We start from the raw sequence: 144,179 nt of genomic DNA, 5'->3' as shown, positions 1-144,179 counted from the left end.
TATTCCTGAGTTGAATTCATTCACCGACATCTGTCTCAGAACAATAAGCATTTTGTAATCACCTTGTCTGTGTTTTCTAAACTCACACATGTTTTATTTTTCCTAGAGGGAGATCAGAAATGTGAAGATGATTAATTAGCCATCCCGTCTACCTGTTTTGTGACAGTCATTCTTGGATGCAACATTTTGTTTGTGAAGAGCTTAAATGCGAACACTAACAACAATAATTTATTTTTTTTAATTTTTTTAATTTTTTTTATTGCATTTTAGGTTTTGGGGTACATGTGATGAACATGCAAGATTGTTGCATAGGTACACACATGGCAGTGTGGTTTGCTGCCTTCCGTCCCCTCACCTGTATCTGTCATTTCTCCCCATGCTATCTCTTCCCACCTCCCCACCCCCCACCCCTCCCCCATTTCCCCCCCAACGGACCCCAGTGTGTAGTGCTCCCCTCCCTGTGTCCATGTGTTCTCATTGTTCAACACCCGCCTATGAGTGAGAATATATGGTGTTTGATTTTCTGCTCTTGTGTCAGTTTGCTGAGAATGATGGTTTCTAGGTTCATCCATGTCCCTACAAAGGACGTGAACTCATCGTTTTTGATGGCTGCGTAATATTCCATGGTGTATATGTACCACATTTTCCCTATCCAGTCTATCATCGTTGGGCATTTGGGTTGGTTCCAGGTCTTTGCTATTGTAAACAGTGCTGCAATGAACATTCGTGTGCACGTGTCCTTGTAGTAGAATGATTTATAATCCTTTGGATATATACCCAGTAATGGGATTGCTGGGTCAAATGGGATTTCTATTTTTAGGTCCTTGAGGAATCGCCACACTGTCTTCCACAATGGTTGAATTAATTTACATTCCCACCAACAGTGTAAAAGTGTTCCTATTTCTCCACATCCTCTCCAGCATCTGTTGTTTCCAGATTTTTTAATGATTGCCATTCTAACTGGTGTGAGATGGTATCTCAATGTGGTTTTGATTTGCATTTCTCTGATGACCAGTGATGATGAGCATTTTTTCATATGTTTGTTGGCCTCCTGTATGTCTTCTTTTGTAAAGTATCTGTTCATATCCTTCGCCCATTTTTGAATGGGCTTGTTTGTTTTATTCCATGTTCATGGTTAGGAAGAATCAACATCGTGAAAATGGCCATACTGCCCAAAGTAATTTGCAGATTCAACGCTATTCCCATCAAGCTACCAATGACCTTCTTCACGGAACTGAAAAAAAACACCTTAAACTTTATATGGAACCAAAAGAGAGCCCGCATAGCCAAGTCAATTCTAAGCAAAAAGAACAAAGCAGGAGGCATCACACTACCAGACTTCAAACTATACTACAAGGCGACAGTAATCAAAACAGCATGGTACTGGTACCAAAACAGAGATATAGACCAATGGAACAGAACAGAGGCCTCAGAGGAAATACAACATACCCACAACCATCTGATCTTTGACAAACCTGACAAAAACAAGCAATGGGGAAAGGACTCCCTGTTTAATAAATGGTGTTGGGAAAACTGGCTAGCCATGTGCAGAAAGCAGAAACAGGACCCCTTCCTGACACCTTACACCAAAATTAACTCCAGATGGATTAAAGACTTAAACATCAGACCTAATACCATAAAAACCTTAGAAGAAAATCTAGGCAAAACCATTCAGGACATAGGTGTAGGCAAGGACTTCATGACCAAAACGCCAAAAGCAATGGCAACAAAAGCCAAAATAGACAAATGGGACCTAATCAAACTCCAAAGCTTCTGCACGGCAAAAGAAACAGTCAGTAGAGTGAATCGGCAACCAACAGAATGGGAAAAAGTTTTGGCAGCCTACCCATCTGACAAGGGGCTGATATCCAGAATTTACAAAGAACTAAAGCAGATCTACAAGAAAAAAATAACAACAACAATTTATAAAGCACTCCACTCAAAAACAGAATCTGGAATGGAGTACCTAACAATAAACAAAAAAAGAGCATGTGTATACAGATAGCTGCGAGTGACACACATACACACATACACACACACACATAAACACACATACACACATACCCACACACACATATACACACACACACACACACATACCCACACACACATGCAAACACACACATACACACACACATACACACACACACATACACACACACACACACATTCACACACACACACACACACACACACACCCACACACACCCTGAAGTGGGAAATCTCCCTTAAAAAGTCAGGCAATGGTGAAGGGAAAGATGTGTGAGAAGGGAAGTGAAGTGAATAAAGAGACAAAACAGATTTTAAATCCCCCAAAATGGTATTCATATAGTAAAACGAAATTTTCTTGCCTGTGTTGCTTACAAAAAATATGGACAAAATGAAATTTAAGTTAAAAGTGTTCTATGTCAGGCTTATACTATCGAATATTTCCAGTGTACCTAACTGGGTTTAAAGAAGCCAATTTCATGAATTTTGCCTCAGGAAAATTACAACACCCCACTCAGAAATAGATGGAGTGGGGAAGGTTGCTGGGTTAGAAATCAGAAGCCTTAGATTCTAGTTTCAGATTGAATGCTGCCTAATTATGTGACTTCAGATGTTATTTAACCAAACTGTGTTTGCTTTTCTTCATCAAGCAGGAAGAAAATATTTTGAAATTCAAATAACGTAAAAGTATTTTAAAATATATAATACATAGCAAAAATTAAAATTACAAATGTAAATATATAATTATACAGAATATGTAGAATGTATAATTGCTTAAGTTAGAATTTTCATCATATCTTTGTGTGTGTTTGTAAACATAACATAAGTGTATGTAGGTCTTGAAATATTTGCAATAGTTATAATTTATTGAAGGTACAAACAGACTGTATTTTAAATATGGGGCAATCATAAGAGAGGATAAGTGTATTCTATTCCTATTTATTTTATCATTAACTCTATGATATACATTCTGAACATTTATTTCTTTTACTTTCATAAAAATGGAGATAGAATAGAAAAACCAAGCAAAATAATTTATTTTTTGATTTCTCATTCAAAAGGTCAAGGAAATTCAAGCTTAAGAGCAGTATTCGTGAAGCAATAAGATTATTAGTAAGTAAAAGTAATGAGTAGTTGAAACAAAAAAAAGGACACTTACCACAAATAATTAGATCACATAGGATGAAAACTCTTTTCTAGTCACACACAGGCAAAAACTCTGCCTTTTCAATTAAGTAAAGTTTTCCATCAAGAGAAATAAAAACCCATTTTAACAAATAGCAAAAAAAGTTAAAAACCTGATTTCACAAATTCTTATCTAACAAATCAGCTTCCGGGTAAGGTGACAGATTATATCTGCTTATTTATGTGTGTTGGAGTATATACATGCACATATATAAGGTAGAATCACGGTGACAATCTATGAGCAAAAAGAAAATGAAAATTTTTCTCTTCTCTGTATTCTTCTATAGTCAAAATGACATATGTAGGAGAAGCAAAGCAAACAGATTCAGATTATTTGTGTGGGAGTTTATGACTGAATTCTAATTTTAAGGTGAATGATAATGATTGCTAAATATCTCTTAACAGTAACATTTTCTATAACAGTGTGTCTTTACACATTAAATGTCAAAGTCATTATTTGTTATCAATGAGATAAATTGCTTGCCACGGGTAGCTAGGCCTGTGGCAACACACTGTTTATTCATGTTGATCAAATTTACCCTCTGTAACAGCTCATATTATCAAATAATGCTTTTGACTCTGGGAAGGAAAGGGAAGTTAAGGGAGGGAAGAGGGAGTGGGGGGAAGAAAAGGGAAGGGAGAGGGAAAAGAAGGGAAGAAGGAGGGAAAAGACGTGAAGGGAAGGCAGAGAAGAGAAGAAAGGGAAGGGAAGAAGGAGGGAAGGGAGGAAGGAAGGAAAGAAGGAAGGAAAAAGAATTATAGGAGGGGGGAAGGAGAGTTACAAACAGTATATTACAATTTTAAAAGAATTTCTAGTAATTTGTGGCTAACTATAGTAAGTAGACAAATATTTTAATGTCAGCTCAGAGATTCATGACCTCATTAAGACCCTTAATGATCTTAAATTATGTTTTTTGATACAATCAATTTACTGCAGTAAAATCTAAGTCATCAAGCTACTTTTGTGCTTGGATTCTATCAAACAGAGACAAATATAAGAAAAAAGTGATTCCCAAGAGATTAATATTTTTAAAAAATTACTAAATATTTTCTTTGGGCCACTAAATATTCATTTCAGTGATTTCTACCTTATTATTTATTCTTCATGAGAATGTAGATTCCCTGAAGCATTTTAGGATTCTGTGTTAGCAAAGAAAGTCTCAGGTTGTTTTGCTTCTTAAGATTAAAAAATGTACAAAAATACATTTACAACAATTTGGAGACTTTTTTGCAAAGTCAAGGCCAAGAAAAAAAAATCAAGTTAAAGAGAACAGCTCAATTCTGCAACATGCCAGTCAATCAAATTTTTATTAAGTTTAAGAGTGATAACATCCTCTGGGAAAGGACTCTGCCTGTACCCTTTGACATATATAAGGTGGTTTCACATTTTAAATAATTCACTATTATTTTAGCATTACAATATTTTTTATTGTTTCAATAGCATACAAAGATAGAATTTCTGTACTGAATCAAACAACTTCTTAGCATAATTTCACTCTATGTGGACAGCTATTGCATTAATCTCCTGAGCTATAATGTGAATATGTAATATTCTACTTTAATAATAATGATTAATTTATTGGTTAAGGAATATTATTTTTCAAAATCCAGAATAATGTTATTTAAGTTTATTCTCAATACTTGAATGGTGGGAAGTTATCCAGGCAGTGTGTTGTATACTTTAGAGACAAAGAATTCACTCCTCTTTCACTACAAAATCCCATCCTGTTGCTGATTGCTGGTGTGTTTGGGTTGTTGTGTCTTGTTTTCCCTTCCACTTCTGACTTGCTGCTCTTTAAGTTTGGGTTGCCAGAAGAGACAGGTGGTGCATGAAGGTTACTTAAAACACTGCCAATTTTAGCGCTGCAGCAAGCATGGGTAAAATCAAGTGGAAACTGATGTCAGGACGGTAGAGAAGTTGAAAGTTACAAATGGGCATGATCTTTTTTCATCCTTTGGATGGATTTTTAACGTTTTCTCTTGTTATAGCAGGATAATCAATGGAGACTTCTGAAATTTCGAATAACAAATTGTATTATTGATATATTCTCTACCAGACACTGCAACACAATATATCATTTAGTTTTTGTAACATTTCTACATGGTAGCTAATATTATATACATTTTACAAATGAGATATCTGAGGCTTACAGTAAAGTGACCTACCCAGGATTGCATGTAGCTAAAAAATTGAGAAGCTCAAATATAAATAGAACTGCAGTTACATCAGCAGTTGACAGCTAGAGGCAATTCTGCCCTCCAGGGGGCATTTGCTAATGTTCAGAGGAGACATTTTTGGTTTTCACAACTGGGAAAGAACAGTGCTGGTGTCTGGTTTGCAGAGGCCTGGGATACTACTCAGTATCCTGGAACACACAAGACAAATCCACAGGCAAATAGTTTGTAAGCTCTAAATTTCCATGGTACTGACTTTGACAAACCCCAAAATAGAAGTATTTGAACACTGTTTAATTTTTTTCTTATCACATTATTTTTTCCTCTGAGGCAAATGACTTAGATTTTACTGTAGTAAGTTGATTGTATCAGAAAACATACTTTAGGATCACTAAGGGTCTTAATGAGGTCATGAATCTCTGAGCTGACATTAAAATATGTGTCTACTTACTATAGTTAGCTATAAATTACCAGAAATTATTTTTAAAATGTACAATATACTGTTTTTAACTCTCCTTCCCTCCCTCCCTCCCTCCCTTCCTTCCTTCCTTTCTTCCTTTCCTCCTTCCTTCCTTCTCTCTTTTTCCCCCAGAGTCAAAAAGCATTCTTTTATTATATAAGCTGTTCCCGGGGGCAAATTTGATCAACATGAATAAACAGTGTGTTACCACAGCCTAGGTACCTCTAGCAAGCAATTTATCTCATCTATAACAAATAATGAGTTCTACACTAAATATGTTATAGACAATATTATACTTACTACATATCTAGCCATCATTATCAATCACCTTAGAATTAGAACTCAGTTATAAACTCCCATACAAATAATCTGAATCTATTTTCTTTTGCTTTGCTTCTGCACCTGTCACTTTTGACTACAGAAGAATTATAGAGGACAGAAATATTTCATTTCCTTTTTGCTCATAGATTGTCACCATGATTCTACCTTACATATGTGCATGTATATACTCCAACACACACAAATAAGCAGACATAATCTGCCACCTTACCCAGATGCTGATTTGTTAGATAAGAATTCGTGAAATCAGGTTTTTAACCTTTTTTTGCTATTTGTCAAAATGGGTTTTTATTGCTCTTGATAGAAAACTTTGCTTAATTGAAAAGACACAGTTTTTGCCTGTGTGTGACTAGAAAAGAGTTTTCATCCTATGTGATCTAATTATTTGTGATAAATGTTCTCTTTTATTTCAACTATTCATTACTTTTACTTACTAATAACCTTATTACTTTAAATGGACTTCTGTGCAAAGTATGCCTTATTTCTAAAATAGTTCTAAAGTTTACCCTTTCTGGATCAAATATTTACTAAGCATCTTCTCTATGCCAATCACATTCTTATTAACCATTTCTTTGATACTTACGGACCTCAATAAATTAGATATAATTATCCCTATTTTTAGATATGAGGAACTTAGACTTTAAAAGTTAAATAAAATAATTAGTAATCTGTGGGGTTAAGATTCAAACATATGGTTAACTAGTTTATATCTATATTTGACTACCTCACGTAATGAAGGAAAAGTAAATGATATCCCAGAAGAAATAGAAGACTCATGTGTCATAATAATTTTTTATTTATACTTCTCCCTCTTCCTGCAACAACTTTTTAGAGTCATCTACATCTTCTATTTCTTGCCTGTATTTAATCTATAGTCTGCTCCATTCTAACTTCTACCGACAGAACTTGATCATGTAAAGTAGGTCTTCTATATGTATATCTCCAATGGATACTATTGCTTCCACATCTTACCCTCTCAACAGCTGTCAAAAATAGTTAACTGTTTTCCCTTTCAGTAAACATTTTCTTCCATTGTGGTGCGTGATGGCATAGTAGTCTTGCCTCCCTGTAATTGCCTCTTTCTCATTTTTATGTCTGATTTCAACTCCTTTAGCCAAGCTTTAATTGTCAGAGCTCTTTGGGGCAAAGTTCTAGGAGCTCTTTGCTTCTCACTCTTCACTGACTTCCTAAAGATAATGTTACCCACTCCCTTGGCCACAGTTACTTGACTTAACAAATTTCTTTCTCTAGCCTGCCAGATATCTCCATTCAAATGTTTCACACATATTTTAAACTTTCTTTGCCCAAGGTATAACGAACTCATTATGTTCCCCCCAAACCTTCTCTTGTTTCTGTTTTTCCAGTCTACTCCAAGTCACCATCTCATCTCTACCCTGGCAATAATGCCCTAACTGATCTCTTTGTTTTTATGACGTTACATAACTATGGCTTAGAAAGCAACATTTTTCTAACAGTAACAGGCTTTCTAAATTGAAAACAAAACTGATTTTTTCTTTCATCTACAAGTAAAATTGTAGGGCACAAAGAGTTAGATGCCATGCTTTTGAGTCTACCTCTTTTTTATGATGTTTAGAAGAAAAACAGCCTAATCTTTTTATCATTTTATTTATTCAACAAATATTTATTGATTGAACACCATATGCAAGACCTTGTGCTAGGTATTGAGAATTCAGTGGTGAACATAGCACACATACTCTCTACTTTCATGAAGTTTGAATTCTGAAGAGGGAAACATTTAACAAACAAATAAAATACTATATAGAATACTATACAGTCGAGATTGGGCGCGATCAGGGTGGTATGGCCTTAACGCCAAAAGCAATGGCAACAAAAGCCAAAATAGACAAATGGGACCTAATCAAACTCCACAGCTTCTGCACGGCAAAAGAAACAGTCAGTAGAGTGAATCGGCAACCAACAGAATGGGAAAAAATTTTTGCAGCCTACCCATCTGACAAGGGCCTGATATCCAGAATTTACAAAGAACTAAAGCAGATCTACAAGAAAAAAACAAACAAGCCCATTCAAAAATGGGCGAAGGATATGAACAGATACTTTACAAAAGAAGACATACAGGAGGCCAACAAACATATGAAAAAATGCTCATCATCACTGGTCATCAGAGAAATGCAAATCAAAACCACATTGAGATACCATCTCACACCAGTTAGAATGGCGATCATTAAAAAATCGGGAAACAACAGATGCTGGAGAGGATGTGGAGAAATAGGAACACTTTTACACTGTTGGTGGGAATGTAAATTAATTCAACCATTGTGGAAGACAGTGTGGCGATTCCTCAAGGACCTAAAAATAGAAATCCCATTTGACCCAGCAATCCCATTACTGGGTATATATCCAAAGGATTATAAATCATTCTACTACAAGGACACGTGCACATGAATGTTCATTGCAGCACTGTTTACAATAGCAAAGACCTGGAACCAACCCAAATGCCCAACGATGATAGACTGGATAGGGAAAATGTGGTACATATACACCATGGAATATTACGCAGCCATCAAAAACGACGAGTTCACGTCCTTTGCAGGGACATGGATGAACCTGGGAACCATCATTCTCAGCAAACTGACACAAGAGCAGAAAATCAAACACCGTATATTCTCACTCATAGGCGGGTGTTGAACAATGAGAACACATGGACACAGGGAGGGGAGCACTACACACTGGGGTCCGTTGGGGGGAAATGGGGGAGGGGTGGAGGGGTGGGGGGTGGGGAGGTGGGAAGAGATAGCATGGGGAGAAATGACAGATACAGGTGAGGGGACGGAAGGCAGCAAACCACACTGCCACGTGTGTACCTATGCAACAATCTTGCATGTTCATCACATGTACCCCAAAACCTAAAATGCAATAAAAAAAAATACTATACAGTGCTTGCTATAAGGAAACAATAGGATGCTGTGATGTGTTGCATGAGAGATGACACCTGTTTTTTTATAATGGTTAGAAAATATATTTATGAGGAAATGAATTTTCCATAAGAGCAAGTCAGGCAAATATGGAAAGAGTACTGCACAAAGAGGGTATATTACATGCAATAATTCTCAGGTGGGAAAAAATGACCTATCTGCAGAACTAAAGATGAGCAATATGGTGAGTTCAGTCATTAGGGTGGATTGAGTTATTAGTTACAGTCCTTCCCCTTATACCCACATCCTTTGCCATGTAATAACGCATTTTCTGACACTACAAGAAGAACGTATCTCCATGCTTTTTTACTTTAGACTCAATGTGTCTTTCTTTGATCAATGAAATATGAATGGAAATGGCAGTTTTCTGTGCCAATTCTGAGTGATCTTTGCAAACATTGCAAATTTTGTTTGGCTTGTCCCATTGCATGTCTACCATCTCCATGATATGAACATGCTGGGCCCAGCCCACTAGTGCAAGAAGGATAAGAGACATATGAAACAGAGCCACCTGGCTGACTGGCAGATCAGCCAACTTTTTTCAGTTTTAAGCAAAACTATCCAGCAAGGTCTACCTAGTTCCACCTACTCCATGCTATGGATGTATGAGCAAACCTGACCAAGATCAGCAGAGCCACTTCAGCCAACCCAGGGACATGTAAGAAACGAGGCTTATTATTGCATGCTACTGAGGTTTTATAGTTGTTTATTATGCAGCAATAGCTATCCAATATAGTCGACAAGGTAGGAAGACAAAATTAGGCTTCACAATTTTCTAATTGCAATATATCCTGATGAACCAGAAACGAAGATCATGTTACAACCACCAGGGAGGTAAAAAAGAAAAAAAAAAAATAACAATTACATGTAATATCATGGAAGCCAAGATAGAAAAGTGAGTCAGAAAAAAAGGAGTGTTCAACCATAGCTAGCTAAGTCTAATGAGTGAAATAAAAATGGATAAATGTCCACTGGATTTGGAAAACACTTGTGGCTTTGACAAGGTAATTATCTTGAATGGTAGAGAAAAAACTTGGATGGATTGAGATCAAGAGTAAATGGGAAGAGAAGTAGAGTTTTTATCTATAAACAATTTCCTCAGGAGATATATTTGCTCTCAGTTTTAAATAGGACAAATCTTTCTCTCAAACACAAAATATGGGAATTAGCTTCCAGCCATGTTACTTGAATTGAAATTTAAAAGTACTTTTAGATTTCTTCGGGAGTCTAAGTGGTTTCTTAAGAGAGTGTCATTCACTGCCAAACAAAGAATACTAACATGTATGCATGTTGTGATTTACTGTTGTGATAACAAATAACAATATACATATATATTAATATTGCTGATTCAATTTGTATAACAATGAAGAAAGCTAGATATACTTCTACTGTATATGTTAAACAAAGTATTTTATCATTTTTACAATATTATGAATAAAAGTGAAAATTTATCTCAGGAACAAAACAGCAAAAGAAAAGCAAGATTTTTCACAGATTCATGAAACTATGTATGGAAGAAACAGTAAACAGCGAAGAACCCTGTAGACAGATGCTGAGATTAGTTTAAAGTCAATAGATGTGAGAGGTAATTTGAACATAAAGTGACCAAGAATCTTTGATCAAAACAATAACTGTACAGAGTTCTCTATCAAAGTAAACAGCCACAAATTTAAGAAGAATTTGCATTCTGTATCTAATGGGCTATTAGAATACAGCACATTCAAATGGAAAAATTAACAGAACAAAATCTTATTTTTACTAGATAATATTTTCCCATTTAAATTCCAAGAACAAGATTGAATATCATTACAAATATTTTTGATGTGGAAAACCATATACATTAAGATTCCAAAGCACACATAGGCAATATGACATTTTTTGCTTTGAATCACCAAACTTTTATATTTCTGCCAAAACAAGGAATCTTTTTAGGATGGCACATCTCCAGTTTGATAGTTACTTTGTCAGCCTGCATGCTAAAAAGGTAGATTTTTACACCTTTGGAAATCAGATATAAGCCCAAAGCTGATACCTAACAGATGAACGATGTTCTCATAATTGAAAGAAGAAAATGATCAAACTCCTGCATGCAGCTACCTAAAATATCACATACCCAACAACCAATATACATCAGCACAAAAGCAAGGATGTGATGGTGAGAGACTCAAGAAAAAGTGATAGAAGACAAATATTACAGGGTTAGATTGCAAATAGCTTGGGCAGAATAATCATTTGACATCCCTTCTGATTCATATTCTCTTAGTATTTCTTCAACACTTATTTAGGGAGATGAGAATGAGTATCTGTTAGAAATAGTTTACTTGTTTTTTTTTTGTTCGTTTTCCACCCGAAGGGATGATCTAAAGAAGTGAGAATGAAACTAGTCTAATAATAATTATCTTTATAAGGAGAACAAAGATAACAGACAATACTTTCTTCTGTTCTTAGTACCAATGGGTTTGCATGGTTTGAATCTCTCTTCAAGAGAATTTGCTGCATAGAGCATAGCTGACTGAGCTTTCAGTGCACTTTTAACCCTCCGTTAGAGCCACACCACAGTCATGCTTCCCTTAGGCTGCTGATAGCAATGACTGACAATGGTGGAACTACCAGAGCCAGCCATTTTTGACTGACATGGAACTCCTCCAGGAATACCTTTTCTGAAGACTTCTCATTATTTCAGCCTAGATTTTCAATTCCAATTCATTCTAAGCTCTCCTGATGCACTCCTCTTTTCTTTCCTTACTCCTCTTATAGGTGTCAAGCCTGTGCTCAGAAAATAGGACAAGAAATAATTTGAATTCACATGAAATGGACAAAAATATTCATTTTATAGTTTTGCCCCAGGGTTATATACACTCTCTGGTTATCTTTCATAATATAGTTTGAAGAGATCTGTACCTTTTGGACATTCTGTGGAACATGGGATTTCGTTGATAATCATTGCCATGATCATTTCACTTAGGACATCATAGTGATCAAGGCAGAATGAGCATGAAGAGGTTAGAATATGGGAGGACTTGGTAAGACACATGTATTAAATGACCAGAGATTAAGCCTTGTGAAATTTGAGAAATTCAGAGACCTTCCATTTAATTAAAAATGTTAGAAGATCCATGGTCAAGGGCATGTCAGTTATTCCTTCCAAAGTAAGAAACAAATTGCAGCATCATATATCCTCTATTACAGAGAAGGAAGCACAGAAGCTGCTAGACCTTGTCAAGTTCTGGAGTCAACACATTTCAATCCTAGTAATACTGTTGCAGCCTCCATACTGGGTGATACGAAAGGCTGCCAGTGTTGACTGGGGTCTTGAGTAGGAAAGGGCAGCACTTAGAAGCCCCAAATTGTCTCTTGAGCCATAATATCTGGAAGATCCTACAGTACTGGAAATGTAAGTGATGGGAAATGATTCAGTGTGGAATTTATGACAAGCCCAAGTTACTAGCAATGCAGACTTCTGAGATTCTGAGGCAAAGCCATGCCATTCACATTGGATAATGTTGCATTTTTTCAATAAACAGCTCCTGGCATGTTGCTGGGACCTTATAAGAGAGGAAATACTCTGTACAGAATGACCGTGCGTCTAGACCTTCCCTTAAATAACATGGCCTTTGTTGGAACTTTCAAACCACAAAGGTGAACAGGCCCATCAGCAGTCCATCAGAAGATGGAAGTGGTACATCAGAATTGAGCTTGAGGAGGATCAGAGCAAGTCAGCTGCATGAGCAGATGGCCCAACCACCATATCACCTACCAAGGTGCACAAGAATCCATCCTCTAGTCCACTCATGTGGTCCTACGGAGCAGGGGAAAGCATCTCAAATGGCAAGCCGAGAGACCATGAAGGAGCTCAAGCATGGTTTACTAATGAGTAAACAGGGTATATGATGCCAGCTTAAAATTAACAGTAGCTGCAATACCACCACTTTCAGGAATGAAAAGCAGTGGGAATGTAGGTAGTCAGCTTGGGCTGCCATAACAAAGTATCATAGACTGGGTGGCTGAAACCACAGGAAATGTATGCATGTGTGTATGTACGTATGTATGCATGTATTTTCTTTTAGTTCTTTAGGCTGGAAGTCTGAAATCCCTGTAATAACATGGTTGGGTTCTGATAGGGCCCTGTTCCTAAGTGGCAGATGGCCATCTTCTCATGGCACATTCACTTAGCCTTTCCTTGGTTTATGTGCTTGGAGAGAGAGGGGAAGAGAGAGAGAAAGAGCTCTTTCTCTTCCTCTTCTTACAAGACCAACAATCCAATTGAATTAGGACCTTGCCCTTATGACTTCATTTAACTTAAGTTACCTCCTAAAAGCCCTATTTCCAAATACAGTCACATTGAAGTTTAGAGCTTCAACAGACAAATTTGCAGAGGGAGAGAGCAAAATTCAGTCCACAGCAGGTAATGAGGAAAAGTACATGTGAAACCCATGTATCTTAATTATAACTGAAATAAACATGTGCAGCAACATTGGCTTGGGAAGCTAGGGATGTCTAACTTTAAAAACAATTGATTCTAAAGTAAACAAAATATGAAAATATTATATTAGTGCCTGATGAAATATGGCTGTTTTTAGACAGAGTGTTGTTCTGTCACCCAGGCTAGAGTACCATGGAGCTCACTGCAGCCTTGAATTCCTGGGTATCAAGTGATTTTCTCATCTCAGCCTCTCAAGTAGCAGGGACTACAGGCATGCACCACCACTCCAGACTAATTTATTATTATTGTTACTACTATTATAATTATTATTGCAGAGATAGGCTCTCACTATGTTGCACAGGTTGGTCTTGATCTCCTGGCCTAAGGTGACCCTCTTGTGTTGGTCTCCAAAAGTTCAAAGATTACAGGCATGAGCCACTATTTCTAGCCTGAAATATGATTTTTTAGGGTCGCACATACTGGGAATATACTTATACTCCTTTACCTACCAAGCTACAGGTTTGTTATACTACTATCTTAAGTTAGGCTTCCAATAAATGTCTTATGTGTTTATTTATTTATTGAATTAAATTATACTTAGTAGAGATTAAATGGTGGGCCTTCATCTCATCTGCTGCTGAGAAATTAGAACTCCAGTACCTTAGGGGTTCCTTCTTTTTTTCTTTTTGGGGTTAGGTAAAATGCCATACTTTTTTAGAAAATGGGTGTAGTAAATTAAAAATATATATATATATATATATATATATATATATATATATATATATATATCAGTCTACAAATCACCTTTAATATGTTGTACTTGTAGTTCTTTCCTCATAGCCTTAAGCGGATAACCCCAGATGTCCCTCAGGCATCACACAGTGAACATACACAATTGAAGATTATGATCTATTTCTAGAGGCACAGGTTCCTGCAAATGGGGATGCTGGGAATACAGCATGATGAATCAAGCTGAATCACAAAGCCAAAAACAAAACCCGTCCAATTATGGTTCTCCTCACAGGTCTCCAACACTTATCTGAAACACAAGGGCATTTCCTGCTCACTGGAGTTTGGGCAGTATTGATTTTTTTCTTCTAAAATGTTTATTGATTTAGATATTTTGCACAGTATAAAGCATTAATGTACGGTTGAGTATGTCTTGTCTCTAAAATTCTCAAATTCTTAAAAGCCACAACTATTAAAAATATAGATGCAGCAAATATGATATACCTGTCATAGCACAGGATGATGGGGAAACTCAAAGATATTTTGAGTAAAATAAATTACAAAAGTTCAATTTCCTTCAGAGAAATTAAATAGCTATTATAGTTTATGCAAAGCATGCAAGGTTTAAATCTACTCAAATTGTACCTTGAGAGGGAAGAAATCTGTCATTGATAAAAAGCTATCTGGTCGCTCATACCTGTAATCTCACCACTTTGGGAGACGAGGCAGGTGGATCACGAGGTCAGGAGTTCAAGTCTAGCCTAGTTAAGACGGTGAAACCTCATCTCTACTAAAATAACAAAAATTAGCCAGGTGTGATGGCAGGCACCTGTAGTCCCAGCTGCTCCGGAGGCTGAGGACAATTTCTAAATTCATAACATTAGCCCTTGTGAATATTAAGCAAATCATCAGAAATTCTGAACTTATTCTGAGAGAAAAACAGCATTATGTAGCAGATGCAAGTGGTCCACAAAATATCTTATATAAGATATTTTGCAAAAATATCCTGTTTCTTTATTCTCCATTAATCTAGTTAAAGTCAATGCAGGTTGATGAAGAGCCCTCATTTAGTTGTCCTGCTGAGAAACTTCAATTATTTTTTATGTCTCCTCTACTCCAGAAAGTAATGTACAATACCAAGGGTCTCATACAGTACATTTTGGGGCAGCCTCTCTGGTTTTCTACTCTTTGCAATTATCCTGGGAATGCCCATTTGTTCTGGCCAGTAGCATATCTTGAAGTCCTTACAATACACTGTTCCAGTAGAAAGCATGGAGGTGAACGTTAAGTGCTTTGCGCCTTAAATGGAATGGCAAGTAATAAAAGAAATTTGATTTTCTGCTCTTGTGTCAGTTTGCTGAGAATGATGGTTTCCAGGTTCATCAAACACTGCATGTTCTCACTCATAGGCGGGTGTTGAACAATGAGAACATATGGACACAAGGAGGGGAACACTACACACTGGGGTCTGTTGAGGGGAAATAGGGAAGGGACAGCGGGTGGTGGGGAGCATGGGGAGAGATGCCAGATATAGGTGATGGGGAGGAAGGCAGCAAATCACACTGCCACGTGTGTACCTATGCAACAGTCTTGCATGTTCTTCACATTTACCCCAAAACCTAAAATGCAATGCAATAAAATATAATAATAATAATAATAATAATAATAAAAGAAATTTCACCTATTGTTGCCCCAATGTGTGGTGGCAAAAAAGACAGATGTGAAGAATGTAGAATGATGAGGCACACATATGTCTTGCTTTCTGTCTGTAAAGGTGGGAAATGAAAGATGTCAAAAACAGACTAGGAGAAATACCCTTGAATGAGTGCAGGGCTAGAAGTCCTGACACTAATGAGTGGCCTGTTTTCCTGGGAAGGCCACAAACTAGGCATAGTCCAACAGTCACATCTATTATGAGGTGGCAGTATTGCACAGCACTCCCACATGGAAATGCCTAGAAAAATCTTTTGAGGTGCTTCTGAGTTCAAAGCCCTGTGTGAAGCATGAGGTATCCAGATATTCCTGTGTGCCTTGGTCAAAGAGCCACAGAGAAACTGAGAAAGTTGGTGAATCTGCAGAGGCCCTTCATTCTCCACTTTCTTCCAATACAACATCATATAATCCCTAGTTTTCACTTCATCTAAAATCTACCTGGGAAAGTGGTAGGGAGAAAAAAAAGAAATATCTTCAAGATTTGTTTTGACCTGAAACAAAATAGACTAAAATATTGAATTGAATTGAGTTCACCAGACTGAACTACATTTACATAGAAATTTTTTCTGGATTGGATGGATGTATATGTAATGTGGTGATGGGATGCTCTTAAGAAAGGTTAAAGAAATTGGAGGAAATGAGTAAGGTAATTTTCTGGGCACATCTGATTATAAAGTATAAATTTGTGATCTTGTCAACAGTAACATGAAACTCTAGGATTAAGCAATGATGTTGAGTGACCAATGTAAGACCAATTTATTAATATGTAATTTGTTTGTTTGTGATGCCTTCTGCTTTCTTGACAATTCAGCACTAAATACAGTACTGGCTTTACCTCCTTCTTTTAATGTAATTTATGCTAATCTGGAGCTTTTCCAGTAATTTATACAAATGTCACCTATTTCCAGGAGTACTCACATTTACTAGTGAACATCTTAGATGCAGAAGACCTGTAAACAAGAGAAATGAATGTTTAATTTACTGGAAGAAACTATGAGCACTTGGTTAGCAACAGCAAAAATTACTGACACTAACAAAGCATTCACTATCTTCCATGAACTGAACTAAAAGCTTCACATGATTGTTGCTGATAGGTTTGTGAGTTTATAACAGCAAGGTCAGAATAAGATATTTGCAGTAGAAGATCATCCTGCTATATTCAATTCATACCACTTGGTGGTGATGAACTGCAGCACAGTCTTCTGTGTTTTAAGTAGCCTTATTTGTGCCAAGTTTGCATACGAGACCAGTTTGTGGCTATGTGGTATGCTCTCCAGCCACTTGGTTACCTAATGGATGAAGAAAAATGAGTGTGCCGAAAGCCTTTGTCAAGTATAAATTCAAATATTTCTTCCAAGTCATTCACCTTCATTAAAGAGAAAAGTTGTTAAACAGTTAAGGAGATAATTTTATTCAGGCTATAGCAATAGAGAAATTGTTCATTAATAAAGAACATTTATGGACAGATATGTAAATAAGAAAATTGTTACAAAGTCTCATGGGAGTACTGAAGAACAGAGATGACTCAAATCTGAGTCACTGAGGAAAGGTGCAGGTTAAGGAGAGTGTGTTTTTTTTTTTTTTTTTTTTTTTTTTTTTTTTTTTGGAATATGAGAGAGCAAGAATGTCCTTTGTGGTTAGGTTAGCCATTTCTTGAAACAAAAAAGTGAGGAGATTTCAGAGAAGAAAATGGTAGGAGGATTTCTTGACCATCTTAATGTCTTCTAGAAGTGCATGGCTCACATAAAGATTAACATTGTCACTTCCTGCATAGTAATGAAACAAAGCTATGGGGAAAAATAATACGATACTGCAGTATACATTTATAGCAATTTCCCTAATGTTCTTCAAATCTTGATTAACTTGCTCCAACAACAGGAACTTCTGTTAGTAATAGGGTTTTTGCTTTTCTAGCAGAATATAAAGAAATTCAAATGTCATTTATGATACAGAAAATTCCTATTGTCATAGAGCATTTATTGACTTTAAAAATAAACTGAAAGTATAGTAAAATAGTACAGTATAATATAAATAACAACAAGGATCTGAAAGAGAACGGAGACTCAAATTCGAGGAAAGATAAAATTAAAAGAAAGAAATAAAGGTGGAGAATGGGGCAAACCCATTGCCAAAAATGGGTTTCCCTTTATTTAGTTCCATACTCTATTGCATTAAGTAATCCTTACTGAATCATGAGCAACTTCATTTCTAAATGTGCAAAAAAAAAAAAAAAGAGAGAGAGAGAAAAGAACATATATCAGTATAATTTCTGAAGAGTAAAGAGAAAGATGCATTTCATTTTAATACTCTTTTGAAACTTTAAAAAAATTGCAAACCACCTGCCTTATTGTATAGACATTTTGTCAAGTGACATCGTTGTCACTTTTCAAATTTGTAGTGCAGGATTTCTTACAAATGATATTCTGGCTCTCTTCCTAATTACACAAATGCAAACACCTGCCCTTATACTGAGGCTAATTAGCAATTAGCAAAACAATTAAATTAGTTTGGCTTCCCTACTGTGTTCATAAAATTCTTCAAAGACAGCACAAATGTTTAATTACTGACAGTAAGCCAATACTATGTATCTTCCTAGAGGTGATGATCCACCAGAATGACTCTATTGCTAAAGACAACATAATAGAGTGAGGAGACAGCACGTCTCATTGAATCTTTCCTGTCTTGTCTCCTTTCCAACCTTTTCTAAATGAAGTATTAAACTCAAGTTTGACATTCATTTATTCCACCTTTTTTTTTCCTTCTCCTTAAAATTGTCCATACCTGTTCAGCCTGTAACAGTAACTTAACTTTTTTTTCTTTATTAGCATAACACATAATGCTTTAAATGAACTATGCAAACTTGGGCAAATTAAAACTTTTCAAGATTCAATTTGCCTGTTTCTAAGTTGGAGAAATATTAATTACTGCATATGGCTATTGTGAGAATGAGTAAAATAACATATAAAAGGTGACTAAGAGTGATGATATCATGTACCAATGTCATTTTTTCTTGACTTGTCCTTTCTTTCTTCTGATCCTTTCTTTTTGATAAGAAACGTTAAGTTTTAAGAGCCAGTCTTAAAATAATCTTAAAATAGTGTGTATATTCTACATTGTCAAGAATTCTAATGGTTAAGGTTATATTTCATTGTTTCTGCACTGAGGAATTATCATCAATCAGTGCCATGGTTATCACCACTCTCTGCCATAACCGCCAATGTCAGTGTCAAAGTCATCACTACCACTATTCTTTGAGAATCTACTACTGGGGACTTGAAGATTCCCAAGATTATTTAAGATGCTTTCTCTGTATCATATATTGTATTTTTATTCCATGCTTGTTCATCTCTCATTCTACTTGTTGCTCCTTATCATTTTCTGAAAATTCCACTTTCATAGCAGTAAATGGCAGGGAGAGCAATGGAGGTCATAAGTTGCTACAGTTTCTACCCACCTATGCCAACTCACAAATTCTAAGAACGAACTTCAGTCTTTTACACTATGGTCCTTTTTGTACACCAAGTATAACACGGCTTTATTAAGACAGTGTGTTTATACTGATTGCTGCCATAACAGTGAAAGAAATTATGACTGTTACAATGTCCAAGTGCTGATGTATTATTATTTACCACTCTGGTCCTTTTGCATCCAGTGATTTTCCCCTAGGTTTTCTCAGTATAATAGCACTAGCATTTTTCCCCAGTGGGCTTGCTTTCATTCTGTATATTTCAATGCAAATGTCATTCCTTAGAAACACCTGCCCTAAATCCTTTATAGTCTCCCCCAATTTTCCTTCCTCTCACCTCCTTTGTTGTTTACTACATAACACCTATCATAATCTGTATTTGTCTTGCTTATTTGTTGCCTGTTTGTTCATTCATTTAGTTGATTACGTTTTTTCTCCTAAAGTGAGGTTTACGCTCTATGGGGACAGAAACTTGTTTCTTGGTGTTCCCCCAAAAATTACAGCCTGGGGAAACAAGGACTAGAAAGTAAGTAGTTTATGTGAGACATGATACCAGGCACAAATGAGAGAGTGGGGTAAGTGACATAGGGAAGAGGGCAAAGCCAAAAGTTCCTGATTGCCAACTGGGGCTCAATTGCCCTGATGAAATTCTGAGAAACAGAAACAGAAGGCAGAAAGTACTGTTGGTTCTGATATAATAGGACATATGTGTTCCTAAAAACTATTACCGCTATACAAAATCATGCGATAGAAACCACAAGGCTTATGAGAGAAATGAAGTTGGGGTACAACACTAAGAAATGGTATCAGTCACACATAAAAAAAAAAGATATAATTCTTAAAAATGATAGCATAGTTTCACATGTGATGCATGGTTAAGAAATGCCTAACATCTATAATAAATAGAGTGCTTTATTTTGAAGAAGGTTTGACATTACATATGGAAGAGCATGTGGGAAGGCTGTAGTTGGTGAGTTACTGAAAAGTGTTGGAGGAAGAGTTAGGCAAAAGTTGATAGACACCTGTTAACACCAGATTTGGCTGAGTGTGGCTCCTAACACATGAAGTTCCCTGAGGTCACTGGTAGATATTGAACTGAGCAGAAGTGTATTTTGATGTTTTTATGTGGCTTATTCCAGATATATGCTGTTTTCCATATTTCTCTAAATCAGAGATTATCAAACTTTTCCTTAAATGATCAGATAGTAAATATTTTCACTATTGCGGGACATATGGACTCTGTCACAGAAAAGAGCCCCCCAAAATGGATGTGTCTGTGCTCCAATAAAATCTTATTTACAAAGAAATGAGCCAAAGTGTCCCAACCCCTTATTTAATGTTCCTCATGGAAGAAATCATGCATTATCAAACACAAAATTTGGGTCATATTTAAATTTTTTCTTTCTATCTCTATTATGTTAAATCTAATGCATATTTTCAAAACAAGCATTATAGTAGAACTGACTGTACCTCAGAATTTTCCCAGTGAGGGGATTTGTCCTGAGAATGCTGAATTTCCAACACTGCTGGACTGCCCATCGTGTGAGATGAACAGCTTCATGAGTCCTGAAGAAGGCCTAAAGTTTAGACTTGGAAGCAAAAAGTACTTGAGTGGAAAACTGTCAGCCTGCATCGAAATTGCCCTCCACTGTCACTGGCCCAGGATATAAGGGATGTGACATCACAAGCATCTGCTCTACTTGTTTGTCTTATTATCTGCTGTATCTTCAGTTCCAGGAATGCATCAGGCACTTGAAACAAATGACTAATCTGGGAAAAGAGGCCCACTCACCAAGGCAACCAGGAATGAAACTAGCCTGGTCCATTCTTAGTAGAGACCTTTATCTCATTTGATCGTGGTTGTAGTACTAACCCCAGAATGCTTCATTTTCATGGTTACAACACTGCAGAATCTTCGTAGTTTTTCCCACTATCTCTTGGTCTTCCTATATGTTACTAAGACTTCTTTTACTCAGACAATCAATTTGGTATATTTTATTTGTAACAACGTATGTTTTCAAGTGCAATAATTCCATGATCATGCATTTCCAGCTCTCTAACAAAATCTATTATATACGAATTTTACTTTATTTAGTAAACCTCCCTGCCAAAGGATTTACCATCTGATCAACAATAGTGAGCAATGGCTCTGACCACTAGGTGATAATAGGTTTTTCAGAGTGAGAGCAACTGATATTCCAAAAGAAATATGGTTATTACTAGAATGTTGCTTAAAAAGTGTTGTTATGGATAGGATTGTACACCTCCAAAATTTATAAGTTGAAATTTTAATTTCCAATATGCCTTTTCTGGAGATAAGGACTTTATGGAGGAAAGTTAAATTAAATCATAAGAATGGAACCTTTATTAGTCAGGGCTCTCTAGAGAGACAGATCTAATAGGACGTGTGTGTGTGTGTGTGTGTGTGTGTGTGTGTGTGTATACACAGATGATAGATATCGATATATTCATTAGGTACTTGAAACACGTATATATACACACACACATATATATGTATATATGTGCATATATATCTAGATATATGCATGTATATATATATATCTAGTTATATATGTGTGTATATATATCTAGTTATATATATATATATATATATATATATATACATGCACATATATCCTATTAGATCTGTTCTTGTAGATATATGTATATATACGTCTCTCTCTTTCTATATATATATGTGTGTGTGTGTGTGTGTAGTGTGTGAGGTCTCAGATGGAAATGAAGAATTTGTTATTGGAAACTGGAGGAAAAGTAGTCTGTCTTATCAGGTGATAAGGAACTTGGCTGAATAATGTTCTAGTGCACCTGTGAGTGATAACACTGGATATTTATCAGAGGAGATTTCTAAGCAAAGTGTTGAAGTTGTGGCCTAGTTTCTCTTGCTGCTAATAGTAAAATGCAAGAGGAAAGATACATATTGAAAGAATCATTAGGTAAAAAGAAACCAGAACTTGAAGATTTGAGCATTCGCAGCCTACCAAAATTACAAAACATAACACAAATCATTTCCTGGAGAGAATGTCAAGGGAAGCCCTGGAAATCAAACCATAAAAAGATTACATGCGGATTTAATCAACCATATCAGCTGGAGACAGAAATAGAAATGAGATTATACCAACAGAAACATGCCAGACTGAAAGGGACAGAGAAAATGTGATGGAATGAAAGAAAGGCTTCAGAATTCTGAGATTCTACAGAATAAAACAATATTGCTATCCAATATTATCCTCTAGAAGAAGAGAAGAATGACCAGGAAGGCAATTCAGAGACATCAGGCCTGCCACTCCCACTTGAGGCACAAGGACAAGATTATTTCCTCCTTCATTTCACTGGACTAAGATGCTGCCACCCAGTGCATCTGGGGCAGGGCCACACCATGGAGCTGAAAGGCAGGCCAGGTTAGGGAGAGAACTGTCACCTAGGGCCATACAAGGGATATTGCTGCCCAGTGGGTCCTGGGGGCAGAATGTCCAATCAAAGAGGATTGTTCTCAAGCTGTAATATCTAATAAAATTTATCTTGCCAAATTTTGAACTTCCTTTGGATCGATTACCCTTTTCTTTTTTCCAGTTTCTCCCTTTTGGAACAGGAATGTCTAAACTATGTCTGCCCCAACATTATATTTTGGAAGCATATATCTTGTCTGGTTTCAGAGGTTCAGAACTGGAAAGGAAATGCCTTCATGCCTTCAGTCTCGTCCATTCTTGATTTAAATAATATTTAGATGAGACTTTGGACTTGAAATTGACACTGGAATGCATAAAGACTTTGGGGGCTCTTGGGACACAGTGAATGTAATTTGTATCTGAGAAAAACATAAATTTTAGGGGGCCAGAAGGTAGAGTATTATGGGCTGAATTATGTCCCTCAAAGCACATATTTTGAAGTCTTAACCCATCAGTGTGACTGTATTTGGAGACAGGAACTTTAAGGAGGTAAATAGTGTTATATAAGGTCATAAGGTCATAATCAGATTAGACTGGTGTCATTAGAAGAGGAAGGAAAAAGGCACCACCTCTTTCTCTCTCTCTCTCTCTCTCTCTCTCTCTCTCTCTCTCTCTCTCTCTCTCTGTGTGTGTGTGTGTGTGTGTGTGTGTGTGTCTGTAAGAAGGCAGCCATCTGCAAGCCAGTAAGGACACAGCCAGAAACTAGCTCATCTGCAGGCAGTCTGTTTCACCAGAAACCAACCCTGCTGATACCTCAATCTTTGAATTTAACCACCTGATCAGTGAGAAAATAAATTTTTGTTGTCTAAGCCACCCAGTCAGTGGAATATTGTATAGCAGCCTAAGTAGATTAATGTGGGACTATTTCACATCCAGGAGAAAAAAAAAAAGCTAATGAAGGATTTCTAAAATAACAAAACATTCTTCATATTAGGAACTGTCAAAAGCAAGTATAAATCTAAGCAAAATAATTCAATAAACATTTATTAAGCCCTGAATCTAGCAGACGTTGCTGGCTGTTTAATCAATAGTCATTGCCTTTCCCCACCCCACCCCCCATCACTTTTGCTTTATTTCTAGCATAATAGGACTTCTAGAGAGCAAGAGACAGAATTAGGAAAAAATCACATAAACATGTCAAAATGTTTGTTTGAGTTGATTTTATCATGTGGGTTTTAGCAAGGGACTACACAACAGAGAGAAATTTAACTTAAAGCAGTTTGATCTGAGAGGCAAAAGGACAGAAAATGCAGTGTTGAAAAAGGAGTTTTGCAATAGGCCTTCTAAGCAGACAAAACCTCTTTATATCATGCTTCCCAAGGTTTATAAAGCAATTTCTCTATCCCCAAAACGTAGCTAGTGCCTTCAGAGAATTAGGCTATAGATGATTCTGCAGAAAACATAGTTGTTGAGAGTGAGACTTAAGCCAGTTTTAAGGTTCTCTTGTTAGGCATTCTCTACCAGACAATGAACAAATTTGATTAAGAATAAAATCTGATTAATGGCTATTATTTAGTGGATTCAAGGCAGAGTGCATTAAGCAAAAGGTTAGATGTGGGGAGAACATCAAAATCAATGTAGTCAAGATCTTGGTGATAGTTATGAGTTCAGTAAGCAAGCATTCAGAAGACTGCTAGATTTTTGAGAGGACTCTATTGATATAAAGAAACTTAGCAACTTGGCAATAACCTACGAATGCTCAATCCTAAGGCCACCAAGTTAACTCCAACAGGGGATGGACTACTCAAGCAGTGGAAACACAGGAAGGGCCCAGCTTCCTTGCAGTCATGAAGCACAATAGAGCTCTTTCTTGAAAGCAAAGCTAGTATCTTCTGTATCAGATAGGAAAGAAGTTATTCCACCATCAGACAGGCAAGAACTCAGTTATTTCTACCTAGTACTGAATACATGCTATGGAGAAGAGACTGCTGCATTTCCTATTTTGCTGTTTTTCAAACAGGTATCTTTCTTATGGGTATTGTATTTCTGTTAATCCATTTCATATTACATGTTCTGGAGGTGGATAACACCAGACGAAAAGGTGCCTCCTTTAACTGAGAACAATGTGCTTGTCATAATTGTGTCTTTTTGTGTGAGGATTTGGCCTCTTATACTTTCCTTGTGTTTTTGTCTATCAGGAAAAAAAATAGAAAACATTTTATTATATACTAGCATCAAATCTGTTAATTACAAAATAGGAATTGCTTTTTATTGGTAGGCAGATCATTTTTCTAAACTTATGGTTTAAATAGACAGCATAAAAATCATTTTAAAGTAAACAAATTCATGACATTTAGTACCTTTGCAATGTTGTGCAATCACAAAACATTATAACCCCAAAAGGAAACCCCATACCTGTTATACAACCATGCCCCACTGCCCCCTCCCTCATGCTCTGGAAACTACTATCTACTTTCTGTCTCTATGGATTTGACTATTCAGAATATATCAGAATTTCCTTTTGTTGGGTTATTTCCCCCTAAGATGCATGCAGAAAAAGAAACAAAAAGTTTAATAAAATAGTACAAATAAAGACAATTTTAGAACCAAGCCTTAGTGACTAATGCAAAATAAACAGATTCATTGTATATTTTACATCAAAACTATCCAATATATGAAACTAAACAGATTTTGTATGGCATTATTCTTTTCTCATCCAATATCATTATTAAAGTATTTTTAGGAAATTTCCCTTATTCAAGTCCTTATCTGGTCTCATTTTTCTTTGTGTAAAGAGAGAGAATTCTCAATAGAAATTGAGAAAATATCCTTTAGCTATGGCCAGAGACATCCGCTGACCTTTGTTTAATTCTGTCTAATGACCAGCCAATACTGAAAGTTCCCATTGAAAGAAAAAACTATCAGGTCTTTTAAAAGATTCTGTAGTTAAAAAAGGAGTGATTTATTTAAAGACATAAAAGTGTATTTTCATTAAAACATTTAAGAAAAGAAAAAGAAAACACATTAGAAACATAATATTTTTGTTCTCAATAAGATTCAAAAGAGACTGCCTGTTTGAGTCACAAACAAGTAGTCATAAATACGAGGTTATTTGACTTTATGGGAAATTTTAAGTGAATTTAAAACATACTTGTCCTATTTTTAAAAATTGAGACTGAATGCTGCAGAAAATAAAATTGCTAAGGAAATCAATCTAAAGGAATTTCTCCAAATTCAAAGGGATAAAAAGAAAAAAAATAAAAATAAATGAACAAAGTGAGAACCTTAACATGGATTTGGAATAATGTGACCTACCAAAATAGAAATTTCCAAGAGAATCTAGAAGAAATAATAGCATAAAACCCTTTTATCTAAGGTAAATTTAGTCTAAAAATTGCGAGTTGAAACTTTTCGAAGTAAAGATAATAAAAAGAGAATCATATGTATCTTGGTGAATTTTGGAGATTAAAGATGGGCAGCCTTGTGAGCACCTCTGCCTGGAAACTTTCAGTCCACCTGCTTTGCTACTGACAATATTCCTGACCTTTCCCATGACTTAGCTCTCAATTTCTATAATATCACCTTGGAGAGCCTTAACTGGCAACATTAAACTAAAGTTGCTTCTGATATTTTCTATCACAGCACAATGTTTGTTATAATTAGAACATTTTTGTAAGTCTCGTTTATATATTTACTTGTTTGTTTTTTTGTACTGACTTCTTTACTATATCTTCTCCCACTAAACTCTGTATCCTCAGGATTATATCTACTTTATTTTAGCCTATTGCCTAATACTATGCTCAATTAACTATTTGTAAAACCAAATATTTATCAGATGAAACAAGAAGGAAACATGATTTATGTTTGTGGATTAAATTAACAAAAAAAGGGAAAACAGTATTAAGCAACAAACAACACTCAGTTCTTCCATAAGAATGAGGAAGAAGTTATTAACATTACTTATTTTTATAACTTTATGATAATCATAGTAATAATTTCTATCAATTGAACATTGCTTATGGTGTGCCAAGGAGTGCACACATACACTAATTTAATTCTCACAGCCAACCATTAGGTAATGTTATAATTTCTGCTTTGCAGGTAAGCAAATTGAGAAACAGAGAGGTTAGGAAACTTGCCCAAAGTCACACATTTGGGAGGTATAAAAACAAGGATTTTTTCTTTCTCTATATATTTCATAGTATAATGTTGGTTTATAAATATCATGGAAAAGGTTTAAAGGAAGAATTATATGATTAAAAAGTACATGACTGACTGAAATAAGTTCAGAAGTTAATAAGCAAACAAGAATAAGTCATGCAGAAAAGGAGGATAAAAACACAAAATGGGAGAGACACATGCCAAAATTTAATATTATAGCCTTAGACAATGGATTTTGTTCTTCAATTCATTCAATGACTTAGTGATTACCTACTATATTCTAGGCAATATTCTAGATCCTGAGCATAGATATGTTAATAAAACACCAAAAAACTATGAGAACTAATAAATTCAGTAAAGTTAAAGGATACAGAATCAACATTCAAAAGTCAGTTGCAGTTTTATACACTAACAATGAACTTTTAAAAAAATTGATAATCTCATTTACAATAGCATCAAAAAACAAAACAGAAATAAATCTAAGGAAGTGAAATATGTGTACACTGAGAACTATAAACCACTGATGAAAGAAATTAAAGACACAGAGAAATGGACAGATTCTCACATTCATAGATTGGAACAATTAATAAACAATCTACAGATTCAATTCAGCTCCTATCAAAATTTCAATGACTGTCTTTCAGGAAAAAAATTCTAAAATTCATATGAAACCACAAAATCACTGAATAGCTAAAGCAACCTCGAACAGAAAGAATAAAGCTGGAGGTATCACACTTCCTGGTTTCAAAAAATACTACAATCCTATACTAATCAAAGTAGCATGGTGCTGCCCTAAAAGCAGACACAGAGACCAATGAACCATAATAGAGATCAGAAATAAATCCACACATATGTGGTTGACTACTTATCAACAAAGGTGCCAAAAATACACAACAGGAAAAGAATAGCCTCTTCAATAAATAATGTTTGGAAAACTGGATATCCATATGCAAAAAAATAAAATTAAAATTAAATTGGACCCTTCTTTTAAGTTAGACATAAAAATAAGCTAAAAATGTGTTAAAGACTTAATCTTAAGACAAGAAACTGTGAAACTGTCAGAAGAAGAATATAGAAGATAAGCTCTTTGACATTAGTCTTGGCTATGAGTTTTGGGGTTTTATACTAAAAGCACAGGCAAGAAAAGTAAAAATAAACAAGTGAGACTTCATCAGACTAAAAGATTTCTGCAAAGAAAAGTAAGTAACAATGAAAAAGTTATCCTTAACCCCTTATCAGATATATAATTTAAATATTCATTCCCAGCCTATCGAATAGGAGATATATATATATATATATATATATATATATATATATATATATATGTGTGTGTGTGTGTGTGTGTGTGTGTGTGTGTGTGTGTGTGTGTGTATCTGGTATATAATAAACAAATAGTGGAGTGATTGTGGATCAAGATGTCTCTAATATGAGAAGTTATTTTCTTGCGTCATAGAAGTACTCTTTTTACCCATGAGTGATTGTGCTAACTAAAATAGACATACAAGTGGCCAATGTGTAAAAATAAATAAATAAATAAATAAAAATAAAATAGTTGGTTTAGAAAGTTAAAACAATACTTACCAAATTATATAAACTTTTCCCAAATTCTTCTTTAGAAGTCATTTCATGGCCCTAGGTTTCTTTTTTCACGTCTAAAAGTAGAGAAATCAAATCATGCAAATAAAAATATATAAATTAAAAAAAAAAAAAAACATAGTCAACAAGACTATTCACCAGAGAAATCCAAACCAAAAACACCGGGAAATATCACCTCACATGTTAGGATGGTTATCATTAGAAAGTCAAAAGATAAAAGTGTTACCAAGGATGTGGAGAAATTAGAACCTTTGAATGTTTTCGGTGGGAATGCAAATCGGTACATCCTTTATGAATAACAGTATGGACATTCTCCAAATATTAAAAATAGAATCACCATATGATTGAGGAATCACCATATGATTGAGGAATCTTAGGTATATACTTCTGGGTATATACCTAAAGGGAATAAAATCACTATTTCAAAATAATATCTGCACTTTCATGTTCATTGCAACATTATTTACAGTAGACAAGACACAAAAACAATCTAAATGTTCATTGACAGAATAATGGATAAAGAAAATGTGGTGTGTAGACACAATGGAATATTACTCAACATTAAATAAGAAAGAAATCCTGCCATTTGGAAAAATATGGAAGAAACTTGAAGATAGTATGCTAGATAAAGTAACCCTGACATACAGAGACAAATACTACATGATCTCACTTATATGTGGAATTTAAAAATAAAGGTTGTACTCATAGTAACAGGGAGTAGGATGATTGTAACCAAGGGTTGGAGGATAGCAGAAAGGGAGAGGCATTGCCCAAAGGGTACAAAATAAGTACTGGAGACCTAATGTTCCCCATGATAACTATAGTTAATAATCATGTATACAGGCATACCTTATTATATTGTACTTCATTTTATTGTACATCACAGATATTGTGGTTTTTGTAAATTGAAGTAATGTCAATCAAGTCTGTTGGCACTGTTTATCCAATAGCATGTGCTCACTTTGTGTCTCCATACCACATTTTGGTGATTCTCAAAATACTTTACATTGTTTTATAATATTATTTGATCTGTTATGATGATCTGTGATCAGTGATCTTTGATGTTATTATGGTTGTCGTTCTGAGACACCACAAGCTGCACCCATATGAGGCAAACTTAGTTGATAATGTTGTGTGTGCTCTGATTGCTTCACCCACTATCTGTTCCCACTATATGTTCCCCTATTTTTCTCCCTCTCCTCAAGCCTCTTAATTCCTTGAGACACAGCAATATCGAAATTAGGCCAAATAGTAACCCTACAACGCCCTCTAAGTGTTCAAGTAAAAGAAAGATGTCTCTCATTTTAAATCAAAAGCTAGAAATGATTTAGCTTGGTGAAAGGCCTGTCAAAAGCTGAGATAGGCCAAAAGTGAGGCCTTTTGCACTAAACAGTTAGGCAAGTTGTGAATGCAAAGGAGAAATTCCTAAAGGGAATTAAAGTGCTACCCCAGAGAACACAAGAATAATATGAAATCAAAACAGGATATTACTGGTACAGAGGAAATTTGGTCTGCATAGATCAAACCTAGTCTGTGGTACTTTGTTATGACAACTCTAAAAAACTTAAAGAACAATTAGATAGATAGATAGATAGATAGATAGATAGATAGATTTATAGATAGATGGAATGTACATATGAGGGGCTTCAAAAAGTTTATGGAAAATGCATATCATGCAAATTCTATGCATACATTTCAAATAGTTATCCATGAAAAAATAAATTCATGGAAACTTATTATAACATGTCTGAACAGGATCTAGTTTGAAGCACTAAAAACGATACATCTACTTGAAAATATCCCCTATCAGAGCAACATAAATTTTGCTAAAATTGACACAAAAACAAACATCAAATTTGTGGTGAAGCTTGGGTTGAAGAATGGCGACATCACTGATGCATTATAAAAAATTTATGGTGACAATGCCACAAAGAAATCCTCAATTGACAAAAGGATAGCTCATTTTAAAATGGACAAGATGATGGTGAAGATGAAACACACAGCACAGACTAGGTGGTTTAAACAAATGTTTTCAACATTTTGACTATATATGTTGTCCTTTATTTTTGGTTATCAGCATTTTTAATAATTGTATCTAGATGTGGTCTTATGTGTGCTATTGTGCCTTGTATTTGCTGAGCTGTTTGAAGTTTTTGTTCTTTGCCATACTTAAAAAATTTTCAGCCCTATAACCTCAAATACTTTTTCTACCCCATTTTCTTTCTCTGACACCTTCAGAAATCCAATTACACACGACAGACCACTTGTTTGGTGTTACAGATCACTGAAGCTCTTTTGTTTCTTGTTGTTTTTAATCTCTGTCTTTAAGATTGGATAATTTGTAAACTCTCCCCACTCACATAGGTCATTCTTTATCTGCAAAAGTGTGATCAATTTTAGTAAATTTATTTCATACATTGTGCTTTTAAGTTCTTAGATTTCTGTTTGCTTCTTTTAATTTCTAATTTTTCTGATGAGATTCTCCACATAACCACTCATTTTGATAATATTCTCATTTCCATACATAAATATGTTTTTAAATAGCTGCTATAAAGTCCTTATCTGGAAATTTCAACATACGAGTTATCCATATTTATTGACTTTTTTTCTCTTAAATGTTAATCACTTTCTCCCCCACTTTATCCCATATCTAGTAACTTTTATTGTATACTGGACAAGGTAAATGGAACTTTGTGGAAACTCTGGATTCTGTTAAATTTCTCTGAAGAATGTTGATTTTTGTTTTTCAGACATTTAGCACATTGGTTGTTAACCATGGACTATGGGAGCTTGATTTTATATTTTTTTGGAGAGATTTGTTTTGGTTTTATTCTTTGTTCAAGACAAATGCTTTAGTCCTGCTATGTCATTCATACTCTGAAAGAGTGGTCTTCTGGTGTTTCACTGAGAACACAAAGTCAGTCTTTTATCTTCCTTTGGTGTGAAAAAATTAAGATACATGCCTAGCACATTCAGGCTTCTACTTGATGTTCTATACTATTACCATTACAGTCTTCTCTATGCACGCACAGTTTAGGAATGGGTAAATAATTTGAGAAAGGGTAAATAATTTGAGAATGATCATCCACAGATTTGGAGCCTATTCCTTCTGTGTCCTCTTACTTTTCAGGATTTTCACCCTGAATTTCCATCAACTGTAATAGTCTCAAACTCTATCCTCTGAGACCTTACAGCACTGAGACACTCAACAGTTTTCTGCTAGAGTTCTAGTCACCCTGTACTATACGGATTGAAGTGCACTGTAGTAGAAATGTGGAACTCACTTTTAAAACTTAATGCCTCTTAATTTTATCCCTATATTTATTTAATCCTGCATGTTTTAATACAATTATTTTTAAATTTTTTATTCAGAATTTATTTTTCTTGCCCAAGAGAGGATAGGTTATGCCAGTAAAAGGCACTCTACCATAACCAAATCAAAACCTTCTCAATTTGTATTTGCGAGCAAGAAAAAATTACTAACTAAAGAATAAGATGACAAAGGAAAATACAAGCGATAGTGATATGCTGATTTCTTAGATGGTATATGTAAAGGGCCTTTCAGTAGGTTCTTGAGTTTCAGCAATCTGGTTTTGTTTTTATTTGAACAAATGTTAGGAATATCAGGTAGTTCAAACCAAGTATAAAATAAATTGACAGAAACAGAAAAACGTCAAAGAAACAAAATTTATTTTGTAGTAACATGTTAAAATCTTATTTTTAGACTAAGTCTCACATAAAGTTTGCTAATTCTACTGCTACATGGAATCATTTCAGTTACTGTATCTAAGACTTCAAAGGAAGAATAAATAATACAAAACTTTTAAATGTTTTATCATATTCTGTGAAAAAATAAGATTTTCCTTCTTATGGCTGGTAGAATTATTCTATTTATAATAAAATGTCAGGCAGTAATCACTGTATGCAGCTGTGCTAGTAAACCACATATGGATATATTTAGAGGATGTTCATGAGAAAATATTGATGTCCACATATGCCATTTTCTGTTCTTTAAAATACTCCTGAAACTGAAAAATTCTTGCAAACAGCTTTAACTGTCAGAAAGTAGAGTAATCAGCAGTTCACCTTCACTGAGGAGGCTTAGTTCCATAAAGTAAAATTTATACTCTTATAATTATAGGGCAGTTTTCTTTTGCATTCACACATAATTCCAAAAATGAAAATTAAGTCTTCCTTACAAATAGCCCTATGAAAATTTGTTCTAGCAAAATGTGTTAAATAGAAATATAATTATGTTCAAAGAATAAAATAATGAGCATCTCAGCCTAAACATTGAATTTTTCTGCTATGCCCATATTGTGCCTACCTTTTCTATTTCCTAAGGTTAGGCGTTTGTTCATAAACTCTCCCTTTCTTATTGTGCTTGCAAATGAAAAGGCTGCCTCCAAAATAAGTAAAAGGTAATTTTATGAGAAAATAATGTTACACAATTAAATGCTTATTTTAAAGATAAACATTATGTGCACAATTATGGTCTTTTAAGCTATTATACCTTATTGAGGAAATCTGTACACATATTTATTTTTTCAACCTAACTTTGTTTACCAAGTAGACCAGAAATATGCAATATAAGTTTGAAAAGCATATCAGCTATAAGAAAAAAGTCATTATAATTGATGGAGTATACATAAAATTTTGTATTTTTTTCTCTATCTTAAATATGTTTGTTCCTGATAGTTTTAAATTTTTTGGATATTTTTCTAAAATATTTAGATGGCATTTAAAAGTCATCCTTCCAGATTCTATTCACTGGTCTAGACATAATACAGTGAAAATACTAATGCTAACTCAAAATGGTACTGGTTACGAGCTTTTCAGGATTGCTCAGTTTGATCAGCTATTTTGAACATTATCTTTCTATATGGGACTCTGGGAGTCAGAGCACTTTGGGAGGCCAAGGAAGACAGGTGGCTTGAACCCAAAAGTTCAAGACCACCCTGAGAAACATGGCAAAATGCTGCCTGTACAAAAAAATACCAAAGTTAAGTGGGCACGGTGGTGCACGTCCATAGCACCAGCTACTCTGGAGACTTGAGATGGGAGAATCACTTGAACCTGGAAGGTTGAGGTTGCAGTGAGCAGAGATTATACCACTGCACTCCAGTCTGGGCAACAGAGTGAGACTCTGTCTCAAAAAACAAACAAAAACAAAAACAATAAATATTATTTTACAGTGTATATACATGTGTGCATTTTTTCTTATCTCTTCATCACATGTCCCTGTTATCTCCCACCCCTCTTTCTCATCTCTCTTCTCTCTCCACCCACCCTCCATTCTCTCAGCTTATTATTTAAATTTCACAGGTAATTATTTTGCTAGGGGCCTTCTTTATAATTTACCACACTTTCTGGCTAGATTTAGTTACTTGCCTTCTGTTGCCCTCTAGGCACAGGTCTTCTTTTCAAATTCTGTTTACTATCAAATATTTCCCCCTTGTTTGTCAATCAGGCAGAATATATTAGACTTCCTGATTTACTTTTGCACCTACTGATATGAGGAACAGAGAGAAGGCATGCGTCAGTTAAAGTGTATATCATCCAGCTATGGGCTCTTTTTGAGGAATTGTTATGTCAGCTCCTCATCTTTCTTAGTATTTATTTTTCTTAGTACTGCTTCTGCTGAAATATATTTACAGCTTTCCATAATTTGTATCTTCTTGAACTCTTATTACAATATGTTGCATATAGCATTGTAGTTGTTTTATTTCTTATATCTTGTTAGGCATGTGAGTGACTAATCATCTAATTGTCTTGTACTTTGGGATAATTTAACACATGAATCATATGTTATCTAAGACACCTGAAAATAATTTTGCTATTTAAATAATAGAAATTGCATTAATAAAATTACAAAATGACAAAGTTCAATTCATCATGCTTTAGTTACATTATTTATTTCTGTTGCTTGTCTGTCCCATAGCAGTTGTTAATTTTGAGTAGCATTTATATAGTGATTAAATATTTTTCATGCAAATACAACAGAAAAATATAAAATTTTAAAGCTGTAGCTTCCTTGGAATTAGAGGGGTAAAGTTTATGCAATTAAGTTATTGGGAACAGACAGGTGCATATCATTTGTTATAATCTACTTGCCAAGTGCTGCTTGCCAGAGCCAGAGCCAGAGCCACATCCATTATCTTGTTCAAATCCTGGAAATTTGTTGAAACATTCAAGAGGCTCTGTGGTAGAGGCAATGTCAACAATGGATAACTTTTTTAAAATTACACTACTAGATGTTTGGCATGGTGGTGAACACTCTAAATTGCAATTAGATTTCAGCTCTTGATTATAAGCCAAATCAACTCTGTTGGCATTGCTTCCTGGCTGTGGTATGTTGAATAGTATGTCAAGGACCTTTTCTGTCTCAGGAGAGAGTGATGAATTAGTGCTCAAGGAAATAGGAGTGACAGCATTTTTTCTCTACATTTTTCAACACTGGTTTAGACCAAAGCACTATTGATTTACATAATTTGTTCACTTTATTATTATTATTATACTTTAAGTTCTGGGATACATAGGCAGAATGTGCAGGTTTGGTATGTAAGTATACATGTGACATGGTGGTTTGCTGCACCCATCAAACAACATCTAGGTTTTAAGCCCCATATGCATTAGGTATTTGTCCTAATGTTATCCCTTCCCCTGCCTATCCACCCCCCAAAAGTCTCCAGTGTGTGATGTTCCCCTCCCTGTGTCCATGTGTTCTCACTGTTCAACTCCCACTTACGAGTGAGAACTTGTGGTGTTTGATCTTCTGTTCCTATATTAGTTTGCTGAGAATGATGGTTTCCAGCTTCATCTGTGTCCCTGCAAAGGATATGAACTCATGTTTTTATTGATGTAGGCATTCCGTGTTATACATGTGCCACATTTTCTTTATCCAGTTTATCATTGATGGGCATTTGCATTGGTTCCAAGTCTTTGTATTGTAAATAGTGCTGCAATAAACATGTGTACATGTGTCTTTATAATAGGATGATTTATAATCCTTTGAGTATATATCCAGTAATGGGATTGCTGGGTCAACTGGTATTTCTGGTTCTAGATCCTTGAGGAATCACCACACTGTCTTCCGTCAAGGTTGAACTAATTTACACTTCCCTAACAGTGTAAACACATTCCTATTTCTCAGCATCCTCACCAGCATCTGTTGTTTCCAGACTTTTTGATGATATCCATTATAACTGCCATGAGATGTCATCTTATTGTGGTTTTGATTTGCACTTCTCTAATGACCAGTGATGATTAGCTTTTTTTCATTTTGTTGGCCTTATAAATGTCTTCTTTTGAGAAGTGTCTGTTCATATCCTTCGTCCACCTTTTAATGGGGTTGTTTGTTTATTTTTCAAAAATTTGTTTTAGTTTCTTGTAGATTCTGGATATTAGACCTTTGTCAGCTAGATAGATTGCAAAAATGTTCTCCCATTCTGCAGGTTGCCTGATCACTCCAATGATATTTATTTTGCTGTGCAGAAGCATCTTAGTTTAATTAGATCCCATGTGTCAATTTTGGCTTTTGTTGCCATTGCTTTTGGTGCTTTAGTCATGAAGTCCTTGTCCATGCCTATGTTTTGAATAGTATTGCCCAGGTTTTCTTCTAGATTTTTATGGTGTTAGACAATTAGTTACTGCCTCAATTTGAGAACTTGTTATTGGTCTATTCAGGGATTCAACTTCTTTCTGGTTTAGTATTGGAAGGGTATATATGTCCAGGAATTTATCAATTTCTTCTAGATTTTCTAGTTTATTTGCATAGAAGTGTTTATAGTATTCTCTGATGGTAGCTGGTATTTCTGTGGGATTAATGGAGATATTTCCTTTATCATTTTTTATTATGTCTATTTGATTCTTCTCTCTTTTCTTCTTTATTAGTCTGGCTAGTGATCCATCTATTTTATTAATCCAGCTCCTGGATTCATTGATTTTTTTAAGGGTTTTTTGTGTCTCTGTTTCCTTCAGTTCGGCTCTGATCTTGGTTATTTCTTCTCTTCTGCTGACTTCTGAATTTGTTTGCTATTGATTCTCTAGCTCTTTTAATTGTGATGTTAGGGTATCTATTTTAGATCTTTCCTGCTTTCTGGTGTGGGCATTTAGTACTATAAATTTCTCTCTTTGTCGCTTTTAATCTTTGTTGGTTTAAAGTCTGTTTAATAGAGACTAGGATTTTTTTTTCTTTCCGTTTGTTTGGTAAATCTTCCTTCATCCCTTTATTTTGAGCCTATGTGTGTCTTTGCATTAGAGATGGGTCTCCTGAATACAGCACACTGATGAGTCTAGAATTGCAACCTCTGCTTTTTTTTTAATCTCCATTTGCTTGGTAAATCTTCCTCCATCCCTTTATTTTGAGCCTACGTATGTCTTTGCATGTGGGATGTGTCACCTGAATCAAGCACACCAATGCTTCTTGACTCATTATTCAATTTGGTTGTAATAATATTTTTTCTACTTTATTAATATAGATTTTATATAATTTAAATTGTTGTTTTAGTATATTTTTTCTACTCTTTAAGATAAAATCCACCCTTTTAAAGTGTAAAATTCAGGAGTTTTCAGTGTATTCACAAATTCGTGTAACCATCACCATTGCCTAACTCCACAACATTGCATCCCCCCAAACAAGACTCTATACTATTAGCAGTCACTCTCTATTTTTCCCATCTGCCAGCACCTAGCAACCACTAATCTTTCTATCTCTATATTTGCCTATTTATTCATATAAAAGGAACCAGGCAATAAGCAGGCTTTTGTGTCTGGCTTCTTTCACTTAGTGAAGTGTTCTCAAGGTGCATCCACGAGGTAACACATATAGGCAGTTCCCTTTTATGGCTGGATAATATCCCGTTGTATGGATATACTAAATTTGCCTATCAGCTGATGGACATTTAAGCTGTTTCTATTTTTGGTTATTAGGACTAATACTATTATTAAGAACATTCTCATACAATGTTATTATTCTTATACAAATTTTTGTGTGAATGTACATTTTCAATTCTTTTTTATATACCTAAAAGTGGAATATAAAAACACATGGAAGTGCTGTGCCATATAATAAATTTCTGAGGCACTGACATACTCTTCCAAATCAGCTATATCATTTCATATTCATCAGCAATGGATAAGGCTTCCGATTCCTCCACATCCCTGTGAACACTTTCCATTGTACCAATTTTTGATTAAAATATATTTTATATGTTGCTTTTATGCTTATTAAATTATGGAATTAAAAATCTTTGTAAACAGATCTTTATAATAATTTAAATTTTAATATTATTTTACACAATGTTTTAAAGCATTGCTTTACTATTTAACATTTAGATTTCTGCTAATTTGGAGCATTCAAGGTAATACCACGAGAAGTATGTTTATACAAAATGGTGTCATTTTTAACTATCACAGAGATATATTCTTAAGAATTAGACTGATCAGAAGGGTGTAAACATTGTACATATTCTTTATAAGTGTTCCAAACAGTTCTGAGATTTTAAAAAACATATTCTTTTCAGAATTAAGAATGAATGTCTTCCAAATTTCTCAGCTCTGAGTAGTTTTACTGAAATGATAAAAGGTATATTTTTATTACTATTGAAGTTGAACAGTTTCCTCAGTATCTACTAATCATTCACATTTTATTTTCTGTGAACTTTGTGGTTATCAATATTGCCTTTATTCTATTATTATTTATAACTGTATTTGTTGTCATTGATCTCTATGACCTCTATAAATACTATGTGCATATGAACTTTGACTATTGATTGCAAATTTTCATTTGAGTCTTTCTTTTATCTATAATGAGCATTAAAGAGAAATATATGTGAATTTTATTTAAAGAGCTAATTTATTGGTCATTGGTGATTTCTTCCTTTGCTTAGAGGTTTAGAAGTTCCACTATGAGAGGTCAGTTAAATATTTGGCAAAATTTTATTTTACATTGCTATTTATTTATTTCACATTTGTTTTACTTAATTCAGTTTTTATTTTGCTCTATTGTGTATGTTCAGATCTGTTTGGAATTCTTAACTTTTTCTTCACAGGTGAGGCTGTGAGCCATGTATAATATGATGTGGCTTATTCCATTCCTCTTAGGACTTCTTAACACCAGTAACATCTTGCTAGCTTCAAGTCAAGTTTCCATTTCTTGATTTTCTCCCTCTCCCTCTCTCTCTCTCTCTCTCTCTCTCTCTCTCTCTCTCTCTCTCTCTCTCTCTTTCTCGTGTGTGTGTGGTTTGGAGCACATATATTGCTTTTGCTTTATGCTTTCTGATTCTTAACTGATATCACACTCATTATTATAGCTTTTAAATGTGCTTTAACTCAGCTGGATGAGTTCTCCATCACATTCCTTTAGAGAAATGTTTCTCAGCTATTCATAACAGTCTATTTTTCTCCAATGTTTTAGTTTAATCTTTGCTTTGCACATAAAAAGTTAAAACAGTTTACAAGGCATATAAGAGAAAAAAATTTTACCAACTTCTTTTGTGTCCTCTCTGCTAAACACATCCTCTTCCCCTCTTATTACCACAATTTCTTAGTACAGAAAATTCAAAATTATTGGCTATGACAATATTCAGGGGTATATTATGACTGTGTGAATACTTCATAATTGAACTTTCATATTTCTTTTTTGTATTTTCACGTATTAAAACTTGTTTTTAACATAGTTTACTTGGTTAAAAATCCTCTCAATATTTTCAAATACATCAGGTTTTCTTTCAATTTCATGCTCTCGGGGATACATCTCTGAAGTCTCTTGCCCTGCTCCAATATGCACTGGCTTCTTTGTATTTTGGGGCTATTTTCTTGTGACCTGCCTTCCCTATCATTCCCATACTGCCTTTCGTCACTTTCCTGTGTGTGATTTTCTGTTTCTTGATACCAATTGCTTTCTCTTTCTAAATGCTTGAAAAAGACAAAACATCTCTGACAATTAGAACAAGTGTATGAAAAGTAAATTTTGTGCATCTTGCATGTTCAAAAACATGCTTATTATTTTCCCATACTTGATTAATATGTTTGAATTTATTGAAAATTCTGGAATGGAATTTTTAACAAAAATTTTGAAGATGTTTATCCATTATCTTCCATATTTTTCTATTGAGAAGTCTGGTGTCATTCTAATTCCTGATATTTCATATACAACTTCACCATCTCATTCAGAAGATTTTCAGGATCTTTTATTTCTTGAATATTTAATATCAAACCTTTGTGTGTGTTATTTTGTTCATTGTGCCAGGCACTCTGTGTACATTTCACTCTTAATTCTTCTGTCTTTGAGTTCTGGAAGGTGTCATTTTTTTATATTTCTTTCTTTTTAATTATTACTGTTTTTTATTTATATTGTTTATTTTACAAAATTTTAGTTTACATTCGGGGTACATGTGCAGGTTTGTTAACACTGGTAAACTGTGAATCACAGGGTTTGAATGTACAAATGTGTACAAATGCTTTTTTCACCTAGGTAATAAGCATAGTAGCAAATAGGCAGTTATTTGATCCTCTCCCTCCTCCCATCATCCACCTTGAACTGGGTTCCTGTGTCTGTTGTTCCTTTCTTTGAATTAATTTATACTTAATATTTAACTCCCACTTGTAAGTGCAAACATGTGGTATTTGATTTTCTGTTCTTTTATTAGTTTGCTTAGTGTAATGGCTTCCAGTTCAATCTATGTCACTGCAAAAGACAAAATCTCCTTCATTTTTATGCTGCATAGTGTTCCATGGTGTATATACACCACATTTTCTTTATCCAGTCTACCACTGATGGACATTTAAGTGGACTCCATAACTCTGCTGTTGTGAATAGTGCTGGAGTGAACATATGTGTACATATGTCTTTGTGGTAGAATGATTTCTATTTATTTGAGTATATACCCAAATGAAATTGTTTTTATACCCAAATGGAATTTATTTGGGCATATACCAAAATGGAATTGCTGGGTTGAATGGTACTTCTGTGTCACACTAGTTTCCACAATGGTTGAACTAATTTACATTCACACCAGTAGTGTATAACCATTCTCTTTTCTCTACAACTTTGCCAACATGTTATTTTTTTGACTTTTTAATAGCCATTCTGACTGGTGTGAGATGGGATCTCATTGTGGTTTTGATTTTAGATAAATGCAAATCAAAACCACATCTCACACCAGTCAAAATGGATATTACTAAAAAGTCAAAAAATAACAGAGGCTGGCAAGGCTGTAGAGAAAAAGGAATGCTAATACACTCTTGGGGGAAGTGTAAATTAGTTTAACCATTGTGGAAGACAATGTGGTGATTCCTCAAGGACCTAAAGACAGAAATACCATTCGACCCAGCAATCCCATTCTGGGTATATACCCAAAGGAATGTAAATCATTGTGTTATAAAGGCACATGCATGTGTATTCATTGCAGTGCTATTCACAATAGTGAAGACATAGAATCAGACCAAATACCATTAATGATAGAGTGGATAAAGAAAATGTGGTACATATATACTATGTACTACTATGCAACTATTAAAAATAACGAGATTATGTCCTTTGCAGGGACATGGAAGGAGCTGGAGGCCATTATCATTAGCAAACTAACACAGGAACAGAAAACCAAATATTTCATGTTCTCATTTATAAGTAGGAGCCAAAAGAGAACATATGAACATATGAACATATGAACACATAGAGGGGAACAACACACACTGGGGCCTACTGGAGGGCAGAGGGTAGGAGGAGGAAGAAGATCAGGAAAAATAATGAATGGATACTTGGCCGAATACCTGGGTGTTGAAATAATCTGTACAAAAAATCCCCATGACACACATTTACCTATGTAACAAACCTGCACTTGTACCTCTGAACTTAAAAGTTATATGTAATATATTTATTTTTAAATATATTTCCTACAATTTACCTTTAGAATTTGTTACTACTGAATGTTTCTTTTATATTCTAGTACGTCATTGTTAGGATGACAAAAGTTAATTTTTTTATGTTAATGTGTCCAGGAAGAAGTTACACTCTCTTATTAATCTAAATTGCTTAGGTTTCTAAATAGATGATCATAACACTTGTTAATAGTTCATTTGTGAAATGTTCTTTTATGTAATATTGAATTTAATATAGGCAACCGAGTTATAAAAAAACAACTTGTCACACTTGTTTGTACATCAACAAATTACAAAGCATTGGAATTAGTTGCTACTGTAAAGTTTAATTATACTATATATAAAAATGTCAAGCCTTAAGCACTAATTTTGAATTGATATCTTATTTCTAAAAATGCTACTGTTTTATTATCTGCTTACGTTCTCTCTTTGTATAATATATGCACACACAGATATATACATACAATACAAATATATATAAATATGTATATGTAATATATAATATATATTTGATATGTTACATACATAATTACAAAAATTTTTCCTTTTACTCCATTAAAAAACTTTTATAATTAGGTAACATGTATAACTATACTTTGCAATCTCCTCCTTACATTTCTTGTTACATCTCTTGCTTATTTTATTTGTATCATCTATATTTCACCTTGATTAGACTTTTCAGATTATTATATTTTTTAATACGAAGTTTTAATTTATATATTAATTTTACTCTTTTTAAATTGTTTCCACATTTTGTAATTTCACATTTTATCTTCCTGTAATTTTTCTACTCTTTTCCCTAACAGTTTTCATCTCCTTTGATTAATCTATCAAATTCACTACTTACTTCATTTATTTTAATTATCCATTTCACAATCGTGTAATTAAAGGCTAAGAATTGACAGGTACTGTTTAGGCCAATTTTCACATTTTTCTAAAAAAGTAAGCTTTTCTTCTGAATTATCTGAAATTGTAATGTTGGTTTATGGCATGGGCTGAACATGTTCCCCTCAAATATATACACTGATAACCTAATCTTCATGATCTTAGAATATAAACTTATTGAGGAATAGAGTCATTGCAGATGTAATTAGTTTAGGTGAGGTCATGCTGGAATAGGGTAGACCTCTAATACATTATGATGGATATTCTCATAAAAAGAATGTCATGTGAAGAGACAGGCATGCAGAGAGGAAGAAAGCCATATGAGCATGAAGGCATAGATCAAGGCGGTGTGTCTACAATTTAAGTGAACCACCATAATCTAGGAGAGACACATGGATCTGATTCTCCCTAATGGTTCTCAGGAAGAAACAACACTGCAGACACTTTGATCTCAGACCCTTAGACTCCAGAACTGAGAAACAATTTATTTCTGCCGTTTAGGCTGCCTAGTTTGTAGTATTTTACTACTGCAGTTCTAGGGAAAAAAATCCAGTTTTCTATCTGACCAAACAATATAAAACCATTTTTCAATTGTAAAAATCAGATTGCAGAATATTTTGAAGTTTTCTTTTTGGATTAAAACTAAATATCATTATTATTAAAAATATTGCAAAGTCACTTAAATTATATTCTTTCAGAATATAAAATGTTAATTGAACAAGGATTTATCAAGTTTATAATGACTAAAGAACTTCTAGAAGCGCTGGGGCAATTTCAGTGAACGAGGAAGCGCAAGTCTGTGATTTACGAAACATAAGTAATAGAGGTACAGGTAATGAACAAATAAATAAATTTTCAGATTGCTTTGCATCCTGTTAAGTAAATATATAGAGTTGTATATTGCAATATACAAACAGTGAGTCATGAAGAAGAGGTCAGAGACGGTCTCTAAAGAGATAACGTCCAAACCAAGAACCAAAGATTGGGAAGGAGGTAGCCAGTTGGAATTGTAAGGGCACATCTTGGGCAAAAAATAACAGTAAGTGCAATCAGCAAGGTAAGAATAAGTATGACCTGTCCAGCAATGGAAAGGAGACCAGGTTACCAGAGCAAGGTAGAGAGTGGTTGAAACTGGCCAGAGACAAGTCATGGAGCCAGTGAGTGGAGTTTGCTATGTTTTGACATCTAGGGTTCATTTCTGTTTTTCTTGGTAAGAGAACCCAGGTGTCTTCTGAGGGAACCAATTTCTCCTCCAATCCCATGCTAGTGCAGAATCTCAATGTGGATCATTTGCCCTTTCACAGAGAAATACCTAACTCAGGCCTAACTACACAGCTCATCACATACTCTGCTATACACTTGTGACCAAAACAGAGGAGAGTCCTGAGGGCAAAACATGCTGTCTTCTGTAGCGTAAGAATCATATGTTTTTCATCATGTGGATACTCATCATAATGCAGACGGCAGAGCCAAGTATTGGTGAGAATAGATTCCGTAGGCATCCTCTCTAAGTGCTTAGGTCAGCTTATTCTGAAGCCAGATCTATCTTGATGGAGCAGTTATTTTGAGTTAGGTTTTCTGTCTCTTAGAATCATAATGGAATGAGATCATATCTACTAATTACTCTTTCTTAAATATATTGCTCCAACTGTTCCCATTTCTCCACCTATGCAGTCTTTGATCAATACAATTTTAATATCTCTCATTGCAATTGTATTTCTGTCAATGTCACATTGTATTTCAGCCTTTTAATGTGCATCTCTTTATTACAGCTTACACTGGTATTGATGTAAAATGGCCTTCTTTGACTCATTTGATTGTTCTGATCCTGTAGTTTTCTCTTCTACTAAGAGAGTTCCAGCTTTGCCGTTGCTTTCTTTTTTTAAAAAAATTAAAAAGCATAGTTCTTGTGTGATGACTATCATTAGTTGTTATTTACTTATTTATTTATTTATTTTTATTTTTAGCAACCTGAATTATTACCTTAAAGTAGCAGGGCCCTGGTCCTTCAGTAACTTTCTGGAGAGATCTACTAATCAATCTCATTGTTCTGTTTACATTGACCTCCTTGCTATTCTATGAACACATCTGACATTTACACTTTAGAACTATTGCCTGATGTTATTTGTTCCTGTAATTCTCTTTAACCAAATATCCCCATAGTGATTTCACTTTCCTTGGGTCCCGACCACAGAATCACCTCAGCAAAGCCTTCCCTAATCTCCCTTTAAAAATGTCACAGATATCCTCATCTGGAGGACACAAATATTACCCCTTTTTAATTTTTCTTTTTTGTTATATGCTGTTATCTAATACATTAAGTATTTTACTTAATCTTATTGATTATCTGGCTCTGATAGTAAAATGCATAATATATGTGAAGAGGAATTTTTTTCTGTTATTTCCAGCTCTATTGAGGTATGATTGACAAATAAAAATGGTATATATTTAGGAAATGCAACTTGATATTTTGATAGATGGTAAAATAGTCACCACCATCAAACTAATTAACATATCATCCCCTACATATTTACCTTTCGTATTGTTGTGAGAAAGCTTACATTTCAACTACAGATCCTAAAGGTTGGGTTTCAGACCGCTGCAATAAAGCAAGTGTCACAGTAAAGCAAGTCATGCACATTTTTTGCTTAGTACATATAAAAGTTATGCTTATACTTTCAGTTTTATACTACATATGAAAGTTATGCTTAATGTTTAATAAAAACTAATTTTACACTAGCTGTTTAAGAAGATAGAAAAGAAAATTTTTCAACTTATTTTATAAGGTCAGGTAATCCAATCTTGGGAGATTGTGTGCTTCCAGAGATTTATCTATTTCTTCTACATTTTCTAATTTGTATGCATAGAATTTTTCACAGTAGTCTCTGAGAATCTTTTGTATTTCTGTGGGATCAGTTGTAATTCAACTTTGTCATTTATATTGTGCTTATTTGGATCTTCTCTTTCTTTGTTAATCTAGGTAGGGATTTATTAGTCTTACTTTGTTGAAGAAAAAACTCCTGATTTTATTGATATTTTCTATGGATTTTTGCATCTCATTTTTATTAAGTACTTCTCTAATTTTAGTTTTTTTATTTTCTTCTGCTAGCTTTGGAGTTGGTTCCCCCCGCCCCCGCTCAGTTCCTTCAGGTACAAAGTTAGATTGTTAATTTGAGATGTTTTTAACTTCTTGATGAAGGCATCAGGGCTATAAACTTTCCTGTTAATACTGCTTTGGCTGCACCACAGCGATTTTGGTAAGTTGTGTCCCTATTTTCATTAATTTTAAAGAATTTTTTTATTAATTCCTTAATTTCAATGTTCACTCTTTAATAGTTATTCATAAGTAAGTTATTTAATTTCCATGTATCTGTGTGCCACTTTAACGTAATAAAATATATGAAATACTGGGGAATAAATTTAAAAACTGTATATACATAAGACCAAGCACTGAAGTCTACAAGGAATTACTGAAGAACTTGCAGAAGACCAAAATGACTAGATAGATATAGATATATTAGATATGTACATATATATACACATATGTATATATACACATACATATACATACACACGCAGACACCCACATGCACCATCTTGTTAAAATCTACTATTGCTAAGCTGTTAGTACCTCAAACTGATACGTAAGTTTTGGTGTAGATGTTGAAAAACTAATTTTAAATATTTTGTATGAATGCAGAGGACCAAATTAGCCAAAAGATGTGGGAAAAGTAGAACAGTGTTGGAAGACACACTACATGGATTTCAGAATTACTATAAGGCTATAGTAATGAAGACAGTGTGATATTGGCTTAAGGCTAGACACAAAGGTCAATGGACAAGAGTAGAGAATCCAGAAACAAACTCATACATATATGGTCAATTGATTTTCAGAAAAAGTAACTTAATAAGAAAAATTATTGTTGTGATTGAGTGGATAATCCTCCCCCACTCCACCAAAGATGTGCATGTCCTGATCCTCTAAACCTGTGAAGATGTTACCTTATGTGGCAAAGGAACTTTGTTGATGTTATTAAAGATCTTGATTTTCAGTGTAGGCCTAATGTATAATTATCTAGGTAGACAATATAATTATATAGGTCTTTAGAAGAGGGAAGCAGGAAGTTAAAAATAAGAAGGCAATATGATGATGGAATCAAAGTCAGTGAAGGATTAGTGACAATGTTATTCTGCTGACATTGAAGATAGAGGAATAGGCTAAAAGCCAAGAAATGCAGAAGTTCTCTAGAAGCTGGAATAGGCAAGGGAAGGATTCTCTCCTAGGAACTTCAGAAGAAACCAGCCTTCCTGACACCTTGCCTTTAGCTCAGTGGCTTGAATTTTGGCATTTTGAACTCCAGAACTATAATACATTTCCATTATTTTAAGTCACTAAAGTTTCCTTCTCATCATTTGTCCAGCAGCAACAAGAAACTAATGCAATTGTCTATTCAACAAATTGTGCTAGAACAATTGAATAACTGTATGCAAAAAAATCACATCTTACGCTACCTCATTATAAATTAAAAAATAAATAAATAAAAAACTTAAATACAAGAGTTAATTAATAATACTTCTAGAAAAAAAATAGAAGAAAATTAGATTAGACAATATTTCCTACATGGAATACAAAAGTATGAACCATAAAATATAATAAATTGGGCTTAATAAAAATTAAAATATTTTGCTCTTCAAAATATGCTGTTAAGAAAATGAAAAAGCAATCTATAGATGTGAAACAGATATTTGCCATCATGTATCTCAAAAATGATTTATACTATATAAAAACGACAAAAACTAACTCAAAATATATAAATAGGCAAGCTATTTTAATAATTACTTTACCAAACAAGTTTTAAAAAGAGCAAATAATAACATGCAAAAATGTTCAACATCATGTCACTAGGGAAATACAAATTAAAAACATAGAATAGTACATCATATTTATTAGAATGCCTAAAGCAAAACAATCAAATGAACAAATAACCCCAAAAACCTCTACACACACACACACACACACACACACACACACACACACGAACAACTGAAGCTCAGACATTGCTAGTGGCAATGCAGAATAGCACAGGCTACTTTGGAAAATGTATTAGTGTTTCCTTGTAAAGGTAAATATATATATTTATCATAGAACTTAGCAATACAATTCCTAGCTAATTGTGTTAGTAAATAAATGAAAATAACTACCCATATAATGCTTGTACTTTAGCATTCATAGCAACTTTATTCTTAATAGTCCCAAATTGGAAAAAAACTAAAACAGTCAGGAATTGGCTCATGGATAATCAGATCATATTGTATCCATGTAATGAAACACTCAGCAATGAAAAGGAGCAAACTACTAAATTTCAAAGTGAATGAATGTTAAAAGCATTATTCCAAGTATAAAAAATAGACATAAATACCACATAATCTGTGACTGCATTTATACAAAAGCATAAAATACACCAAACTATAGTGAAAGAAAGCAGAAGACTGTTTAATAGGGACAGATGGTTGGGGGAGGGTGGGAAGAGATGAAGACCACAAAGGGGTATGTAGGAAGTGTCATGTATAATGGATCATAGTTTGGGTGGTGATTACATGATTATATGGATATACATATGTGTGTGTGTGTATATATATATATATATAATATATATGTTAGAAGTTATTTAATTATGCACATAAAATTGTTAAATATGATTTAATGTAAACTACACCCCAAAAAGTTGATTTTAAAAAGAATTATGAATACACTCAAAACATAGATAAATCACTTGAGTGTTACATGGAACAAATGGAATCAGACACAAGAGTAAACACTCTTTGATTTCATTTATATGATGTTAAACAAGACAAATTATCTGCAGTCATCAAGAAAGAAAAAAAAAACCCAGACAGGTGTTGTCTATGGACATGATGGTTGACTGGAGTCTTACACCAGAATGTTTTCTGGATAATGGAAATTGTCAGTATGTTTACCAGTGCGGTTGTTACTATGATGTATACATTTATCACAACTCATCAATATGTACACTTTGGAATTTTAAAGTTTTTTTTTAATTTATTATATGTAAATTTTACCTCAATAAGAAAAAAGTATGAATTTTCATATTTCTACCCAAACTAAGAGCACACAATTTGTCACTGTTTTATAGTTTTATACCATGCCATTTACTTCAGGAGTTATTAAAACACTAAGTGGTTCTGTGATTCGCACTTTCCAAATATCACAAAGTCACCTAACGAACATGCTAGACCAAAAATCTATGACTTCCAAATTCCATATTTAATCCCTTAAGGTAAAATTAAGTTGTAAGTGTGTCTGTGGTTATCTCTTTCTAAAATTTCCTGACCCTAGCGTAACTTCCTTGAGAACTAGGCATATTTCATTCAAAAACAACATAAATTTGCAGAGATGCTCTTTCTGTGATAGCCTTTCTATTAGGGGACTGAAATCTCAGACCATTTGTCATAAGAGAGGGCTATGATATCTACTGGGCAAACTGCATACAAACCAGGTCTATCCCTTAAAAACATTCAGCTATTTATAAAAACTGTTTCTATTTAATGTAGCATCTGGTATAACTTGCTGCATTCTGTTTATATTCTATACTTGTTAATTCTTTAATTATTTGATAGTTTAAATGAAAGAGCATCCCTTTATAAATGTAGCATTGGCAAATATATTAATTCATAATTTTAGTTGTTGAAGTAACACAAAAAAGTGGTTTGAGCAGAAAAGAGAATCTATTGACTCACCTGACTAAAAAGTATATAGTTTTGAGACTGAGAACAGCTGTTTAGATATTATTATCAAGACTAGATCTCCCTTTACAATACTGGTTGTACCAGCATTGCTGGTTTTACTGTCAACACTAGCTATATGACCAGTAGCTAATAAATTGCCTTTATAGTTTAGGCCAGATTGAGGTGATTTTCTGTGACTTGCAAATAAAAATATCCTAAGATTTAGGATTCATATTAATAGTGATAATTACGTAGTAATCTTTTTTAAGGAAAAAAAAGAAAAGAAACCAAAACACAATCAAAGATAAAACTCTCAATGATATATCAGGAAACCTGTGTTTTCAAAACAACTAACAGATTTTTCTGGGATTTGGGGGTTTTTGTTTGTTTGTTTGTTTTTAAGCTATAATCTTGCACTAAAATCCTGTCCTGTACTTTTTTGAGGCTCAAATGGGTATATAAACTTCATAATAACTAAAGATTCATCAAAATTTAATTTAATATGGTGTTGAGGCTAATGAAAGGGTAATGCAACTGTACTAAGAAGACTCTAGACCATTTGGATACGTCTGGTCACTAGTCCTACCTCGTTTACATGCAGTAAGGGTAAATTTAGACCAAGTCTCCATGGACAAGACAAAGAAGAAAATCAGGTCACTTCTCCAGATAATTCAGATAGCAAATTTATCTGCTCAAGGAATGACCTAATTCCCCTCCATTCACTGGTCAGTTGCCTCCAATGGTTGCTTTGTTTGATGAGCAGGAATACCGTTTATCACCATGTCCTGTCCACAGAGAAAGTAGAAAAGCACAAACCTTTCTCTTCTCTTCACCCTTACTCTCTCTATGTTTCTAGACTCATCATGTTCTATTTATAATCCCATGCTGTCTTCTTACATGAATAGAAGCTGAAAAAAATATGAAAACCGACAAAGATTCAAAAATAAAAACAAAATCTGGCATTGAATCTGATACATTTTTAAAATTGTGCCTACATACAGTGTATATAGAAGTGTGGCCTAGGACCACTGACACAAAACTCACCAAAGGTGATTACTAAAATTTCCTAGTTCAGCCTCCACACCCAGAGATTCCTTTTCAGTACAACTGAGACAGAGGCCATAAAGGTGAAATTTCAATAAGCATCATATGAGTTTTAGACACATGAAAGTTTAAGAAACATAGACACAATTGAGGTTTTATGCTTTTCACCTTTATCTAGTAATTATTTGGTCTGTATAGCAGGTTTTAAGCTGATATCATAAATACCATACACTCTTTTTTTTGGTCAAAAATGGGTCTTGAGAAAGTTCAAGTAGTTACCCATCACAAATGAACGTTGAAGTAGGAAATAGGGGCTCTCCTGTCATGATCATGGGGAAAAACACTTTAAGCTCTACGTTACACTGATATTTTTTATAGGATACTTAGCATAACACATTATTATGCAAGGGATGTTGAGCAATTGAGCATATTTAGTGATAATATACTTTTTGCTATTTGAAAACAACAAACACTATCACATTAGTTCTGTTTTTAAAATAGCAGATCCCAGTTACTTAGCCTGTGAGGTTACGCATCCAAAATTTGGGGGGAATTTTTAGCACAGGCATATTGTACATGCATGGCACCAGGTTATTTTGGCACAATTACATCATATTAAAGATCCGCTGAGACATCCTGTAAATCTAGATAAAATAGCTCCCAATATCTGCAACTGTCAGTGACAGAGCTCCAAATGCTCACAGTCTGCAAAGCAGCAGTGACTTATGTAACAGTCTACCTACAACCAGGTTTTTGTCAAAGCACTACAGATACTGAAGAATGCACCCAAACACTGTCAACTAGCTGTGTAGAGGCATGAGAGAAACATAAAATGCAACTGGAACATAATCACCTAAGTAAAAAACATACAGCTGCCATGTATATCCACTCTAAGAGAAAGGATGGAGCACAAGAAGGAAGGAGAAAGGAAACAAAAAAGAATTCCAGGTATAAAATAATATTCATCTTATTATACTCCAGTATATAGGCAAGCATATGAAAGTAATTTTATTGTATCTGTAGGAACAAACTTTTATTTGGTCTAAGAAATACTTTAGCTCTAAAATATGTATTTTGTCAATATCAAGGTTTTAGTACTTGGTCAAATCCTTTACGTCTTATTAAAAAGAAATTCAAGCGCTCTATAACAAATCTGGTCTCTAGATGAGTGAGAATTAATCTCTATAATAGGGAGCAATGGTTTCACACTATTTCTGCAGAGATCCCAGGACTAGAGCATAGTTAAGCCGCTATTTGCTGATGGTATTAACACACTCTCTATTTCAAATCATTTTTCCTTTGAGTGTGGGACCAGCTCTGAGGTGACCTGTGGGAAGGGAAGGACAGAACAGTTTTTACTTTGGAATAGTTAGTTTAGATGTGGTTGATTCAGCAAGCACATTCAATTTGAGCACCTGCTTCAGATCAGCACCTCTACGAAGAAGATAATAGGGTGAAACATTGTCCCTGATATTAAACAATTACAGTCTAGTGATGGAATTCTCCTTGCTGTGCTCCACCTTCGGATGACTTGATTCCAATCCTTTGTGTGCTGAGATTTAGAGGACTCTTCCTTTTTGATAATCTGTCTCCCAAGCCTCTTTTTTTTTTTTTTTTTTATCTTAAAAACTGCCCTCCTTTTACTTTCCTTTATATACAAAAAATTTTAAGGATGTCATCTCTCAGTGTCTGTAATGTTTAACCTTCTCTTATAGATTGATTTTTGCTTCCACCATGTCTTTACAATTGCTGTTGCCAATGTCCTCACTTCGTAAATGTTATTTTTTAGTGTTTATTTGGATAAAACTCTGTGGTATATATTATATCACTATTTGTCCCATGTATTCGAGGTTTATTGAGTGTCTATTAAGGTCTCAACATGGCTTCCAGTGCTGGTGATCAACAATGAACAAGTAAGACAAGCACCTTCCTCTCATAAAGCTGGGATTTTAGGTGAACACTGAGGTTGATTATCTATAAAACTCCCTAGCTTCAGTGAGACCATTTTTTTGTTGTTCTTCTTCTACCTCTCTGAGAAGTTCTGCTTTATAATACCTTTACATTCTATTAGTATTCTTTTTAAGTTTTTGCCCTCAAATTATTTTTATTCTTTCTCCTCTTTCCCTCCTAACGTAACTTTATTCACTCTACTACCATCTATCAATTCTGACTGAATTTCTATATCCTGCCTTGAAATTTCCTTGTGCTTCAGACATTCATATGCCTGCTGGATAGCTGACTCTAACTGCATTTCTTGAAGAAGCTCTAAAGTAACATGCCCATAGCTTAACTCCTCATATTTCTGTCTCTAATTAATAACTTTTCCTGTATTTCTTATCTTACCTGGTGAAGGCATCAACCATCCCAGTCTATGCTAAAAATCTGAGATCACCCTCAACTATTTTCTTTCCCTTGGTTATCTCCATCGCATACATATAAGCAATCATAAGAAGTAAAAGGTGTAATTATAAATATTTCTTACATATATCTTTAATTCTACTCCTTTATTATCATCCCTTTCACAGCCAAGGTGAAGACTGGACATTTCCCACCTGAACCATGGCATCCCCTTCTTAATGGAGCCCATTGCCTCAATTCATCTCTCATACAACATCCATGTTAATTTATCTGCTTAAAATTCTTGAACGGTACCTATCAACAAAAATTTAAGGAAACAATTTTTGACACACAGTAGCTATATACCAAATGTTTGTGAAACTGAACTGTTCCATGACTTATAAATTATTTTGCCCTGTGTGATGGTTAATACTGAGTGTTAACTTGATTGGATTGAAGGACACAAAGTATTGATCCTGGGTATGTCTGTGAGGATGTTGCCAGAGGAGATTAACATTTGAGTTGGTGGACTGGGGAAGGCAGACATACCCTTACTGTGGTGGGCACCTTCTAATCACCTGCCAGCAAATATAAAGCAGGCAGGAAAACATGAAAAGTAGAGACTGGCCTAGCCTCCCAGCCTACATCTTTCTTCCATGCTGAATGCTTCCTGTCCTTGAACATTGGACTCCAAGCTCTTCAGTTTTGAGACTCGAACTGGCTCTTCTCCCTCCTCAAGCTTGGAGGCAGCCTATTGTGGGACCTTGTGATCATGTAAGTTAATATATAATATGTATATTATATATATTATTATATTATGTCATGTAAGTTAATACATATACATATATAAGGGGGTTATTATATGGGGGTTTATTAAGTATATACATATATTATTAAGGATATATATATACACACATATATACACATATATATTATTAAGGATATATATATATACACACATATATACACATATATATTATTAAGGGTATATATACACACATATATACACATATATATGTGTATACATATATACACATATATACATACATATATACACATACATATGCATTTATGTGTGTATATATATATATATAGATATATATATACACATACATATGTATATACATCTCTCCTATAAGTTCTATTCCTCTAGGGAACCCTGACTAATACACCCTGTAATCTAAATATGTTTTTTGATCAATGGAACATGTTCAGACACAGAATAGAACAATATGCCAAGTAGTGACACATAATTACTATCACAGTAAACCACAAGCTCTGCCCTCAAGCTCGGAGGATTGAGTCCTGGTGAAAATAAAGAGCAACCATAATATAAATTTATTCAATTAGAGTCCTCAAAGTGTGTAAATGTGCAAGTAAGACACACTAATTTTTCTTTTATCAGACTAGAAGTAGATATTACTTAAAAAGAACTTGAAATTTTCCAAAGCTTACATTAAAGAGGCATACATTTCTTCTACAAGCAGTATGTTTTATCAGTTAAAACTTTGGCTAGACACAGTGGCTCATGGCTGTAATCCTAGCACTTTAGAAGGCAGAGGTGAGAAGATTGTTTGAGCCCAGGAGTCCCAGACCAGCCTGGGCAACATGGTGAGAGCTTGTCTCTATAAAAAATAAGAAATAAAAATTAGCTGGATATGATAGTGTGTGCCTGAGGTCCCAGCTACTCAGAAAGCTGAAATGAAAGGATCACTTGAGCCTGGAAGGTCAAGACTTCAGTCAGCTGTGATTATGCCCCTGCACTCCTGCCTGAGTGACAGAGTGAGAACCATTTTCAAATGATTAAAAAAAGAGAGAAAAAGAAATAATTATTTCTTATTAAATAATTATTTCTTAAATAAAATATTCTTAAATAAAGAAGTCTTAATTAATGTTTTAGAACATAAATGGTAATTTTTAAAGTATTACTAATATGTTGGCTCCCCAACTACTTTCATACTAAATGCCTATTCTCTATACAAACATTAGTAATAACAAAATACCAGGATTCATTAAATAATTCAAATCCCCACTCATAAGCTCAGTTGAGCTTCCTCCTTTCTGAGATACTCAGCTTCTCTTTCACTTTTTTATACTAAAGATTGAGTTAGATGTTTACTGAAATTATCCCTCTACTTGTCCCTAGGTTCATGATACTATTATTCAGACTCAAACTAATGCCTGCATCTTCTAGGTAATTTTTGAATTAAGTAGATTGTGTATCTTTTTAACGTGGCATCTATATGGTGAATCTGTATTGTCATTTCATCATTCTGATAATGCTATCAATAATTGATGTATATATTTTGAAAGTATAAAGGATGGGTCATTAGAAAAATCAATTATGCTACCCATTAAAGTAGTCAGCAAATTTGTCAGAGCTTAAGATTGTCATATTGAAATCTAAAGGTCATTCAACAAACCATGTTCCTTGCATTCAGCATGTTAATATCACCTTCAGAAATAATAAAGTGGTCTATACTTCACCTGAGGCCAGCTCATTCCTTTCACAGGGTAGACCTCATGTGGGGTTGTTTATTCAATGTGATATTCTGAATAACATTTCTTTTTTGATAAATGTATAGCATGCATAATTTTGGATTCTTAAAGAGGTTAGATATTCTTCTAATAACACACTGACATTTTAATAAAAATATCTTCCGAGAAATCCTGTGAACATTTGCCTTGTTGAATTAAACACATACATATATGTTTAAAATATGTATATATGCATGCATACTTTTTAAATCAGTATTTTAAACATACGTATCTATACATATGTACATAATTTAAGTATGATAGTTTTTCATATAGAAAAAAAGCCAACAGTCTCTGGTGTATTTTTATAACATCTGAACTCTGCTCCACAATTTTTTTGTTATATAATTTCCCTGAAGGGAAAAAGAAAGCAAGCACATTATATAATTAGAAAATCTTTATTGTAGGTGCTTAGTAACTTGATACACCATGGATTTTGCATATTACTACTTATTTGCAAATTTCAAAAAAAAATTCAGTTTCAATTTCTTCAACACTGCTGGAATTAAGAGAATATGTAACATTTTACAGTATGTCTAAAAACATAGTACTAATTTAATATTCTTTGCCTATAGAAGTACCTCTTATTAACTGTCCTAATGCAAGGATTTGAGGCATTTTATAGCAATAATTTTCCTTTCAATTTAGTCAGGAGTCACAGCCCTAAAAGGAAAGTTGCTTTGAGGCTTTAGAATCTTCCCCAAATACATAAGGGGTTAATGCTAGAGTAAAGATGGGTTCCAGGTGCCTGTAATGACATAGTGATGCTTGTTACCAAAAGCTGTGTTAGTTTTCTTCAGTTCTACCTACTATCATTTTTTCAATGTTCCCTTTGGGAAAGTCTGGATATCATAGAACAAAAAGGCTGCATCTGTTCAATAGTGCTGGCACCTCCCCTCTTGTTAGGTTCCTGCGACAGGCTCAGTTGAATATTTATCTGTGACTAACAGAGGCCTCTTTTCTCAACTCCAATTGACTCACTGCATTTTGAAAAGGCAGTGACATTGACGTTCCAGTTACCACCCCTGGGACTGCTTCTCAAGCTGGAAATAAAAGGGTTTGCTGTTCTGTTTGTTAGACACACCTGTGTAGAAAAAGTCATCAACTGAGCAAAAGTCTTCACTTGCTAGTTTATTCAGACTTGTGACACATTTTAATTGTATTTCTTTCTCCCCTGACGAAGCAAAACAGAACTACTCTTATACCCATACACACTGTGTGCTTCAGTGCTTTCAAACTCTAGCTTAAGGTTTTCTCCTTTGTCTGTAATTCATAATTCACTGATCCTTAAGGACCCGGAATTTCAATCACAGTACCTTCCCAGAGCTCATACTTCACAACTGTATACAATATTTTCATTTCTGGAGTGCCACAGAATTTTATCTCTACTTGTTTTATAAAATTGACATCATATACTTTGCTCAAACCACTGCTCTTGTCATAACATAGATATCTATATATAGTTTTTCTTTTTTTTCTATTCCCTTTGTATTTTTCAATTTTCTATTCCTCAAAATTATAAGTTAGATTATCATCACAACTGCTAACCTTTATTAAACTTACCCTGGGAGCATGACACAATACTAAACCCTTAATATGCATTATCTCATTTTATCCTTGTGGCTGCTCTGTAAGTACTTCTATTATTCTCATTATAAAAAAAAGGAAATTGAGTGTGAAACATTTAAGTATCTTTCCCAAAAATGCTGGAATCCAATGGCATGGTAAGAATCCAGAGCACAGTCTTTAACTACTACATCATGTGCCTCTACCTTGTACAAAATAGGAATTAATATAATTTCTGCATCACTTGATGAATTCTATAGAAGCTAAACATATTTTAAATAATTTTTATTTAATTGGATAAGTGTCCAGGCTTTTTGTCATGTAATTAGCAAAAAAAAAGTTTTTCCCTGTAGCTAATATAGAACAGTGGTTTTGAAGGGCTAAACACATTAGAATCACAGGACACTAGTTAAATTGCAGATTCCCTAGTGGCTCCCAATATCTTATGAATCAATTGCCTTGGGAATCTGAGTTTACAAGTTCCTCACATGAAGTTTATGCACTGTAAATTTTGTGACACTGTGGTTAAAATAAAACACAGAATGTTTTTATCTCTATAAATTATGATAGATTCTGTGAGAAAGTTGACCTCTCCTAGTTGTAAGGCCAGTATTTATGATTTCAGGCTTTCTGGTGCCAGGCTATGAAGCTGCTGCTCTGATAATAAGATACTGCACTTTATACCTCTTTTCATTCAGTCATGCAGGAACTGCAGCAGAAAGTATCCTTAGGAAGAGTGTGGTCCCAGATTCCATGCTCACACATAAAGTGACAGGTCTAATAGAAACAGAAACTTCTAGTGGCCACCACATGCCCATTGTCTCCTCTGTAAATTTGAGGCTTCATGTATTCACCTTCTGACCAGTCAGAAGTTTCACATTTTTTCCCCCAATGACTCATTTTTGTCAACCTATACTCTTTAGTCAAGATATATATATATATATTTTTTTTTATTTAACTTCACTCTTTCAACACACATCAGTATTTTCAAGACACTGGGATAGGATGGGGAATTAAAGGTGAATGAAATATAATCTCTGCCTAGGAGGCGATATAGAAGGGAAACAGGAACAATGATAATACAATCTATTACAAGTCAGAGAAGGAAAGCTTTGCTTGGTAGGTGAAGTTGAGAAAGATTTGAAAAAGGAAAAAAAAAAAAAAGCACACCAAGAAGAAATAGCATTTGCAAGGAGACAGAGGCATGTTATAGTGTATTTAGTTTAGGGAAACCACAAGTAGCAGTTAAGTCTGATCTTTCCTGAAGCAAGTTGAAACACATTTTTTTATAGTCTTTATGATGGAAAGAAAATATACTTTATTTTCTCTCCTGTACAATAATCCTTATAAATCCTTTACATTTCTCCTTGCTTTTGCTCACTTCTTTTCTTCTTTTATTTTAAATTTATTTTTCATTTTTTTGAGACAGAGTCTTGCTCTTGTTGTCCAGGCTGGAGTGTAGTGGCACAATTGGGGCTCACTGCAACGTCCGCTTCCCTCAAGCGATTTTCCTGACTCAGCCTCCAGAGTAGCTGGGATTGCAGGTGCTTGCCATCACACCTGGCAATTTTTTTTTTTTTTTTTTTTTTTTGGTAGAGATGGGGTTTTACCATGTGGGCCAGGCTGGTCTTGAACTCGTAGCTTCACATGATTTGTCCACCTCAGCCTCCCAAGGTGTTGGGATTACAGATATGAGCCACCATGCCCAGACTTTCTCGTGTCTTTTCAACATCTCTCTTTGCATATTGTTCCTCAGAGTTTTCCTTTTCTCTCAAACTGGCTGGCTGAAGACAAAATACATTTTATAACCTATTTTATAAGGTTTGGAGAATGTAAAAAAGACTTGATGCACACATTATGCTCATTACTTATACATCAGCAACCCTACATTATATTGCTTACTTGTATTTAATTGAAGCATTTTCAAGTAAAGTGGCAGCCTGTTTGAAAGCAAAAAAATAAAACCATTCTGATTCTATATCACAAAACTGAGGTGATTTAGATAATTTCTGAGACTGTTGCTAACTTTCAAGTTATATGATATTTGAGTCTACTCTAGGATCTACTTAGGATTCAAGACAATGGAACTAATTCTATTGCAGCTGCCATGTGTATAGATAACAAAATCCTCATGCAATCTTAACATTTATGTCAATCTGTATTTTTTACAATACCTATTGCCAAACCTTAACAAATAAACAAATTTGTATTTTATGTCTCTTTTCCTCCTTTGTCACTACAAGATAGATATATTAATTCAAAGTAAAGTGCCAAGAAAATGATGGCAGAGATGTACAGTTACAGCAAAGCAAATAGGTTTTTTACATATTGGACACTGACAGTGAATACTCAATGGTAAGTTTCTTCCATGCTCCTTATTAAAGAGTCTTGCATTTGATAAGCCAAGAGTTTATGATATTGGTGGGCATCAAAATCACCCAGGAAGCTAGTTAAAAATATAAATGACCAATCCCCTAAAGATCCTGATATAGTAAGTTTGGGGTAACATTTGAGCATCTATGATTTTAACAAGTTCTGCAGGTGTTATGATGTACAGTCAATTAAAACCTAAGAGCCATTCTGTTGGGTAAGCATAATGATCAATGATAGCAGAGTCCCTGAGTTTTGGCTAATTATCACATGTGCATGATGAGTTAAGAATAGAATTTGAATCCTCTGATTTTGCAGACTATATTACCAGATTAAACCAATGAATTGATTGGGTTTTGTTTTTGTTTTGACAATTGTCAACTAATTCTTTAGTCCCATGGTGATACTTAACTTTCTAACTTTGTTTCATAGAAATCTACTATGACTTTGGAAAATTTTGTAATATAGGATGTCTACTTTTTTAATTTCTTTCTTTTGCTCTAGATTTGTAGTCCGTATTTCCTAAACAGGCCTTTCTTCCCGTGAGAAATAAAATGAAGTAAGTGTCAGGCTTTTCACATGTTTTCTTTGCCATAAAGAGAAAACAGTGCTATGCGTTCCTTAGGGATTGTATTGGATTTTCAAATGGCACTCAGTCATTGATCAGTTGTCTCAAAGATTTCAGCGGGGACAGAATCCTGGGTGAAAAGAATCATCAGTAATGGTAAGTCTCTTATGTTCATCAAGAGGAGAACCGTAGTTTTCAATTTATATATTCCCATGATGTATACTGAACATCTGAGCAATGGAGTAAATCAAATTGTACACACAAGGCATGCTTGCCACCAGTCATGTGTAATCCTTCAGGATGTAACATGGTAAAAAATTTAAAATGGAATCCTGAAACAGCCCACATAAACAACTTACTGCCCATCTCCTCAAGAGTGGCGAAAGTTGATCCCATGATGATATACTTGAGTTCAGTTTCCAAGATAATTTTTCGTTAACAATTCCACTTTTGCAGATATTAATGACGTGCTTTTAACAATTTAAAAGTCTGAAATTAAGAATAAAAAATAACCGTTTAGTAATAAAAAGATGGTAACTAATGAACTAAGAATATTATGTTGAATAGAATTGAATGCTTTTAGCCTTTCCATATAAACCTTAGAATCAAGTTTGCCAATATTGACAAAATAGCTTGTTAGATTTTGATTGGGATTACATTAAATCTAGAGACTAAGTTGGAAAGAACTGAGATCTTTACTATATTGAGCCTTCCACTTTGTCAGCACAGTACCTCTCTATGCATTTATATCATCTTTAATTTCTTTCAGCCATGTTTAGCAAATTTCTTAAATAAATTCTGCACAAATTTTGTTAGGTTTATGTCTAAGTGTTTTTCTTTTCTATGAACTCTAATTATATAATACCATGGTCAGAATATTATTTTATTTTTATTTTTTGTCAGTCTTCCATTTCATCTACTTTCTCCGGGACATCTTCCTCTTTCTTAAAAATCTCAAATGTACCCTCTTGGTTACTTTCCTCCTTTCCTCAATGTCTCTTATTAAATTTTTATCTTAATATGTACTCCCATGGGCACCTTCTAATTTCTTCTTCATTTTCTATTTTCTGGTTAGCTTTTTCTTTAGCTTCTTTTCTGAATTTGATTGACTCTCTTTGCATTGCTTCCTGAACTTTGTTTTTTTCCTATTTTTTTTTTTAATTTCTGATTCGATGAATTTTTTTAAACGTAACTAAATATTTGTTTACAATTACTTAATTCAGTTGGGATTATTTGCTACAGTGTTCTGCTTTCTTATTTATTTTTTGGAGAGAATACTTATCTAAGGACATATTTTGTTTGAATTTTCTGTGTACTTTTTGCGGTACTTTTGTGCTCAATTGGTTTGTTTTTTTTCAATCCTTAGCCTTTTGTTGACAATTTTTCCTAGCCCAGGAATACTGCCCTCTTCTACCAGTATAATAAATGCATTTAAAAACTTAATTATGTTGCCGATGGTAGTGATTGTGGTAGGAAGAGAGGAGAGATAGTGTGTCATGTTGCCTTTTGTTTCTGTGGGAGCCTTAGTTTTCAATTCTTACTTTACTTCTTTCTTTTCACTTCTGCCCCTTCTCCATTTTTCACATTCTCCCTCCAGAAGAAATGCATTCCAAAGGCTAATACTTCCCAATCTGCTTAGTCTTAACCCCCAGTGCAGCAGTTAACACTCAGAATTACCAATTTCTTAATTTCCATTTGACATTTCAGAACTCTCTATTGTAATTTCTCTTTCTGAAAGTGATTTTATCTGTCTTTTATCTAAATATTCTCTTCCAGTCTTCATTTTCACAGAAGCTGTTGAGTCGTGAGTTCCCCTTCCTTACTTTCAATACCTATAGACTTTTACCAGTCATGAGAGCTTTGATTTTTCTGCTTACAAATAATTAGAAGTGCCTGGCATTCTCTTTCCCCTAGTAATGCCTAAAGCATGGCCGATTATAATTTTATATGTGTTCATGGTTGATATTGCAGTTTTTTATAAGGTTATATGAACAGATTCAGGTTCATGTGGCTGCCACTATCCTCCATACATGGACAATTGCTCAGGGGAAGTGTTAAGCAAGAAAATGGCAGTTTTAGAATCCAAATACAGTCCCAACTTAGGATTGAAAGAGTGGAATTAAGAGATGCAGCAGTAGTTGTTCAGGTTGGTGAAATAACTCACAATAAAAGTAGCAGTAGGCGGTGGCTGACGCGTGTAATCCCAGCACTTTGGGAGGCTGGGGTGGCAGATCATTTGAGATCAGGAGTTCGAGACCATCCTGACTAACATGGTGACACCCCATCTCTACTAAAAAAATTAAAAAATTAAAAATTAGCCAGGGGTGGTGATGCACCCCTATAGTCCCAGCTATTTGAGAGGCTGACACAGGAGAATTGTTTGAACCTGGGAGGCAGAGATTGTGTCATTTCACTCCAGTCTGGGCAACAAGAATGAAACTCCATCTCAAACAAACAAACAAACAAAACCCAAAAAACCAGCCAAACAAACAAGTAGCAGAAGAAGTTACAAATTAAGGATAAATCCTAATTACACCCAAAGTAATAAAGACTGATTGTCAATTTTTTAAGTATGTTCAGTCTCTGTTTAAATGAACTCTTACTTACCAACTAAATTTCTTATTTAACAAGACAAAAATAATCAGTTCATGGATTAAGATATCCTCCTGCCACTGAGCAATAAAGACTGTATTTGCCATTGACCTGCAGGGAAATTCTAAAGGAATAACTACTGAAAATAATTTGTAATTATAATATTATCATATCTTTATTCACTATGCCAAATTTTAACTTGATATTATCATTTTGACACAGATGTTTTGGGTTTATATTTAATTAACTTAATTAACAGAATTATTTAAATTGCCATTTATAATTTGATTATTATAGCATTTAAAGACAATGCATGGTGGAGTTTTGCTACTGGAAAAGTGAACTAGTTTGGATTGAACAAAGATTTATATAAATTACCCCATATAAATTATGTAGAGAATTAAAATAACTTATTAGAATTATTACAAGAATCATAAAATTAATAAGCATAAAATGCCTGGAATAGTGTCTACCACATTGTAACTACTCAAGAAATATGAATTCTGGTCAGGAAATAGGCTGCACTAACTTTTATTTTGTTTGCACAGCTCTTCTTTTAGATGCAGCTAAGAGCAGAAGAGGGGGGAAAAAAAGTACTTTGTAGGTCATTTCCACCTGACTGTGGCCAATAATATCAAAAATATCTCAAGAAGCCTCTCCATTTTAAGAATCTAAAGTGTAAAACAGAAATTTCCTGAAGCATTCGTGTTTAAAAAAAAACTGAATCCATTGTTAAAAATATAGATCATGACAAAAGAAGAATGTAAATATTTAATATAAAAGACAAACTCGCAAACGCTTCAAAATATGGGGTCTTTTGATAACAAGTTTTTTACTCTTATTTCATAGTGGTGTGTGTTTTTTTTTCAACCCAGTGAATTATTGATACCTTCTTTGTTCTAGTGTAATGTGACCATGAAGACAAAAGGGTTTTCTCAGGTGCATATTGAAATTCATAGTTGCACTTTTATGATTACTTAAATGTCTCCATTCTGGATCTTTGCCATGATATCCTGTGGGTTTTAATTATTGGTTAAAACCTCCTTTGGGGAAATACACAATACGCACACACACACACACACACACACACACTTTTCCCAGGGAGAGGTGCCATAACTAATCTGAATCTTGGGCTATCAGGTGTTTATTAAGACTGACACAGTGATTCTCATGCTATCATCAGAAGCATGTGTAAAGTAGAAAAGGAACTTTAACATTATATTCTTTTTCTTTCCTTTTTTGCTTCCTGCTTACTTAACTAAAAGATAAATGACCTTAAATGTCTGCCAAAAAGTATTGAGTAGAATAGAAACTAATACAATCAAAAGAGATAAAATAAATGGACAGAACTGAAAACTTTCAGCTGAGACACTGCAGAAGCCGTCTAACATGAAAGCCCTTTGGGCCAAGTTTAACTTTAGTGTCCTCCAGTTAGAGAAATGTCTATCATATGGTTCCTACTGGAAAAGATTCTCCTACCTTTTACGAGTTCTGAGAGAAGATAATGGAAATAGTGGTAGAAATAATAAGTAGGAGAAAGACAAAGAAGGAAGATGGTGGTATGTGTGACAGTCTGAATTTGGACCCCAGTCTATATTCCTGTGTACAAGAATATGTGGCTGGCCGCAGAATGCAACACTCCACTCTTTAGCTTACAAGAGTATATTGCAAAATCCCTGAGGAAGCACCAATAAGTAGGAATGTTATCTTTGGTAGTGAAACACAGACCTTCTAGTTTTGAATAAGCTTGTACTTACCAGTGAAGTAATAAAAGAACATCACCTTTCACTTTCTACCTCCATGAAACCCCAAAAAGTTTATCCTTTAATATCCAAACCTGTTTTTCTTGCTTGCCAGGGAAAGTAGGAAGCTGTGTTAGGCAGAGACAAGCACAGTGTACTGCACATGGATACTAATTTTTATTGGTTTAGCACTGGCAATGGTTCACATATGTAATGCTTTCTAACATCTATGAGAGCAATATGGACCACAATAACTGGAGGAAAAAGGTAATAAATCTTAAAAACAAGTGAAATCCATGTGCAATATTATCAGCTAAATGCTTTGTTATTACTGTTTTGCAGGTCATGGGGTGCTAAATATGAATGAGCTCAGATCATCATCCTGTATAATATGCAAATTTTAAAAACACTGCAGTAGAAAACAAAAATGAATAGGCCATAATTTAAAGGCAAAGAAATAATGAGAAAATATAACGGCATACTCAGTAAAACTTTGTTACAAAGGTTACCATAAGAAATTATTGCTGCATTTTATATTCAATTTTTTGAAACTTTGTATGAGAATTATTTTATTTAAGGAGTTTTGAACTATAGAAAATAGTCAGTTCCTTATAGGCAATGTAGTTCACATCACAAAGTCAGTTTAAATCTTGAATTTGGAGGTAGAGCACATAAGAACATTGCTGAATATCCTCAATCACCACTTCCTTGCACTTTGGGAAAAGAAAACCAGAAGAGGATGTGGGTGGTAACAGATGCTACTTAGAATTCCACTTGTGTTATTTCAAGATTTAAATCCCCATAATCTGAATTTATGATTAATTTTCTATTCATGTGGTGTGATATTGTTGTATTTGAGAAACAGAAGTTTGGCCACAAATAGAGTAAATTATATATTCGTTTTTAATGTGGCATCAATTAAATAGCTTTTTTGGTTTATTTTTATTTTATTTTATTTTTTTGAGACGGTCCTGCTCTGTCACTCAGGCAGGAGTCCAATGACAAGATCACAGCTCACTGCAACCTTGACCTCCAGGGTTCAAGCAATCCTCCTGCCTCACCCTCCCAAGTAGTGAGGACTACAGGCACACTCCACTACCCTGGCTAATTTGTAAAATTTTTGTAGAGACAAGATCTCATTATATTCCCCAGGCTGGTCTTGAACTTCTGAGCTCAAGCAATCCTCCCACTTTGTCTCTAATGGCTTTTGATAAATTGCCCAGCTTTGTTAATCCTAACTTTTCTTTATTTAAGATGAAGATGATTCTTGCTGTATTTCCTCACGATTATGTCATAAGAATTTAAAATGTATCTACTGTACTTTTCATCTTTTATAAAAACATTTTGTTTAAACTCATAGTAATAAAATGTAGAATGTAAAGGTCAAAGTTATCCTGACTAATATAAAACTAATCACTGAATTAATTAAAACACATAATCATGTGCTGCAAAAAGCCATTTGCTTTTATTAGGATTATTATTAGGCCATGGAGCTAACTAGGCTTTAGTCACTAATACAAACCAATAATTTAAAAACAGGTCAGTGAAGCTCAAATGTAGAAGGAAAAATCCCAACATCCCTCTTTTTATAAAGGCAAAGAGATAATGTTCAATATGTGTTCAATATGCAGAAAATAAGAAAAGGGACAGACTTCATCTAGAAAATTCTTTTGATTATATTTTTCATATTTTATTTGAATAATAGCAAAAGTCAAATTAGTTCTCATTTGTTTTTAGACTTTATTTTTACAGCAGTATTAAGCTCACAGCAAAACTGAGTGAAAGACAGAGATTTCCCATATATCCTCTCATTACGCATACATAGCCTTCCTCATTATTAACATCCCCCTCCAGAGTGGAACATTTGTTGCAATTGATGAACCTACACTGACACATCATTATCTCCCAGAGTCCATAGTTTACATAAGAGTTTATTCTTAGTGTATATTCCATAGATTTGAACAAATTTATGATGACACATATCCATAATTATAGTGCCATAAAGAGTAGTACCACTTCCCTAAAAATCTTCCGTGCTTCACCTGTTCATCATCTGGCAAACGCTGATCATTTTACTGTCTCTGTAGTTTGCCTTTTCTAGAATGTCATACACTTAGAATTATATTGTATGCCTTTTCACATTGGCTTCTTGCACTTAGTAATATGCACTGAAGGTTTCTTCATGTCTCTTTTGTGGCTTGATACCTCATTTCTTTTCAGTGCTGAATAATATCTCATTATCCAGATGTACCCTGTTTTTTTTTTTTTGTTTTTTTTTTTTAATCCACTCACTATTGAAAGACATCCTGTGGAAGCCATCATTCTCATCAAACTTACACAGGAACAGAAAACCAAACACTGCATGTTCTCACCCATAAGTGGGAGTTGAACAATGAGAACACATGGACACAGGGAAGGGAACAACACACACCAGAACCTGTCAGTGTGTGGGGGTAAGGGGAGGGAAAGCATTAGGAGAAATACCTAATGCATGCAGTGCTTAAAACCTAGGTGATTGGCTAATAGGTGTAGCAAAGTGCCATGGCACATATATACATATGTAACAAACTTGCACATTCTGCACATGTGTCTGGGAACTTAATGTTTTTTTTAAAAAAATAATGAAAGACATCCTGGTTACTTCTAAGTTTTGATATTTATAAATAAAGCCGCTATAAAAATCCATATGCAGCTTTGTGTGGATAAGTTTTCAACTGCTTTGAGTCGATAACAAGAAGCATGATTATTAGATCATGTAAGAGTATGTTTACTTTTATAAGAAACTGACAAGCTACCTTCTAAACTGGCTGTACCATTTTGAATTCCCGCCAGCAATGAATGAGAGTCCTTGTTGCTCCATATCTTTAGTGTACTTAGTTCTGAATTTGGCCATTTTAAAGGTGTATTGTGGTTTCTCACTGTGTTTTAATTTGCATTTGCCTGGTGACATATAATGTGGAACATACTTTTGTAACCTTATTTGCTATCTCTATGTCATTTTTGGTGAGATGACTGTGAAGGTCTTCAGTTTATCTGTGTATTCTGCTCCTGGTATTGAGTTTTAAGAATTTCTTGCATATTTTGAATAACAGCCCTTTAATAAATACATTTTTTGAAAATATTCTCTTCAGTCTTTGGCTTGTCTTTTAATTCTCTTCACAGTGATTTTTGTAGATCCAAAATTTTTAATGTTAATGAAGTCTAACTTAACAATTCTTTCTTCATGGATCATGTTTTTGTCTGAAAAGTCACTGCCAAACCCAGGTTCATCTAGATTTTCTCCTCTGTTATTTTCAGGAGTTTTGTAATTTCATGTTTTACATTTAGGTCTGTAATCCACTTTGAGACTTTTGGGGAAAGATATAACGTCTGTTTCTAAGTTTATTTTTTATTTATTTTTTTTTTTTGCATATGATGTCCAGTTGTTTGGGCACCATTTGTTGAAAAGAGTAGTGTTTCTCTATTGTATTGCCTTTGCTTCTTGTAAGAGGTCAGTTGACTATATTTATGTGGGTCCATTTCTGGGCCGCCTATTCTGTTTCTGTTCCATTGACCTATTTGTCTATGCTGTTGCCAATACTACATTATCTTTATGACTATGTATAGCTTTATAGTAAGTCTTAAAGTAAGAGAGTCTCCAACTTTGTTCCTGCCCTTCAATATTGTGCTGGCTATTCTGGGTCTTTTGCTTCTTCATATAAACCTTTAAATTAGTTTTTCCATATTTACAAAATAATTTGCTGGGATTTTGTTTGTGATTGTTTTGAATCAAAAATCAAGTTGGGAATAACTAACAGTATTGAATCTTCATATCCATGAACATGGAATATTTCTTCATTTATTTAGTTCTTTTTTATTTCTTTCATTAAAACTTTTTGTTTTGTTCATAAAGATTGTGTACATATTGTGTTAGATTTATATAAGCATTTTTTGTTAGACATTTTTAACTAAAATATTGTGGGAAGTATAAAAGATTGAAGAGTATATAGTATTAAATGTATTTATTAAATCTTGAATTGATTTAAGTTACTAACAAGATTCTTGAGAAATATATCCACTGTACAGCAGAAATATTATAGATATTTCAGTAAAAGCCTGAGAGCAAAAATGTCAACTGAGTGGAACCATAGTTTTTTTAATACAAGCTAATAAATGGTCTGTTCATCAATGCCTGCAGAAATAGAAGCACACTTGGATTGAGACTCAAGAGTTTGCAGATACACCTCAACAAGGGTATTAGATGTATGATATGCTATAATTAAACAGATGCAGGATTTGGGAAAACCCATCAGTTTGGATCAGGTGAAGTAAAAGAAAATAATTGTTTGAGGAACTTACAGATATTAAGATTGGGGAAGGAAACACAAATGAGAATTTCTAAAAAGAAAATTTGGAAACTCAATAGTTGAGTCTCCTGAGTGTTTTTGCATACACTAGACTTGGTGATACAGGTTATTTATAGAGAAAAGTGAGATTATTTATTAGTGCAAGTCTAGTTTTACACATTTAATAAATATTTATCTTGCAGCTACTTTGTATCAAGGATGATGCCAGTCTCTGGTCACAATATGAACATATTAAATTCAACTTTTTTTGCCTTCCTTAGGCTGTTCTTGCCTAGAATGCTTTTCCTTTGTAGTCCCCTTTTCAATACAACAACAAATGTTATGATTATGTAAGATGTGAATTTCAGTATGCAGATTCTTGTCTCTAAGAACTATATTTTCTTTGTCTAATTTCACTTAATTTTGATTTCAAGCACATATTCCAACAATCTGTATGGAAATTCAATTCCAGAAGTTCTTTTGAGCTGCACATAAACTGGAGTTGTATGCCAATTCTTGGAGTTAACACAGATGAAAGGCATAAGGCAGTGGTTGAAATTGAGAATCTAGCTATTGCCTATAAGAAATCAGGTTACATCTGAATAGGATAAAACTTAAAAATGAATATTAAACATGTAACAGTAAGAAGCTTATTTTTATTCTAAGAGTGTTGATTTACAGCTCTTAACAGAGTAGAAAGAATTACTAAACTTAGCTACTTTGGTATATAAATAAGAATTCAGTCTACAGACCAAAATAGAGCCAACCAGGGAGTTTTTGGTATATTTTTCTGAAGCTGGAAATGAATGCTGTTTCATATTTCAAGTTACATTGTACGATATATATATATATATATATATATATATTTTTTTTTTTTTTTTGGAAATTTGATGTGCCCCCGTGGTTCCATCACTTTTTATTTGCACAATTTCTGTTCCTTGACATTAATGTAATGCATTTACTAACAATTATGTGTCATGTTTATTCACATATATATTTACATTAATTTATACATATAATTGCATACATTTAAATATAATTTATATGATTATATATTACTGTATGCACATGCATGTGTGTATGTGTATGCGTGATCTTTTCCTAAGATGAATGAAACTGTGCATTCTGAAAAGACAGAAGAGATTCAGTAGCATCAAAGGAACTTGAGCTCTATATTTAGCCAAGATTCATTTAATTTTCTCAAGATTACATATAAACTAAAGCACTCCAGATTTTTGATGAATGACAAACATACACGTTTCTTATAAATTACAACTGACAATATTTGCTTTTCAAAACTATCTAATGCAAATACTACATATGTTCATATAGAGTGAAAAATATATTATTGTTGCTTTGTATATGACAGTCAATTTCGTTCCTCGAAGACTGAGATAAAATTGTTTTATCTAGAATCCTGAAACATAAAATTCCTCCCACCCTATATTTATAGTAATCATACAAAGACAAATTAGTCAAAATCTTTATAGGGTTCTAGATTCTAAGGTACATTCAGAATTAGGGTATATCTACACCATGCTTAGTTTTAGCATACTTTCTTATGATTATAAATATCAAAAAATAACTTTACCTAACCTCTTACCTGAAGAAAACACAATATTCACAATGAGTATTGGCATGAACATTTTGGAAAGGAAACGAAATGTGGCAATCATGAAATTTGGGAAGATTACTGGAACAATATTATATAAAATGTCTTAGTGGCAACACTGATGGTACTATTATTAAGATAATGTAGAGTTCAAGTGCAAAGTTAAAATATATTCGTATCTGTTGACTGAAGTTGTATGCAAAAGCAAACTAACTTGGTATCTAGAGGGACCCCAAAAAGAAGATGAATACTTTTCTCATGTATATTTTATTTATATACATATATGTATGTGTGTGTACATATATATGTATACATGATACATTATTTGGTTAATTAAAATAACTTCCATAAAAGGACGATTTATTTGTTATTAAGTAGTGACACATATTTCTTATATGAAGAACATTGATGACAATACTAAATTAAAACAAAAAAATATAAACTTAATAAGGGAAAATGTAGACCAATATTACTTATAAATATGGATATAAATGTCCTAGATAAAATATTATAAATTATCTCCAACAGAACACTAACAAATTGCATTGTAATCAATTAAGATTTGTACCAAGAATGCAAAAATAATGCAACATTATGGAAAGTGTAAGTAATTAAATTTACCTAAAGAGATAATCAGCATGAAGAATTTTAGATGTTTTAAAAAATATGAAGTCAGAAATGAAAAAAAAGAAATCTTAATTTGATAATGTGCTATCTTACAGAAAATCAGAGGATCCCACACAGTCAATGTAAAGTTTAGTGGTGAAAGCAAAATTTTATACTATCACTACTGTATTCAGTATATATGAGAAATTATAACTACTTGCATAAGAAAACAAAAGTAGCATTATTATTTGAACTGGAGTGATAGAACTATAGGTAGTTTTTCTGCCCTAAAAAAAAAAAAAAGATAAAATTTGTTGCCACAAAGAAAGTAGTAAGAATGTTAGAAACTGGTAAGAGCTTCTTAGAAAGGATCTTCTGCCTGCCCCTTGTTGCTGAAGAAGTGATCAATAGAACTACTCCAGATAAACTTAAAGACAAGATAGTAGGAAAAGCCTATGTTCCATTTCATGCCTAGAGATCTGATAGAAGGCAAATGTTCTCATCTAACCATGGCACAAAAGAGTAGATTAAAAATGGCTACCTGGGGGTGCCGAGGCAAATGGACCTATTACAATCTCAGAGTTTCCATGGAACCCAAAGGAGAAATAGAAGCAAACATGTTCCCATGTGGCCGAGACCGAATCAATTGCAAATACCAATGAAAGCCAGCAGATCATCTCAGCAGATATTGTATGGAGAGATAATAACCAAAGGAGGTATCCTCCTGTTGATATCATGTCTCTCTGTAAGCCCTTGGAACTTAAAGATGTTTCTGGATCAAGTGTTAAATGTCTATATCAACTGAGTTTACCATGAATTTGAGTAGTCTGTACTATTTGTTTTTCTTAATAATGCTTTTCTTTCTTGGTCCCAAAATTTACATCTGCAAACTTTTATACACAGATTTTATGAGGAAAAAGTAGCAATGCATTTGAATTTCTAGGCTATCTCAAAAACTTTGGCTGTGAGACACTTATTTCTCAATGGGAAGTGTATTGCCTATTCCCTTTTACAATTTTTGTTTAAAAGAAGAACATGCATTTTGTCACATAATTCAGATAGTTGCATATGTTCCTTGAATTTCACGAAATAATTTAGATAACAAAAATTCACAAGTGTGATGTTTCAAATTACACTGGTAAGATTAAATTAATTATTTGTATTTGTATGTTTCAACAAGCTACTTCAGGCATGTGTATAATCATTGCCATTATGCTTTATATACACTATCTCATTTAATCCTCACATCACTATCATATTTTATCAACTATATTATGCCATCAATTATGAGGTGCATCATCACTTTTTGTGTCACTAAAGGAAATGTTGCCAATCAATGCTAAAATGTGATAAGCTGTAAAATACATCTGAATTGTAGAGATATTGAAATGCCAAAAACGGCATTTAAAAATCAATCTGATACAACTACTCCATAAATCCCAAGATGTTTTCATAATTACTACATAAATTGTAAATTTTCTTGGGGAATAATTATTGAATGCACGTGCACGTGCACACACACACACACAAAAAAAAAATTTTAGTATTAATGAAATGACTTGTACTTTGATCTAATTACACTTCCAGTTACCTGGTAAATAGATTGTTCTGTAAATCATGACAGTGTAGGCCTCTGTTGTTTTGCCACCCATTTTCTACTCATTTTTCTTCTATTAATAGCACCCTTGTTTTCCTTGGGAAGATCCAGGTTTGGGTCATTAGATGCACTCACCTTGGAATTGAAAGAATGAATGACCAAAGTCAAAAAGACTTGCAACTGTAACATCCAGAAGAGACTGACAGTTGATTTGCCCCACATATCGAGAACTGCCTTCAACCTGTCCTTTCTAAGCTTGCTGATTTAATGATTTGGTTTTTTCTTAAATTGTGTGAACTATCTTATTCCCAAACAATTGCCTGCTTCACTTACTTGCTGCTAATGAACCCTGAATGAAACCTACCATGATAGCCAAATGATCTTTGATATAACATGATTCAATGGCCATTTAGACTAGGGCATTTAGACTAGTTATAGAACTAGGGCAAACATTCAGATGGAAATAGCAAATCTAATTAACCTGGATACTTGTAAACATGAATCTATCAGTTTCCTTTAATTTTTAGTTAATTGGTTAATTAAAGTTTCGATTTTTATCTTTTGAGTATTTTGTACATAATTTTAGGCATTCTTACAAAAAAAATCATCTGCTGGCTTTCAAAAATGTACATTTAACTACCAATCTACTGAATCAGTATCTGCATTTTTAAAAGGTCCCCATTTAAAAAAAATACAGCTTGAGAAACATTGCTTTCAGTTCTTTCCTGAATTAAATAACTGAAACAGAACTCTGTTAACATAAATAGAGGTCTTTCTCAAACATATTATACCTACCACACTGAGAGAAATCTGAGATTAAGTGCACTTGGAAAACCTACAACTTTTTAAAGTGTCTAATAAGTATTCAATGAAAAATGTCTGTACACATTTTTAATCATAAAATTCTCTTATCTTAAACTCATGAATAATATATGTTATACATTATATTTTATAAATTCAAAATATTGAGCATTTTTAATTTCTTTTCAAAGTCAAATGTGAATATTCATTCTCATTATGAAATCCCTCAATGATAAAAATAAATATAGCAAAAAGCTATAAGTCCTCTGCACACTGCCTACCCCAATGATTTATCATCTCTCTTCACAGATAATTTATTATATGCCCTTTCAGGTATTTTTCCACTTATGTGTATGTGTATAAATATGTTGTGTTTGTGTTTACATGTTATTATAGGCATAGATATAGACAGATGAATGTTCTATACTTGATCTTAACCAAAAGGTCAAGAAGTGATCAGATAAATGAATGTTCTATATACCAGTTTATATAGAGAGATAAGAATGATTATAGATAGAATGTGAATCTGTGAAATGGGCCATAAACTTTTCTTGTGAAGAAAATATACTGTCTTTACTTTTGTTTTACCTGAACTCTGCATGAATCTCCATTTTTCCCAATAATGAAAACTTTGTGTGTTCTCGTTATCAATTGTGAGCATAGGCAAATTTCCTAGCATTTGAACAAAGAACTGGGCACTCTTTCTTTCAAAAATAGGTTTTCAATGAAGACTGGAAACATTTATTATATATAATTTCTAGAAAACAAATGACTATGTATATACATATAGCTGACAGTGTCAGCTTATGATAGTTTAGTTATTTGCATTTTAATTGTGTTTTATTTGTACTTTCACAAATAGTGATTTACTACTATTAGTAACATAGTTAATAAAGTGTATCTGAAAAAAGATTATTTGAAAACTTCATATTTATAACGATTTTTTCATCAACTTATATTATGCTTTCATAAGAGGAGTCAATTAATAAGGATCTCCTGCTTATTTATTTAATTTCTGTCTAATTTCTATTCCTGTTTACTAAAATTTTTCTATAATGCTTTTCATTTATCTACTTTCCATTATACTAGCTTTGCAGTAAAAAAAAAAAAAAAACTATAAACAAATGTGCCATTGGATACATCTTTTTATAAAATAAAAAATGCATGTTTTTATTTTGTAATAGGCATAAATATCTTGTAACTTACTTGAGTAAGATTAAAGACTTTAAGAATTTGTGAGAGGATTGCTGGCAAGATGGCCAAATAGGAACAGCTCCAGTGTGCATCTCCCAGCAAGAGTGATGCAGAAGGCTGGTGATCTCCACATTTCCATCTGTAGTACCTGATTCATCTCATTGGTACTGGTTAGACAATCGGTGCAGCCCAAGGAGGGCGAGCCAAAGCAGGATGGGCCATCACCACACCTGGGAAGCCCAAGAGGCTGGGGAACTCCCTCTCCTAGCCAAGGGCAGCCATTAGGGACTGTTCCTGGCACTCCAGCCCAGATACTGCACAGTCTTCACAACTCACAGACCAGAAGATTCCCTCTGCTGCTTACAATTCCAAGGCCCTGGGTTTCCAGTACAAAACTGGTGGCCATTTGGGAAGCCACTGAGCTAGCTGCAGCAGTTTTTTTTTTTTTTTTTTCTTCATGCCCCAGTGGCACCTGAAACACCAGTGAGACAGAACTGTTCACTCCCCTGGAAAGGGGGCTGAAGCCAGGGTGCCAAGTGATGTGGCTCAGCAAGTCCCACCCACACAAAGACCAGCAAGCTAAGATCCACTGGCTTGAAATTCTCACAACCACCACAGCAGTCTGAGCTCAACCTGGGAAATTCCAGCTTCATATGGGGAGAGGTGTCCACCATTGCCGAGGCTCAAGTAGGCAGTTTTAACCTCACCTGTGTAAACAGAGTTGACAGGAACTTCTAACTAAATGGAGCCCATGGCAGCTCAGGAAAGCCTCTGCAGGCAGACTTTGTCACTAGACTCCCTCCTCACTGGGAGGGCATCTCTGAAAACAGGCAGCAGCCCATCAGGGACTTATAAATAAAGCCTCCTCCTTCCTGGGACAGAGCACCTGGGAAAAGAGGCCGTTATACACACAGCTTCAGCGGACTTAAATGTCCCTGCCTGCTGGCTCTGAAGAAAGCAGTGGCTCTGACAGCACAGTGTTCAAGCTCTGATAAGGGACAGACTGCCTCCTCAAGTGGTTCCTGGACCCCCATGTATACTGGCTGGGAGACATCTCCAAGAAGCAGCTGACAGACACCTTATACAGGAGAGCTTTGGCTGGCATCTGGCAGGTACTCTTGTTGGATGAATGACCAGAGAAAGGAACAGGCAGCAATCTTTGCTGTTCTGCAACCCCTGCTGGGATTCCCAGGCAAGCAGGATCTGTAGTGGACTGCCAGCAACTCCAGCAGACCTGCAGCAGAGGGGTCTGTTAGAAAGAAAACTAACAAACAGAAAGTAATAGTTTCAACATCAACAGAAAGGACATCCACTCAGAGACCCCATCCAAAGGTTACCAACTTCAAACACCAAAGACAGATAAATCAATGAAGACAGGAAGAAACCAGAATAAAACTGCCCCAAATTCCAAAAACCAGAATGCCTCTTCTTCTCTAAGAGATCACAACTCCTGAAGAGAAAAGGGACAAAACTGGATGGAGAATGAGTTTCATGAATTGACAGAAGCAGGCTTCAGAAGGTGTGTAATAACAAACTTTTACAAGCTAAAGAAGCATGTCCTAGGCCGGGCACAGTGGCTCAAGCCTGTAATCCCGGCACTTTGGGAGGCCGAGGCGGGTGGATCATGAGGTCAAGAGATCGAGACCATCCTGGTCAACATGGTGAAACCCTGCCTCTACTAAAAATACAAAACATTAGCTGGGCATGGTGGCGCGTGCCTGTAATCCCAGCTACTCAGGAGGCTGAGAAAGGAGAATTGCCTGAACCCAGGAGGTGGAGGTTGCGGTGAGCCGAGATCACGCCATTGCACTCCAGCCTGGGTAACAAGAGCGAAACTCCGTCTCAAAAAAAAAAAAAAAAAGGAGCATGTTCTAACCCAATCCAAGGAACGTTGCAAGAAGGTTAGATGAAATGCTAACTAGAGGTAAGAACTTTGAAAGAGGGTTAGATGAAATGCTAACTAGAATAAACCAGTGTAGGGAAGAACATAAACAACCTGATGGAAGTGAAAAACATAGCATGAGAATTTTGTGAAGCATACACAAGTCTCAATAGCCAAATTGATTAGGTGGATGGAAGGATATCAGAGATTGAAAATCAACTCAATGAAATAAAGTGAGAAGACAAGATTAGAGAAAAAAGAGTAAAAAGAAATGAACAAAACCTCCAAGAAATATGGGATTATGTGAAAAGACCAAATCTATGTTTGATCAGTGTACCTGAAAGTGACAGGAAGAATGAAACCAAGTTGGAAAACACTCTTCAGGATAGTATCCAGGAGAACTTCCCCAATCTTGCAAGGCAGGCCAACATTCAAGTCCAGCAAATACAGAGAACACCACAAAGATACTCCTTAAGAAGAGCAGCCTCAAGACACATAATTGTCAGATTCACCAAGGCCGAAATGAAGGAAAAAAGCTAAGGGAAGCCAGAAAAGAAGGTCAGGCTACCCACAAAGGGAAGCCCATCAGACTCACAGCAGATCTCTCGGCAGAAACCCTACAAACCAGAAGAGACAGGAGGCCAATATTCAACATCCTTAGAGAAAAGAACTTTCAACCAAGAATTTCATGTCCAGCTAAACTAAGCTTCATAAGTGAAGGAGAAATAAAATTCTTTATCTACAAGCAACTGCTGAGAGATTTTGTCACCACCAGGTCTGCCTTATAAGAACTCCTGAAGGAAGCACTAAACATGGAAAGGAACAACCAGTACCAACCACTCCAAAACATACCAAATTGTAAAGACCATCAATGCTATGAAGAAACCTCATCAACTAACAGGCAAAGCAGCCAGCTAGCATCATAATGGCAGGATCAAATTTACACATTAACAATAGGAACCTCAAAAGCAAAGTGGCTAAATGCCCCAATTAAAAGACACAGATTGGCAAATTGGATAAAGAGTGAAAATTCATCAGTGTGCTGCATTCAGGAGACCCATCTCTCATGCAAAGACACACATAGGCTCAAAATAAGGGGATGGAGGAAGATTTACCAAGCAAATGTAAAGAAAAAAAAATCCTAGTCTCTGTTAAACAGACTTCAAACCAATAAAGCTTAAAAGAGACAAAGAAAGTTATTACATAATGTATATATGCACCCAATACAGTAGCACCCAGATACATAAAGCAATTTCTTAAAGACCTACAAGGAGACTTAGATTTCCATACAATAATAGTGAGAGACTTTAACACCCCACTGTCAATATTAGACAGATCAACAAGACAGAAAATTAACAAAGATATCCAGGACTTGAACTCAGATCTGGATGAAGTGAATCTAATAGACATCTACAGAACTCTCCACCCCAAATTCACAAAATATATATTCTTCACAGCACCACGTTACACTTATTCTAAAATTGACCACGTAATTGGAAGTAAAACATTCATCAGCAAATGCAAAAGAGTGGAAATCAAAACAGTCTCTCAGACCACAGTGCAATCAAATTAGAACTCAGGGTTAAGAAACTCAGTCAAAACTACACAACTACATGGAAACTGAACAACCTGCTCCTGAATGACTACTGTATAAATAATGAAATGAAGGCTGAAATAATTATGTTCTTTGAAACCAGTGAGAATGAAGACATAATGTACCAGATTCTCTGGGACACATTTAAAGCAGTGAGTGGAGGAAAATTATAGCACTAAATGCCAACAAGAGAAATGAGGAAAGATCTAAAATCAAAACCCTAATGTCCTGATTAAAAGAACTGGAGAAGTAAGAACAAACTAATTTAAAAGCTAGCAGAAGACAAGACATAACTAAGATCAGAACAGAACTGAAGGAGCTAGAAACATGAAAAACTCTTCAAAAAATCAATACATTCAGGAGTTGGATTTTTGAAAAGATCAACAAAATAGACCAGACTAACAAACATGAAAAGAGAAAAGAATCAAATAGATGCAATAAAAATGATAAAGGGGATATCAATCCTTCAGAAATACAAACTAACACCAGAGAATACTATAAGCCATATGCACATAAATCAGAAAATCTAGATTAATGGATAAATTCCTGGACACCCTCCTAAGACTGAACCAAGAAGAAGTCGAATCCCTGAATAGACCAATAATAAGGTCTAAAATTGAGGCACAATTAATAGCCTACCAACTAAAAAAAGTCCAGGTCCAGATGAGTTCACAGCCAAATTCTACCAGAGGTACAAAGAGAAGGTGGTGCCATTCATTCTGAAACTATTCTGAAAAAGAGAAAATCCTCCCTAACTCATGTTATGAATTCAGCATCATCCTGATACCAAAACCTGGCAAAGACACAACTAAAAAAGAAAATTTCAGGCCAATATACCTGATGAACATTGATGTGAAAATCCTCAATAAAATACTGGCAAACAGAAGCCAGCAGCACATCAAAAAGCATATCCACCATGATCAAGTTGGCTTTATCCCTGGGATGCAAGGCTGGTTCAAAATATGAAAATGACCTAATCAAACTCCACAGCTTCGGCATGGCAAAAGAAACAGTCGATAGAGTGAATCGGCAACCAACAGAATGGGAAAAAATTTTTGCAGTCTACCCATCTGACAAGAGGCTGATATCCAGAATTTACAAAGAACTAAAATAGATCTACAAGAAAAAAAACAAACAAGCCCATTCAAAAATGGGTGAAGGATATGAACAGACACTTTACAAAAGAAGACATACAGGAGGCCAACAAACATATGAAAAAATGCTCATCATCACTGGTCATTAGAGAAATGCAAATCAAAACCACATTGAGATACCATCTCACACCAGTTAGAATGGCGATCGTTAAAAAATCTGGAGACAACAGATGCTGGAGAGGATGTGGAGAAATAGGAACACTTACACTGTTGGTGGGAGTGTAAATTAGTTCAACCATTGTGGAAGACAGTGTGGCGATTCCTCAATGACCTAAAAATAGAAATCCCATTTGACCCAGCAATCCCATTACTGGGTATATATCCAAAGGATTATAAATCATTCTACTATAAGGACACATGCACACGAATGTTCATTGCGGCACTGTTTACAATAGCAAAGACCTGGAACCAACTCATCGATGATAGACTGGATAGGGAAAATGTGGTACATATACACCATGGAATATTATGCAGCCATAAAAAACGATGAGTTCATTTTCCTTTGTAGAGACATGGATGAACCTGGAAACCATCATTCTCAGCAAACTGACACAAGAGCAGAAAATCAAACATAGCATGTTCTCACTCATAGGTGGGTGTTGAACAATGAGAACACATGGACACAGGGAGGGGAGCACTACACACTGGGGTCTGTTGGGGGGAAATGGCGGAGGGACGGAGGGGTGGGGAGGTGGGAAGAGATAGCATGGGGAGAAATGACAGATACAGGTGAGGGGAAGGAAGGCAGCAAACCACACTGCCATGTGTGTACCTATGCAACAATCTTGCATGTCCTTCACATGTACCCCAAAACCTAAAATGAAATTAAAAAGATAATAAATAAAAGAAAATAAAATAAAAAGAAAATAAAAAAAAAAACATAATTCTTCACATAAACAGAACCAAAGACAAAAACCACATGATTATCTCAATAGATGCAGTGAAGGCCTTCAACCAAATTCAATATCCCTTTAGGCTAAAATCTCTTTAAAAACTAGGTATTAATGGAACATATCTCAAAATAGAGCTATTTATGACAAACCCATAGCCAATATCATACTGAGTGGACAAAAACTGGAAGCATTCCCTTTGAAAACCAGCACAAGACAAGGATGCCCTCTCTCACCACTCCTATTCAACATAGTATTGGAAATTCTGGCTGGGGCAATCAGGCGAGACAAATAAATAAAGGATATTCAATTAGAAAAAGGGGAAGTCAAATTGTCTCCATTTGCAGGCCACATGATTGTATATTTAGAAGACCCCATTGTCTTAGCCCGAAAATCTCCTTAAACTGATAAGCAACTTCAGCAGTCTCAGGATACAAAATTCACATGCAAAAATCACAAGCATTCCCATACAGCAATAATAGACAGAGAGCCAAATCATGAGTGAACTCCCATTCACGATTCCTACAAAGAGAATAAAATACCTAAGAATACAACTAACAAAGGATGTAAAAGATTTCTTCAAGGAGAACTACAAACCACTGCTCAAGGAAATAAGAGAGCATGGAAACAGATGGAAAAACATTCTATGCTCATGGTTAGGAAAAATCAATACCGTTGATATTGCTCAAAGTAATTCATAGATTCAATGCTATCCCCATTAAACTACCATTGACTTTCTTCACATAATTGGGAAAAAAAAAAAAAAAAACACCTTAAATTTCATATGGTACTAAAAAAAAGAGGCTGCATAGCCAAGTCAATCTTAAGCAGGAAAAAAAAAAAAAAAACACAAAGCTGGAGGCATCACACTACCTGACTTCACACTATACTACAAGGCTACAGTGATTAAAACATCATGGTACTGGCACCATAACAGACACATATAGACCAATGAAACAGAAGAGAAGCCTCAGAAATAACACCACCATATCTACAACCTTCTGATCTTTGACAAAAACAAGCAATGGGAAAAGGATTCCCAATTTAATATATTGTGCTGGGAAAACTGGCTAGCCACACGCAGGAAGCTGAAACTGGATCCCTTCCTTATGCCGTATACAAAAATTCACTCTAGATGGATTGCAGATTTAAATGTAAGGCCTAACACCATAAAAACCCTAGAAGAAAACATAAGTAATACCATTCAAAACATAGGCATGGGCAAGGACTTCATGACTAAAGCACCAAAAGCATTGGTAACAAAAGCCAAAGTAGATAAATGGGATTTAATTAAACTACTTAAATGTTCTGCACAGCAAAAGGAAATTATCATTAGAGTGAACTGGCAACAAACAGAATCAGAAAATTTTTTGCAATATACCCATCTGACAAAGGACCAATATCCAGAATCTAAGAAGAACTTAAACAAGTCTACAAGAAAAAGCAAACAACCCCAACAAAAAGTGGGCAAAGGATGTGAACAGACACTTCTCAAAAGAACAAATTTACACAGCCAACAAACATATGAAAAAAGATAATCATCACTGGTCATTAGAGAAATGCACATCAAAACCACATTGAGATACCACCTCATGCCAGTTAGAATGGCGATCATTAAAAAATGAGCAGACAACAGATGCTGGGGAGGATGCAGAAAAATAGGTACACTTTTACACTGTTGGTGGGAGTGTAAATTGTTTCATCCATTGTGTAAGATAGTGTGATGATTCCTCAAGGATCTAGAACTAGAAATACCATTTGACTAAGCAATCCCATTACTGGGTATATATCCAAAGGATTATAAATCATTCTATTATAAAGACACATGCACACCTAAGTTTACTGCAGCACTGTTCACAATAGTAAAGACTTTGAACCAATCAAAAATGCCCAAATAGCAAAGATAAAACAGCAAAGACTTGGAACCAAACCCAAATGCACATCAATGATATCTGGGTAAAGAAAATGTGGCACATATACACCATGAAATACTATGCAGCTATAAAAAAGGACAAGTTCGTATCCTTTGCAGGGACATGGAAGAAGCTGGAAACCATCATTCGCAGCAAACTGACACAAGAACAGAAAACCAAACCACATGTTCTCACTCAGAATTGGGTGTTGAACAATTAGAACACATGGACTCTGGAAGGGGAACATCACACACCAGGGCCTGCCAGGGGATGGGGGGGCCACAGCAGGGATAGTTAAGTGGGTGGAGGGCTAGGAGAGGGATAGCATCAGGAGAAATACCTAATGTAGATAACAGGATGATGGATGCAGCAAACCACCATGGCACGTGTATCCTTAGGTAACAAACCTGTACATTCTGCACATGTATCCAAGAACTTAAAGTATAATAATAATAATAATAATAATAATAATAAAAGAAATGCATTACAGAATCCTTTTAGTAAAATGTAAAATCCAAAGTTAATAGCTATATATATTTTAATAACACACATTTACTGCTACACATAATGCATTGTATACATTAAATGTGACGTTTCCAGTGGGCAATGATAAATGTGATTTATAAGTTACAGGAAAAAATTAAAAATAAATGAATAAAGAATTTAAGAATTTGTTTAATATGCTAAGCTTTCTATGAAAAATATATTAACTATGGACTTACATTTTGTATAAAATATTGGCAAGATCACAACACATGCATACACTTATAGGATCAAAGTGTGTATTTATGAAACTAATTTGTATGTGGTTAGTAGCTGAAAAAATATTTGACAGAGATAAAATCTATAAAAATAGCAATTAGAATCTTCAATAAAATTTCACCACATGAAAATGGAGATGCAATGGAGGATAAAATATTAAGTAAGTTAAAAGAGCAATGAAAAAACATTAGCACTCTTATGTGAAGAGGACATTATAGTTTGCCTTTCTTTTTGCTGTATAATTATAATATCTGAAATTAAAATAGCCTACAGGTTTAAATAAAATTTTATGTCTTCCCTAAGAAGACATAAGGATTTTAAAGAAAAGGCATATTTTGGCTTCACCTTTATAAATAGTTCTTAATACTTACAAAGTTTTCAAATATTTAAAAATATTTCCAAAGAAATCTTCACAAATAAAATATAAGCAAACAAATAATACCTTCCAAACTAGATGGTTGTACCTAAATCCTAAGAGGTTTAATTAAGCCAAGACTCAAAGTATTTTCAGTTTAACTTAGATGTTTTGAAAAACTGAATATGAAATAGTAACATTTTGTATGAAATCCTATAATCAAGATAGTAAAAAAAAAAAAGAATAATGAGTACAATGAAAAGTGACTTATAGTCATACGCATTAAGTGTGTGAGTGATGTGGTATGTAGCATATACAGTTTAGTTGTGTTTGTAAGGGTCTAGTTTATCGAGTAAAAATCAATAGCATTGAAATTTTGTTATCAGTTTCCATTTTGAATTAACAGTGATCAAGCAACAAATTCATAATTATACTTATTTGAATGTGAGAGTGCTATGTTTGTTACATGGTACACAGGAAAAAAAAGCCTGGGTTGGTTTTCATCTTAATGAGTTTTGATTCATGTACACCTCTTTGTCATTACTCAGAGAATTCTCGGGACGCTGACGGACGATGGGGAGGTGGGGGGGCACAAAAGCCAGTAAACAATCTAAAAGGAAGGTAGCAACTGTTGAGCAGATTCACCGAACATCTCACAATCATAAAGGAGACAGCATCAGCACAGAATGATTCCATTCTCAATGTGAATTGTGAAATGAACTGTTGTACTTGAGAGCACTTCAATAAATAAGCACAAATGTTTAAGTGTTAAGCACAAAAATAACAGAATCCAAAGCATTTTTTTCCAAGTATCATTCTGGCATCATTTAGGAGCCCTTTGCACAAATACATTCAACTTTTTAAGTTGCCAACTTAACTCCCACATTGGCCATTGTTTTCCTTGCAAACCATTAAATTGAGAAAAAGAAATTACATTAAAAAGGCCACATAACTCTTTTACCCAGGTAGGTAAATTCAGATTCCTTACCACTTTCCCTATGAATCTCAATGTAATTTTAAATATTATTTATTGAGTTTAAGCATTATTTACTGAATAGTGGGCCAGCCACTATTGTAAGTACTTAACAGGCATTATCTCATATATTTTCACAATAATAGTATAAAGTAACAATAATTATTTTTAAAATAAAAGAAATAAAAGAACAATGAAAAAAACATTAGATTACCTAAGGCCTCAGCGCTATTAAGCACATGCTCAGAGTAGTAAGTCAGAGCTGTTAATTTTAGAACTTACACTGTTAACGACTATACCTCTGTATAATGTATTGACTCAATTGCTGATAACTTAGGTATTTCAAGAACACATTCCAAAATTGTATTATTTGTAGAAAATAGACCAAGTCCTTCTCATGGTTTTTCAAATTATTTATTTTTTTTAGGAGAAAAGTCATTTTTATTTTCTGAGACTACTAAAAGGAACAATAATATCTACTTTACATACTTTTCAGTCATTTTGTAAGAAATGAAAGAGTTAATACACATGTGAACATGTTAAATGTTGTAAAGTGTTATAAAAATTATATGTAATTACCACATATTTAGTGTTCCTATGGCACTGAAACTAGTTATTGATTTAAATTTTTTATGACTTAAGACCTTAACAGCAATAATGAAAAATTCCTGCCTGTTTGAGGACACACACTATAATAGTGTGGGGACAAGAGTGACTGTTTTAAATACTAATCTACCATGTAACTTCTGACTAACTTCAAGTTGGGGAATGCCTCCAAAATGTCTAGTTAATTTGTTACTCTTTATATAGGAATATGTATTCATTGTAAGTTTCCTCTGAAATAACCTGGTTGTTCCAGAAATCATAAGCTGTAATGCCCATAGCCACCTACTAATTGCAGAAGTCTTCCTTGAAATCAGGAGGCTTTTCCAAAAGTCAGAGTAGATGAATGTATGTGGCGATAAGTATGATGGTGAGGGCTTAGTCATTCCTGCATGTGGGCTTGTAATACTGATATTCTTATATTAGGTCAGTTTTCTTATGGAACCTGTTTCTGAACTCATTATATATAGATGTAGTGATAAATTACAATGACCTAAAAACTAATGTCATCTCTTAGAAGTTCCTATGTATCCTTTAGCAGCTCCAAGTGGTATTCAGAGGCAGTTTTTATATCTCAAATATCTCTTAGAACTGGATTTGAAAACTCAATACCCAAGTGACATGCTCAAGTGACAGGCAAAACAGATCAGGTATAGAGATTGCAGAGATATAAGCTTCAGCTCATTTTTGACATTAAAGATTATGGACCTATGATTGCCAAGTTTTCTGATTTTTCAGAAATATCAGAAAATGGATATTTGAGTAAACCACACCCAATTTTGTTTTAAATGTTGGAAACTAACTCAAAGCTATACAAGTTGGCTGAACAAAATAATTCTGTTTGTGGGATTCATTTTGAAGTCTCCTAATTCATTATCTCTAAATTAGACTTTTATAGTACATTCCTTATATCATTCTCTGCAAAGTAGTCTCATTATAATTTGATACTTATTGTCATGTATTTCTTCTCATTGGAAGCAAACTTGGAGCACATTTCAAGAAATCATAGTTAAGCAGCTATTCCCAATTACTATTGTCAAAGGAACCCTTATTTCTGGTAGGTACCAGTTTTTATATTCTGTGCTGAACTCATGTTGTATAAGAGACTGTTGTCTCCACTGCAGCCAGATTACAGTGCATGGATATCACTAGAATTTTGGATGTCAAAGGAGTAGGTGCTTTGCTTGGAAGAGCTTCAGTCAAACATAGGATCTAGAGATGCTCAAGAGTACTTGGCCATTGCTGTGGTGGACAGTGACACTTGTTTTCACAAGTTTCTATAACAAAGCTGGGGACTCTCTGGCAATTATGTAGACCAAATGTGCACAGTGTGATCTTCTGGCTATATTTAGAATGGTGCAGGACCAGCTTCTCTCTGAACTCCCCGGTGCAAGGTGACCTCTTTTGCAACAGGACTAATACTGTATGTCTCTGTTGAAATGACTTCTTAGGAAGTGGGGAAAAGAAAGCATTTACAATCCTGGGATCCATAGATATAAAACTGTAATGTAATTTCAGTGTTGGTATCAAGTGATAAAACAATGTTAACAAATTTTTCCACCCTTGGTTTTGGCTTTAAGATAGCAATCTATCAATGATTTAGTTTTCAAACTATAGATCAAACATTCATTTTTTTTTTCTCATGGGTCTTTATGAAAAGATTGAAACAAGTTCTACTGGAATTTTGATTAACATCTCTGTGTGGAATTTTCCAGTAGGAGCTGGAAGAGGAGCAAAACAGAAAACAGAAATATAGTCGCTTTAACCCAAGGTTACCTCTATTAATTTTCTAATTTCCACCTTGGAAGGTCTGTGCAAATTTTACCGTAATGCCTTTCGAAGACCTTTGAAGAAGGCTTGATTCTGTTTTCGTTACAAAGTTCTTATTGGTGTTGAAGTTTCAAAAACCTAAGTTCAGCATCACAACATCTAGAATGCTTAATGATTTTTTTTTCCTGAAGGTTAGGATACATTAATCAGTTTTGGCAAGAGGCGCTTTTAATGTAGATTGACAATTCTGAGCTGGAAAACTGTGAGCACAGCTCCACTCTCAAAGGGAAGCTTAACTTGATTTGAAAGATGGCAAACCTGTTTATTCAATATCTGTTTACCCCTCAGTACATAACTAGAGTCTCTAGGTGGAAAACCACAATTTCCTTTAAAGAATTAGTAAAGCCAAATGACCACCCAAACAGAGTACCTAAAAGTTAATGGCACTTTATCATCAGCAATTCATGGATTAGAAAAATAGCATTTCAACATAATTTTTCTGGCTTTTCAAATTTCCTTAACAAGTTCAAAGAGTTTAGTTTCGTGCTAATGCAGAGTTAGCAGAAGGCAGTAAAGCCATCTTGCCATAATTCTTGTGTATGCATTTGTATGTCTGTGTTTAAACCAAGAACACATAGTTAACAGATTTTAATTCCATTTTGGGAAAAAGACATAGGTGTCTTTAAGCTAACTGCTAAACTCTGAGAATCAAGTGTACAAATTATTAATAAAACACTGTCACTATTTTTAATTTCTAAATTGAAAACTCAATATTTTTATCAGGTAAAATTTCCTTTCAAGGTGTCTTGGAAAAATAGGTATGGACCATTTTAAGTTCTATTTTTGTTACTGTGTCAGCTCTGTTTATATTAATAACTCAAATCTATATTTTAACTCTTAACATAAGAACCAAGGGAGCATGAAACCTAGAATAAACTCTCCAAGGTACTTCTAGGTCACACCAGAATATCAATACTATATTTCTGGGTTTGAATTCAGTATCTTATTCTTCTTACAGAGCCTTAATGGAACCTTTAAAAAAAATTACATAGTCAAAGAAAAACACAGTTATAGAGATACTCTGTTTATATTATATAACATATAAACAAACATATGAAAATAGAATGATGTTTTCCAAAGTGTGTTTATGGAATACTGGTTTTATTATAAGATGCTATGAAGGAAATAAAATAAATGAAAGAGAATTCACAATTCACAGCACTACATTAAAGTCTCTGAGAAGCTTTGCAGTGAATCAATCTTGTGGTTTCTTTATCAATAACTTGTGATTAAATGACAAATTTTGTGACTGTCTTTTGAGCATTTATACAGTATGACATGAAATCAATGATTTATACTTGGAGAAAAACTGAAGGCCAAATAATTATTTACTTGACAGAAAAGATGCAGATAAAATAGAGTTTTTAAACTTCTGAAATATGAGTAGAAGCTCAGAATCAACATTTGAATGTGTGTGTGTGTGTGTGTGTGTGTGTGTGTGTGTGTGGCGAGAAAGGGTACTACATTTTTTAGCACTCATGTATTTAGTTGTATGAAAAATCCCAAATATAGTTCATAAAGCAGGGAGAGAAGGAAGTAAGACTTTTTTTTTCTTTGTAGGGAATTAAAATACTGAAAATAAGAGAAACGGGATTGAACAAATGGAGTTTCAAGGAAAATTCATGTAGATAAAAATAAGTACAATAAGTATTTTTAACTGCACTAACGATACACATTATATTTTTTGAGTGTGGAAAGGAGTACGACAAAATGAAAGAAATGGGAACTATATCAAGAGAAGTTAAAAGATACAGGTGACGTTTGAAAGACTAGTGAAGTAAGGGAGAGGTGCTTGGAAAAGAGAAAGTGAGACAGAAAGAGGAGGGGTTCTAGAGGCAGTGAGCAATTTCTATGGTTCTAAAATGCTTGTTAACTGCCTTGGTTACAGGCTGTTAAACAGTTAAGCAATGAACTTGGGAAAAAAAACCTCCCATCAGTTTTCTTTGAAATGGTAATTAGCCAGCCAGGCTTTGTCCGCAGATCTTCAGTTGCCCTTTGTCCTTAATTTTCATAGAAAAATATTTGAATGAGGCAGATGCCAAAAGCTCAGTAGGGGAAAGGTATTTTTGTTCTTATTTCTCTAGCAGTAGCTAGAGAAATCTAAAATGAAGTTAAGGATGAAAATATTACTTTGAGAAAATTCAAAACTGAAAAATAAAAGAGAAAGACAAAAAATATGGAAAAGTAGAAATAATGGATGCCAGAATGAAAGTCTACTGAAAAATAGGAATCAGTTGCAGGAATGAATTTTGAGAAGAGGCTCTATCCCTCCTATTCATATTTATTCATATTCTTCCCTGAGTAAACCTTTGGTTCCTGGCAAAGTATGTCATCATAGGCCAATTCCCTAAATTCTTTGTAGATTCATTTTCTCAACTTTTAATTAGAATACTAATAGTCACCAAATGAGGCTGGTCTCCTTAGTCTAAATTAAGTTTGCTTTTTTCCCGTGTCCCTATCAAGTCCTTTTCCCACTTGCCCTTGAATTAACACTTTATCTATGCCATCCGCATGGAGTTCACATCTCACCTAACAAAATAAAAACACCATTTTCCTTTTTCTCTATCTTGTATGTATACTGCATGAGCTAGGACTGACTGCATATACATCTTAATGATATTGGCTTGTCTCATTTTTTAAACTGCCTTGCAAAAATTAAAACAGTGAAAAAAGTATGAAAGTGAAAGAGATCTGATCTGACTAACTTCATTCTGCTTTTAACCTTCAAACTGCCATTGGTCCTTCCTGGGCCTTTTGGGAGAAATTTAGTTTATAGTTTAAATGGGAATAGCCCTTTTAAAAAGCTAAACCACCGTGGTAAAGCTAATGAAAGGTCAACAGGAAAGAAGGGTGACAGGAACCTGAATTCTCTCTCTAAGATGTGGCCATAGTTAAATTGTTACCAGCCATTATTCTGGAGGTCACAATATTTGCAACTTACCCAGTTCACTGTTGTTGGAGTTAAGATTGACCTTTTAAGATGTCCTTTCAGGCTTTTACATTTCTGACTACATGATGGCTCCACTGAGACCCCTGACTCTTGTCTCAGCTGTTCCTGTAGTCCCCGCTCAGAATCCAGCTCAGCACGTCAGGACCATTTCCCACACATCCATGATTGTATCCCCAACCAATTAGTGGCTCCTGTTCGTCTAGGCCCCTCCCCTCCAAACTATCCTTGAAAAACCCTAGCGTCTGAGTTTTGTGAGAGGCTGATCTGGGTAATGACTTCATCAACTCTGTGGCATGGCCAACCTTGTATCAATTAAACTCTCTTTATTGCAATGCCATGGTCTCAGTGAATTGATTTTGTCTGTAAGATGGGCAAGAAGAACTCACTGGATGACGAGAAATTTAAGGGTTTGTCTGGGATAGCCCTTGTGGCTATCTGCCTGCAATTTGGCAGCGCATCACTGGTGTCAGATCCAGAGGCCTGCCCAAGCCCCCTAGTTCTCTTAGACCAGGAGTCCCCAAACTTTTTACACAGGGGGCCAGTTCACTGTCCCTCAGACCATTGGAGGGCCGCCACATACTGTGCTCCTCTCACTGACCACCAATGAAAGAGGTGCCCCTTCCAGAAGTGCGGCGGCGGGGAGGGGGGGCAGATAAATGGCCTCAGGGGGCCACGTGCGGCCCACGGGCCATAGTTTGGGGACACCTGTCTTAGACTAAGGGCTGTCTTTGGCACTGTCTCTATAGGTGGGGCATTGTTGAACCATAGTGCATAGACTCAACTGCAATGAAGAAATAGTCCAGGAAGCATCTTGTAACTTGGTTTGGCTAGTATTCCTGGTACTGCCAAGACACCCTTCCTTCTCCTGTTCTGTTGACCTCTCTAGAGGCACTACATGTGTGCCTGTCATAGAGACTGGCTGGTTCTGTATCTTTGTTGTGGAAACTGTTCAGCTCTCCCTAGATTGTAGAAAGAGTCTCAGTCTGGGGAGATTTATCCCCAGTTAGCTAGAGATTAGGGAACTTGTTGGGAGGTATGCTCTTCTATTTTGGAATCTGGTCTAGAATCTTAATCTGGAAGGCCTCCTGTTTGTCTTTGTTATGTGTGTTTGCAAAAATAGAGAGGATCTCTGAAAAAATTGCTAATGGAAATCCAGCAGGCTATCCTAGTTTGATTGATCCCAGTTGCTAAGCCCTGAAGGAAATTCAACAGGTGTAACTTGAGGTGATCATCTGTTCTTCCACTTTACCCAGAGAACCCCTGTTGAAACTTCTGGTCGGAGATCATGCCACCCCACTTTGAGTGAATCAAAAGATGACAAAGGCCCATGGATCAAAATTTGAGCCTTACCAGATGAATTCTTGGACACTGAGTAGGGTAACTGGTGGCTGTGTTTTGTCATGTGTGTTTTGTTCTGGCTGAAATAAGAAATATTAATAAGTTCTCACATACAGCCTGTTGGGCTGCATCTTGAAAAATTGAGAGGCTTTTGCCTATGATTCCATGAAACAGGAAAGAATGGTTTTTTGTTTGGTTTGGTTTTGTCTTGTTTTGTTTGTAATGCAGCTAGGCTCCCACATCGATGGTATAGTGAGCAGAGTCACCAAATCATTCAGAGAAAGGGAACCCAGAAACCTGGCATGCTAGCAAAAGGATAATAATTTTTTTACCGGTCAGGGTTCTGGCCTCTAATTATCTGTGTAAACTGGTTGAACAAAGCTTAAAATCATTGTTTATTTCCCCTACAAGGTTCTGATTAACAGGAAAAATAATTTGTGAGACTAGTCTTAGGCTATAGTGAATCTGGTGTACTTTGTGTTATAAATTTGTCTTTGTGTTGTTCTGTCATGATGAGGGCTGCCACAGGACAGAACACAGGCCTAGGACTCCTATAAGCCCCCTGCTCAAGCTAGTCAATTACAAACTTTGCTGTGGAACCCTGAAACAAAAACCGAATCAGTTTTCTCTTTTATTTTATGTCCTTGAAAACTTGAGTTTGTAATTACATATGTAGGGATACTTTTTCTTGGTCTCTGCCATTCAGAAGGCAATAATTTTCAGGTTCGTGTCATGACTAGTCTTGAGAATTCTCTCGGGCAGTTAAAAATCCTTTGTATGCTTGAAAATGGCTGCCCTACATGCCTTCTGAAAATAGGAAGAGTAATGGTAAATGCCAATGCTATAGCTCAGAAGCTATACCTTTGTCCTGTTAACATGGCAGCCAGCATTGTATTCGCATTTTTGGAAATGAGTCTGTATAAGTCTCTTTTCACATTGCTGATAAAGACATACCCAAGACTGGGCAATTTACAAACGAAAGAGGTTTACTTGCCTTACAGTTCCACATGGCTGGGAAGGCCTCACAATCATGGTGGAAGGCAAGGAGGAGCAAGTCACCTCTTAAATGGATGGCAGCAGGCAAAGAAAAAGCTTGTGTAGGGGAACTCCCCCTTATAATACCATCAGATCTCGTGAGACCCACCCACGACCAGAAGGGAAAGACCTGGTCTTATGATCCCGTTACCTCCCCTAGGGTCTCTCCCACAATATATGGGAATTCAGGATGATGAGATTTGACTGGAGACATAGCCAAACCGTATCAGAGTCCTTTCAGATTTAGTACTTGATACTTCTGCCATTTATTGATTATATTTTTTCCCCATGAACAGCTTTTGATTTCTTGTCCTGAATTTTCCTTTCTCTGAGCTACCTTTGGGGAAATTCCAACTCTCATAAAAGCCACTTGCCATCTCTTTAAAAATACCTCCTGTAACTCTGGTTAAGTTATAACCTTAACTAAAGCTTAAAATTGTTTTCACCTGGAAGCTTATTTTTGGTAAAGTTAAAAACCAGAAATATCAGCAGTTTTTCCCAGGTAAAATCTGATAATAAAATAACTTAAAATAATTTTTTTGAGAGCTCTGTAGTTAAAAATAAAATTAATTAAGGTTGATAGTTGAGCCATATGGGTAAAGATATTGGTATAAAGCCCCCATTCACTCTCTTTAAAAACTTCTTGGTCAGCTGAATTTTGTCTGTTTTTCAGTTACTCTGTCTGTCCCTCCTTCCTCTTGTAGCTAATCTTTTTGAAATTCGGGGGGGACTAAAAATTATTTTACATTATTAGAAAAATTAATCTTGGTGTATAATAGTTATATAAGAGATACACTTTTTAAAATTGCTAATAGCAATTTCTTACAGTGGGTGATTATTACTACAGGGTGATACTCCTTTTTTGTGTATTTCAGTTTAAAAAAGTATGCTGTTAGACACCTAGAAGGTATGGTATGAGAAATGGGCTCACTACAGAGTGGGCTAATTGGTGTTTGTTTGCCCGGTAGCCTCCTGACAATAAAATACACTATGGAAGCATTGTGCTCTCTCATTCCATGGAATTTGCCTCTTTTGAGGACACAGGATTAGATGGATAAATGGGATCCTTGATTTTGAAGATCTGTTTTGCCTTCCAGCTGTGCCTGCTTATTCAGCCCTGGTAATTACATACTTTTCTGGCGCTGTTCCTTAAAAGGCTGCACCCTAAAGCCAATAATCCAATCAAGAAACATATTTTTAACAATATATTCATACATAATTGTGTCTGCCTTTCCTGGCCATCTTGAGGGAACTTTTACTCATGTCATTTTAAAATAAAAAGTAAATTCTCTATTTGTTTCACTTAAGAGTTATTCCTTTAAACATGCAAATTTGGGACTGCCTGGCTGACTGTTGTTTAGGTTGGGGACTATTGTTTAGGGTGGAGAACAGGTAATAAAGAAACTGAAATTCTAAAACGAGAAAGAGAAACTTAAAAACTGGCAAATGAAGACTCTTATCACCCTACCAGATCTGCTTCTGTCTATATTTATATGTGTTGTATGTGTGATGTTTCACTACCAAAATATATGAAGGAGCTCTCATTAATTGGCTTAAAAATTCTATGTGTGAGCAAGTTGGTTAAAATTAAATGGGTATTATTTATTTTTTTTTCTGCAAATTGAACATTATAATAAGAACACACAGATACAGGGCCAGAATCTACACCTAGGTTTCTGAACAACAGAGTTTTTAAGAGCATTAATCAGCCGGGTGCGGTGGCTCAAGCCTGTAATCCCAGCACTTTGGGAGGCTGAGGCGGGTGGATCACGAGGTGGAGAGATCGAGACCATCCTGGTCAACATGGTGAAACCTCGTCTCTACTAAAGATACAAAAAATTAGCTGGGCATGGTGGTACACGCCTGTAATCCCAGCTACTCAGGAGGCTGAGGCAGGAGAATTGCCTGAGCCCAGGAGGCGGAGGTTGCCGTGAGCCGAGATCGCGCCATTGCACTCCAGCCTGGGTAACAAGAGCGAAACTCCGTCTCAAAAAAAAAAAAAAAAAAAAAAAGAGCATTAATCTGCTCTTTAACAAGAAATTATAAAGGTTTATAAAAGGTTTATGAAAATCTTACCTTATGTTCAAAATGATTAAGATTGAATAGACTTGTTGATAAGACTTTATTAAGAATTTAGTTTAATTAATGGTACACTAATGTGAAGGTAAAATTCGGCTCTCTTTTAAACAAGATGTTCATGTGATATTAAAAGGTAGTAAAAGTTTTTCTTTTAATTTGCTTTTCAAGTAAACTACAGGAGAAAGAGGAGAAAGAAGAGACAGATTCAGTGGCCTCAGGCTGTCTTTATTGGGTCTTGGTTTTCAGAAAGCTGTCTCCCCTCTGTCTACAAGTAATGCTATTTTTGCCTTTTAAAAAGCTTTATATTATAATTTTGCACTTATAGTGGCCTGTATTCTGTTTTGTGATAATAAACTTTTGATATTTGACGATATTTCTAAAATCAAATTCTTAATTCTTTTTTTGACCTCACTAATTTTTTAAGTATTAGGTCACTTGAGGTCCAAAGGGGACATATTCAGCTTATTTATTGTCTTAAAATTATTCAGGAAGCATTGTCAAATATAAAAATAATGTTCAACTTTTAGTTATATTCATATAAATATGTTACTAGTATGTGTTCCAAAATTATGTAAGATTCCTATAATTCGATCTCAGTATAATTCTATCTCAGTATATGTTATCAGTAATAATTTCAATTGCTATGCTAAATTAGTATGTACCACAGAGATTATAATATTTCTTTTTCATTGCATTTTTACCAGTGGATGTTTCAAGACCTTGGGCATCCACAGTCAATTACGTCTTATTTTGATCCTTTTCAAATTGAGGCTTATAATCAATTACAGGACTCTAGCAGGAACTCTTGAATGCAGCTCTCTAATAACTTTGGAGATTGTGTCATTGAAATAGAGAGAGAGAGAAAAAAAAAAAAAAAAAACCCACAACACCAGGGCGCTACTACAAAGCCAATGAATTCATAAGAACTGCTGGCCTAATATCCAGCAAAATAATGGTTAATTGCATTAACTGAACTCTTAACGAGTTTTTGCTTAAACATTACTGATTCTTTCTGTTTTGTTTTTCAAAGTCAAGAAAACCTTTTTTTCTTTTTAGCTATTTATAACTTTTAATAATTGGGTAAAATATTTGAGGAACATTTGGAGCATATTTATCTCTATCTGATTTCAATAGAATTTGAAAATCATTTGTGAGTATTCTTAACTTACAGCAAGATAGTTATTTGCAAAAGTAAAATGAAAATCATTTGTAAGTATTATTAACTTATGGCAAGATAATTATTTGCAAATGTAAAGTAACTTATTTGCAAATGTAAAATAAGTTTCTTTTATAGCAGGACCAGAATTGGAGACATTTGTTATTTTACCAAGACTTTGATTGGAATGACATGCTTTCAGATATAAGCAGATTGCTTTAAGGAATCAAAGTTGACTCATAGAGCTGACAGTAGCCCCTTGGGAACCTGGTCTCATACCTTGACTATGCAGATCCTGGATAGAGTCCCTGACCTGTGCTAAGAAAAGAATGTCACCTTCTGATAAGCCCAGGAACCCCAAGTTACCTTGGGACCTCCAGAGAAGAGGAGTTTACCCAATTCATATAAGTATTTGTAGGCACAAATAAACCCATGGCTGGACTTGAGACTTTAAAGGGTTTAATGTGAATTTTGTTATGAAAAAAAAGTTTCAGCAAAGCCAATAAAGAAAAAAAGAGCCTATATGGCAAATAATTATTATTGCATCATTTCATGCAAATAATCAGGCAAAGTATAATAAGACTAAAACTTACTATGCAAATATTTTTTCCTGTTATGGTTTATCTATAGTAAGAACAGGGATTCAAGAGAGAAAAATTATGTTTGAAGCAAAAAAACAGAGTATACCTGTTGTTAGATTCTAGTCTTATCTGTTGTTTTTGAGTATTTATTATTTTTTGCAATTTGGACTGAATCCTCAATTCTTTCTGGGCTAGAAATTCCAAAACTAATACTTCACATTTTTCTTTCACTTTGCTGACTTGGACTAATGAGATTACTGTCACCTTTTTCTCCAAGGCCCTGCAAACTGAAGTGCATTCCTTCCAATACAGGTGAAAAAAAAATGTCAGATGGCCACTGCCTTCCTCCTCTGTAACTAAAGATGCCTTGAGTCTAGCATCTGGAAAATTATGCCCAACATTAACCTTTCTTTTTCTTCTGTTCCCATAGAAATGCCTATTATTAAAAATCTATTTGCTTTCATTGCATATAGAGGCCTAGCCTATCTGCAATGCTTCCTCCTGGAATGGGACAAATTGAACTGTTTAATTGAACTGATCTATTCTCAGGACTAAAAAGAGAATAAAAAATATATGGGATGGGACATTTAAACTTACTATTTTTGTTTATCTCAATTTGCCTTTCAAACAACCTCTAGCCCAAATCTCAATCTACTAGTGACACCAAGATTCCAAGATGGTTCTTGGGGCTATGGACCTGGATCTCTCAGGGCTTCGGATCAATTCTGCAAGGATGTCTAAAACTAGGACTTTTACTCTTTATATTAGCACTCATTGTCTAATAGTTTGACTGTTAATCCTCAACTAGATGCCTGTGAATACCCGCAGACAGCTATGAAGCAGTTTCACTCCTCTTCCCCTGAAGCCAACCCCTATCCCAACTATTCCCCTGTCAGCAGTTAGAGCAGTTTTGCCTTTTCCCATATTCATAGCTCATACCTTAAAAATAATGTGTGGTGAACCCTAAGGGGGAATTAAAATCATCTTAGCAAAAGTTATAACTGAGAAAACTATGACAATGAGAGATCCACCTTCATCTTGCCTTTGGTCTCCAAACTGCCCTTGGTAATTCCTGAACATGAGCCAATCTAAACATGGGAGTAATTTAGTTTACAGTTTAAATGCTAATAGCCCTTCCCAAGACTAAACTATCTTTAAAACTAAGGCCACCAGACTAGAAGAAGGGCCTGAATTCTGTTAAGAATGGTAGTTAAATGACACTTGTAATTATTTCAAAGGCCACAAGATTTGCAACGTCCTTTATTAGTCCTGCAAATTACATCACTGCTGTGGAACCTAAGATGGGCGTTTTGAGATATCTTTTCTGAGTTTTGTATTTATGATGGCCAAACGATCCAACCTAGACCAGCAACTCCTCTGATGGCTCCCACTCAGAAGTGGACACAGAACACAAAGACCATTTTCCACACCCCTATGACTGCATTCTCAACAAGTCAGCAGCATCCATTTCCTAGCCCCCTGCCTGCCAAACTGTCCTTGAAAAAATGCTAGCCCCCAAAGTTCCAGGGAGGCTGATTTGAGTAATAATAAAATTCTGGTCATTAGGCCAGGTGTGGTGTCTTATGCCTGTAATCCCAGCCCTTTGGGAGGGTGAGATGGGCAGATCACCTGAGGTCAGGAGTTCGAGACCAGCCTGAACAACACGGAGAAACCCTGTCTCTACTAAAAATACAAAATTAGCCGGGCATGGTGGTGCATGCCTGTAATCCCAGCTACTCGGGAGGCTGAGGCAGGAGAATGGCTTGAATCTGGGAGGCAGAGGTTGCAGTGTGCCAGGATCGCACCACTGTACTCTAGCCTAGGCAATAAGAGCAAGACTCCATCACAAAAAATAAATAAATAAAATAAAATTCTGGTAATTAATTTAGCTGGCTCTGCATGTATTAAACTCTTTCTCTATTTCAGTTTCTCTGTCTTGATAAATCAGCTCTGTCTGGGTAATGGGCATAAAGATCCATTGGGTGGTTACAAATCTCCTTTCTCTAATTAGTGTAAATCTCCTTTCTCTAATTAGTGTATAAATGCCTTAAAGTTAGCTAGAATGTTTTCTGTTCCTTGAAATGAGCAGTAGATGTAAGGAATAAAAATAACTGTGAGAAGGATCTTTAACCCGTTTTCTATTAAGAGTGATTGAAGATAAAATATAATGACCATCTGCCTCATTTTACTCAGTAGTAGTCATGTAACTCAATATGTCTAGTGATATCATTCAAAAAGTGCTAAAGTTGTGTTACACAAATCGTATGGGAGGTCATTGCTTGGGGCTGAACTCTTGCACTAGGCCCAACAGACCAGACCAAACCAAAATGAAGATATCTGTGCTAACTGCCACATAATCAAACTGAATCTTTAAGGAAGTAGATAGATCCCCAAACAGACCAATTTCCTGTTTTTTAAAAACAGGAGTTTCCAGTCTACCTGAGTCAGTGTAATAAGAAAGTCTCCTCTGCTTTAACATTTAAAAAAGTAACCTGAAGTAGGCTGATGTTAACCAGGCAGACATTTTTCAATTGTTCTGTTTTCTTATTCCTGCCTTACAAAACCCACCATTCTGTTACTGCCCAGAGGGAGCTCACATCTTATTTTGTAGAATGGAGACTTCATGTTTCATCAATCATAAATAAAAGTCAACTCAATATGTAACTAAATTCCTCGTAATTTTGTCATTGGATTTTTCTGGTGAAAGAGAGATCCAAAGAACACTGCTGATGATTCTCAAGACCCCATGAAGGCCTCTGTCTTCCTTATTGAGCCTTAATGGTTAAGTCCCTCTTAGGGCAGAATCTGCCCCTTTTTTGCATTGAGTCCTCAGATCTTTTTGGCTTTCCAATGCAGGGTTAGTTTGTGCTATAAGAGAGAGTATGAACTTAGGGTGAGTACCAAGGGTTAGATTGTTCTGTGAGAGTGCAAAGCTTTGATCAGTCACTGGCAAGAGCTGCAGTTTTAAAGGTAACTGATAGCAGTTGCAGTAAGAGGATGTCACTCACTGTGGGGGTGTAAACTCTGGCTTTTACAATTTGAAAGATTTTGGGTTCCATCCTCTTGGCTTCTTTTTTTTGCTTAGGTAGGGGGAATTATTGTCTAAGTTGGTTAAAGAGAGCCAGAGCTAAAGTCACAACTTGACTAGTGTACACAGTTCAGGCCCTTAAAAACTATTAGAGCAACGTGCCACCAAAAAAAAAAAAAAAAAAAAAAAAAAAAAAGAGATTATTGTGAAAGGATCAACTGGACACTGAACAGGATAGCACCTGCCAGCATCAAGAAAATGTTCATGCAGGATGGTGTACTATGAAAGCGTTACACAGCCCAAATCCGTGGCATTTCCCTCTTGGCCTTTTTTTTTTTTTTCTTTCTGGGCTCTGAGAGAGCCAGGTTTCAACAACAACAACAACAACAACAAAAAATGGGATTTTTTATTTCTAGAGAACTAAGTACCCCCCTCCTGAGTATGCCTGCCTTTCACGATGTGTATAAATATTAGACCCTGGAAGCTGAAAATACTTACAAATATGGTAAAATCTTACTAAGGATAATTTAGAATTGTGATCACCATCATGTGCAACGGGTAAACAACACCGTACTTTAAAAAGTGCATTTAAAAATGAGGGGTTTCAAATTGGGCCCATCCATGGATGTCTGTTGATGTGCAGAAACTTCAAGATTTCAAAAATTTGCATTGCCTCTTTTAAATGATGCTTTGCAAAAGAAAAATGAAAAGCTTAAGTAACTAATTGGTAGAATAAAAATTGAATCTACCCACTTTTGCACTTAGTTTCTATGCCACCTAGAAGATAAAAACTGTTTATCAAGTAGGTTTGCTTCTTTTTCAGTACTATCCATGCTGAGTCCAGGTATAGAAAATGCTTTGTCAGCTCTATTTGTTAATGGCCTCCACCCAGAAATCACTAATCCAGTTAAGAAATAAAATTGAAGACCTACCTATCTAATTGAGTACATCCTTCTAAAATCTTGTAGTGACTGCATATATATATATATATATATATATATATATATATTTTTTTTTTTTTTTTTTTTTTTTTTTTTTTGAGATGAAATCTTGCTATGTTACCCCAATTGGCCTCAAACTCCTGAGCTCAAGCAACCTTCCAACTTCAGCCTTTGGAGTAGCTAGGATTACAAGAACATGCCACCATGTCTGGCTTTTAACTTTCACTTCGATCCTTTGTGTCTCACTTAACTGACACACCTGAACCTAAATCTCCATCCTGTGAGAACTCTCCTAGAAATTGAATATCCGGATAGGCCCATCAGGTCAGGGCTAGAGTTTATAGCCACTTTCCAGGCAGAAATCTCAAGATCAAACGTAAGGAAAATACATCATATCTAATTTTAGCAGAAATAAATGTTCTTCCACCAGATGAGCTTAGAAGACATTCAGATTTAATATTTATTCCACAGCCTCTATAAAATTGACTCATAATAATATGTAACATGTCTTAAACTCTTTCTTGGAAAATACATGCGTTCTTTCTGCATGCCTTTTAGGTAGAAATTTTTCAATTAAGAGTCATCCCATTGTTAGTGTAAATTTAAGGTTCCCTGGCTAGGAATTGCTTAGGACAATGGTAAAGGTAATTGAAAGATTGATAGTCTGAAAAGGGGAAGAATCTATTTGGAAATTGACAAATAAAATATTTTAATGAAAGACATAAGATCTGTTTTTGTATGTATGTTTATGTATGTCTGTATATGTAAGCATGTTATTTTCTAACTCAGCTGATGTTGCCAAAATTTGTAAAGAACTCTATTTAACTGGCTTAGAAAAGAAAGTGCTTAAATAAATTAAGTATTCTCTCAAATAGAAACTAAGTCAAATGACTTTTAGTTCATGTGATCTCTGATAGTCTTTGGTAAATAAAGCTACTTATAATATTATTGATAAAATACAAACAGAAATGTCTTCAAAATTGTTGGCATTAATTCAAAGGCAAACATAGTTTTTTTTTCAACTTAGACTTATTAGTCAAACAAGCTTATTTCTCCTAGATGTTTAAGCTTATAAAACTATAAACCCAACTTAAGAGCAGAATGTAAATAAATTGCTTGGTGCATGTAAGTCATGAAAGTAAAAAGAGAGGAAAAACCTGATCATCTTTTTAGTTTCTTTGCCACTGTGGTATTTTTGATACTTACCTGATTTCTTAAAAAAAAATAACTCAAGATCTTGGCCAACCATGTTTTCCTTGAGCAATACCAACACAATTGTTAAGATCAAATAAATTAGGTGAGTGTAAACAGAACGAAGGTTTCTAAAGAAACTTTTTGTATAATTTTAAAATTCTTTTTCAGTAACTACAAATCTTAAAGTTATATTATAGTGGGTTATTTATTTAATGAGACACGGTTTCACTCTGTTGCCCAGGCTGAAGTGCAGTGGTGAAATCACAGCTCACTGCAGTCTTGAATTCTTGGGCTCAAGCGATCTTCCCACCTCAGTCTCCAACTAACTAGGGCTGCAGGCAGTAGCCACCGCACCTTGCTAATCTGTGTGTGTTACGTGTGGAGACAGGGTCTTGCTTTGTTGCCCAGGCTGGTCTTGAGCTCCAGTCATCACACCTCAGCCTATTACACCTTAGCACTTTAGTGTTGGAATTATAGGCATGAACTACTGCACCTGGCTTTTAAAGTTACATTATGTTAAATTAAGTAATAGATAATTGTGAAATATCTGAATCATTTTTACGTTAAAATACTGAAGCATTAATTGCTGAATATAAACTCAAAGTACAGGTATTTTGGCATTTTGTTTTTCTATGGCATAAAGAAACTACATATATTCAGATCTGTTTATAAACATGAAAAAAACTGTTATGAGAAAACGTTTCTAAAAATTAAGAAATAGTGCTAATCTACAAAATACTAATATAAAACATTTCAAAATTGCCTGCTTCTAGGTCCTTAGTATAATTTAAGTTTACTAAGACATAACAATTCTTATTTTCTTTATTATTTCTAGTTTTAATTATCGTATATAAATAACTCCTTATGCAAAGAAAGTAAGACATATTTTTGGTAAGTAAACCTTATGTGAATGATGAAATAATGTGGAGGGAGTTTTTGTTTGTTTTTTGTTTTGTTAAGGGAAAAATAATTTTTGTACTAAAATAGAATGACTGGTTATTTCATTATGAGAAAGAGGAAAATTAAAGAACACTGAAGGGATATAAGTAGGTTATAGAAGGGCTTTTGAAATCTACCCTCAGACTGGAATGAATCCTGAATTCTTTTAGTTTCCTCCAATCTATTGCTGTGCTATGGAATTGCTAACTAGAATTTCTCTGTCTCAGAAACTCCATAAGGTGGAGTTTGAAAATTCAATGTAAACTTTGAGAGAATATTCTCATGCCAGATGTGTGAACCACTCAGATACTTCACCAAAATACCCAGTGCCATGACCAGAGACATTCAAACTGCAAACTAGGATAAGAAGTCGATGACTTCACTCTGTGGACAGCTCTACCCAAGATATCAGAACAAGACTCCACATCATAAGGAGACTCTTAGTCCGTTAATTTTTTCTTGCTTATGTCTACCTCTTTCGCTTGGCAAGATGATGCTGTAATTAGAATTTCACAGTCAATAGCTTCTGTGAAAAACTTGACAGTGTTAGATCATTCATATCAAATCTAAATCTTTTATGATCTAAGGCAGGCGTCCCCAAACTTTTTACACAGGGGGCCAGTTCACTGTCCCTCAGACCGTTGGAGGGCTGCCACATACTGTGCTCCTCTCACTGACCACCACTGAAAGAGGTGCCCCTTCCTGAAGTGCGGCGGGGGGCCGGATAAATGGCCTCAGGGGGCCGCATGCGGCCCCCGGGCCGTAGTTTGGGGACGCCTGATCTAAGGGATCCTCCAGGTCACCTAGTGTCTAACATTAGCAACATCTTTAAAGAAACTGCTTCAGATTACGTGAATGTTCTCTTTTACAGCCTTAGACTTCTATATCCACTTAGACTTAAGTATCTGAGTGGTTCACACATCTGGCATGAGAATATTCTCTCTGCCTGTTTTAATTTAACCCAGGCTTGGGATGCTAGATAATAGAATTACTACCTACTAGCTGAATAGGAAGGAGTCTGTACAGTTGCTAATATTTCTTCTTGCATGTGGATAAATACATCAAGTATTTTAGTGACTCAGTTGCAAAAATTAACAAACTACTTGGTTAGAACAGGTGGAATCCTAATCTGGCTTTTTCTTTAGTCTATTTAATTTTAGTTGATTTGGTTCCTGAGGACTCTGGCTAAGAAGCATACTTCAAACGCTTGGTATTATACTTCTTACAGTCATAATATTTTGTAGAATTGAGGCTGCATGTTCATGAATTATGAATAAAAGCCAATTAGATCTATAACTAAATTTGTTGTAATTTTGTCTCTTGCTAGTTGAAACAACTTTGGCAGAATTCAACAAAAAGCCATTATTTGATTTTTTTACTTCTTTTTAATAAATCTGAAATATGAAGGCAAGATATTAGATCCTAAAAGTATTGCCTGAAAACATTACTTTCAGAGTGTATGCCTTCAGGTAGGGCTTTTAAAATGCAGTTAGTATTGTACTCAAACAACTTCAGAGACTTTCCAGTTTTCATTGCTTCCCTAGTTTAATGGCAGCACAAGTAATCACTGCCTCTTTTTAATTTATCTTCTTGCATCTAAGAAAAAAATACAAATAAGAAAAATTAAATCAAGGGTAAAAAGGTTTACTTTTCATGCTAGTTATGTATATCTATTGCTTTGTTACATTTTATAAAGGCAGGGGTTTAAGAAAAATCTCCAAAAGTGTTCACATGACTGCTTCATGGTGAAATGACTCTATTACAACCTATTTTATAATCATAAGAATCTTGAAAGTATATGCAACTCTGGAATACATGCAAAAGTTGTGACATCATGAGGTCTAATAGAGTATATGTAAATTATAACATTTAACTTCTTCTCTTTGTTTTTTTATTTTCTCTCTTCTCATGAGATCTGAGTTAGAAAAAAACATTAGGTAAGGTGCAAAGCTTATATCCCATGAGATTATATATTGTATCATGCCATGTTCTCTTTCTTTTAGTAGATGTAGAAAACACTAGTAATAATAAAATCACAATTTTATTTTCATAGTCAACCAACCCAATTTCTGACCAATTACTCTGTCCTATTAACTTTTTTTTTTTTTTCTCCTAAGGAATCTCACTCTTTCACCCAAACTGGAGTGCAGGGGCATGATTACAGCTTACTGCAATTCCCACTTCCCCAGTTTGAGCGATTCTTCTGCCTCAGCCTCCCAAGTAGCTGGAACTACAGGCACACACCACACCTGGCTAATTTTTGTATTTTCAGTAGACATGGGGTTTCACCATGTTGACCAGGCTGGTCTCGAACTCCTGACTTCAAGTGATCTGCCCACCTCAGCCTCCCAAAGTGCTGGGATTACGGGCATGAGCCACTGCTCCTGGCCCTGTCATATTCACTTTAAATTTATGTTGATTCTGGGTAGGCTTCTCTTTTCTGTGTTTAAGTTGTGATTTAAAATATTTGAAACATATATATGTAGCATATATGTAAATGCACATGCATGCATTTTATGGTGAAAGAGAGAGAAAGCTATACGGTATCTTGCCCGGACAATTTTTTCACTGAGATTTCATGGTAAAGCTGATAGTGTTCTCTGTCCTCTTCGTTCCTAGATCTGATAGATTTCAAAGCATTAATGAGTTGTCCCCAAGTCTCAAGCGGTGGCCAGTGGCACAGTCTTGTCAAGCTCTTTTCTCCCCCCTGCTGTTCATGATTTCTTAGTGCTTGTCAAAGATGACTTATTCAAAACTACCATTTAGTTTTATTTCCCACTAATGAAGCAGGAAAACACACTGATTTTCTGCCCATTGATTCTACTTCTTAGATCACATCTTCTTTGCTTTGGTAGTCATGACAAAATACATAGGCTCACCAGCTTCTAATATGTTAAATATTTAATGCAAGAGTCTGGGTTAAATATTTAATCCCGGTGATGCAGAATATTTGGAAGTAATTTAGAATCAGAACTAGTACAGGAATTACTAGCAGTTAAATTTTCTCACAGTTTGGAGTCTTTACAAAATTATGACTATAGGATTTTCAAACAAATTCTTAAAATTAACAAAGAGTAGTATTCAGATTTATTGTTTTTGTTGTTGATGGTGGTGTGTGTGTGCATTTCTTTTAATTGACTTAAAAATCTATGAAAAAATTTTAATGTATTCTATAAAAATATCTCAGGGACGCTTAATAGTATCCTCTAAAGAAGTTCAAAGCAAATGATACATAAGAAAAGTAACCTTGGCATAATCTAAAAGCAGATTATGACTACTGATAAGTATTTTATTTACCAACATTGCAGTTCATTACATTTGATAAATTATCTGTCATCATGTGCAATTTTAGGATATTCTCTTGTCACTGCATGATATATACCTTTTTCATTCAGTTAGTCATCCCATCTCTTTTCAATGGCATCTCAGCATATTTTCATTTCAAAATTCTCATGTTTTCCTTTATTTATATTTGAAGATATTTTTCTTTTTATTGATGATGCCATTGATCACCAGTAAAGTATATTGAAATAACCAATTGGAAATATGAAATATTCCATCTAAAATCAGTTTATGGAATATCTGACAAGGAAATTGTAAGGGTTTTACAATGTTGTTTCAAAATATTAACCTGGTAGAAATTCACCTGTGTTTTACTAACATCTCCTCCAGTTGCTGCCTAAAACAAATTTATATAAGGTATCGGATTCTTACTAGATGGTAACAATTTTGTCATTTGCAAGTGAGAGAAACAACTTTTTTTCCTTACAGTTTTGAAATTTAAAATACTTGTTTCTGAGCAAAATAAACTAGTGCTAAAAAATGTTTATATCAAATCTTAGGTTTATTTACGATCCAAAGGCATCATCCAAAAGTGAGAGGTCTCTTACTATATGAATCAGCAGTATAATATTAGGTCATTAATTTTAATGACAAAACCTACAGTCACTTTTGCATGGACATAATATTATAATATCCAATATTTATAACAAGCATATTAATATTTTCTCCATATAGATGTTGAAACTGAGGCCCAGAGAGAATAACTTAGTTGTAGATAATGAACGCATAATGAGCCACCAATAACAGGGAAATGTCAGACAGTTTGCCTTTGAAAAACATGAGAAGGCAGTTTCAAGTAGGTTTCTTAGAGAACTTAGTCAATATATAGACAGTAACATAACAAGGAGAGCAAACTCAAATAGCTCTACTACCACACTACATCTTAACAATAGTAGCTAAGAAAGAAATATATTTTATGACGTATATATAAGCATTATATCTAAATATATATTCTGAATTGCCTATTTCTTTGCTCTTTCCTTTAAACTATAAATATATGCTTTCTGCTGTCAAACAAATAACATGTACTATCTATACCTAGTCAAATTTATTAGATAAGAAATATTGCCATGAATACATTGTTAAAGTATTAGACTACAGTAAGTTGCTTCCAATCCATTTTAAGAGGACCCACCAGTAAATATTCTAATTCAGTATTCAAAATGGGCCATAGGCAGTTAGAGTCAATCAGTCAGCTGTTTGACTATCAGTCAACAGTTGTGAACTATTGACTATTGAATAGTCAAACTGTCAGTCAGCAGTTGTGAACTAGTCAATTAATGAGTACCTCAGGTGTTCTGATGTGATGGTTTAGCAATCACTTCTCTAGATAATTTTTCTAATTTGCTCCTTTGCTGAGTTATAATTTTATTTTTAAGCTTTTAGAGTTTTGAGTTTTGTATTTTTAATAAGATAGATTACCAACTAATTATAATCAAATTTGTTTACCTTGACTAGGTTGCTTATAATACTATTAAGACCTAGGTCATACTTTGAGCCCTATTCTGTAAGCATATACTCTCCTCATATTTTCTACTGACAGCCTCATAAGATAATTTGTTTATAACAGAAATAGCACATTAAGAAATTTTTAAAGATCAGGGCAAATCCATGGTTACTGATTAACTAGTAGCTCAGAGAATATATTTAATTGGGGACTCATCATTCCTATTTTCTGAACATTACTTTTAAAGTCTTACTATATCAACAATTCACATATATTTATTTTCTTAATAATCTCTTTAAGTTGACTCACTTTCTAAACTCAAATACATAAATGCTTGCACTACTATAACATGAAAATGGTAAAATTGCAATAAATAAGAGACAACTTTTAAATATATGCAATAACACAGAAATAATGCTTTTAAATCTATAGGTATTTACCACTGTCCACTATGGCTTTAAGCTGGGGTTTACTTAGTTGTTGCTAAAAAAGAAAAAAATGGTTTGCAAGTAATGTGATATGGTTTGGCTATGTCTCCACCGAAATCTCAACTTGAATTGTATCTCCTAGAATTCCCACATCCTGTGGGAGGAACCCAGGGCAGGTAATTGAATCATGGGGGGCCAGTCTTTCCCATGTTATTCTCATGATAGTGAGTAAGTCTCATGAGATCTGATGGGTTTATCATGGGTTTCCACCTTCACTTCTTCCTCATTTTTCTTTTGCTTCTACTATGTAAGAAGTGTTTTTTACCTTCTGACAGTTCCCCAGCCATGTGGAATTGTAAGTCCAATTAAGCCTTTTTTTCATCCCAATTTCGGGGAGGTCTTTATCAGCAGCATTTAAACAGACTAATGCATAGTGAAAAGTATCAAATATATACTAACAAAAAATGAATATGCTTAACTGGGGGCTTAATTCTTATTTTCTAAACACTACCTTTTAAGTCTTTCTATGTCAACAACTCATATATATTATTATTTATACCTCATAACAAAATATACCTCAAATAATTCAGAGTTGTCAGACTTGAACATTTTTTGGTGTATTAAAGTGCCTCAGAATCTAGATCAAATAATACAGTAAAATTACCTTCATTAAATGAGAAAATAAGTTCAGGAAAAGAGACGTATTGCTAATTGCTCATAAACATGAAAATTCAGAGTACCAGTGATGGATTTAAGATTATAATCCACATTTTAAACATTTGCCGTCATTAGTCCTTTGGATCACATTGGGGGAAAAAAAAAAAACAAACTGATTTCTGGCTATAAGGATGAATTGCAAAGCCTGAGAATTTTTTAGTTAAAATAAAAACAAAAATTCGTAATAAAATAATACAAACATCCTTGAAAATGACTAGCTGAACTTTTGAAAAATAAAAACAAAATCCTGATAGAGAAAATATGAAAAAGGAAAAGAATCTCAAAGAGTTATGAAAAACTAAAACTGAAGTAGTAAGTGCTCTCATGATAGAAAGGAAACAGGCCCAGGCCACACAATATGATGAAATGGAATGAGATATTTGCATGAAACTGAGAGCCTCCATAGGTTACTTCCTCATTAGAGGATGTATTAGAAAAAATATTTCCAGTGCAACTAAAGATGACATGAGAATTTGTCTGTCTTCACATAGATTATAGGCAGAAGAAAGATTCTGCCCCCTGAGAATTAATAGACAGAGATTTCTTCACACAATTTTATACCTGGGTTTGCAGTACTTGTGAGTCCCAGGGCACCAAGTGGTTTTAGGTATCTGGCAGTTACAAAAACAGATCTTGTTCAGAAGGACGTACCTCAATTCACTCTTTTTTCTTTTTTTGAAATGGAGTCTCTCAACTTGAATTGTATCTCCTGGAATTCCCACATCCTTGCGCCCAGGCTGGAGTGGTGCCGGGGCTCCATCTCAGCTCACTACAACCTTGTCTCCTGGGTTCAAGCAATTCTCCTGCCTTTGTCTTTCAAGTAGCTGGGATTACAGGCACCCACCACCGTGCCCAGCTAATTTTTGTGATTTTAGCAGAGACAGATTTTCACCATGTTGGCCAGGCTGCTCTCAAACTCCTGACCTCAGGTGATCCACTTGCCTCGGCCTCCCAAAGTGCTGTCGTTACAGGTATGAGCCACTGTGCCTGGCCCCTCAATTCACTCTTACTTCCAGAAAGGATAACTGAATATGAGCTCATAATCCCAAATTATCCAACACACAAAGAAATCACAGTCACTGAAGTAAGAGTCAGCAGAAATCATCAACGAAATTATCTCTACAAATATTTCCAATTACAGAAAGGAGGAGACTATAAGTAATATGTTTAAAATTGAATGGGACTTAAGTGACCAATGAATGAGAGACTTTTAAAAAGGAGCTAGCTATTAAAAGCAAACCAAATAAAAACACAAATATATCTATAATAGGCAAACAACTAAAATTGGTGGATCATATAAACATCAGGTATAAATACACTGAAGATAATTAGTACACTAAATTATTAATGGGAAGTCTAGGGAATCAAAAGAATAGAAAACATGAAGCTTTAAGAGATAAAAATTAGAACAACAAATGCATCTCACCTGCAGAATTCATGAAGGACAAAATAGAATGCTGAAAAAATATACTTGAAGAAATAATAGCTGATCATTTTTGATAACTAAAGATATGAACTTTTAGATTCAGGATTCTCAACAAAATCCAACTGGGTGGAAAAAATGCATTGGACACATCATGGTAACATTGCATCACTTCAAAGACAAAGAGAATATCCTAAAAGTTATCAAAAAGAAAAGACAACCATCAGTCAGCATTTGGACTTACAAACAACTTCTTAACTATAGAAGCCAGATGGTAGTAGAATAACCTCTTGAATCTGCTAAAAGAAAATAACAGTAACATTGGCCTGTAAGCACTCCTTAACTTACATTTAAGAGGAGAGTAAAAAAATAAGGACATAGTTAAGGACATTACTTTTAATGGAAAAACCACAGTTACTTTCGCCCCAGCCTAACAAAATTAAGAGACTTTACCTTCAACAGAAACACATTAAAGAAACTTCTAAAAGATGTACTTCAAGGGCCCATCACCTGAGGTCGGGAGTTCAAGACCAGCCTGACCATCAGGGAGAAACCACGTCTCTACTAAAAATACAAATTACCTGGTCGTGGTGGTGCATTGGTGCATGCCTGTAATCCCAGCTACTCTGGAGGCTAAGGCAGGAGAATCGCTTGAACTTGGGAGGTGGAGGTTGTGGTGAGTCGAGATTGTGCCATTGTGTTCCAGCCTTGGCAGCAAGAGGGACACTCCATTAAAAAAAAAAAAAAAAGGAAAGAAAGAGAGAGAGAGAGAAAGAAAGGAGGGAGGGATGAAGGAAGGAAGGAAGGAAGGAAGGAAGGAAGGAAGAAAGGAAGGAAGGAAGGAGAAAAAGAAAAAAAATATTTGAGAATGAAATTTGAGATACCAGACAGAAAAGCATTCAAAAATTTTGCAAACATCTAGGTAGATCTACATTAACATTGACGCAATAAAAACAATAGTGATTTATTTGTGGTGGTAAAAATAGAAAAATAGTAAAAATGAGTATCAGAAAAATGTATCATATTAAAACAGAAGATAATTTTCAGTTTAAATAATTCAATGTTCCTTGTATTGTTGAGTCAGGTAGAAATAATAATTAACTTAAATATTAGTTCAACATACCTGCTAAAACCCTGAGAATAACCAGAAAACAAATAGAAGGAATACATAATTTCATCAGAATGACTGGAAAGAGAAAACGAAATAGAAATTAGCTCACCCAAACTCTGAACATTAGGAGATTTATGATTGCTAAGTATTATTACAAAGGTTTCTTTATTCACACCTTTTATGTTTGCTTGGTGAGGTCAGCATTTTGACTGTGTACTGTATACTGAAAGAAATAATCTGCTCCTGTCTTTATTGGCTGCAGCTGATGGGCTCCACAGCTTTCCCTGTTGGCAATTTCAGCAGCCACCAGAGTAAAAATGATTCCAGCCTTGAAAATAACTGATTCTAGGCTGGGTGCGGTGGCTCATGCCTATAATCCCAGCACTTCGGGAGGCCGAGGTGGGTGGATCACGAGGTCAAGAGATCGAGACCATCCTGGTCAACATGGTGAAACCCCGTCTCTACTAAAAATACAAAAATTAGCTGGGCATGGTGGTACGTGCCTGTAGTCCCAGCTACTCAGGAGGCTGAGACAGGAGAATTGTTTGAACCAGGGGGCAGAGGTTGCGGTGAGCTGAGATCACGCCATTGCACTCCAGCCTGGGTAACGAGTGAAACTCCATCTCAAAAAAAAAAAAAAAAAAAAAAAAAAAAAAAAAAGTTAAAAGAAAGAAAAGAAGAAAAGAACTGATTCTGAGAATTCCACAGCATATTATTTTAAGTAGTACAATTCCACTGCTTGTAAAGTATAGCTGTAGACAATAGTGTAGAGATTGTTTAACTACTCTGGCTTCTCTTGGTGTGATAAATTCAAGTTGTGAAAAATGGAATGTTGAATGAAACTGAGAACCTCTATGGAGTACTTCCTCATTAGAAGGTGTACTAGGAACCTCTATGGGGTATTTCCTCATTAGAAGATGTACTAGATAAAAATACTCCCAGTGGCAATTAAAGATGACAAGGGAATTTGTCTGTCTTCACATAGATTATAGGCAGAAGAAAAGTTCTGCTAATTATTATAGATTTCACCATTTGGTCATTTGCTGTGATTTGTGGTTAGCTGGACTTAATGGTGCCAATGAGCATATCCACCCATTTCCTCTTGTTTTCACCAAAGAGCAGTGATAGTGAATATCTCAAATATTCTTTGCTCAAAGTTACTAATCTGTGACTTCAGGGTTTATCCTTTAGACTAAGGAAGACAGGGAAAAATGAAGTGTGAGAATCTGGCTTCTCCCTAAAATGTAAGAAATAGGCTCCAATCAAATAAATTTCAAAATGTAGTGGCAATACAATTTTTCACAGAACTTAGTAAATCCTTTTTATCATCCCACCCTAAGAAAGTCTAAATGTAATTCATATTTCCTCGGCATGTAGCTCAATTTGGCAAAGTGTTTTCAAGGAGTAAGATTGGTCGTGTGACTCAGGAGAGTCTGCCGCTTACATGGACTTAATTATGATCAGAATCTGATAGGACATTTTACAGATTATCAAAACTACATTGTTGTTGCACCATTCGAGATGATGATTAGACAGAAATCAAAATCAGAGCCTTGTGAGTATAGACATCTATTTAAATAAAATCTATTAAAGGAAATGTTGACCTTTGGTGTCACCGGAAATAACACCAACTGAACCATGCTCATTCACAAGCTACTATATAAATAATTGACAAAACAGGAGAAAAAGTCATTCCAAGAATTCATGAGGGTCTTATCTCTGAATGGCTCTTTCTTTTTAGCCATTAGATTTTCCTAACCACCTTGCTATGAAGGAAAACCATAAATGCTGAAAGGGCACAAAAAAGGACAAGCTAAAAATAAAGTTTCTTGAAATACATAGAAGCATGTGATAGGCAGAATTTCAGGCTAGGTATAATATCGAATGAATTAGGTTCTCACAGAAAAAGTCTTCTTAAAGAAATATATGTGACAATTTCACATGCTGCTAATGAAAGAATGAGAAGGACTGTAGAGAAGGAATATTGCCCTTTGGCAGGGAGCCAGTCAGTCATCACTGCACCAGCTGTAAGTGATGCAGCAGTAACTAATGAGGCCAACTTTATTGGGCAGAACTGTTTGTCTTTATGTTGCAGGGGTGTGGGGCATACGCCTGAGAAAAATACAGGGAAAATAGTTAATTTTGGCTTTTATAGTTAAGATTTAAAAATATATGCATATATTAATGCTTGAATTCTGTCTTGCTGGCTGCCTGAACACAAATACAGGGCTCTGCTCTGAGTTTCCTATAATATACAAGAAGAACATGTTGTTTACACACATACACATAAAAATATGGGTTTTAATGTCCAAATATTTTCAAAGTCAATGTGTTGAGTATATAACAAGGTAAGCTCTTACATTACTTTAAGTGGTCTATTGAGGATTTTTTAAAGGTTGTTTTTTGCTTTTCGAATTTTTGGCAATTATAGATCTGGAGTGAGATTGATTCATGTATAAGTTTGCATATATGATATCAAAATGATATTTATTTAGTTACTAGAGAAATAAAAACTCCTCTGCAGTATGAAGTGGCTCAGCATAAAGTGTGAGCGTATATAAACACCATGTGCATAAGGTGTAAGGAGACAGAGCCTCATTTCAGAAGCCAGAAAACAATTTATGATTCAAAGGTATCAGAGATGAGAGAGGGATCTGTAAGAGCCACGTCTGAAGTTTGGGGATCTTTTGAGCAAGAGCCCAGTCCAAGGCTGAGACTAAGAGACTGTCTTTGCTAGTAAGTTACCCCTGTCCTTTTGCAGTCCTTAACATATGTCTCCAGCTACCCAGATTGAGAACTTTCCTTATTTCTTCCAACAGAAGAAGCACAGAAGCCACGAAGTCTAGCCCTGACATACATATCATTTCAAGACATGTTTTCATTTGATGTTCTATGTGTTTAGCTAACGAGATCCAGGCCATAAATATTTTACATAGAAAAGCAATTAAGTCAAATGTAAGATTGTTAGTGTGATGTATCAGTTGGCTATATTTATTTTACAAAAGACATTCCCTGGGTTTTAAATTATTTTGTCTAACTATAGCTCCCTTTCATTTACTTATGCATGCACTAGAACCTAGAGAAGACATAACTCCTGAAAAAGTGAACTTAAGTTTAGAATTTTCTTGCTAAAATAATCTAGAATATAATTAAAGCCACACCGATTTAGATTCATATCATACTGTTGTGCCTGTAAAAACAAGGTTATAGCATAATATTTAAAAATATTTGAAAATGGCCTTGTAGTAAATAGTGTGCAGAAAATAAGCCAAATTATGTTAAATAAAAATAAAACAAGTATAGAGAAAATACTGAAATACAAAGAGGAATTATTCTGGGAAAGAGATTGATGCACTTTTTATTTCTCTTTCTTTGAATTATTTTTTACTCTCCAAAGTGAGTGTTTACGTTATCACATATACATTCTATTACATCTATTTTTTTCTTTCAATTCGGCAAAATCCCTAGTTCTGTTTTCATGAGTTTTACATAAATTGGTAATGCCAAAGTAGAACATCCTTTCCGAGGAATGTAAGCTCTCAGATAGTTCATTTAAATTAATTTCAGTCTATTAAAACTTCATTTGGTCAAATTTGAAAAAAAGCTTATTTTGAAATTTTCCCGACTTTTCCAATAATGCTTTTTAAATTTTTTTTTAATTTTTTTTTTTTTTTAGTTTTTTGAACCCATGATCCAGTTAAGGATCACACATGACATTTAGTTGCTATGGTTTTTTAGTTATGTATAATCTAGACCATTTCTCCTCTTTGTTGTAATCTTTTATAACATTGATATTTCTAACATCCTGTCACAATTGTTTTGCAAAAGTCTTTTAATTTTAACAATTTTTAAAATTTTTATTACATAAAAATAATGAAATAAAAAATACAGTATAATGACTATACAAATAATTACATTTTATTGGGTATTAGAAATAATTGAGAAATAATTTAAAGTATATGGGAGGATATGCATAGGTTATATGCAAATATTATATCACTGTATATAAGGGACTTGAGCATCTATGGGTTTTGCTATTTGCAGTGTCCTAGAAGAAACCACCTGTGGTTACTGAAGGATGACTGTACTATCACTTCTAATACTCTCCCACATCACAAGGCTCTTTATCTCCATTCCTATTTTACATTTGTTTCTCTCTTCTCCCATAATGAGAACCTACTTCCCAATAGCATCAATATGTTCCTTTCTTTGTTCAGTTCTACACTGCATAAAAATAGTTTTGAAATCACTACTTGCCTGCTACTATCAACATCAAATCTACTTTGTAACTTTTGGAATTTTTCTGCATTTTCTCTTGTTTTTGTTGTTGTTGTTGTTTGTTTGTTTGTTTTTGTATTTATTTATTTATTTATTTATTTATTTATTGAGACAGAATTTCACTCTTGTTGCCCACGCTGGAGTGCAATGGTGCGATCTCAGCTCACTGCAAACTGCACCTCCTGGGTTCAAGCTATCTTCCTGCCACAGCCTCCCGAGTAGCTGGAATTACAAGCATGTGCCATCACGGCCAGCTAATCTTGTGTTTTTAGTAGAGATGGGGTTTCTCCATGTTGGTCAGGCTGGTCTCAAACTCCTGACCTCAGGAGATCTGCCCTCCTCAGCCTCCCAAAGTGCTTTTATGACTTTTCTTTAGAGTATATCTCATTTAGGATGTCCTCTAAGAGTACTCCGTTCAAAAGTGAACAAATACCACTTTAGAATAAGCAAATTAATTCTTCTGTATGATTATGCTATTAATGCTACGGTGATATATTCCTTTGTTTCTATTTGTTTTTCATGTTTATACTTGCTTCATTACATTCCTTTTGCTTTATTTTTTAAATATGTAAGTTATTGACATAGTTCCAAAGCAAAAACATATTAATAGGGTCCCACTCTCAACTGTTTTTCTTTTACTCAATTCCCATCCCTCTCTCTGTGTAACCATTTTCTTTAGTATCTGATTGATACTTTTTCTGTCTTTCTTTAAAAAATAAGATATTAAAAAATACATATAAATACATATTTTATGCCCATTCATGCTTAAACACAGGCTTTGTATTAAGTATATTTTCCCATATTGTTTTTTCACTTCACAATACATCCTAGAGTTTATGCAATATTAATACATGAAGATTATGCTCATTTTTATTACATAGTTGCCTGGTTGTCCATTCATGTGTGTTTAGCCTGGTTTATTCAACCAATTGCAGGGGCATGGATGAAACTGGAAACTATCATTCTCAGCAAACTGACACAAGAACAGAAAAACAAACACCACATGTTTTCACTCATAAGTGAGTGTTGAACAATGAGAACACATGGACACAGGGAGGGGAACATCACACACTGGGGCCTGAGGAATAGGGGAGCTAGGGGAGGGATAGCAGGGGGCGGGGGAATTGAAAAGGGATAGCATTAGGAGAAATATCTAATGCAGATGATGGTGCGATGGTTTTATACAGTAAACCACCACGGCATGTGTATACCTATGTAACAAACCTGCACGATTTGCACATGTACCCCAAAACTTAAAGTATAATTTTAAAAAAAGAGAAAAAAAAGAATTTTTTTCATATACTTTGCCATTAGAAATGTTGCTGCAATTATTATCTCTGTGAATCTTTACTTTGTTTGATTTTCTTGAAGATGTGTTTTAAGAGTAAATCTCTAGAGGTGGGATTACTGGAAGAGAGAGTAATTTCGTATCAATTTTTTTTTTTAGCTATTGGGAAGTTCTTCACAATGCTTTTATATTTTTGTATTCTGTTAGCAGTATATAAGAGTGCCTGGTGATGTACCACCTCAGCAAAAGAGAGTCTTGCCACATTTTTGAATTTTTGCCAATCTGATAGATGACAAATAATATCAAGCAGGTAATTTCATTTTATTTTCTCTTATTATGAGTAGAGTTGAGCATGTTTTCATGAATCCGAAGGCCATTTGTATAATTTCTGTGGGAAATATTTATTCATGATAATTGCTCAGTTTTCTAAGTTTGTTTGATTTTGTGGTTTTTTGTTTTGTGTGTGTGTGTGTGTGTGTGTGTTTTAAGTCTTGTTCTGTTGCCCAGGCTGGAGCAGCGCAGTGGTGAAATCTCAGCTGATTGCAACCTCCACCTCCCGGGTCCAAGCATTTCTTCTGACTCAGTGTCCAGAGTAGCTGGAACTACAGGCATGTGCCAACATGCCCAGTTAATTTTTATATTTTCAGTAGAGACAGGGTTTCACTAGATTGACCAGGCTGGTCTTGAACTCCTGACTTCGTGATATATCCACCTCGACCTCCCAAAGTGCTGGGATTGCAGGTGTGAGCCACCGTGCCTGGCCTCTTAGCCTTGTTTTTAAAGAACCTTTCATGTATTAAGGATATGATACATTAATTTATAGTACGTAATGCAAGTATTATCTCTCATATCTTGAGAAATCTATTTAATTGTGTTATAGTGATTTTACTTGGCATGATTTTTATTTCTTTTTATCAAGTCAAAGTTATCCATCTTTCTTCTTGCTTTTCAACTTTGTGTTATAATCAACTTACATCAAAAGAATAAAATGTTTTCAAAAGGAAAAAACCCATACAATAATTTTTCTTACTAGAAGCGCTTTTATTTTCTTTCAAATTTCAAAGTGCCAAGGTGGCCATTTAAGCCATATGAATGAATTCCTGGTTAATATTTAGTAAAGATAGATTGTTTTTCTAAAAGAAATAACCTTCTCAATGTCCACCAGTCACCCATGATGAATCCAGAAGCAGTGTTGAAGCCAACTAAAATCTAAATATAACATAATTACATTTCCTGCCGGATTTTATAAATGTATGTATTGCCCATGTAGGATTATTTTTTCAGTGAGTAATTTAGTTCAATCAGATCATTTCTGCGTAAGGAGTTTTCAGAAATACCCAAAAGATGTCTTAGTCTTAGAAGTTGATAGAAATTTGCGTGTTATTTTGTCAATGTCTCAATTCCTTTAACTTATTTCTTTAAACAAAAAGGGAAAAAAGTGAACAAGTGAGTTATATTAAGTGAGTTAATATTTTTCAAATGTTGAACTACTTTCTTCTTCATTATCAGCCAAAATTATATAATTTTGTAGACGTGTTTAACCTCACAATTTTATGGCCAGAGATTCTTTTCCAGAATGCATCTAAAGTCCAGACATTCTCTTGAAGAAAGTCCTTTATCTCTGGATCTGGAAGCTTCTATTTATTTATGCCTAGAACCTAGATTAAATAAGTTTATTTTGCTTCCCAGTAATGAGGGAAACAATAATGCAATTGTGTAAGAAAGTATGGGAACAGAGTTTGAGTTCAGTACAATATATTGAAAAAAATCTGAAATGAGAATCATGAGAATAAATATGGAGTTGTAGTTCTGTCAAAATTACATCTTAGGAACTTGAGTGATCAATTTCTGATTTACAATATGCATATCTGTAAAATCTAAGAGTCATAATTGATTAAATAGAATCTATTGGAAACGTCATAATTTTGTGATTTTTAGCACTCTTTCAGCAACTTCTTTCCTCATCCTTCTTTTCTTCAGACTATCTTACCTCCTTCAACTACCCATACTTCCTGAATTCATAATTCCAATCCACTTCTTCACTAAAACTTTTCCCTTTGTCATCCTTACAAGGGCACAGAAATAGTAAGAATATAACTGAGAAATGCTTAGTTATATTCCACAACAGTTTGTATTTTGCTTACCATTCTCTATCAAGTGTTGTCTTAGTCTATTAATGGGGCTATTACAGAGTGCTATAACTGAGTAGATTCTCAGCATCAGGAATTTGAATCTTACAGTTCTACAGGTTGGAAAGTCCAAGATCAAGGCACCAACAGATTCAGTGTCTGCTTAGGTCCCATTTCATTATAGATGGTGCTGTTCTCACTGCATCTTCACATGGCAAAATGAGCAAGGCAGCTCTCTGGAGCTTCTTTCCTGAGGGTTCTGCCTTCATGACCTAATCACCTCCCAAAGGGCCTCACCTCCTAATACCATTATCTTGGAGGTTAGGATTTCAACATATGAATTTTAGGGGTACATAAACATTCAGACCATAGCAACTACATACTGACATTTATAAAACGAACTTTTCTAGGATAGCTACCCAAGATTTGTCATTTCTGTTTAAGAGTATGTGTGGTCAAAGGAAAATAAAATCTCAGGACCCCAATTTGCTATGCTAGAAGAAAAAAAGTATGCTGAAAGCTGGGTCATGCAAGAAACTGCCTTTCATTTTGTTCCTAAGCAGATCGCTTCGATAAAAGGCTAGAGGATATCACCACGGGTAGCTACTCTATGTTCACTTTACCTTATGTAAAGTGCCAATTTACTAATACATAATTGACTATTCCCGTATGTGCTCCTTTCTCTTGCAACATGCGGATTCAGTAATGCGGCCATACACTTCCTCCATCCTTTCCAGTCTGCATCTTCCCTTTAAATATTTTTTTTATTATTTTATTTTATTTTAGTTTAGTTTTTTATTGCATTTTAGGTTTTGGGGTACATGTGAAGAACGTGCAAGATTGTTGCATAGGTACACACATGGCAGTGTGGTTTGCTGTCTTCTGTCCCCTCATCTGTATCTGTCATTTCTCCCCATGCTATCTCTTCCCACCTCCCCACCCCCCCACCGCTCCCCTATTTCCCCCCAACGGACCCCAGTATATAGTGCTCCCCTCCCCGTGTCCATGTGTTCTCATTGTTCAACACCTGCCTATGAGTGAGAATATACGGTGTTTGATTTTCTGCTCTTGTGTCAGTTTGCTGAGAATGATGGTTTCCAGGTTCATCCATGTCCCTACAAAGGACGTGAACTCATCATTTTTGATGGCTGCGTAATATTCCATGGTGTATATGTACCACATTTTCCCTATCCAGTCTATCATCGTTAGGCATTTGGGTTGGTTCCAGGTCTTTGCTATTGTAAACAGTGCTGCAGTGAACATTCGTGTGCACGTGTCCTTATAGTAGAATGATTTATAATCCTTTGGATATATACCCAGTAATGGGATTGCTGGGTCAAATGGGATTTCTATTTTTAGGTCCTTGAGGAATCGCCACACTGTCTAGCTCAAAGTCATCTTTGAAAAAAGGCACAGACCACAGGTTGTTCCTATGGATTTGTGTTTCTTTTTTCTGGACATGTTCTTAACCTTGACAAAATAAACTTCTAAATTGATTGAGACCTGTCTATGATACTTTTTGTTGTATAGTGTGGGGGAAGGAACCACGTATATGTATAGAATATCATTTGGAACCCTCATGACTTAAAACGATGCTGTGATGAAGTCTTTCAAATCACCTTCAGGACTCGGAGAGCATGTGCAATCTTACATACTAAATCTGGGGGAATTGAACATTGCTTCCAGTTTAGCATACTTCCTTTAAATGCAGTAAAGCTTGTAGCCATTCTGCTCTGTAAGACAGTTCCCATTCCTGAAGCTTCCTAGTAGTCCAAGAAGTTTCATAGTCCTTCTGGCCACTGGGTCAAGATAATCTTCCTTTTTGTATTACTCTATACTCAGCCTTAATCTTCAAGAAGAGCTCAACAGTATAAATATTTGGAAATAATACTTGAGTGGATGTACTTTATCCATTGGCAAAGGGCAGCTTTTTGTAATTTTATCTAAAATAGACTATCATATGGTAATTCTGCTTAGGTAAAAAGAAAAAAAAATGCAGGAATAAAAAGATAATTTAGCTACATGATCTCAAATGCTCTTTAAGTCCAAAGAAACTGTTGACATTGATATACATATGTCTTTCTAACTCTTTTACGAGAAAGCATATTTATAAATCCTGTAATATATCTAAATTCAGCTCTGACAATTTAACCAGATGCCTTCCTTCATTACCCTCCACACATGTTTCCAATACAGAAAAGCTTAAAATTGGTAAGATTTCAATTTAGCTCATTATACCCTTTAAATTTCCATTCTGTATATTTCTAATGTCAATAATAAAATATCTAGAATCAATTATGTTTCTTTGACATATCAAACACTTTTGATGCAACTATACAACTTTTTTGATATAACTGTATTTGTAGAAATTGTATCTTTGTAAAGCTATTTCCTATTTTAACTTGGTTTTATGTATGTGCAAAGTTTTTGGATATGCACATGCATATGTATATATAACATATCTGTGTCTATATTGAGCTGTGGCTGTATGAAAGAGATTTTTAATCTAGGAATATAGTTTCCTAGTAACAAGAATCACATATAAGTTCTTTAAGGAACTCTCTCTACAATCATATGCCTTCAGCTTTACTAGCAAGGCAAGAGTTTTCAGAAGCAGCTTTAATTTCTGCATAGGACATCTAACAATCGAAGTAATGGTGCAACTGTATAGGGGAGACAGAAGCCAAATAGAAACTCAGGCAGCAATTTCTTTAGATCCAATTCAACTTAAGAAAATCACATGGAAGGATATCCCTATAATAATCAATAATATTATATATTATTAATAATGATGAAATATGGTATATTACATAGAGATTAAGAAGCTGTTATTCTATTTTCAGAGCGACATCTTTAAAAAGAATAGTTTAATTTCAAAGTGGGGTTAAAAAAATGGGCTCTGCAGATAAAAGACTGAATGATATTTATCTTCTGTTCCCCTGCCCCACCCCCACTCATAGCTTCGGAGAATAAATACCAATCTATCTAGTTCCAAGTTGTGAAGATAAGAAACTGCTGGCAAGCACATCTTTAAAATTTGTCCTCAGGTCTTATATAAAACACTGGAGGCTAAGAGAGATTTGAGTCTACCATTTACTTTTAAAAATACATTTATTTGCTTTTGCTTTTTTCTCTATAAATTTGTCCTACAAAAGTGGAAATGAATTATTTTATTAGGCGTTAAGTTAATTAAGATGTAAAATATAAAGATGAATAAGAAAACAATGAGCCAGAACTTATTTCTTCCCACTATGCCAAGCACAATGCAGTGAAACATTTAGTAGACTTAAGACACCCAAATTATAATCCTAGCTGTGCCAGCCTGTGTGTCTCTTCCTGCTTTATAAATTCTATTTTCACCTCTGTTATTTTCAAGGGAACCAAGTTCCAACTCTAAGATACCATCAAATATCCTGTGTTACTCCATGTTATATCAAAGGTAATACAAGGTATTTGACTTGTACCAAGAAAAACATTTAGATACAAGCAGAATGAGATGAGATTCCATTGTTGAGATGACCATGGATTAGTGAAAACAAATCCATAGTTTTTCCAGGAGTAGAATATCTGTGCCCAGGGTCTGGTTTCATCACCTACTATCTGTATCTGTGTTTTATCTGGAGAGTCACCATAACTCACTTAAGATTCTAATTTCTAATCCGTAAGATGGAAAGAGTCTGACATGCTATCACATAGAATGATTTATTAGTTCATTCTCAGCTGCTAATAAACACATACCTGAGACTGGGTAATTTATAAAGGAAAGAGTCTTGATTGACTCACAGTTCCACGTGGCTGGAGAGGTCTAACAATCATGGAAGAAGATGAAAAAAGATCAAAGAGATGTCTTACTTGGCAGCAAGTAAGGAAGAGATTATGCAGGGGAACTCCCCTTTATACAACCATCAGATCTCATGAGACGTGTTCACTATCATGAGAACAGCATGGGAAAAACCTGTTCCCCATTATTCAATTACCTCCCACTGGGTTTTTTCCATGACATGAGGGGATTATTACAATTCAAGGTGATTTTGGGTGGGGACACAGAGCCAAGCTACATCATTCTGCCTCTGGACCCTTCTAAATCTCATGTCCTCATATTTCAAAACCAATCATGCTTCCAACAGTAACCCAAAGACTTCACTCATTCCAGCATTAACCTAAAAGTACAAGTCCAAAGTCTCATGTGAGATAAGACAAGTCTCTTCTGCCTATGAGCCTGTAAAATCAAGAGGAAGTTAGTTACTTCGTAGACACAATGCAGGTACAGGAATTGGGTAAATACAACTATGCTAAATGGGAGAAATTGGCCAAAACAAAGTGCTACAGGCTCCATGCAGGTCTGAAATCCAGCAGGGTAGCCAAATCTTGAAGCTCTGAAATGGTCTCCTTTGACTCCATGTCTCCCATCTAGGTCATGAGGATGCAAAAGGTAGGCTCATACTGCCTCAGGCAGTGGTTAAGAAAATTCAATTGCATAAAAATACGTGAATTTTGTTTGCAGACTATAGATTATTTGTGAATATGAGGTATTCTTATTTATGTTGAATATAGGTCTTTCCCAAGACATGTAATATTGACTTAAACACATCAATGTAAGCAATTTAAATCATATGGAGTAAAATGTAAGAGTAATGCTAATAAACATTAGAAAAGATGTTAGCAACTTCAGGAAATACTTGGATCAAGATGACTTGAGATTCCTGATTTTCATCTTTCAAGAATCTGTTTGTGTAAACATTAGTGTGCTCATTGCATAATGACTGATATACTTTAATATAATGACATACTTAATATCTGAAGCTCTTATTCACTTCTTGTGCCAAAATGCACATAATTAAGAGGTACTTTGCATTTAAATGAATTTAATTTTAGTAAAATATTTCAGATTTATAGTTCACTTATAATTTGCAAATCAAGCAAATAAAAGTGAAGGGAGCTTTTAGCTTATAAATGAATAACACACCTGCTGATAACAATTATATACTATAGACAAAATATTGAATACAAATATTTAAAGAAATTTAAGAGTAATAAAAACAAACACGAACTGGAGGGGTTTTATTTCACTCTGGGTAAGACCTCCATTTATATGATTTTTTCCTGAGGAAACTCCCAGTTTATATGACATATCTTTGACAGAACTAAGAAGAAAGCCACTATCTTGTTAGTCTAAGGAGTAAGGCAATGGGATTTGAAGATAAAATCTCAGAAAGAAGGGAACCACAGAGATTGTATATTAATCCCTCTCAAATCATTGGATGACCCCCTAAATTGGACATACACAAAACAAGACATCAATAAGTCCATTTGTGGAGAACATCTAGAAGTCTAGAAAAGTTGTACTGAGTATTAGCAGCTGCCCACTGGTGGAAAAATAGGATTAGTGTGTGAATTTCACCATTTTGAGGAAATTGGTAAATACCTCAAGACCTCCAATGAGAGATTCTGCCCCCGGACCCTCCTAAATTTCATGTCCTCCTATTTCAAAACCAATGATGTCTTCCAACAATAACCTAAAGTCTTCACTTATTCCAGTATTAACCTGAAAGTACAAGTCCAAAGAAGCAATATAAGGGTTACACCTTAGGAGTAAAGATTGTATACAAAGACAAAAAACTTTGCCATTATGACTCAAAGAACACACAAAATTCTCCATTCTAAGATAGCCTAACGGCAATCTTTTAAAATATCAAGTAAACTCCCAGTAACTTAGCTGATTTCATGTAAAAATACAGCACCCTTCAGAAGATGATAACAGATTCCAGAGTTCCTACAATGCATGATGTGAAATACTTAAAAATCAGGTATGTGATTAAGTTCACTAGAGGCAACCTCACTTGTGACCCAAATGTTGAAATTACCAGTAAGAACTTGAACATAATTATGCTAAATATGTTAAAGACATTATAGAAAAAGATGAGAAAATTAGGGAAGCAAAGGAGAATGTCAAAAGGACTATAAAACTGTGAAGAAGGAACAAATGGAAACCATAAACTGAAAAACACAGTCTCTGAAATAAAAACTTTACTGTGTATAATTAACAACAGATTGAATAAAACAGAAGGCATTTGTAAACTTGAAACTATGTCAACAGAAAATTTCCAAACTAATGTACAAATAGAAAGCAGACTGAAAAATAGAATAAAGCCTCCATGTCCATTTTGGCAATATCAAGTAGTATAACATATGTGTAATTAGAGTCCCCGAAGGATAATTAAAAAAAGGTACAGAAAAAAAATTCTGAAGAGATATTGGCTAACATTTTTCCAAATTTGATTTAAAAAGAGCAATCTACATATGTAGGACACTTGGTGAACCCCAAACAGCTTATATAAAGAGGAAAATGCACGTAGGCAAATCATAGTCAAACTACTGATAAATAGAAAAAAAAAACATAAAAGCAACCAGAGCAGTCAAAAAAATTATAATAGTGGAACTGCAAAAAGATCTGTTAATGACCTCTCTTAAGAAACAACATGTATCAGAAGACAATGGAATAATTAAATAATGCTCTAAAAATTCTGAAAGAAAGAATCTGCATCCAGGAAACGTATATTTAAAGATTTAAGGCAAAGAAAGGAATTTTCAGGTAAACAAAAGTTGATAGAATTTGTTACAGCAGACATACACAAAATGTTGCTTAAGAAAGTTCTTCAGGCACAAAGTAAATGACTCCAGATGGAAATTCTTTTATATGTGAAGAAATGATGAGCATCTATAATGGTAAATATGCAGATAAATATAAAATAATAATCTTATCTTTTCTTAAATTCCTTTTTTTGAGAGAAAGAAAGAAAGGAAAGAAGGAAGGAAAGAAAGAGAAAGAAAGAAAGAAAGGAAGAAAGAAAGAAAGGAAGAAAGAAAGAAAGAAAGAAAGAAAAAAGGAAAGAAACAAAGAGAGAAAGAGGAAGAATCTTAAATTATTTAAGTTGATTGCTTATTACAAAAAAACATGGTATTTGAAATATATGTAGAAGTAAAATTTGTGACAAAACAGTACAAAGAATAGAAAAGATAAATTAAATTGTAATATAGGCTCTTATATTAGGTATGCACTGGTTTAATTTTAATTCATGATATACTATGATTAGTAAAGGATGCAAATTGTAAACTTTAGACCAATTTGGAGAAAGATTGTTGAGTGAGAACATTTTCTTTTCCCAAATGGTAAATCAAATTTATAATTTCCCCCCATCTTATTCCTTTAAAGAAGAATAACAATTTAAGAGACATTAAGTATTTATATGTGGTGGAAAAGTCAGAAAATTTTTATTCAGTTGATTCTTGATAAATATCAAATAAAACTTTCCTTCTTGTCATTAGACATTTCTGAAGAAGGTCTTCTGTGTTAGTCCAAAGAATAAAAGGTGGAATAAAACATTTATTACAATCTTCTAGACCCATTATTCCGGAAAAATTGTATGAAATAGTGAATCACCAATGTCAAGATAGTTAATTCCAAGTGATATGGTTTGGATGTGTGTCCTCACCCAAATCTCAAGTTGAAATGTAATCCCTAAAGTTCGAGGTGGGGCCTGGTGGGAGGTGATTGAATCATGGGGGTGGATATCTCCCTTTGGTGCTGTTCTTTTGATAGAGTTCTCAAGAAATCCAGTTTTTTAGAGTGTGTGACACCTCCACCCTCTCACTCTTCCTTCTGTTCTGGCTACATAAGATAGGCCTGCTTCCCCTTTGCCTTTTACCATAAATGATGGTTTCCTGAGGGCTCCCCAGAAGCCATCATTCTTCTTATATAGCCCATGGAATTGTAAGCCAATTAAATCTCTTTTCTTTATAAATTACCCAGTCTTGGGTATTTCTTCATAGCAGTGCAAGAACAGACTAACACACCAAGTAATTTTTAAAAGTGCTAATCGTTGTAGTGGTATAAGAAAAAAAAATAAGAGTTGTACCATATCACCATTTTCCCTTATCTCCCATTCATAGTTTTAGTGCATGACAATTCTCTTCCCAGCTTTAGTCTCAAGACAAGATACACTGAGTATGGGTAAAACATGAGGTATGATAACTCTTAGTCTTCAGCATCAGTTGCTAATTCAAAGCACAGGGTTAAGGGGTAGAACCAGGTCTCAAAAAATCAAGAAAATAACCATGATGAGTTTTACATTTTTCCCTTGCTCTTGTAAATGGAAACTAGGACAAGTTCCTCATGAGCCCATATTCAACTAAGCTTCCATATCCCAAGAAGGGAATTACTCCCAGGAGACATATTTGTAGAATAGGTCTTTTTTTGTGAGAAAGCGAGCCCATTTATTTACTGATAAGATAGCTAGCATGTTTTCTGGACATTATTGCTCAAAGGGCTACTTGTTTCGAATATTTTTTTGATAGGAATTGAAAGAGGTAACATAGGATGACGCTCTCTCGTCAGTGTCTAAAGGGCACAAATTATACAAGTGGTTGAACAGAAACATCCTTGCTGTTCAACAAGATAACTTGTCTGAACAATAGGAAATTCTTGTCTCTAATATTCTTGGTCTTTAGTATAGCTCATAAGAAATTATTCTTTTTTGATAAGTTCTCAAGTACATTTCAACTTGTAAGAGTAAATAAATTATTTAGTGATTATGTTCTTAACTCTGCTTGGGCTCATATATTTAAAAACTAAACTAATTTGTTTAGCTTTATACTAAGTAGAAAAACAGGAGCCAGGACACAACTATGATTTATTCCCTTTAATATTATTCATTTATCTTTCAATGAGCCATTTCCACTCATTCTAATTCTGGTAAAATATGGCTCAGACATAGAACATGTAGAAAAATATCCTAAATCTATAAAGCTTAATGTAACAGGTTTCTATTTATGGACATAGAAATAGGTATAAGATTAATAAGACTAAATGTATAATATTACTCTTTTAATTTTTCCAAGTTAAAAGGTATGTGAGAAGAGAAAAATGCTTATTGATAATTGAAAAAATGTGTGCTCATCATTAAATGCTTACTTACACAGTAAATAAATTTTTAAAATAGGAATAACCCTAAATCTCACCATGCAGATATAACCATTGTCAACATTTTGGTGAGTAATTTGCTTAGCTTTTTACACACACACACACACACACACACACACACACACACAGTATACCTATAAATTTAAAGTATCAGAATTATACTAAGTTTTGTATAATCTGTTATTTTTCTTAATATTATGTTAGAAATATCTATCCATCATTCATCTCACTTATTTTTTGAAAAGGTGAAACAAAATCTGTTAGTGATTAGTAACTGAACATGATCTGATAAACAGTAAACACCTGGTAAATCCTAGTTAATAACATTACAACCTCGTACTAAAGAATATAAATAAAAAATGAAAATAAATCATCATTTTATTATCTAAAAGTTTTGTTATTGACTCAAATCTTTTCACATCTGATGGGTTTGCCAGGTATTAACCTGGGGAAAAAATGAGAATTTAACAAATATAGAAAAATCATAGCAAAGCAATAAAATTAGGAGAAATAATTTACCTAGTTAACATGAGATTTTTATGCATTCTTGTGATGCCTGAGAGGTGTCATGGATTAAATGCCAAATTTCCTGCTGGCAATTTTCTTCTAATAAGTATGTCACTTTCCCTGAGTTTTCTCTGGAAAGTTTACGTATAAACTATTTGCTTTTATTCTTGTTTTTAATGTTTAACTATTTAACCACTTAGCAGTTATTGTTATAGCAGAACTTATATCTTATTTAGGCAAGAACAGACACTAGTTTAAACTTACCCACAATCTTTTTTTTTTTTTTTTTTTTTTTGTTTTGTTTTGTTTTGTTTGTTTGTTTTTGAGACAGAGTTTCGCTCTTGTTACCCAGGCTGGAGTGCAATGGCGCAGTCTCAACTCACTGCATCCTCCACCTCCTGGGTTCAGGCAATTCTCCTGCCTCAGCCTCCTGAGTAGCTGGGATTACAGGCACGCGCCACCACGCCCAGCTAGTTTTTTTGTATTTTTAGTAGAGGCAGGGTTTCACCATGTTGACCAGGATGGTCTCGATCTCTTGACCTTGTGATCCACCCGCCTCGGCCTCCCAAAGTGCTGGGATTACAGGCTTGAGCCACCTCGCCCGGCCTTACCCACAATCTTATTTGTTCAACAGACGAGAAACTGTTAAGACTATGATGCTTAACAGTCAGAGGTTTCTAAAAACAGCCAACACAAAAAGTGGCAAACTTAAGCAGGAATGAGACATTTATGAATGAAACTTTAGGCTGTATTTTTGCAGATGATATTCAACTCTCTAAATGCCTATTTTATGTAGTTCCTCTTTTAAACAAGGCCAAGAATATTATACTCACTGATTTTTTATTTTATTCCTCATTTATTTATTTATATAATTATTCAATCACTGAGTAATAATTACATATTTATTGAAGTACTCCTATGGACTAGAAATCATTGTAGGTGTTGTAAATGTAATCCTAACATGACAGACATCATCCTTAAAATCTCATACTTGGAGTTAGTAAGAAAAATAGACAAATAAGTAACTAAACATAGCTTGAAATGACTCAGTATTTTTTAGAACATTTGTGCCCTGAACAGAATACATTGTCGGGAACAGCTTCCTAGAAAAAAAGATTAATTAAGTTGAGACCAGATGATCAGTAGGAATTAGTCAGGTAAGAGGAAAATAGGATTGCTTCATATCAAAGGATAAGCATATATGAGGAACTAGAAGCTAGAGAAAGATTTGAAATTGAACAGAAAACATTTCTAATGTCTGGGACTAAATATTCTAGTGGGTAAATTGTAAAAAGGAAGATGGAGGTGGGACACAGACCAAACATAAAGATGCTTATAAAACCCAGAAAGGAGTTTGAGATGTAGCTTAAGATCAATTGTTAAGTAATAATGTGATGTTATCAATTTTACATTTTAAAAAAGATAACTTCCAACGTTGCACATTGAATGTGGCAACATGAGGGAATGGATTGCAGATAGCATGCTAGCCAGTATTTATGTGAGGATGGAAATTAAAAAAAAATTAATCGATGTATAATTTTTTTGCTTAAAGAATATATTTTGAGCATTGAGTTGTACAAAGGTATAGACCCATATAATCACCACCCCAGTTGAGATATTAAATATGTTCATCATCCTAAGTTCCATTTCTAGTCAAATCCTATCTTTAAATGTGGAGTCCCAAATTTATAAGAAAAGATGAACAACCCCATCCAAAGTGGGCAACGTATATGAACAGATACTTCTCCAAAGAAGACATTTATGCAGCCAACAAACATATGAAAAAAAGCTCATCATCACTGGTCATTAGAGAAATGCAACTCAAAATCACATTGAGATATCATCTCGAGGCAGTTAGAATGGTGATCATTAAAAAATCAGGAGACAACAGATGCTGGAGAGGATGTGGAGAAATAGGAACGCTTTTACACTGTTGGTGGAAGTGTAAATTAGTTCAACCATTGTGGAAGACAGTGTGGCAATTTCTCAAGGATCTAGAAATAGAAATACCATTTGACCCAGCAATCCCATTATTGAGTATATACCCAAAGCATTATAAATCATTTTATTATAAAGACACATGCACACGTATGTTTATTGTGGCACTGTTCACAATAGCAAAGACTTGGAACCAACCCAGATGCCCATCAATGATACACTGGATAAAGAAAATGTGGTGTATATACACCATGGAATACTATGCAGCCATAAAAAAGATGAGTTCCTAACCTTTGCAGGGACATGGATGAAACTGGAAACTGATTCTCAGCAAACTGACACAAAAACAGAAGACAAAACGCTGCATGTTCTCACTCACAATTGGGTGTTGAACAATGAGAACACATGGACACATGGAGGGGAACATCACACACCAGGGCCTGTCAGGGGCTGGGAGGCTGGGGAGGGATAGCAGGGGGTGGAGGGATTGGGAAGAGATAGCATTAGGAGAAATACCTAATGTAGATGATGAGGTGACGGATGCAGCAAAGCATCATGACATGTATATACCTATGTAACTAACCTGCACGTTCTGTACGTGTAACCCAGAATTTAAAGTATAATAATAATAATTTTTTTAAAAGTCAAACTCAAAAAAAAAAAAAAAAAGTCAGTCCTGGGCAAGGAGGGGAAAACAAAAAGAGAAAGCATATCTTCTTTCTGTAAATCTGCCTTTTTTCATAGTCCAGGACACATAGCCCTTGACTTGCAGTGATTAACATTTTACAGTATACGTAAGTTCTAATTGCTTCAAATCCTCTTCAATAGTTGGTATACTCAGGCTTTATTTTAGCTATTCGAGTGGACGTGAATCAGTATCTCAATGTAGTTTAAATTTTCATTGACGATAACTAGTAATAATGAGGATCTTTTAATATGATTTTTGCCAATTATAGAACTTCTTACATCAACTTCCTAAAGTTTTGCAATTTTTTACTGAGAGATTTATTATATTATTGAGTTGTAATCTTTTTTATAATTTCTATATCTCTGATAAGATTTTCAATTGATTTATTACTTTGTATTTTCTTGAGATCAGTTATAGTAAGTAATTTAAAATCCTTATTTGGTAATTACAACAGTTGGATTATCTTGAGTTTGATCTCCACTGATCGCCTTTTCTCTTGATTATGTATCATGTTTTTATATTTATTAATATGCCTGGTAATTTTGGATTGTATCCTGAGCATAAAAAATTATATGCTGCACAGATTCTGCATGCTTCTCTATTCTGTTCAGGGTATTAATTTTTATGTAATTAATTATAATAAATAACGGCTCATAATAAGCAGACTTACAAACTGTAATTCATGTTTATTCTTAACTAGTTAGCATTTATTGCTATAGGATAATCTATATCCTATTTATGCAGGGACAGAACTGGTTTTAAACTGCTCACAATCTGATTTGCTTAAAATACCAGAAATTTTTAGTAGAAATTGGCTGACTTAAAACTACAAGCTCTCTCTTCTCTCACTTGGGTGATAGCTGAAATCCATGTGTAGCTCTTTTTGTTATAGCTGGGTTGCTTGCAATCTGTCCTATCAGTATGTCATTCAGTGACCAGTGACAGATCTGTTCAGAGGTCAGATACAACTTGGGGCTGCCACTGTCTCACTTCAGGTGTGACTGTTGATACCTTTACTTTCTATTTCTTTGAGCAAGTAAGACTAACGATTTTTTCTCTGTGCTTAGCTGCCCCTGTGGTATGTCCAACCTATTTTTTTAATTGTACTTTAGGTTCTGGGGTACATGTGTAGATCATGCAGGATTGTTGCATAGGTACATACATGGCAATGTGGTTTGCTGCCTCCATCCCCCTGTCACCCGTATCTGGCATTTCTCCCCATGTTATCCCTCCCCATCCTCCCCAGCCCCCACTGTCCCTCCCCTAGCTGCCCCCAACAGACCCCAGTGCATGATGCTCCCCTCCCTGTGTCCATGTGTTTTCATTGTTCAATACCCACCTATGAGTGAGAACATGTGGTGTTTGATTTTCTGTTCTTTTGTCAGTTTGCTGAGAATGATGGTTTCCAGATTCATCCACGTCCCTACAAAGGACATAAACTCATTGTTTTTTATGGCTGCATAGTATTCTATGGTGTATATGTGCCACATTTTCCTTGTCCAGTCTGTCATCGATGAGCATTTGGGTTGGTTCCAGGTCTTTGCTATTATGAACAGTGCTGCAGTGAACATAGGTGTGCATGTCTTTTTAATAGAACGATTTACAATCCTTTGGATATATACCCAGTAATGGAATTGCTGGGTCAAACAGTTTCTATCTAGATTCTTGAGGAATTGCCACACTGTCTTCCATAATGGTTGAATTAATTTACATTCCCACCAACAGTGTAAAAATGTTCCTACTTCTCCACATCCTCTCCAGCATCTGTTGTCTCCTGATTTTTTATTGATCGCCATTCTAACTGGCATGAGATGGTATCTCAATGTGGTTTTGATTTGCATTTCTCTAATGTCCAACGATGAAGCTGTGAAAAATGGAAAATCTATCCAGTGTGGTCCCTTCTTCCAAGGGCCCACACCTGCAGTTTTCTGCCTGTTTTTCTCAACTCAGTGCCTTCAGGAATTTTTTCTGTTGGTTTAGTTTGGAGTTTTATATAGAAGTTGTTGTTATCTTCAGCAGAGTTGATTCAACAGAATCTACTCAGTAATTGCCAGACAGGAAACCTGAAGTCTTGATTGTAACCTTGGCAAGAGCGGGTGGTTTTTTTTGTTTTTTGTTTTGTTTTGTTTTGTTTTGTTTTTTTCTGTCTTGGGAGAATATTTTAGTCAGGTGTAGTCTTCACTCCTAAAGTAGCTTTCCTAGGTTTCAAGACAACTGTTTACCAAGTGCCTCTGCTTTGTCAGGAGTCCAACTCTTTCTTCCCTGAAATGGGCAACAGGTGAAAATCTCTATTTGACTCTTCTAGCCTTATAGCTATTTGTTTCTGAATTTTTTTCACTTGGGGTTTTTGCAGATCTGGAATAATTCATATTTCATGGGAGCTTATATACCCATTGGGTCTTCTCATTTTGTGGATCTGTCCTTTTGAAAAAGTCCACTCTCAATTCCCAAACACCCTTGTAGCACTGCCTTCTAACCTTGTACTTCTCAAGCGCCCAACTTCAGATTACTGCTTCAGTCATAACCTCTCATGACACTGAGACTCTGGAGTGACTTAAGGGGAAAAGTCCTATAAGTATAAATCTCACCCAGTTTTTCTTCTTTCAAGGATTGAATCTTTTCCAATTCTCTCCGATGTTTGTCGTTTTTTAGAGCCATGGCACAGTTATTTTTGTATGTTTCTACAGTTTATAATTGTTGTCTCTAGGAGAGTCTGTTGGATATAAGCCACTAACGAAAATGGAATTCATTTCTTTCTTTAAGGTGGACAGTATTAAGCATATTTAAATGATGATGAGAAAGAGGTAGGAAGAAGTAAGTGGGAAAGATGAGGATAATAGGATTTAAAAGGAATCGAAACTAGAAATGAGCATCTGAAAGGCAGGAGGAAATATAATTCAAAACATAGGTTGAAGAATGAGATTTTCATGTGGTACCAGGAAGAACCACCTTTTCTTTTAAAATAGAAGAGAATGAATATTGAAGAAGTCAGGCTTGTAGAAATGGATGGCATAAACAACAGTGACAATCACAATAATTTTAATTCACACTATTTAATGAGGATCTACTACGTACTAAGGCATTATTTTGAATATTTAAAATGCACTCTTTCATTTAATCCTCACAATAATTAAATGAAGAAAAACATTATATTATCATTATTATTACATAGAAGCTAAAACTCATTCAGAAAGGTGAAGTTACCAGCCCAAGCCGTATTAGTAAGGCTAAGATTTGAACATAGGTCTGACTCTAGAGTCCATGTTCTGAGTAGTTTCCCAATAGGAAGTCAAGTGATTGTGCCAAAGTTTCTGTTTTCTTTATTAAATTCTGGTGTTAATGATACAAATGAAAGAAAGATGCAGTGCCTGTGATATTCAAGAAGAATAAAATGGCATCTCTGAAGAATACAAAAAAAGGTAGCAAAGTAGGGAAACAGAAAGGCTGCTAGACAATGCTAAGGACCGTGTTGCAGGTAGAGACCAAAAGTGTTACAGTTTCACCTGTGCATCACTTTTTCCATTGAAGTCCTTAGTATATTAATCATACTTACTTAAAATTTCTGTTCTGGTAATTTCCAAGTCTCTGTCATATCTGAGTCTGGTTCTGACATTTGCTTTGTTTCTTCAGACTGTGTTTCTCCTTGCTTTGTATTTTTTTATTGAATGTTGGACGTGATATATTGGGTAATAGGAACGGAAGCAAATAGGCTTTTAGTTTATCTGGCTAGGTGTTGGACTGTGTTTTGTTTACTGTTGCTGTATTTGTCAGAGGTCTCAGTTTCTTCTAGTGTTCTTATTTTTTTGTTTACCCTGTTGTGACTTGGTTTTCCTAGCAACCACTTCTTAAAAAGAATCTTTGACTTGCAAGACTCTAAGATGTAATCTACTGCTATTATGTAATACTATCGCTCTGATAGTGTGTGAAGTACTGGGGAGGGGAAGCATTCTATAATCTTATAATTAAAGGTCCATTTGGGAATTCGGGGGAACAGAGCCTCTGGGTTGTGGCCATCAGAAGAGTCTCATAGCCTTTTTATTTCTCTGCTTATGTGAGACAGGAAGGCCAATGGGCTGTGAGTTGGCTTACTGCCCTTCTCCCAGGTCAGATGAGGTTCTGGTAAAGTAGTTTCAGTTGAGAGCAACCTCTGTTAAAGAGAAAAGAATGCTCTGGGTGTATTTTAGAATGGTTATGGTTCCCCTCCCCATGCCTAACATACAGGACGTTTTTTCTCTAATCTTCACCGCGAGAACCTGGTAGTGTTCCTGGGGGTAAAAATAATAAAGGTGTGGGGTCTCCCAGGAGTTTTAACTCCGAAGCTAGTTCACCTGTAGAATTTTTCTCAATTCTGTTAATTATTCCTACCAATCACTGGCCACATCAGCTTCTGCCTTCTGGTAAACTGAATTTCTTTGCCTGTCTCTGCTGTTTTGGAGCAATGGTTTTCCAGGAATCCAAATTCTCTGAAGAATCCAAGAAGAGTTGATGATTTTCAGTTTTTCAGTTTTCATCTTTTTGTAAGGATGGGAGTGATGACTATCAAGCTCTTTATGTGTCAGGGAAGAAAACCATTTTTACAACAGAAGAAGAATGATTATCTGGAAGTGGCTATACATGTGGTGTGATCTCATTTCCTGACTTTGAAGTATTTTCTAAAAAGTTAAGGAAAATCAGTATTGCTTCTTTGTGGCCTAACTCAGGATAGAGAAACAGGGGAAGTTGGAGAACTCAGAGGAATTAATACTTAATGAATCTCTATGCCACCTCTTAAACATTAGCTGTCTCAAGTGAACATCTGGTAAGTATTTAGTTGCAATTAATTCATGATTGAATTCTGTACACATGTCTGAAGTGCTAATATTCCATGTAATTAGAGGGAGATTTGTATGCTTTAGATACCAGATGTGCAGTTGGTGGAATTAGTACTCTGCTGGTAAAGTGTTAAAGTATGACTTAGGTTCTTGTCTAAAGAGGCCATTCTATGTCAACAGAAAGTATATATATATATATATATATATATATATATATATATATATATATGTTTTTCTTACAAGTATATATATGTTTTTCTTACAAGTATATAAATATGTTTTTCTTACATATATATGTGTGTATATATATGATATATATATATATATATATATATATATATCTTTCAAAACAAGGGAAATGCACACACATACAAAAAAAACTTAGGTTCTACCCAAATATTGTTAAAATTTTTAAATATTATTTTAAAAAACATAAAATATTGTTTCCACAGAGGACCTAAACCAGCTAATGTATCAGAGTACCAGCTGAAATTCCTCAAATAACTCATATCTCCCCCATACTCAGGGGGGAAATAGAATTTTTTAGTGCACCATACTTAAGAACTTATTTGTGGTAGTTGTTAGTAAAAAGTTGAATCTCCTTTTTCAAGTCATAACTATGTCATTATTGTGAACACTCATAAAACACACAGAGATAGATAAAAATATTGTTCACATTTGTAGATCATGCTTTTTTAATTTTTTACACATAACTTCTGTGGTGTCTTATTCCACTTAAATCCTCATAATAATCTTTGATAGTAGATATTATCTTTCCCACCTTAAAAATCAGCCGGGTGTGGTGGTACAATGCCTGTAATATCAGCTACTCAGGAGGCTGAGGCAGGAGAATCGCTTGAACCAGGGAGGTGGAGGTTGCAGTGAGCCAAGACCACGCCATTAGGCTACAGCCTGGGCAGTGAGAGTAAAACTCCGTCTAAAAAAAAAAAAAAAAAAAAAAAAATCAGTCATCATCAGAAAACTGAAGATCAGGCTAAAATGATTTCAGGTATTTTAAGACTTTACATCCAAATAATTTAGTTCTATAAAATGAAATGTCAAAATATAATACATATTTTGAAAAGTTACATATTTCTTGACTAGGTTTCTGGTGAGATGAATGTAGAATATAGCCAGGATCAAAGGAAAAAAATTAAAAACTAAAACTTGCTTGGTCTTTATACTGAAATATAATCATGCCCATGAAGACAATATGCACTGTGGTTAAAAACTCAGACTGTAAACCCAGACTCACTTATTTTTAAATTCTAATTCTGCCTGTACTTGCCTAATAAACTTAGCCAGGTTATTTAAACTTTGGATGTGGAGGTCATTAAATAAAATTAAATTTAGCCTAAAGCTCCCCAGTACTTTGAATTCTTTTATCGTAACTGCAACCTAACTTAGTATGCAAGCAAACTGAAGCCCACTTAGTATATTCTCATAACAAGTAGCTAAGTCTCAACCAACAGCAGCAACTGAGCTTCAATCATTCATAGACTGTCAACTGATCAGAAGTCATACAAGGCAAATTCTGCACTATAACTAGTCAAGCTGTTTCTGTATAACTTCTTTTTCTGTCTATAAATACTGCCTGCCCACAATGCTGAGCAGAGCATTCTGAACTTCTCCTGGTTCCAATTGCTGCCCAATTCATAAATCATACTTTGCTCAAAAAACTCAGCCATATTTAATTTTTCCAAAGTTTTTCTTTTAACAAGTTAATATAGGACTATTTTTTATTTGTTAAATGGAGTTCATAGAATTAAGATGAAAATTAGTATGTACGAGGTACTGTTCACCTACTAAAATTTGATAAATGGAGGTTATTAATGTTATGCATATAGATTTTAGAACAAAATACTTCCTTTATTTACCAGGCTTAGTAAATGTACAATTAATTTATTCATTATTTGACAGATATTGAAAACGACTTACAAATAAGTTGGATGAAGATTAGTGATATATCATTTCCCTAGTTGTTCTCTTATAGCATTGTGGCTTTAAATACTATGAAAGAAGGACTAAATAAAGTTGTGCTATTTGTTAGTCATTGTTTTTTATCTCAAGAATTCAACACCACCCAGCATTGACAAGCTACAAAAGTGCCATGGAATATGATGCCATAAAGCTAATTTCTCTTTCTAATTTTTAAACTAAATGAAAAGATTGCTTTGATTTTCTATATGCAAAGAATTAAGGTTCTATTGCAAGCATTCAATATCTCAAACTGAAGAATGAGTAGTTAATTTATGAAACATTTATTACCTTAATACATTTACTAAGTTTGTCTAAAAAGAAAGCTTAAAAATTTAATCTGAGCTACACAATTAAATCACTGTGAAAAAGATTACTAAATTACTAAGCAGTGATTGTGAAAATCATTCAAAATATTAAGTTGACTCTGAGTCATCCACTTTATTTGTATTGAGTCAATACTAATTTTCTTCATTTCATGCTATAATATAGAAAAAATTATAATATGTTCTAATGAGCACAAACTGCATGCTAAATATATTAAATAACAAATGAAAACCATTTTTTTTGTTCTCTGAATCAAAACCCTAAATTTGACAAATGAATTTTAATGTAAATAATGAAGTTCTGAGGAAGCATAATTAAAATGAGTCATGCACTCAAACTTAACAGCTTAATTATTTCTTGGACCCAATGGAAAATAATTGTAGTTTAAAATATTTACGTTACATTTCTCCGTGTAATCAGTAAACATATTTGCCAATACAATTTTAATGTAACAGATGAGATTTAAAACTACTTAATTAAATTGCATCACATAGTATTAACAATTCATTTCTTTAGCCACAATTGGATAAAACCTCTACTTTAAAACATATTGTTACATTATGCTTCACAGCATAATCTATGAATAAGTCTTCCAATACTACTAGTTTTGAATAGCAAATTTTATTTTGAGGACAATTGTTTTTAAGTTTCAAATTTAGATAGTTTTTCTATTAAATTATTACATTTCTTGTTTGTTATTTGTGTGGTTAGCTAAATAAAGGTAAAAAGAGGTGATGAAGATAATTTGCTGGTATCATAGAGAGAAGCAAGAAAATGAAAACCTAGAGGAAAATGTGGTATCTATAGCAACGGATTTAGTATAAATTAGAAGAGTCCTTTCTCCTTCACTTGGCCAGACAAAACATGGTACATAAGTAATCAGAAACCAATGACAATTTAAAAAATACATATCAGTATCTATTCTATGCAAGAGACAATACTAAATGCTAGGTGCCAATCTAGTTAAAGAAAGGCAACACAGATGGGATTTGAGCAAAGAAAACATACTGAAAAACAATGGGATAAAATGTACGAAATGTATAAAGTCATATTGGAGAAGACTTTAAATGGAGCAATTAATATTTATTGAATGTTTTCTTTGATTCAGGCACCAGGCTGTGTTCTTGAATTCACAAGACACATCTTCAACTCATTGATAAGAAAGCTGAAGTCCAAGTACTTAAGTGACATTGCATCAGGGCATAACATCTGCAGAAAGACAGTGTCTCATTTTCTGATGTTAATTTTATTCACTCAAAGTGATGCTTAATTTCTCTATGATCCCTATAATTTCCTTTGCAACTATTAAACAATATGTTAGGAGACATTTTAAAACAATGCAAGTATCTTGTATCTCACCAAAATTTCCTTCTAGAGTTAAAGCCTATTGATGATTCTTGCCTGAACTCATCTTTGTTAAGATTATATGTTTTATATATACAATTGTATGCTGTTGTCAAATGGTTATTTCCCCACATTTGCTTTCTTTCAACACTTGCCAGTCAGCTCTTCTATAGTGATCTTTACCCTGTAGAGCCATATCCCAAGAAAATATGGCATCTTTAGCAGTGGTATGGACAAACTGATATGATAGCTGTATAAAAGGAATGGGTGAATGAATAAGTAAATAAGTGGAAAATAAATGGAAAAGCAAAGAATCAGTAATGCAATGAGACCTGAGAAATATCTATAATTAGGAAGAAAGTGGAAGTCTAAGAGACCTAAAATAAACATAGTATCAAAGTGATTGGAAGAACATCAAGTTAGCGGTCCATACAGTCCACACCACAAGAGAGGTTCACAAAGGACAGCTTGGTCAACAAATTAAAAAAGAGCCCACAGGTCAAGTCAAAGTACCGAGAGAGGTGGCTATAAATGGAGTGTTGAAAATTTAAAATGAGAGAAGAGGGATGTCAGGTATAAAATTGAAGAGGTCATAGCTGATTAAACTGAGAAGGAAAGTGCTGGAATATTGACATGTTTTCAGTGAAATAAAAGATGAAAGTTGGTAACTGGAGCAAGTCTAGCAGAGCAAAGGAAGGATTCATTAGAGTTTGTTTTCTGGTTGTTGTTGATTAAAATTTTAAAAAACAAAGTTACATGTATTAAAGTGGAAGGAGTAGCTCAACATAAACAACAACACAGAGCAAAGCTCTCAGGTGTCAGGAAATGACGGAGTGAAAGGTTAGCTGATTATGGGTTATAAAGATCAGTACACCTTCCCGTGCAATTATTTTTCAGAATATAAAATATTAGGTTAAGAAGAATAGATCCAAGAGGGTTCCATCTTTTCAGTGAAGCCAAAGGTGAGCTCATAAATAAATAGTGTATGTGTGTGGAATAAGAGAACCTAGAAATTAGGCAACAGATAGAATCACTTTGGGGAATTCAGTAATAAATTTACAAGCAGGAGAGCTACCACTGAGTTGGCCTCTGTAAGGCAAGAAATCCACCTTTATCTATCTCTTTCTGAGATTACTTTGTGACCCAGAACAAGAACAGAGAAAGAAAATTTGAAATTATAAGGTCAAAGACTTAGCAAAATGTGGTAAAAAGAAGAATCAAGTAGATAAACATGAAGTTTAGGTTTATAATGCAGTCTCTATTACCTCAGAATGAGTAATCAGGAAAATTTTGATAATTTAAGGAGTTTCCTTACTATTTTTATGTATGTGAGTTACTTTTTACATTTTTTTTTTTTTTTTGAGATGGAGTTTCACTCTTGTTGCCCAGGCTGGAGTGCAATGGCATGATCTCAGCTCACCACAGCCTCAGCCTCGGGATTCAAGCTATTCTCCTGCCTTGACCTCCCCAATAGCTGGGATTACAGGCATGTGTCACTTCACCCAGCTAATTTTTTGTATTTTTAGGAGAGACGGGCTTTCTTCATATTGATCAGGCTGGTCTCGATCTCCTGGCCTCATGAGCCATCTGCCTCAGCCTCCCAAAGTACTGGGATTACATGCCTCAGCCACTGCACCCAGCCACTTTTTACATTTACAGTGTGCATACATATACAGTTGCGTATAGCCGTATAGGCATATGTGCTTATATAAATAAATAATGTAACTAAATGTGATGTCTTTGTCTCTAAAACTGCATTAATACATAGAACTATGTTGCATATTCAAGGAGATTGTTCATTTTATGCATACACATTTGAGTCAAGGACACCTGTGACCATCTATGCCATCTTCCCTTTCCCCCCATGCTTTGCTAATATTTTATTAACCCTTATGCAGAAGAATGACAGGAACACCACTGCTTCCAACTAGAGACCATAGACTGGGACCATAGGCAGGTGACTTCTCCCCAAAACTTCTCCTGCTTTACAGCAGGAATAACAAAGCTGGAATGACAGATATAAACTGTCTAATAATAGGAGGTAGCATTGCATGATACTTCAGATAGTAGTTGGTTTTGGAATGACTTGGGCTCACCATTGATTTGCTGTACAGTAGTCGCTCTTCATCCACAGTTTCACTTTTCATGCTGTCAGTTACCTGCAGTTAACTATGGTTCAAAAATAATAGGTAAAAAATTCCAGAAATAAACAGTTAGTGTTTTCAATTATGTACTATTATGGGTAGTGTGATGAAATCTCCACACTAACCCACTTCATCCCATCCAAGATGTGAATCATCCCGTTGTCCAGCCTATCTATAGTGTATATGCTACCTACCTGTTAGTCACTTAGCGGCTGTGGATAATCAGATTGAAATATCATGGACTATAAAATTCGGTACTATTTCTGGCTTCAGGTATCCCTGGGGCTCTTGGGACATATTCCCCATGGATAAGGGAAGACTACTGTACAATGATGGATGGCATTACCTCATGGGGAGTAGTAATTTGCTATGTTTTGAGTGTGTCCCCCAAAATTCATGTGTTGGAAATTTGATTTCCAATGCAACTGTGTTGAGAAGTAGAACTTTAAAGAGGTGATTAGGTCATGAGGGCTCTGCTCTCATGAATGGATTAATGTCATTCTCCAAGGAGAGAGTTTCTTATAAAGGCGAGTTTGACCCTGTCTCACAGTCCCTCTCATATATGTGATGACTTCTACCATGTTATCTCACAGCAAGAAAAATTTCACCAGGTTGTCAGCCCTTCAATCTTGGACTTCCAATCCTCAATAATCATGAGTTAAATAAATTTCTATTCATTGTAAATTACCTAGTGTCTTGTATTCTACTATAGCAGCACTGAATAGATAAAGACATAATCCATTAGTTTCATTCATGAGTCAGGGGGAGAAACTAATCAAAATTTCAAGGTGGGCTTTGTGGCTCACTCCTGTAATCCCAGCACTTTGGGAGGCCAAGAGGGTGGATCACTTGAGGTCATGAGCTCAAGCCAACCTGGCCAACATGATGAAACTCTGTCTCCACTAAAACTACACGTGGTGGGAGGTGCCTGTAATCCCAGTAACACAAGAGGCTGAGGCAGAGGAATCACTTGAACTGGGAAGGCAGAGGTTGCAGTGAGCTGAGATTGTGCCACTGTACTCCAGCCTGGGTGACAGAGCAAGAGTCCATCTCAAAAAAAAAACAGAAAAGAAATCAAAATTTCAGTTAGAGGGATATTGAGCATTTTCATGTGTATTAAAATATGTATGTTTAAATAGGATAACTTTGGAATTACTTTTAGCTATTAAAAATATTAGCTAATTTATACACAAAACATTTATTGTTTTTCTTTTTGCAGAGGAGAGGTGGCATTTATATTTGTTAATCATGCAGTTTTTTAAACTTCAAAGCAATTTTTTAAATCCCTAATGTAAAATATTTTTAGTTATTCAAGTCAAGATAATTCTAAGTTTGAAATACATTAGCTAATTTCAGCCAAATTTTAAATGTTATTGTTTAATAATTGATTTTTGAGTATACTGAGAAAATGGTACAAAAAATATAACTTTTAAAAAGTCAAAATGTCATCTTCAATATGTAGGGAAATAAAATTGGGTCTGTAGCGTTGACTATAATCAATTAAAAATAACTAATCTAAGCAATGTCCCATCCTCCTATTTCCCATTGCAAGAACAAGAAAGAAGTTAAATCAGAGCATCACATACACAAGGTACATCTCATATTCTAAAAATCAAAAACAGTAGAACCAAATTGAAGAAAGAGTATTTGCATACCATCTAGTGGTCACTTTAAAAAATAGCAAAATTTTTTCAAAATAATTTGTGTTTAAATGGAAATATCGTATATGGTACTGACCTAAATATAATTCAAAAAACCTGTAATCATTAAAAACTAAGGTGAAGAGTGGTTTTGTTTACTTCTGAAACGTGCAAACACCTAAAAATTATCACCTAAACATAATTATTTCATGCTTGTCTAATTTTTCAAATATATCAAATATTGGAACTTTGCAGTAGCACACCATGTTTGTCAGATATTTATTTTTGTTCCTGAGTTCAACCCTGGCATTAAGATAGAATTTCCTTATGCTCCACTTAAATAATTTAAATGAGGCTTAACAGTAGACAAGGAAATACAACAGTAAATGCTTTCGAGAGCTTTCCACAGATTTCAATCATGCTTCAAATCAAAACTTTGCCACATTTATTTCCTCAGGAGTGGGTGAATGCAGGCAGCAGCTAAATGACTGCCTCCCCAAGCTTTTGTGAATAATGTCATAATGCAAATCAATCAGATGGCTTTTTACAATGCTTTTGGAACATGTCAGTTAACTGGTCATTCTTTAAATAAAGAATGAGGAGTTTGGGAATTAACTTAGATGAAGTCAGAAGTGTTCAGGTCATTGGAAGCAAGCAGAATGGACAAGCAAAGTAGGCAGAAGGCATTTCTTGATAAATGCAGAATGAGAGGTAAGGAGGTGCCTGTGGCAATGTGGCTGTCAGGAACAATGCTTACATGTGTTCTGCTACCAGAGAAAAGTCAAAAGAGACCAGGAATTCCAAGCACATTTACTTGGAGTGGATCATACTAAGAAAGGCAAGCTGACTTTTATGATAAAAATAGAACAGAGCACATTAGTAGACTCCTCAGTTGGGGGCCTACAAAATTGAAAAGGAATCTGCCTTAAGGCTAAATCTGTACTGGGAAAATTTGCAGGGCAGAAAGCGTTTTCATTTTTTTTTTTCCTGCTCAGAGCTCTAATTATGGGAGATGGGCAGAACATAACACTTGAATATGGTCTTGAAACTTTGTGGTATGGATTGTGTGCAATTGAAACAGACTACATTGACCCCAGGTTCCCTCAAAGTTGGAACCATACAGCGTTCACTTCTTTTCTTACGGCATTTTGGTTCAACCATTAATGTCTGGAGTTTATAGTATGAAGTAACATAATCTTTAAAAAAAAAAAAAATAGAGCCCACAGAGAAAGTTAGGTTATATAAAACAAAGACCTGCAGTTCCTTGTTTTAACTGGGCTTTCCCTACAAAGCAGATGTTGAAACAAGAGCCTGTATACAACTGCCTTATTTTGGGACTGACCTCAGAGAAGAGAAATAAAACATGAGAAAGAGCAAAAATTGTAAGGAAGGAAGGGAATTAAAAGGGTGGGTTCTTGTGATGGTCACAAAAAGCGACTGGCCCTCATTCTGATTGTGAGCTTCTGAAAAGACATGCAGAAATCATCTCAGAATTATCTAATTGAGGAGTTTTTAAAAAAGAGAGTATTTTTTTTTCCTATCAGTGGAGCCTGACTACAATTTAGAGTAAAAGAAGACCAGATAATTTTAGAGTAGCAAAGACTAAAGCAACTCAATTATGCAGATCTCGATGCATTAAAACCACCCATAGGAACAATTTCTCTTGATGAGGCTTCCCTTAATCTCCATTCATACTTGACTATTTCTATTTCTCAGATGACTCCTTTATTTGGAAAAATGGTGGAGAAAATTGGGTGATTGCAGAGTTCTACGTTTTCCCCTGTGAATTCTCTTAACAAATGGTAGTTATTGAGCAGTTTCTTGAATGAAGAGCTTGAGACCTAAGTTCACCATAACATATCTTCATGACATTGGCTGACCTACTCAATATGAGTCTGATTTTCTACCAAGTTGTGTAAGAATAATATGAAATAAAGTATATGAAAGCACTTTTCAAACTGGAAAGTACTTTTCAAATATAAGTATACTCATGCCATTTCAGCCTTCTGGTATCTTACATTTTTCTTGGGGCAATTTTCTACAAATTACGATAAAGGAACTCTTTAATATTTCTCCTAATAAATATCATCTAACCAATTACTCAGAGCTTCCCAGACTTCAGTAGGAAATCTCTTTCTCCCCACTGTATTCTATAGTTACTTACTATACAATAAAAATAATATGCAAAATATGGCCTGTCCTTTAGGGGTTGCTATTTTGTTCTACAACCAAGCACTCAGGGGCCATTTGGGGGGTTTCCTTGGCACTGAATCTGGGTGTGTGACAGACTGAAAAACTCTGCTCAACACCCACAGTGCTGAACATTCCACGTTCTAAATATATAGCTGGAAAACGTCCCAGATTGTACATCTGCCTCTCTAATTTACACCTCCAAAGATGAGGGTGAGCAAGGATGAGGTGAGAAGCTTTAATGAACTACTTGGAGCCTTTGCATGTGCT

Source organism: Saimiri boliviensis, chromosome 5, assembly GCF_048565385.1.
Source record: "Saimiri boliviensis isolate mSaiBol1 chromosome 5, mSaiBol1.pri, whole genome shotgun sequence".
Taxonomy (NCBI): Eukaryota; Metazoa; Chordata; class Mammalia; order Primates; family Cebidae; genus Saimiri; species Saimiri boliviensis.
Note: the sequence above shows the minus strand (reverse complement) of the source record.